The 123,722-nt window shown below is 57.4% G+C and overlaps 6 protein-coding genes across 8 annotated transcripts; all 6 read left to right on the top strand.

The window, feature by feature from the left end:
• Nucleotides 1-13,275: 13,275 nt before the first annotated feature.
• On the top strand, nt 13,276-25,537 carry ARHGEF37 (Rho guanine nucleotide exchange factor 37). Of its 3 annotated transcripts, none has more exons than XM_054287869.1 (13): nt 13,276-13,295; nt 16,866-17,069; nt 17,394-17,517; nt 17,836-17,983; nt 18,697-18,896; nt 19,379-19,509; nt 19,999-20,103; nt 20,726-20,836; nt 21,499-21,828; nt 22,466-22,594; nt 22,901-23,096; nt 24,232-24,407; nt 24,731-25,536. In XM_054287869.1, the coding sequence occupies exons 2-13, from the start codon at nt 16,878-16,880 to the stop codon at nt 24,938-24,940; spliced, it is 2,052 nt and encodes a 683-aa protein (XP_054143844.1). In that variant the 5' UTR covers nt 13,276-13,295; nt 16,866-16,877; the 3' UTR covers nt 24,941-25,536. The 3 variants fall into 3 exon arrangements, with proteins under 3 accessions (XP_054143844.1, XP_054143843.1, XP_054143845.1); XM_054287868.1 differs by lacking the exon at nt 13,276-13,295 and adding an exon at nt 14,833-14,902; XM_054287870.1 differs by lacking the exons at nt 13,276-13,295; nt 20,726-20,836 and adding an exon at nt 14,833-14,902 and having other exon boundaries at nt 24,731-25,537.
• A 15,759-nt stretch (nt 25,538-41,296) lies between these two features.
• On the top strand, nt 41,297-87,561 carry PPARGC1B (PPARG coactivator 1 beta). Its single transcript, XM_054287812.1, has 12 exons — nt 41,297-41,440; nt 73,858-74,031; nt 76,690-76,899; nt 78,625-78,735; nt 79,419-80,478; nt 80,952-80,988; nt 81,310-81,374; nt 81,773-82,520; nt 82,980-83,055; nt 83,696-83,817; nt 84,091-84,245; nt 85,797-87,561. The coding sequence occupies exons 1-12, from the start codon at nt 41,357-41,359 to the stop codon at nt 85,898-85,900; spliced, it is 2,946 nt and encodes a 981-aa protein (XP_054143787.1). The 5' UTR covers nt 41,297-41,356; the 3' UTR covers nt 85,901-87,561.
• A 5,801-nt stretch (nt 87,562-93,362) lies between these two features.
• LOC128944799 (E3 ubiquitin/ISG15 ligase TRIM25-like) lies at nt 93,363-101,427 on the top strand. The gene is made up of 7 exons (XM_054288244.1): nt 93,363-93,416; nt 93,842-94,507; nt 95,126-95,221; nt 95,594-95,827; nt 95,922-95,944; nt 97,120-97,307; nt 101,357-101,427. The coding sequence occupies exons 1-7, from the start codon at nt 93,363-93,365 to the stop codon at nt 101,425-101,427; spliced, it is 1,332 nt and encodes a 443-aa protein (XP_054144219.1).
• LOC128944770 (tripartite motif-containing protein 29-like) lies at nt 100,787-106,521 on the top strand. Its single transcript, XM_054288207.1, has 6 exons — nt 100,787-102,723; nt 103,342-103,437; nt 103,812-104,045; nt 104,140-104,162; nt 104,758-104,921; nt 106,168-106,521. Exons 1-6 carry the CDS (start codon nt 102,109-102,111, stop codon nt 106,179-106,181), a joined length of 1,146 nt encoding a protein of 381 aa, XP_054144182.1. The 5' UTR covers nt 100,787-102,108; the 3' UTR covers nt 106,182-106,521.
• A 420-nt stretch (nt 106,522-106,941) lies between these two features.
• LOC128944798 (E3 ubiquitin/ISG15 ligase TRIM25-like) lies at nt 106,942-114,290 on the top strand. Its single transcript, XM_054288243.1, has 6 exons — nt 106,942-107,562; nt 107,864-107,902; nt 108,853-108,948; nt 109,513-109,746; nt 109,866-109,873; nt 114,071-114,290. The coding sequence occupies exons 1-6, from the start codon at nt 106,942-106,944 to the stop codon at nt 114,288-114,290; spliced, it is 1,218 nt and encodes a 405-aa protein (XP_054144218.1).
• Nucleotides 114,291-119,080: 4,790 nt separating this feature from the next.
• Nucleotides 119,081-123,455, top strand: SLC26A2 (solute carrier family 26 member 2). The gene is made up of 2 exons (XM_054288112.1): nt 119,081-119,707; nt 121,959-123,455. Exons 1-2 carry the CDS (start codon nt 119,081-119,083, stop codon nt 123,453-123,455), a joined length of 2,124 nt encoding a protein of 707 aa, XP_054144087.1.
• Nucleotides 123,456-123,722: the final 267 nt, after the last annotated feature.

Below are 123,722 nucleotides of genomic sequence, written 5' to 3'. Positions count from 1 at the left end.
CGGATGCGCGCATGCGTACAGCGCCGTTCCGCCAGTCCGGGCGGAAGAGGGCGGGGAAAGCGGACGTGCCCTCACTCGCTCTTAAAGGGGCAGGCGCCGCAGCGGGCGGGAGGTGGTTGGGAGTTTGTTTGCGGTGTCCGTGCTCCCACACAGCCCCTGAGGCACCGCGGGTCCGCGACAGGGACAGGGGCTGGAGCTGGCTCAGCCAGCACTGAGATGCCACCCCACGTATGGTGCTGTTGCCAGGCTCTTCTCAAAGGCCAGGCCCTAGCCTGTGTGTATGATAACAGCCTGGTTTGTGGATAAATAAATACACAACAACTTCGTTCCGTGGAGGTGTTTAAGGAAAGGCTGGATGGGGCACTCAGTGTTTTGGTCTGGGTCACAAGGTGGGGATTGGTCACAGGTGGGACTCAGTGATCTGGGAGATCTTCTCAAACCCCAACCATCCTGGCATGTTGAGAGTCTTGCCATGACTGTGGCAAAGCTCTGGAACAGCTGCCGGGGCTGCTGTGGAGCCTCTCACTCTGGAGACATCCCAAACCCACCTGGATGCATTCCTGTGCCCCCTGTTCCAGGACCAACAAATCTGTGATTCTCTGAAATCCACAACCTCCTTTTCCCAGTATCTATGGGGGGATCCTGGGGCCGAGCCGTTCCTGTGCAAACACACCATGCTCCACCACCCTTCCCTGTTCCATAACTCCCCTCAGCCCCTCACACCATGTTCCATCACCCTTCCCTTCCCCTCAGCCCCTCACACCATGCTCCATCACCCTTCCCTTCCCCTCAGCCCCTCACACCATGTTCTATCACCCTTCCCTTCCCCTCAGCCCCTCACACCGTGCTCCATCACCCTTCCCTGTCCCTCATCCCCTCACACCGTGCTCCATCACCCTTCCCTGTCCCTCATCCCCTCACACCGTGCTCCATCACTCTTCCCTGTCCCTCATCCCCTCACACGGTGCTCCATCACCCTTCCCTGTCCCTCAGCCCCTCACACCATGCTCCATCACCCTTCCCTGTCCCTCATCCCCTCACACCATGCTCCATCACCCTTCCCTGCTCCTCACCTCCCCCTCAGCCCCCACCCTGGCCTGTGCCGTGCCCAGCAGTGCAGCTCCTGGGTGATCACTGCAGGTGAGGACCCAGGAGCAGCCCGTGACACCCTGACAAGGACACAGCCAGCAGAACTACCCGTGACCACCACATCCCCTGTCCCTGCAGTCTCCACCTTCACGTGGCCCCCAGAGCCGGCTCTCTGCTGGCCAGGGTCACCGTGACCCAGCAGCTCATGCTCCAGGGGCTGATCCTGGCTGTCTGTCACAAGTGACATCTCCTGCCTTGCCCCCTCGCTCTCTCTGTGAGTTTTCCCTCTGCAGGAACACCAAACTGTGAATTCCCGGTGACTCATCGTCACTCGCTGTCACAGCGGCGTCTTCTGCCGAGCAGGGCTGCATTTGGGAAATGATTCAGTCTGCAGGAGAGAGAAAGCTCCTCCAGTAATGTAGCTCATGGAAGTAGAAGGAAAGCCTACTCAGGGTGTCTGCTTTGGGGGCAGGCAGGCAGAAATTGCTTCCAAGCATGCCTGGTGCACCCAAAGTCATGGAAATAATAAAATTATGGATTTTAAAACCTGTCTATGCATGGATTTTTTTTTTTTAATAGCTGACTGCTTTGGAGAAAAATGAGATTGAGAGGTCCAGGTTAGGACATGTCAGTAGAATATGAAGGTGGAGGAGTTCTCTCGAAGAACAGCATCCACACGGTGGAAGAAGCTCTTCTTGAACTCACCATGTTGCTTTCTAGCTTGGTAAAAACACTTTCTGCCTGCACAAGTGCAAAAGAGCCCTGGATTGTGTCCATCTGGCTGTGAGGCAGGAAGGGAAATCTGTGATTTTCCTGAGTTTCTTCCTGTGGTGGACTCAGTGAGCTCCAGATGACTCCACAGTGAGAGACCGGCAGGATTGGAGAGGGAGGATTGGCACTCAGCAATGCCCTGCATGGCAAATATCATCTCCAAGTTCCCCTTGTGTTTCAGGGGGCTTAAATCCAAGGTTTTACTACAGCTCTCTCTGCGTCTCTGATGAAAAAAAATTGAAATGCAAATGACTCAAAATCAGCCAGATGCACCAGAAGGAAAAAACGATGCTCCGAGAACGAGCTGGCCTCCAACACATTCCCACCTCGGCTCTGTCAGGGAGCATTTGTGCAGGCAAGAATATCCACACTCTTGTCACTCACAGGGATTGTGGATCTCGTGTGGGGGATCTGGGATGCATCACACGCTCCTTCAGGGGGCTGGAGCTCCAAGGGCAAATGAGGTATCTGAGAACATCTCAGCCATTGCTGCAAGCACAGCCCCGTGTCCTCAGGTGCCCCCTGTGATTTGCAGACAGCTCAGGGCTGATGTGCCTCTGTCGCCCTTCGGGGTTGTGCTTAATGGCTGCTCTGAGTGGGATCTGGGCAGCTGGGAGGCGTTTGGCTTGAGTCACGTACGCTTGGAGGAGCTGGAAAAACAGGTCTGGAACTCCTGGGCCAGGAGAGAGCCCCACGCCTGGGTATGCAGGGGAGCGGGATCTGCTGGGCTAGGCAATGCTGCCACCTCCTGCCTGCCGGGGACAGCTCGGTGTCCTGGGGACAGCTCGGTGTCCTGTGATAGCTCCTTGTCCTGGGGACAGCTCTGTGTCCTGTGATAGCTCCTTGTCCAGGGGACAACTCGGTGTCCTGGGGACAGCTCGGTGTCCTGTGATAGCTCCTTGTCCAGGGGACAGCTCTGTGTCCTGGGGACAGCTCTGTGTCCTGCGATAGCTCCTTGTCCTGGGGACAGCTCTGTGTCCTGGGGACAGCTCTGTGTCCTGTGATAGCTCCTTGTCCAGGGCACAGCTCTGTGTCCTGTGATAGCTCCTTGTCCAGGGGATATCTCCATGTCCAGGGGATATCTCCATGTCCAGACACTGGATTTAAAATTCCAATTAAATAGCACTAAAAATATCAGTTGGAAAGAGAATTTCAGGCTGAGCTGACCCCAGGTCTCACCGCTGCTCATACACAGGGTGGTCACTCTTCTTCAGCCTCTTTCCCTCCTACTCACCTTCTCACTGCCCAGCTCTCCATGGTCAGCTCAGCTCTCCAAACCTACAGAAAATTTTCCAAATGGTTTCTCCTGGTGCTTTCTCTGGGTTAATGTTCTGCCAGGCTGGTGACCCTGATGGAGCTCCAGGGAACAGTGCAAGGGTTGTCTCAACTTGGCAGTGACATGGCAGAACAACAAGCAGGAGATGTCAGCTGGAAAAGTGAAGGAACATCTCCCACTGCCTGGAAAGGAGCTCTGCAGGCACCAGGAAAGAGCAGGAGGATCCATGAATTCCCATTATTATTATTTTTCACATCTTTCAGGGCCACTGAGACAATGAAAACATCTTTGTATCTGCATCACTTGGGAGAGTGAAAGGAATAAATCCTCTCTCTTCCCTTTCCAAAAGGCAGGCCAGAAGTCCTGCTGCATGACCAAGCCTCCAGAGTGAGCAGCCCTCATCTCCAGCCTGAGCGCTGATCTGCTCTCTGAAGTGTTTATTGTCTCACAGAGATGGAGAACCCAAGACAATTTAACCCCATTTTCCCTGTAAGTGAGCAAAACCCAGGTGGGGACAAAGCCAAGTGACACCAATGGGTGTCTCTGAGTCCTGGGCTGCCCAAATCACCTCAGAATCCCTTTGCTCTTTGCCAGGAGGAGCACATGAGCCTCTGGCACCACTGAGGGCTGTGTGTCAGTCAGATCTGGTCCCAGGTGTGCAGTCCCAGCAGCTCCTGGCCTGGGACACCCTCTGTGCTCTGGCATCTGCCCTCACCTCACACCAGCAGCGTGTTCCCCTCCGTGCTGCTATTGTTAGCAGAGCTTGTGGTGTTTGGGAAAGGGGCTGGAGAGGAGCAGCTTGTGCCAGCAGGAACCAAACCAGGCTCACCTGGGCCCCTGTGCGAGGCAGCTCACCTTGGACACTCCTGCCAAGGACAGGTGGCACTGCCAAACCCTCCTGTCCCTCAGGTGGCTCTGCCAAACCCTCCTGTCCCTCAGGTGACACTGCCATACTCTCCTGTCCCTCAGGTGGCTCTGCCAAACCCTCCTGTCCCTCAGGTGACACTGCCATACCCTCCTGTCCCTCAGATGGCTCTCCCATACCCTCCTGTCCCTCGGGTGACACTGCCATATTCTCCTGTCTCTCAGGTGGCTCTGCCATACCCTCCTGTCCCTCAGGTGACACTGCCATACCCTCCTGTCCCTCAGATGGCTCTCCCATACCCTCCTGTCCCTCAGGTGACGCTGCCATACCCTCCTGTCCCTCGGGTGACACTGCCATACCCTCCTGTCCCTCAGGTGACGCTGCCATACCCTCCTGTCCCTCAGGTGACGCTGCCATACCCTCCTGTCTCTCAGGTGGCTCTGCCATACCCTCCTGTCCCTCAGGTGACACTGCCATACCCTCCTGTCCCTCAGATGGCTCTCCCATACCCTCCTGTCCCTCAGGTGACGCTGCCAAACCCTCCTGTCCCTCGGGTGACGCTGCCATACCCTCCTGTCTCTCAGGTGGCGCTGCCATACCCTCCTGTCCCTCAGGTGACACTGCCATACTCTCCTGTCCCTCGGGTGACACTGCCATACCCTCCTGTCCCTCAGGTGACACTGCCATACCCTCCTGTCCCTCGGGTGGCTCCTGCAGAGCAGGGTGACGTGGGGCTCCCCAGGACATTGCGGCGTGGCAGGAGGGATCCTGTCCCTCCACATTCCACGGGCACTGTCCTGCCTGACCCCCACCCATGCCAAAGGGGTGCTGCTGGCCACCCCTGCAGAGCCACTTGTCCCCGCCCTCCCGTGGCTGCCTCCCCTGCGCTGGCGCAGGGCTGTGGGGAGCCAGCCCAGGGAGCTGCTCCAGGTTGAAAATAACTCCGTTTTTCCGGAACAGTCTGACACTGGCAGCCTTTGCCAGGCTGGATCTCAGCGCAAAGCTTCAATGCCAGTGCTGGCACGAGGCAAGAGGCACCATTATTTTTGGCAAGGGCGCCTGCTTTAAGTGTTTGCATGCAACCCTCAGAAAGTTGTCAGCCCCTGTACAGTTACTGCCAGCACAGGAGATGCCTTTTTGCCTCAGCAGGGATGTGAGCAGCCGTGAAGTGATGGGATTTCATTCCCGGGAGAAGGCAGCAGGGACAAGGCTGGGACAAGACTCCCCCACTAATGCCAAACCTTTATATTTGACCTCATCTTGTCTCCAGGCAGATCCCAGCACCCACAGCCATCGTGCTTTGCTCAGCCTCCTGCAGGGAAAGGACACAGCAGGCCCTGGAGATGGGAATGGCTTTGGGACAGAGCCTGGAGCAGGAGGGACAGTGGCACAAATCTCATTCTTGCAGCGCTTGGGTTGAACCAAAGGTGTTTGTGTCCAGGAGCCAACAGTGCCACTTCCAAGTCTGTAGGAAGTTAGAGGGGAATTCTGCAGCCTGAGACATTCTTGGCTGTTTGGAGAGAGGATTGTTGGGGTTTTTTAAGTACTGGAGGAAAAGGGGGATTTTCAAGTAATTTGGATGATTCACAGGAATGTTTTTAGTGCACAGCTGAAGCTCCACCAATGAACTTGTTCCCTGGAAGACTTTCCTGCAGTGTGTGTGCAGCTGAGGCCCAAACTTTCCAGTGATGTCAGGGCTGAAATTGCTTTGAGTGCTTGAGAGGATGCACTGGGAGGTGAGGAAAGAGAGTCTGAAGGAGTCATGGGCCCAAAAAGATGTAAATGGCAGCACAGCTGATTCACTGCATGTCAAGTGCTGTGGAGAAGTCTTCGGCAGCAGCTTCTCTGGTGCTCTTGAATTAATTACCCTGCTGGTGTGCAGAGTTCTGGTACTTGGCAGCCAAGGCACATTTCCTCCGTGGCTGCTTAAATCAGTCAGGTTCAAATCACTGAGGTGAGTCTGCTCTAACACAAAATAATTCAGCTGCTGCATGACAGCTGATACACCTGGGAGTAAATCATCCTCCAAAGTGCAATTTCTTGAACCATTTTAGGGAACATGGGTGTTATACATGTCGTGTGCTGCGGTTTAGGATGCTGGGGAGGATAAGAGGAACAAAAGCAGCTGGTGCAGTGCCTGAGCTGGTCCCATGCAGGCTCTGGCTGTGCTTGCTGGGCATTGCTGCTCTCCAGTGGCAGGAGCCAGCTGAGCACAGTGTCCCCATCACCTCTTTTTGGGGTGCTCTGGATCTCTTTACACATTGGGGGAGAAATTAGAGGAGCTGGAGCTGAGGCTGAGTTCCCCTGTCAGGCCATTACAGTCCCTTCCCTCTTTTTTTAAAGCAAATTCCTTCCTGCCTGAACATCTTCCCTACTCAATGGGCGAGCTTTTCAGGTCATTCAAAAGCTGATGCTTGCTGCGATTAAAAAAAGCCCAACAATGAGCTGAGAAATGCTGTTTGATTATGCCTGAATTTTTTTCTCTCCCCTCCTCCAAAGATCATCACGAGCTCCCGGTTCATTTGCGTTTGGGAAGAGCACAGGGTGGAAAGTGCCAGATAAGGGGAAAGGCTCATCACATGTTATTGTCAGCACTGGAAATGTCACTAATGGATCCATCAGCCCCTTGATGCACAAGGCCCTGCCCCAAAACCCCCTGGAGCAGCAGGCAGGGCAGGTGGGTCCTTCAGGGAGCAGAAGCAGCAGATGAAGAGGGAACGGAGCAGATGAAGAGGGAACGGGCTGTCCTGCCTGGATGCTCTTGGGAACCAGCTCTGTCAAGGGCTCCTTCACTGCTGAGCCCTCAGCGAATTCCAGCACTAACGAGCAGCAGCTCAGCACAGAGCAGGGCCATGGTTTGCAGTCTTGCCCATGTTGGACACTCCAGTCCGTATTTAGCACCCCGAAGTGGCTCTGTGGGACATCCAGCTTCAGCCCCAGAGCTGGGTGGCTCTGTGGGGACAGCTGTGACAGGCAGCAGCTGTGGGCTGAGCTGCTGCTCAGGGGGACAGCCCTGGGAAGCAGCTGGGTGCCTTGAAGAGCAGGGCGCTCCACAAACACCCAAAATGCAAATATGGAAGCAGCAGGGCCAAGGATGAGCCTCCCTCCTGCTCTGCACCGACTGCAGCTCAGCACACACAACACAGGCTCCTGCATCATCCCTGCTGATGGGAGCACATCCTGGCAGGCACTGCTCCCTGCTGCAGAGCTGGAGGGACCAGATTTGGCTGCAGAGTGGCTTCATGATGGGAGCACAGCTCTGCTGTCACTGCCTGTGCCTGCTCTCCTTGGCACTGAAAATACAGACAGGATTATTTGTCACCGCATGAGCTCTCATAGCCACGCTCCTTCCTGAGCAGCTCCTGTGGGTCTGTGAGGTGGTGGCTGATGCCTGGCGCAGAAATGTCACCCAGCCAGGACACTCACCCCCATCACAATGCTGCTGGCCCAGTCCAAACCCCACCAGTGCCTGGGGAGCAGATCAAAATCTTGTATGACTCAGGCCCAGGACTCATCAGGATCCTGAGTGAGGCAGACCCCATGCTGTCCCAAAGTGTCCTGTGACCCTTTCTCCAGAGGGACACAGAGTGCCCTGTGTCCCCAGAATGTGTGGTGACTGAACAACGTCCCCCCACAGCAAGCCCATGTTCCTGGGCTGGTGCAGCCACACTCACAGGACTGGGATCCCACCTGCTTTCTCTTGAGGAGATTTTTCACTTTGAAACTTCTCAAGAAAATTCAGACATGTGGGACTTGCCTCCCCTCTGCAGAGAGACAAAAGAGCCTCAGTCCAGAAGGGAAGGGAAGGAGTGCTCAGTGCCCACACAAGGTGAAGAACAAGCCTTGGGGTGCAGCAGGCATTCCCTGGGGAAGAAGTGGTGTGCCATGTTCCCAGCAGCTCCTGATCTCTGCTTCCATCTCAGGACAGCACGTCAGAGCCATGGGACACCTCACCCCTGCTCTGGCTGTGGCCCACAGCAGATGTTTGCAGGGTTCTTGCCCCTAGAACATCCCCTGAGCTCCCCCCAGACCTCCAGCCTTGAGGAAGAGGTGGTCGTCCTTTGTCTTTAATAACCCAAAGGATTTTTCTTCCATGAATTCATCCAGTTCCTGTTTAAATGCTTTGCATCTGTCACATCCTGTGGTGGGGAGCTCCATGCTCTAACTATACATTGCACCAAGAGCCACTTCCTTTTCCTCACCCCAAACTTCCCTGCAGGTAGTTTCGTTTGGAGCCTGCCCTCCTGCAGGGGCAGGGCTGTGAGTAATCCCCCTCCCTGCCCTCACACGCCTCCCAGGGCAGGGCAGAGCTGCATCACAGCCCTCCTCCTGCCCACGGTGCCTTTCCTCATGCAGAGACTGCTGCAGAGCTTGGGGCATCCCTGCTTGCCTTCTCTGAGCCTCTTGCTCACCCCGCTGGAGAAAGGCAGCGGGGAGAGCATCCCCAGCGTGGGCTCATCCCCAGCTCACACCCTGCCAGTGATTCCTTTCCATCCTCTGCTTCTTCCCTGCTCATTTCCAACAGTCAGTTCTCTGCTTTCTCTGCTCCAGGCGTTTTGGAAGCATCATTTAGCAGGACCCCTAAGATTGCCTTGCTGGGAGGAGATGCACCAGTCAGAGTCTATCACTGGGCTAGGACTGGTTTTTATGTGTTTTCCCTGTCCTTTCCTGAGTTCCCTTGGCTGTCCCCTGCTCAGGGACATGGGCCAGCAGCTCCAAAGCGCTCAGTGCTGGTGCCAAACACGCTCACTCTGCTGGCCCTGCCCTTTTCCAGAGAATTTGTGGACACACTCAATGGCTCCCCACCGCTAACATCCCTTAGCTGTGAAAACAAACCCTTTATTGCAGCCCTTCCTTTCCTGCCTGTAACAACTGCTCTGCCTGCAGGCTTTTCCTCTGTCCCTCCCTGCCCCTGAGGGCTCTGCTGGATCTCACAGACCAGGTTTCCTTCCCCATCCTTGCAGGATGGCCCCGATCCCCCTCGCCCAGAGGGTGTCAGGGCTGCTGCTCTCAGCAGCACGGCCTGGGGAGGAGCTGGGGCTGGGCCGGTGACTCAGGGCGGCTGCAGGAGCTGGGATCTCATTAATAATGGAGACTCATTAATAATGGACACGTCCCTCTGACTCTGCAGCCACCCTGTGGCTGGAGGGAGGAGGTGAAGCAATGGCTGCTGGCACACAGGGAGCTCTGCTCTCAGCAGAAGCAGTGGACAGGCAGAGGAACCTCGGGCAGGCACTGCCACTTTGGCAGGAAGCTCCACACGGCCTGAGCTGGGCTAACCCCACAGGTATGGGGCATTCTGAGCTGCACCTGGCACCAGGCTGAGCTGGCAGGCCTCAGTGCCACCACACTGGGGTTCCTGGCTGTCATTTCATGTTCCATGGCACGAGCTGCTGCTGGGGTTTGTTCCCAACCAGCTCCTCCCCAGTAAAACATCCTCCCTGTCTGATGTGACGTGGTGGGGAGGAGGATGTGTGGGCAGCACCGTGAGCTGCCCTGCAGCCCCTCTGCTGCTGCTGCTGAGGCTCCAGGGACCTCTGGAGCTTCCCTGCCACCTCCACCGCTTTCCATCCCTTCTGGCTTTGTGCAGCCGCATCTCCCTGTGTTCTCAGCCTTGGCACCCACACCAGTCCCAGCTCTCTGAAGCCTCTGGTGATTATTTCTCCCAAATTGAAGGGGGACCCAGGCATTAGGCTGTTCCCATGAAAAACTTCTGGGTTGTGAACTTCCCCAGGCTGCAGCACAAAGCTCAGGGCCGCCCTCCTTCCCAGTGGAGCGTGGAGCTGGTGACCTACCAGGCCTTTGCTTTAGGTGTCCCCACCATGCTGTGAGCCCCAGCTGAGCCCCCTGGGCTGGGTTTGTGCCCTCAGCAGTGAAACAGCACCCAGTGGCTCTCCCAAGGGGCACCTGGTACACCTGCCTGTGGCAGAGACACGAGCCCTGTCATGGCACAGCCATTCCTGGGTGCACCAGTGGGCAAAGGGGTGGGGAAGCTGTTCAGGGACTGGCTCAGCACTTGAGGGGTATCTCACCTCCCTGGCACCCTCCTTTCTCCCTGAAGCAAGAGAAGTCAGCTCCTGCAGCTCCTCCTGTGCAGGCAGCAGCTGCTGCTGTGACTCCAGAACAGCCACTCCTGCAGGAATTTGCCTGGAGGAGCTGGTGGGGCTCCAGAGGTGTCTGATCCAAAGCAGAAGGTGACTCCCAGGGGGATGTGCCTCCCCTTGGCTTCTCACTGCCTCACCTTGCTCAGGAGAGCGGCAGCACCCGGGGCTGGCTGTGGGCAGGGGGTGCCCGAGGTGCCCGGCTGTGGGGGGTGCCCATGGGGAGGAGGAGGAGGAGGAGCTCACGTGGAGTTCCAGCTCCATGGGTGGGTGGTTGTGATGACGTGGCTGGAGCAGAAATCCTACAAAGTCAGGCAGGGAGGAGATCAGTATTGGATCCGTGCAAATGAGTAATCAGCAGAAACCACCAGAATTTTCTGAGCTTTTCTTACTTTTCTCATGTCTGGTTACTCCTCGCTGCAGGCAGGAGGCTGGGGTGCTCTGTGGGATGCTTTGGGCAAGGAGTGCTGTCACTCCAGGGTGTGGGTGGCCCTGTGTGGGGCTGGGCTGGCCTGGGCACATCTGTCCTTCCTGCCAGAGCTGCAGGATGCTGCAGAACCCTCCATCTCTGCATGCACTCCAGGCCAGGGACTGTGCACACCTCTGCATTCTCCGCTGGTCCTGAGAGAGCAGGACCCTCTGTCAGGGCAGAAATATGAACATCTCAGTGCCCTCACACCAGCCTCTGGCTTTCTCCTTGAGCTGCTGTCAGCACCAGCTGGCTCAGCTGGCTACAGGGACTTGTGACAAATGGGCGAAAGGCCCAGAGCCACCAGCCCTGGGAGAGAAATGGAGATCTTGGTGTGGCAAAGCAAGGCAGGGCAGCAGAGGGGAGAGGGAAGGACCACAGAGACTGGTGGATGAGAAGCTCCAACCACAAAAACATGGATCCAGGAGGATCCGTGCTGTGGCCTCAGAGGGGCTGAAGCCTCCCCCATAGAGGAGACCTCTGCAAGGCCATAAATAACCCTCGTGGGAATAAAGAGCTGACTCTTCACTTATTCTGCCTAGATCAAATCCTATCTGCTTATTTTTGCTCTGCCTCGTGGTGCAGGCATGGGCTGGAGCCTGCAGCTCCACGCAGACCCTGGAGCTGACTCCATTTCCCCCTGCCTGGGAGCACCTGATGGGATTATCCCGAGCAGGAGGCACAGCCCTCCCTCCCTCCCTCCTAAGCACATTAGCTGGGGAGGGAAGGAGGAAGAGGAAGCAATGACATCCCTGTGGCTTTTCAGGAGTGCTCATGCTGGTGGCAAGCTCAGCAGAATGAAAACCTTTAATTTCACAGGCTTTTCCCTCTTTTCCAGTGGCTGGAGCTGCACACACAGCACACACAGCAGGGCTGCAGGCAAAGTCCACTTGCAGCCCTGCCTCCCTGTGTGGGAGGAAGTTCTGTGATTAGGACGCACCTGGGAGCACATTCTTGAGCTGCTGTTTTTCTCCCTGTGTTTTCCTTTCCAGCCTGTGGTCACCAGGCCCTATCTAGACAGGAAAGAAATCCCAAGAACAGCAAGAATGGAAGAGATTGAATTGAGGAAATGTAACTTTCCTGTACAAACGTGCTGCTGGGGGAGGAACCCCCACCTGCTGTTATTGGGCAGAGCCTGAGCTGTGGTGCTTTGCATGGCTGGAAGCTGTGTTTATTTTCTGAGCAAGCCCTGTGTAACTCTGAGCCTGTCAGGAGCGTTCCCAGGGAGCCCCCTGATGGCTTCAGCTTTCATCCCCATATCCTGAGCGTTGATGTTTGGAGGAGCTGGGAAAAGGCAAAGCAGCAAAAGGCTTTGCAGGAGCCAGCAAGCTCAGGGTGAGATGTAGGGTGGAAATAGCCCCATTCCAGGGTGGGTGATGCCTTCTGCCTGGATGTTCCGCCTCCCATTCACCTCCCTCTTCCCGAGGCTTTCACCACGTCCTGTTTGGAGCCAGAGCGCAGAACCATCATCAGGTGCTGCTCCAGGCCCTGCTGAGGCTGTGCTCATCACACAGGAGAGTCCCAGGGATCGAGTCCCACCAGCCTCACGGGGTTGGGTTTTTCCTTAAATACTGCCAGAGAAGGGCTGGCACCCACTCCTGCAGGGGCAGTAGGTCTGGAGAGGGCTGGGCAATGCTCTCCTGCAGTGCCACTGGCTCTGGAGAGGGCTCCAGTGGCTCTGGAGAGGGCTGGGCAGTGCTGTGGAGGTGGCTCGCCCTGCTCTGTCAGAAGCAGTTTTGCAATGGGCTTGCACAAAGCTGGCTCTGCTGCAGGAGAAGCCGGTGCTGCCTCCCTGCAGGGTCCCACAGGACACCCCACTCCCTGCCCAGCTTGCCAGGTTTGTGTTGGCAGGGTGGCATCCCACCCAGCTGGGTGCCAGGGGACAGCCCGCCCTGCTGGGACACTTCAGCTTGGCCTCCCCTGCCCACAGCCCTGGCGCACACACACTTGTGCTCGACCAGCCGGCGCCTGCTTGTTTTCCCGGTGTAAGGAGAGCCGGGCCGGGGCAGGCAGCCCGCTGCCACTCCTCCCGGGGAGGCCTGGAGCGGCGACAGCGCTGTCCCTGTCACACAGCGCTGTCCCTGTCACACGGCGCTTTCATTGTCACACAGCGCTGTCCCTGTCACACGGCGCTGTCCCTGTCACACAGCGCTGTCCCTGTCACACGGCGCTCCCCGGGCTCCCAGGTGAGGCGGGCAGAGCCGCAGCCCCAGCGAGGGCTGCACGGGAGGTGTTGGTGCCAGCAGCGGGGCAGGAAGGAAACGGCTTGTGCCGAGGGAAGGAGCTGTCAGGAAGCAGGACAAGCCCATCCTGCAAGGAACTCGCCGGAGCCAGCTTATCCTGCCTCTGAAAAAGCAGACTGGAATGGGAAATGTGCCTGAGGGAGCACCCGTGGTGTGAGCTGGCCGGGGAGGGGGTGGGGATGGGGTGTCGCTCCTGCCCGGTGGGATGGAGATGCTGGGGGAGGAGGGAGCTCTGCCCTGCTGGATTCCCTGGTGGTTCCTGCCCTGAATCATCCACAATGTGCTGATGGGAGCAAAGCAGCTGTGGTGTGTCCCCATGGCTCTGTTGGACATGGCAGTGAGATGGAGCTGAGAACTGGCATCAGAGCAATGCCAGCCCAAGGGGCCTCTTGCTGCTTCAGAGAGCCCCCGGGCAAGGACTGAAGCCCTGCTGCCGTCTGTGAGGGAGGAAGGACATCTGTGTGCCCAAGGCCACAGCCAGGTAATGCCCTCGCTGCCCAGCCGTGTGTGGGTCCCTCCTGTCACCGTGTCACTGCCTGCGCCCCTGTGGCACAGACCAGCCTGGGAATGATCCTGCTGGGGTGCTTTACCACCCAGCCAGCCAGTTCCATGAGTTTTGTCTCTCTGTGGGCAGGATGGGAGGCAGGCAGGACCAGCAGTGGGACAGGATGGCCCTTGTGGCAGGACCAGCAGTGGGACAGGATGGCCCTTGTGGCAGGACAAGCAGTGGGACAGGATGGCCTTTGTGGCACCAGCACTGGCTGGGAGCAGATGGAGCAGGTGCATGTGGGTTCCTGTGCTGCCCTGCCCAGCCCACATCAGAAAGGGTCCCACAAAGGGACCCAGAGGGAAGGGCTGGAAGTGCCAGAGAGCTTGTCCTGGCCCATGGGGAGTTTTGGATCTGGTCACAGATGCTGCCTTGTCCTGCATGAGTCACTGAAAACTCAGAGTCCTTTTCACAGTGACACCTTCTGACCTTCTGCACACCGTGGGTTAGCCTGGAAAAACCCCGGTGCTGCCATCCCCTCCCTGTGGTCGGGACAAGTGAACAGCCTCTCTCTTCTCAATAACTTGTTTATAAGGATGCAAACACCTCACCGAGAATAAAAACCAACTTCGTGTCAAGCAGGCACTGGTTCCCCATGTCCGAGCTTCCTGGGTTCTATTTTCATTTCTGTTTTCTCTGTCCCCGTTCCCGAGGCTCAGCAGAGGTAGGGACAGCAGAGCAGTGCCGGGACATGCCTGACCTTGGGATAACACAGCAGGAACCCTGCGCGTTTGGGCTGGGCTGTGGGAACAGCAGGGCATCACTGGGGCTGTACCTCGGAGCCACAATGCCAGGGAGACCTGGGGGACCTGGCCCTGTTATTGGTGGCAGGGGCGAGGGGTGTGTCCCCTGTATCCCGGTGTGTCTCCCGTATCCCGGTGTTTCCCCTGTCTCCCGTGTGCCCCCTGCCCTGCCGGCACAGCGCACCGGGGGCTGCATGGACGGACGGGGGGCACAGCGCAGGCGGTCCCGGGGTCCGATCCGGACCGGGGCTCGGCTGTTCTCGCGGGTATGAGCCCATCCCGGTGCCCGTGCCGCTGCTGCGGGGGCGGTGCTCGGGCCAGCCGGTGCCAGCCGGGGCCGATCCGGACCGGGGCTGGGCTGTTCTCACGGACAGGAGCCCGTGCCGGTGCCGGTGCTGCGGGGGCGGTGCTCGGGCCAGCCGGTGCCAGCCGGGGCCGATCCGGACCGGGGCTGGGCTGTTCTCACGGACAGGAGCCCGTGCCGGTGCCGCTGCTGCGGGGGCGGTGCTCGGGCCAGCCGGTGCCAGCCGGGCCGGCCGCCAGCCCCCCCCGCCCGGCGGGCTTGCGCAGGGCCCGCCCCGCTCTGCCCGACCGACACCGAGCGGCGGCGGCTGCGGCGGCCCCGAGCGGCGGGGCCGGGCCCCGGGGCGGGATCAGCCCCCGCTCGGGGTTATCCCCCGCTCGGGACCAGCCCCGCTCGGGATCCCCCGTGCCCGCAGCAGCGGCTGCGCCGTCCCCGCCCGCAGAGCGGCAGCGCGGCCGGGCACGGCAACCTGCGCAACCCCGCCCGCTCCGCAGGTGAGAGCCGGGACCGGGATTTCGGGGGGCAGAGGCGAGGCTGGGCTGGCTGGGGAGCGGGGGTGACGCTCCTGGGGCGCGGTGGGAGCTGCAGGTGAGAGCCGGCGACCCCGGTGCGCGGGAGGGCCGGGCCGGTCTCCGCGTCACGGCCAGGGATGCCCGGAGCCCCACCGGGGACAGGGATGCCTGGAGCCCCAACAGGGACAGGGATGCCTGGAGCCCCTCCGTCATGGACAGGGATGCTGGCAGCCTCTGTAAGGACAGGGGTGATGGCAGCCCCCCATAGGGATAGGGATGCCCGCAGCCCCCGTAGGGACAGGGGTGCTGGCAGCAGCCGAGGCAGCAGTGACAGCTCAAATGCGGGAAGCTGCCTGGGAGGGGGGCTGGGAAAAGGAAACCTGCTCCTGCGCTGTCTGCCTGCTCCAACGCTGCCCAGAAATGCTGTGGCTTCCTTTTGCACTGTCCCCTTGTCCCTCTGCGGTGTCAGGCCAGGGGGGTGAGGGGAGGCAAGGAGGTTTCAGCAGCCTGGGGATGCTGCTGCAGGGACCAGGGACACCCCAATACTGGCATGCCCTGAACTGCAGGGCGCCCCTCCAGGGCTCGGGGGTGTCTCAGATGGGTCCTTTCCACCTGCCTCCACTGAACTGGGGCTTTGCTGCCACCCAGGCAGAGGACACTGGTCCTTGATGGGAATCCCTCTGCCCGGACACCTCGGGAGCACCCAGAGGGGTGCAGGAAAGTCTCCTCCTCCCCATGTCCCATGGCAGCCACAGGCAGGACAGGCAGCCAAGTCCCAGAGGACAGGGTGACAGCTGGCAGGGTGACACACTCCTGTCGGGCAAGCGCAGGTCCAATGCCACTTTGCCTGCTGTGCCAAGCCCAGCAGTGGGCGTGTGCCAGGAGGGGACAGTGGCCCTGCCCGCAGCTTGCACTGCATCAGCTTTTGTCAGCTGGACCCGGTGGGGACAGGGAGAGGGGCTGCAGCCTCCAAAGGGGGCACCTGGCACGGCACAGTCTGGCTGTGGAGGCTGGCACTGGCTGGGCAGGCAGGGCAGGGCAAAGTCTGTGCTGCTGCTTGTGCCATCTGGCTTTTATCTGCCACCTCTGCCTTGCCCTTGCTGCTCTCCTCCTCCGCAGGAGCCTGGCAGGAATCCTGCCCGGCCAGGGCTGTCACAGCCAGCTGTGCCTGTGCCACACCTCTCTGTCTCTCAAGGCCTTCCTGCCAGCAGCCAAGCACTGTTTGTGATGCTCTGGGAGCTGCTCATGCTCCCTGGTATCAGTTAGAGCAGAGTGTGTTTCCTGAGAAGAAAATGTCAGCAATCAGCTCAGACTTTCCACGGCAGAGAGGAGAGAAGAGTGTGCTGTGCCACGCAGGGCCCTGGCATTGCGTACCAGGGGCTGCCAGTGCAGCTGGCAGAGGCAGCAGCAGCTCTGCCCACTTCTCCCCCATCCCAGTGGCTTTTAAAGCAGCTCTTGCTGTCACAGAAACATCTCTTGTTCCAGCACTGCAGAACCACTCTTTGTACTTTGAACAGGACCCTTGAATGCCAGGCAAGGTGCCAGGCGCCGCCAGCCAAGGCAGGGAGGGAACAATTGGCCCTGGCAGCACGGAGCTGCGACGGAGGTGGCAAACCCTGCTCTGCCATGGGGACGGGTCCCTGCCCAGTCCCAGTGCTGGGTGGCAGCTGCCAGGCCCCTGCTGGCACCCGGGGGCCCCCTTGCCCCACACGAGGTCACCAGAGCGTGGGCATGTGTGTGTGGCACGTCCCTGCCTGCCACACGTGGGTGTCTGCAGCCAGCCTGCTCCTGCCTCGCAGCACTGGATGGTTTTGTGGGTTTGGAGTGTGCAGAGGGGCCGAGTGTCCCTGGGGACGTGCTGAGAGGTCCAGGGGAGGGAGCGCGGGCACCGAGCTGGGTTGGGCTCACAGCACCGGTGCCAGGGCTGCCTTTGCCACCCCTGCAGGTCCCCGCAGAGATGGCGAGTGCAGAGCCCGGCCCCGAGGATGCAGCTGAGGCCGAGGAGGCCGTGTACGAGGAGATGCCCGGTGACAGGATGGAGCTGAGCCAGCGCCTGGCCGTGGAGGAGCTCCTCAGCACCGAGGCCAGCTACGTGCACAACATGCAGCTGTGCGTGCGTGACATCCGGGCTCACCTCCAGGACAAGCAGGTGACACGGGACACCCCTGCCAGGGGACTGCAGGGGGACTCTGTGCACAGCTGAGAGATGCCCAAATCACTGCAGGTGCTCCTCCCACCTCCCTGTGCTCCCCTCACCAGCCAGGCTCTGGGGTTGGATGGACACTGGGTCTGACCCAGTACAGCCACCCTGGGAGCCCAGACAGGCCTCAGCATCCCCAAAGCCTCCTGAAACACAGCATCACTCCCTGGGGTGTCCCATGGGGCAGGTGGAAGGTCACCAGCAGTGCCTCTGAAGCACCTGGTCCATCTCTGATGTATCTGGCTTAGCCTGGGGCATCTTTGTTCCCTTCAGCTGCCCGAGCTGGACCTGGAAGGACTCTTCTCCAACACCGACGACATTCTCCATGTGTCCCAGCGCTTTCTGAAGGGGCTGGAGGACACGCCTGGCCAGGGGCAGGAGCAGCTGCTCGGCATCAGTAAGTGGTGCAGTGCCATGGCTGCCCCGTGCCCTCCTGTGAGGGTGTGCCAGCCCAGCCCCTGCCCTGGCACCTCCTGCTCCTGCCTTGGTTCTGGGAAGCTCTGGTGCCACCGTGTCCAGCCAAGGCTGAGCTGCCCAGCCTGCAGAGTGATGGGCACAGCACCAGGCCCAGCCTAGCAGGGTGCTCGGGGGCAGGGCCCTGCCCTGGCACGCTTGGCATTGCTGCACTGGCTTTGTCCTTCCCCCAGACTGGGGATAAAGCCCTGCCTTGTCATGGGAAGGGACCCTCCTGTCCAGCCCCCCTCTCCCTCCCCAGGCACGCTGTTCCAGGAGTTCAAGGAAGAGATGGAGGCTGTCTACAAGATCTACTGTGCCAGCTACGACCATGCCCTGCAGCTGGTGGAGAGCTACCGCAGGGACCCCCGGCTGCAGGAGGAGATCCTGGACACCCTCAATGCCACCGTGTAGGTCCCTCTGCCGAGCCGCCACCTCCCTGTGCCTGTTTCACGTCCTGCCTTTGCCCTTCTCCTCTCTGGACAAGCTGCCTGCGTGGATCTGTGTCACCAGGCTGGCTGTCATATCACGGCCACCACCTTTGTGGCAGCTCCTGGCAGCCTGTCCTGGACCCTTGGGTCAGAATCTTTTATGATGGATCCCAAAATAAGGGATGGGTGCCATCCACAGCTGCTGCCTTCCCCAGGGAGGGCACATCCTCCCCACATGGACCAGAGAGACACAGGCTCTGTGTCAGGGGGGGGACCTGAACTATCAGAGGGGTCACAAACACTGTCAGAGGCAGGAGGAGCAGCAGTGGCAGGGGAGCAGCTCCTGGGATGCTGCTTAGGGCACAGACAATGTGATTCCCAACAGAGAGATGGTGCCTTCCTGTGGGTGGGAAGGAGACACTGCCAACACCTTCCCTCCCTGCTGCCCACTGATGCCGTGCCCGGGGCTGGATGAGCACAGAGCTGCCCAGGGAGGCAGGATACCCACCCAGGGCTGGCACTGCCCTCAGGGCTGGCAGGCACAGTCCCCTGCAGCTGGAGGGAGCAGCCAGAAATGCCCCACAACATCTGGGCTGCTCTGTCCCTCAAACACTCCCAGAGAAGCCGTGGAGAGCAGCAGGGCAAGAGGGCAGCCCTGCCCACCAGCCCTGAGCAATTCCCCTCCCCGCCAGGCCTCACACGGGCGCCTCAGACCTCAGCTTCTTCCTGGTGATGCCCGTGCAGAGGGTCACCAAGTACCCTCTGCTGCTGGGGAAGATCCTGGAGAACACCCCGAGCAGTGCCAGTGCCCACTCAGCCCTGGAGGCAGCGGCTCGTGCCATGGCCCAGGTCAATGCCAACATCAACGAGTACAAGCGGCGCCGCGAAGTGGGTGAGTGGCCTTGGTGCAGGAGGGGGCACAGCACCCAGCACGACTCCAGTGGTCTCCTGGGCACTAATTCCCACCTAAATCAGTTCAAAGCTCTCCTGCCCTCCACTTAATCCTGCTGCAGACTGTGCAGGCAGCTCCTGGAGCTGCTCTGGTCCTGTCAGTGCCACTCTGGGCAAGACCCAAAGGCTGCAGGAGCAGGGTGGCATGGGGGGGCTGAGGACTAAACCAGTCTGTCCACATTCCTGGGGCTGGGGAACGGGGAATAACAGTTCTGCCCTTGGGATAGGAGAAATCAGGCTCCCCAGAGATGGGAGCTCACCTTTCTCTTTGGTTTTCCTAGTCCTTCCCTTCTTTGATGTGGCTCGTGCTTATCCTGCCGATCAGCCCCTGTGCTGCTCACCTTCCTTGCCTGCTCAGCCATGAAGTCTCCTCTTCTGATCTTTTTTTTCCCCCCTTATTCTGTGTCCTCCCACCCGGGGCAGCAACCAAATACACCAAGGCCGAGCACCTGACGCTGCGGGCGCGCCTGGCGCGGCTCAACACGCACTCCATCGCCAAGAAAACCACGCGCCTCAGCCGGCTGCTCATGCACGAGGCTGGCATCGTGGCCAAGGTGGGCAGCCCTCACTGCACCCCCCGGGCACCTGCTGCCCCTCCCTGGGCCGTTTCTGGGGCATTTTGCTGCTCCTCAAGTGCCTCAATGGCAGAATGGGGAGGACAAGGCCGGTATGGGGTGGGGTGGGGTGGCTGCTGCTGCCTCCTGGTTCTCCATCAGCCCAAGGAGCAGTGGGATAGCAGGGAAGCAGGGATGCAGGGACACACCTCACTCCCCACCCCAAAGCATTGCAGGGCAGCACTTTGGCCCCCAAAGGACCTGCAGGACCCTTGGGCCCCCCAGAAAAGGAAAGACACCCCAGTGTTCCCCAGCATCACAACCACACCAAGAGCTTTGTTGCTGCCTGCACCGATGTTTTGACCCTTCTCAGATTCATGGAGCCCCTCAGATCTGCCCTGCCCTGTGAGCTCCAGGCTGCTGTTTCAGCCCTCAGTGATGGGCATCAGCCCTGCCCATGCTGGTGACAAGCTGCCTCTCTCCTGACAGACTGAGGACAAGGAATATGACGACCTGGAAGAGAAGTTCCAGTGTGTGGCATCCAGTGTGGCCACGCTGAAGGAGAACATGGCATCCTACCTGGGCCACCTAGAGGTAACGCCCTGACCACTGGCCCCATCCCTCAGGAGCTGTTCCTTGGGATTGGGGAATATTTCCAAGCTCTGTGGAAATCAGGAGCTGTTGGGGATGTTCAGGGATTTGCAGCTGAGCTGTTGTGTCAGGGAGTTGCACAATACCCAAGGATTGCTCAGGTCCAGGGGAGTTTAAACCAAAGCTGAGGCTTTGACAACACTGTCTGAGCTGGTGTCAGTTGAGAATAATCCGTCCTTAAACTTATCATTATTTCAAGGTCTTAAATGATTGAAAAGGCCGGGTGTTGTTCAGCCTGGGAATTCTCACTTTAATAATGTGTATAAGGCAGAAATGTCCCCAGATCAGTCCTGACAACAAATTGCCCTTCTGAAATCACCTGGGTCAGCAGCTGCTATGATTTTCTCATGGAAATCCCTCGGGGCATCTGAGGAAAATGAAACTCTGAGTGCTGGCAAAACGTGCAATCCCCAGACACGGCATTATCAGGAAAGCCTCGGGGAGCGGCCCAGGGTTCAGCAGCAATTCCTGGGCTGGAAAGACCTTGCAGGAAAGATTGGCAAGAGCTGCCCACGCAGGATTATCGGGAAGGAGCTCAAGGAGTGTGCTGCTGCCTCCCTTGCAGGCGTTCCTGCTGCCCAGCCCGCACCTGTGTGAGCTGCAGATGGAGCAGGGACCTGCCCAGCAGCACCGCCGGCTCTCCCAGCTCCTGCAGAGCGCCGTGTTCCCCGAGTTTGTGAGTGCTCCTGCCCTGCACACCTCCTGCAGCCCTCCCACCCCTGCCAGGGCTGAGGGCGCCCTCAGAGTCCCCCAGAGCCCAGCTGGGCAGGCAGGGCCAGCAGGGAGTAACAGGATCCATCTGCAGTCCGGGCACAGGGAGGGAGGGAGGGAACAGCTCCGGGGACAGGGACACAGCCAGAGCACAGCCAGGGCTGGGACGGGCTGCAGCGTGAGCCCGATGTGCCTCCAGGGAGATGGGGAGGAGACCACAACGCCCCAAGGCATGGGCAGAGGGGCCTTAAATGGGCTCTGGGCAGGGGTGTGGGCAGAGGCTCAGCTGGGACTGCTCTGAGCCATTGCAGGGTCCTGGCCAGCTGTTTCCATGGAGCACAAGTTTGGAATTGTGTCAGGCTCCCTGCCAAGGGTTTGTGTTGGTTGGCATCCTGTGAGCCCTCAGGGAAAGATGTCCCAGGTGCTCCCCACTCCCCACAGACCCCCAGGCCCCTGCCCCTGTGCTGGCAATGTCCCAGGTGCTCCCCACTCCCCACAGACCCCCAGGCCCCTGCCCCTGTGCTGGCAATGTCCCAGGTGCTCCCCACTCCCCACAGACCCTGCCCCTGTGCTGGCAGCGGCTCCTGCCTGGGGGCTCACCTGGAATTTGGGGTTGTGCCCTGGCAGAAGCAGCGTGTGGGCAGGCTGGTGTGGCAGCCCCTCTGCAGCCTCTCAGACATGCTGGAGGGGCCCCAGCAGCTGGTCAAGAAGCGCCTGGACAAGCTGCTGGACTACGAGGAGATCCAGGAGAGGAAGAGCGAGATGGGCAGCGTGAGCTACGATGAGGAGGCAGCCATGAACACCTACCTGGCCATCAATGACCTGCTGGTGGCCGAGCTGCCCCAGTTCAACCAGGCGGCTGTGCAGCTCCTGGGGCAGATCCTGCGCTCCTTCAGCGCCCTGCAGCTGGACTTGGCTGCCCAGGTCCTGCACCACGCAGAAAAGGAGCTGGAGCAGGTAAGTGCGACCCCTCAGGCACAGGGGCTGAGCTGGAACTGCCTTCTCCAGCTTTGGGGGATCTCTCAGACATCAGGGCACCGAAGGTTTGCTGTGGCCCGCCTGCCCTTGCAGACACACAGCTCCCTGTGGAGCATTTGTAAGGATCTCCCTTCCTTCCTGCCCAGGAAAAGCCAAATTTTCTCTTCTGCACTGTCAGACACTGTCCTGCTTTCTGTTTGTTGACACTGCTGGTAATTTATGGATGTGCTGCTGTCTGAGATCAGTGTGAGCTCAGGGCTCCTGAGAGCCCTGTGCCAGCAAGGCAGGGAGGGGAAAGGCAGCTGCTGGGCTGGGAACAGCCTCCCCCAGCCCCATGCCCTGGGAGATGTCTCCCAGAACTCCTCATTGCTCAAAACTCTCTGATGTTTGTAAATACGGGGAGGGAGGGAGGGCTGTCAGAAGCCCTGGGGTAGAGCACAGCCCTGGCCTGAGCCAGGAGCAGGAGCAGAACAAGGTGCAGCTCAGAGCCAGAGAGGAGCACATTGATCCCCTGTGCAAGGTGAATTTAGTGGCCAGGTCTGCTCTCTTGCTTCCTCAGCCCTTTTCCTCCTCCTGCCTCCCTCTGCCTCTCCCTGACCCCAGCCTGTCTCCACAGCTGCCCCATGGGCACATGGCCCTGCCCAGCTTCTGGAAGGTGGTGGAGGACAGCCTGCAGCAGTCGGGTGCCCAGCTCCGTGCCTTCTGCCAGGCCTTTGAGACCGTGGCACCCAGCCCTGGCACACAGGTAGGGGCAGGGCAGGGCGGGGCTCAGGCCTGCTCAGACATTGGGCTGTGGCTCCCCAGGGCAGGAAATGCCCTTGGTGGGGAGGCTGGCCCAGGATGGGCCCAGGGGTGCCACAGGATTCCCCCAAGCCCCTGAGAGCTGGGGACAAGCAGGGATGCAGGAGCTCAGCTCTGCTGGCTCTGGGCTCCCATCTCCAAACCTGCGGGTGCGAAGGAGGTTCTGCTGTTAGCCTGGGGTGTGATCCTGCAGAAGGAGAGCAGGAGTGGGGGTCTCATGGAGTGCTCCTGTGTCTCCTCTCCCCACCAGGCTCTGACCCCAGCTGAGGAGAGGAAGGTCCTTTCCCTTGTGAGCAAGCACGGCCCAGACAAGCTCTACCAAGTGACCAGCAACACCAGTGGCAGCAGAGAGCTGGACCTGACCTTGCTCAGGGGACAGATCGTGGCCCTGCTGCAAAGCTCCGACACCAAGGGCAACACCAGCAGGTGGCTGGTGGATGCTGGAGGTATGTGGGCACTGTGGGCACTGTGGGCAGCCTCTCCTCACCCTGGCACCAGGGCCAGGTGCACCTCAATCATTTCCTATCCTGGATGAAGGAGCAGGCCGTGCTCTCCTGTGCTCCTTTCCAGGCTGTGCTCAGCCCAGGGCCTCCTGAGCTCTGCCATCAGCTGTAAGGCTCAGGTGATTCCCCAGGGGGAGTGTCATGGCTGGGGAAGGTGATCCACGCACACAGAAACACATGGAATTCCCTTTTAGTGGGGATTTCTCCTGGATGTGATGGACAGGGCTGCTGTGCCATGCCAGGCCACAGCCCAGTTGTGACTCCTGTCTCCTGTGTGTGCCAGGCAGCAGGGCCCCGTGACCTGGCTGTGTGTGTGTCCTGCAGTGTCAGTGCTGTCTCCACACCTGGCTGTGTGTGTGTGTGTGTCCTGCAGTGTCAGTGCTGTGTCTCCACACCTGGCTGTGTGTGTGTCCTGCAGTGTCAGTGCTGTCTCCACACCTGGCTGTGTGTGTGTGTGTGTCCTGCAGTGTCAGTGCTGTCTCCACACCTGGCTGTGTGTGTGTGTGTCCTGCAGTGTCAGTGCTGTGTCTCCACACCTGGCTGTGTGTGTGTCCTGCAGTGTCAGTGCTGTCTCCACACCTGGCTGTGTGTGTGTGTGTCCTGCAGTGTCAGTGCTGTCTCCACACCTGGCTGTGTGTGTGTCCTGCAGTGTCAGTGCTGTCTCCACACCTGGCTGTGTGTGTGTGTGTGTCCTGCAGTGTCAGTGCTGTCTCCACACCTGGCTGTGTGTGTGTGTGTGTCCTGCAGTGTCAGTGCTGTGTCTCCACACCTGGCTGTGTGTGTGTGTGTCCTGCAGTGTCAATGCTGTGTCTCCACACCTGGCTGTGTGTGTGTGTCCTGCAGTGTCAGTGCTGTCTCCACACCTGGCTGTGTGTGTGTGTGTGTCCTGCAGTGTCAGTGCTGTCTCCACACCTGGCTGTGTGTGTGTGTGTGTCCTGCAGTGTCAGTGCTGTCTCCACACCTGGCTGTGTGTGTGTGTGTCCTGCAGTGTCAGTGCTGTGTCTCCACACCTGGCTGTGTGTGTGTCCTGCAGTGTCAGTGCTGTGTCTCCACACCTGGCTGTGTGTGTGTCCTGCAGGTCCCCGAGGGTTTGTCCCTGCTGCAAAGCTCCGGCCCTACAGCCCAGTGCAGGTGCAGCAGCCGCCTGTGATGCAGCTGCTGGGCCTGGACGGTGACTCAGAGAGAAGGAGACATTCCTGTGCATCCCCTGAAGCTCCCAGGCCTCAGGTGGCCACCTTCACCCCAACATTCCAGGTGAGAGTGGGGAACATCCCATTTCCAGCAACCCCACGAGCTCCCTGCTCGTCCTGGTGTGGCTGGGAAGGTGGAGCTGCTTTTCCAGGTGTCCCCCTTGCTGGCACCAGGGCGCACAGGGCAAGAGAGCCATCCTTGGTGGGTCAGCCCCTCCATCCATGGCGCTGCTGTGCTGCCGTCTGGGAGCTGCCACATCCTTGCCACATTGACTCCCAGCTCCAGCCAGGGCTCCCTCCCTCCCTCTTTCGTTCCCTGCCTCCCCCAGGTGGTGGCCAGGGCTCCCTCCATCCCTCCCTCCCTCTTTTCTTTCCCTGCCTCCCCAGGTGGTTGCCGGCTTCTCCTTCGCAGCACGGAGCCCGCAGGAGCTGAGCCTGCAGGCGGGGCAGCCCGTGCTGCTGCTGGAGCCCCACGACAAGAAGGGCAGCGCGGAGTGGAGCCTGGTGGAGGCGAACGGCCAGAGGGGCTACGTGCCCTCCAGCTACCTGGTGACCGTGCCCGTGCAGGAGCCGGCGGGCTGGAGCCTGCCCGTGTGAGCGTGCCAGCCCCAGCTGGGCAAGGATGGAGGGAGCCAGCCTGGCACTGAGGAAACCTCGCAGGAGATGCTGGAGGGAGGCAGCCCCCGGCTGGGAAGGTGGTGGGAGGCACCCGAGGGACAGGGGCACGAGGTTGGCACTTGGGAGGCGCCTTTTGACAGCAGGTGTGAGGGTGCCAGGTGCTCTGTGCGTGTTGGCACAAAGCAAAGCAGCGCCGGGGAGTGAGGGCAGGTGGCTGCAGTTATCCGGGGATTTGCTGCAATCCCAGTGAGTGACAAATGTGTCCTGCGGAGATGAGGTGGTGTCGTCCCTGCTTAGGGCAGGATTGAGCAGCAGAGGAGCAGCACTGCAGAGGGGTCCTCAGCCAGGCAGGGGCACTGGGGCACCTGGGCACTGAGCACCTGGGCACTGGGGCACCTGAGTGCCTGAGAATTTGGCTGCTTGGGTACCTGAGAAACTGGGCACCTGAGAATTTGGCTATCTGGTCACCTGAGTATCTAAGAAACTGGGCACCTGGGCACCTGAGAATTTGGCTACCTGGGCACCTGAGTGCCTGAGAAACTGGGCACCTGGGAATTTTGCTCCCTGACCGCCTGAGGATTTTGCTCGCTGGGCACCTGAGGATTTGGCTATCTGGGCACCTCAGTACCGGAGGATTCTCTCCCTGGGCACCCCGAGCCCCGTGGCAGGGCGGGGCTGTGGCCGCCAGAGGGCGCCCCGCACCCGCTCCCGGTGCCCTGTGGGCCCGCACGGGGGGCGCTGGGGCGGGGGCACCGCCCGGGCCCGCCCCGCTCGGGGGGACCGAGATCGGGACCCCCGGGACCCCCGAGCAGCACACATCCCCGGCGGGCTGGCACAGGTCCCATGGAAGCGGTTCTTGGGAGAATCGATCCGTGTCGGTCCTGACCCAAGGCTCGGTTTGAGAACGGAGAGACCCCTCCCACCATTCCCGAGGTGTCCGTGCCTCAGTTTCCCCCTGGTTGCACTGTTAGGGGATGCTGATGGGGCCGAGGTGGGCAGCCCTGCCGTGGTGCCAGAGGAGGCTTCAGGAGCGCCCCGGGACTGGCACCGCACGCTGCCCATCCCTCACCCAGGCCAGTGGAGCACCCGGCTGGCGTCGCCTGGGCCGCCCACATCAAAGGTGCCCGTGCCGTGCCCTGCCCTGCCCTGCCGTGCCCGGGGCAGCAGCACGCCCGGCCACCCACGGGCTCCCCGCGGGCTCCCAGTGCGGCCGTGCCCGCGGGCTGGGCAGGGGGCAGGCTGGCACGGCCTCACCCAACCCTGGGCAGGTGCCAGGCGGGTGGGGACAGCCCCAGGCAGTGCACTGTGCGGGGCTGGGGTCCGGTGTGAGGCAGAGCGGGGCTCAGCCTCCTTTCACCCGGACCTGGGGGGTGGCTGGGGGCAGCCAGCTCTGCCCAGGTGCCAATGAAAGGCCTGAGGAAATGCTCAGCTACACCAAACCTGGGAGGGGACAGCAGTGCCAGCGCTGGGGACGTGTCCTGGGGATGCTCCCGGCCTGGGGAAAGGCTGGTGGGCTCCTCAGCAAGGGAAAATGAGCAGGCTGGGGATGAGGGTCAGTGAGCAGGGGCTGTGTCTGTGCTTGCCCACCCAGCCCAGGCCCTGCAGGCACAGGCTCACCCCTCCAGCTCCCTGCAGGTGCCTCCTCTGGGTTTTTCCATCCCTAACCAAACCCCACCAGGTCGGGTTTCCCTCCCCAGCCAAGCACCAGCAATCAGCCCTGTGCCAGCCATGGCAGCAGTGGGCAGGTCCTGCTCCACAGCCCTGGGTGCCTGAGACCCTTTGGGGGCCGAAAGGTGACGGTGGCACACGGAGTGCTGAGCCTGCTGCTGCCTGGGCCCTGATCTGGGCTGGGCAGGGCTGGGCTGCACATCCAGCAGGAAGAGGGCACTGAGTTCACGTGGGTGCCAAGGGGTGAGCTGGGCTCTGCAGTCCCCCCAGCCCTGCTGCCAGCCTCGATGGCTGGGGCACCTTTCCCAGGGCTCTGTCCCCAGGATAGGGCTTGGAGATGGGTCCCTGCAGGACGTGGGTGCCTGCATCCCTCCCTTCTCCCTGAATTCACCCAAACTCACGGCACTGCTGCTGCCCTGAGCCTGGAAATGCCCTCCTGGAGTCACGGGAGGGCACGGGGCTCTTGCAGCCCAGCCATGAGGGGGATAAAGGGCACAAGTGTGCCTTTAAATAGCCTCTCAAGGACAGGCTCTCCCGGGAGGAATGCTCTGGCTGGCCCGCTGGAACATGCCTGTGCCCGGGGCACGGGGGGACAGCTGGGACTGCTCGCCAGCAGCCAGGTCAAGGTTAGGCACGGCCCTGGCCCGGTGCCACCGTGCCATGCTTGGCACCGGGGAACGGAGCCGTGCAAACAGGGGAATGCGTGCCAGGCCGGGGCTTTGCCAGGCCGGGGCTTTGCCGTGCCCGGGCTGATCGGAGGTGCCAGCGGAGCCGCTGCCGCCCCTGACCCGCCCTCAGCCCGCCCGGAATTTGGCAGCGGCGCTGCCTGGCTGCCCGAGCCGCCTCCGGGGCAGCTCCGGGTGTCCCAGCGCGGCTGCCGCGCTCCTGTCCGCGCTGATTCATATCCTGGACGTGCAGGCGTTTGGATATTGTCCACCCGCGGGTGTGACAGCGTCCCCGGGGCGCGGGTGCCAGCCCGGCCACGTGCCGGGAGCAGCTCCGTGTGCCCGCTGCTCCCCGGGGACGCGGCAGGGACACACAGCACACCCCAGGTGCATCCCGGCGTGCCAGGAGCACGGCTGAGTGCCCAGGTGTCCGTGTGCCCATCGGCTCTGCTGGGGCACCCCGGGGCAGGGAGGTGTGAGGAAAAGCTGCCACAAACCCCAATCCCAGAGCCGTCCCCTCAGCACGGGGTGCAGAAAGGAGAGGGCGGAGGGAGCCAGGAGGAGCAGGGTGGCTGCCCTGGGCTGAAGGGCACAGCCAGCCCCAGTGGCTTTGGGCACAGAGCTCGGGTTGCCCACGCTGCCAGGCTGAGCCAGCCTGTGCTGCAATGTTCTGCCACCTGCCCACCCTGTGGTGCCCACGAGGGGCAGCTCAAACCCCTGACCACCCTCACGGGCCCCTCGTGTGCCAGCTGGGACCAGCGTGGCCCGAGGAGGGGCTGAGCCCCATGGAGAGGGAGCCCGGGGCTGCAGAGCAGGAGAGGAGCCGTGAACAGCAGCGCTCGCTCCAGGCTGGTGCAGCTGGCACCTGAATTGTCTAATAAAGTGTGAAATTGCTTTCATGCTCTGCTACCTTTGCTGAGCTGGACCGTCATTACAGCCCCCCCTCGCCGCCTGCACCGGCTGTGCCTGTCCTGCTGTGCTGGTGCTGCCAGCTGAGCCCGGGCTGGGCTGGCACTGCTGGGGCTGGCACTGCCCCGCATCCCTGTGCCAGGGCTGTGGGTGCTCCCAGCGTCCCCTCGCTGCCTCTCTGCCCCTCTGCTGGGTGGGGGCATCACCGGGATGGGGACAGGGGATGGGGGCACCGGGATGGGGATCACCCCTGCCGTGGGGCTGGGGATGGATCTCTGCCATGGGGCTGGGGATAGATCTCTGCCATGGGGCTGGGGGCTGCTGTGGAGCTGGGGGTTGCCGTCCCACCTCCTTGTCCCACAGGATGCCCCGGGCACAGGGATCAGCTCAGGTCGGAGCCCTGCCCTGCGGCTGAGCCGCTGCCAAAGCCCTGCCCGTGCCCATCAGATTGGGCTCCATCCGGCCGCGCCCCGAGCCTGCCGAGGCTGCAGAGAGCTCCCACCGGGGCAGGGACAGAGGGACAGAGGGACAGAGGGACAGAGGGACAGCCCGGCCCCCGTCGCCGGTGGGTGACGAATTGCTCCTGAGCCACCCGGCTGTGCACAGAAACTGTTCTCCACCTCTAATAACAATAATCCATCATGCTGCTCTGGGCAGGGGATGTGCAAGGTTTTCCAGGGCTGGCAGGGGGATTTTGGGGGGCTCCCCTGAGGGGGCACAGAAGCCTCTGCTCCGGGGGTGGCATCCCTCCTGCACTGCCCACCAGGAGGGCAATCCGTGACCGGGTACACACCCTGCCAGGGGAAGTGCCAGCTCTTCAAAATTGTGATTTTGGAGGGAAAAGCAGCTGGGAGCCCAGGTGTGGCATGGGGCTCTGGTGCCCCCTGCTCCAGAGGGTCCCACGGCTCCCCATGCCAAAGGAGCTGCTGAGTGAGGCCCAGGAAAAGGCATTTCTGCAGAGATCAAGATACTTTGCCCCAGGGAAGTGGTGCCACGTTTTTCCAGCTACTGATAAAGTTAAACCCTTGATCTGGTTAAAGATTTAGCCCGCAAGGCAAGCCAGGGTAGGACAGCAATGCTGTTGTGCCACTGCCTCGGTGACACTTCCATTTTTTCCTAATATGTGACCCAACCCTACTCTCTGTCCGTTGGAAACCATTCCCCTTGTCCTGCCACTGCTGGAGAAATCCAGTCCCAGGGAGAGCACCCGACCCCGGCAGCATTGCCGAGCCCCCCTCCATTGGCATTCCTCCTCTCCAGCCTGCACAGCCTGTTCCCAGCGCCCCGAGGGATAATTGAATTGCTTCCCCAGAACTGCCAATGCTTCAGGGACTGGAGCATCTGCACACACCACGGGCAGCCTGCTCTGAGCCTACTCCGTGCCTGCTCCGAGCCTGCTCGGCCCTTCCCATGGGATGCTGCAGCTGCAGAGAAGGAAAAGGGAGCGAGCAGGACAAGGCCAGGTTGGTGTGGAGGTGCAGAGACTCATGGAATGAAGGGGATGGAGTCCAGGCAGGAGCCCAAAAAGCTCTGAGAACCCCTTGGTGAGGTCTGCAAGCACCCAGAGGGGCTGGGAAACATCCAGAGGGGCTGGAAAGGACCTAGAGGGGATAGAAAGCATCCAGAGGGGATGGAAAGGACCCAGAGAATCTGGGGACCACTCAGAGGGGATGGAAAGCATCCAGAGGGGTAGAAGGCATCTTGCACCCCTCCCTGCTCCCTTCCCCGCTCTATTGGGCACTCCGTGCAGCCCATCGAGCCATCGGGGCTGCTCCTTCATCCCTGCCCGAAGGAGAACTGTGGGTCCGAAATCTGCCTCTTTCAGGCTGCTCCCGACAGGAGCTCCGAGCTGCAGACACGAAGCCTTTTGTGATCCCGACCGCATCCCGGCTGGGATTTACCTAAAACAGCCCCAGGGAGGAACGGCTGGGCGGGGATGCGGGGGGAGAGGGAGGGAGGGAGGCTGCCTGGTGTTTGTTTTTACTAATGAAGCCCCATAATCAAATCATTTCAATTTTAATTGTGAAGCCAGCAGGCAGATTTCTGTCTCCAGATGGGACGTGATAGGAATGGTTGAAGGCTGGGCACGTTCTGCCACTCACCTTAATGCCTGGAACAAGGCAGATGGGAGCAGCTCTGGGGAGAGCCTGGTCCCCCAGGGATGGGGATCTGAGCTGGGATCAGACCCCAAACCTCTCCTGCTTGGTTGATCCAGGGAAATGAGCCCCTGGCAAGATGTGCTGCACCATTCCCAGGTCTGAGCAGGGGAGGCAGGAGCTGATTTCCCTGCTTTCATCTCCCAGCTCTGCCAGGATACATGAAATCTATTTGTGGCTTCCACTTACCATCTCATTTTTTGGGTGTTTGGACTTTGGGAAAAGAGGAAAATAAAGAAACTGGGTCATTTTCTATTTATTTGGAAGAGCTGAGATGTTAACCCTGCAGCTGCACAGAGCTCTGCTCACGTCTCTGTGGGACTGGCAAACTTGGAACAAGTGATGGGGGAGAGGAGAAACCTCCCTCCTCCTCAGCAAAGAAAACGCGTCTTGTTCAGGCTGGGGGGAGCTGGGTGCAGTGGGGTTGGGATTGCCCTCCCAATCTAAAGCAGTTACCTCAGGCAAAACACATCAGTTGTTTCTTGTGATGGAGGAATGGAGCTGGATTGCTCTGGGTGATTAAATCTTCCGAGAAGGGACATTCCCTGCTGCCTGCCAGGCCTCAGCAGCCACCCAGGGGCATGGGGTGGGCACAGAGGGGTGTCAGGGAGGGTTTGTTCCCCCCAAAGAGGATGAGGCCCGAGGCACAGGGTGACCCAGGCAGGTCACACCAAGTATGGAATACCTTGTGCTGCTCTTGTGCCTTCCCCACAGCCATAACGGGGCAGAGCCCAGCTCTTATCAGGGCTGGCTTTCACCTCCTCGAGCTGCTGCCCTCCCCATGGCCACAGTGCAGCTCCCAGAGCCGACAGCATTTCTGGAATCCCCTGGAAGGGATCCAGGTGGGGAATGCCAGGCACAGAGCAGCCACCAGCATCCCTCTGGCCGGGCCTCTTCACTCTTATCAGCTCTCCCTTTCCGTGCCTGAGCCATCAGGGACCAGAGCATCACATCAGAAATAAAGTCATTACCCTGCTAAGCAAATACAGATGAAAACCTCACTTTATTTTTTTAAATCGGAGCCCTGGCTCCTGAGGGCTGGAAGTGGCACCTTCTGCCTGCCAGCCTGCCCTTGGCTGGGTGTGCCCTGGTGCCAGGGACACCGTGGGTGAGGAGAGCAGGGGGACAGGGGCTCTCTCCTGCAGCCCATGGATTTCCTGGGATGGGGGAGCCCCGTGCTTGGTGCACCCTCACTCTGGTGGCTCCAGCTACATGGACTGGGCACGTCCCGTGGGAGTGACACCCCCTGTGCTGTCCCCGTGACCCCATCCCTGCTGCCAGCACAGCCCCCTTTGCCCCAGGGCTCACCCCTGTCTGCAGCTCACCATCCCATCCCAGCACCGATCAATCCAGGGTTCTGCTCTCTTTCTCCCTCCTCTAATATCTTTTTCCCACCGTGTCCAAAAGGGAATTAAATTGAGGCCACTAAACTCATTTGTGCTCGGCGCTGGGGCTGCAGGCAGCTTTCGGCCCCGGCTCCCCGAGTGTGCTGGCTCCTGCTGCCTGCCCGGCTGCCCCTGCCTGCCCCACGGCCAGGCACGGCTGGGGTTAACCCCAACCTGACCCAAACCTGCGCCCGAGCAATTTCTGCCTCATGCGAGCCGAGCTTGGGGCTGCTGTGGCCGTGCCTGGCCCGCAGCCCCATCCATGCCCGAGGGCTCTCCTGCTGTCCCCGGTGTTCTCCCGCTGTGGGAAGGGGATGGAGACAGCCTGGGCTGCCACCCCCACAGCCCGGCTCGGCCTCGGGGGCTCAGGCAGCATCAGGGATGCCTCAGGAGATGGGGATGAGCTGGAGCCCGAGAGGTGCCTGCGAGACACCAGGGCAGGGTCTGGGGGTGTCTGCAGGCAGCAGCGCCCAGCTGGCACTGAGTGACCCCCGAACCGGGCAGTGCCACCCCGGCAGGGCTGCTGTCATCAGGCAGGAGCAGGAGGAGGAGGGATGCCGCTCATGGGTGGACTTGTTCCCCTGCCACCCAGGAAAATGTCCCTGCAAGTGCCTGAGGACAGCAAAGGAGGGCAGACCTGAGTGTGCTGGTTGGGAACAGCTGCTGGGAATTTCAATGACCGCCCGTGAATGCTGGTTTTGTTTTGTCCCAGCCACGGCTGGGCTCTGCCTCGGCCAGACAGCATTGAAACCCTGCTGCTCACGGGGCTCTGCAAGCGGAGCTCCTCGGGAAGAGCCAGGGAGAAACCTGAGCTCGAGAGGAGCCCTGGAGCAGCTCCCCGACCCTGCTCTGCAGAGAAACCTGCCAGGCTGGCCATGGCTGAGAGCCCCAGCAGCAGGGATGGCAGAGCTGGGGTGGGCTCTGCCCAGGGCCTCCAGTCCAGCTTTGTTCCCATCTGCCCGAAGGAAAAGGGATGGAAAGAGAAGAGATGGTCAGGAAGTGAGTGAGGTGTGCTTCCTGCATCCTTCTTGCATCCTTCCTGCTCAATTCCTGCTCAATTCCTGCTCAATTCCTGCTCAATTCCTGCACTCTTCCCTCTCGCCCTGCCGGGTGCACACTGCCCTGGGGCTGGGCAGAGTTTTCCAGGGACAGCCTGGGGATGCAGCTCTCAGCCTGCCCTGGAGCCTGGGACATGGAATGCTGCCCCGTGACTCTGCAGGGCTCCCTGGGGAGGTGGAGATGCTGCCAGGCACTGTGGTTTACAGCCCCGGTGCTCGCTGCCAGATCCATGCCCTGAAAATCTAGTTTCCTAGGGATAAACAGGATTTCTTATTCCTGTTTCTAATGTGATATCAGCACATTGCAACACAGATGTTTTAATAACACATAGTTCTTTTAATGAAAAGACTTAAGCTAATCTACTTCCCAACATTTGTATATGTCCTATTTGCTCGTTTATTCATGCAGTAAATGAAATTAAAGATGCTAAACATTTAGAAAATTACAAATACACTGGAGAAGTGCACCTGTGTATTAAACTGAGGAGCAGGAGCTGCTTTCCTGGCACAGAGGCTGCCCGAGGCACGTGCTGCTGGCTGTTTTCTCCTTTCCTGTGCAGCCACTCAGGCTGGGGGGAAGGCAGCCGGGCACTGCCAGACCCCATTCCCAGGGGTGCTGACAGTTGTGACAACCACTGCATTTTTATTTTTATCATCCCGCCAACGCCACTCTTTAGATCAGCTTTTATTAAAAATAAATAATCCTTTTAAAGCCGCTGCTGGGGCACCAAATTGTGACAAAGGCCAGGGAGGCGGTGCTGAGGATGATTAATGTGGTTTTTCCAGTGAAATACTGTAGCAGCTCTCCCGTGCTGAGTGAGGGCTGTGGGAAGGACAAAGGCTGGGTGCTGTTCTCATCCCTGGAGCAGGGGCACAGCTCTGGCTGTGGCCTCACCCCATCCCAGGCCTGGCTTTGGTGGGCACAGGTCAGGCAAAGGCCAAAGGGATGCTGAGGCACAGAGCCCTGCCTGACTGTTGGATGTATCCATCCCTTCTTTTTCCATTTTCCCCCACACCGGCCCCAGCAGGCCCAGCCATCCAAGCCCAGCTGGGGGGTGACCACAGCTCACGGTCAGGGCAGGGAAAATGGATTTAGAATGTTCCCTGCCACAGCCTGCACCCTGGGGCTCAGGGATGTCACACACCCATCGTGTCACCCCCCTGGGCAGACCCACACCAGGCACACCCCCATTGCATGTGGAGGCTCCTCTCATATCACACCCTCCAGGGGAAGGTGAGCAAACCTCCAGCACCTCGGGAAAACCCCAAAGGCTGTGCAAGGCTGGGCTTGCTCCCCCGGGGCAGACTCGTCCCACCCAGGCAGGGACACCAGTCCTTCCCAGTCTGAGCACTGGTGTGATGGCACAGCTGCCTCTGCCCATGGCCACGGGGACAGGGCTGCAGCTCCTGCCCTGCTGGGACAGCCCAGCTGGAAAAACCCTGCCACCATCGAGGCTTGTGGCTGGAGGGCTCCATCCTTGTCCAAGATGTGCCCAACACCTGAGGCTTTCCCCAGTTCCAGCACACAGCAACCAGCGGGAAAAGCAGGAGCAAAATCTTAGGTAAACATTTTGGGAATCCAAAAATCTCACTCTGTGAGCGCAGTTTGGCTCGACAGCTTGCTGGGGCACGGCGGGCACTCAGGCGGGGAGGCGGAGTCGCTGAGTTCCGTTATCTGCTCGGTCAGGGAAAGGCGCTGCCTCTCACCGCTGCGCTCCCGTTATCCCCCCCTGCCCTGCCTCTCCAGGCCGGAGCATTTCTCAGTCTGTGCTTTATCCCATCCCTGCCCTGCCTCTCCAGGCCGGAGCATTTCTCAGTCCGTGCTTTATCCCGTCCCTGCTGCTCCTTTTGCAGCGCTGACAATGCCCGGTGCCAGCGCTGCGAGCCCCGGGCGCTGCCAGCCGGAGCTGCGGCCGCAGCAGCGCGGAACGCGCGGGCATGAGTGGCACGGATCTCTCCTCCCCCGGCTGTGCAGTTCGGGCTCTCGGGATGCCATCCTCAGCCCCCCGGCTCGCCGCTCCCGGGAAACTCGTGCCCGTGCCTGTGGCGGGCGGAGGAGCGAGGCGGCTCCGTTCTTACCTCTCTGCGGAGCCGGGAGTGCGGGGAGAGCTGGAAATAGCCCCGGCTGACACAGATACCTGTGCGGAGCAGCAGGGGCCCGCACTCGCCGTGGTAATTGCGTACTGCACGGCGATGAGTCAGCCTGAGCCCCGCTCGGGCAGCACGAGGCCGCCCTGCCTCCCGCACCGAGCCCGAGCCGGGCCCCGTTGCCGGGGAAATTGATGCTCCCCCCGTCCTCCAAGCACAGGAGCACGGAGAGGATGGGAATGAGAGCATCTTGCAGCTTTTTAAGCTCTCGAGATGCTTTCAATTGCCAGGGAGGCTGTGCGAGCTGTGATTTGCTGCATTATTTCTGTCGCTATCCCTGCACGGGGAGCTCCTGTGTGCAGAGGAGCTGCTTGCAGCAAGTCAGCATCCAAACGCTGCCTGTTCTGGGGGGGCTGAGCCCCACAGCTGCCATCACCCACAGGGGACCAGGGCCACCCTGGGACCAGCCCTCAGTGCTTCCCAGGGTCTCTGGGATGGTCCCCTTTGGGATGGGCCCCCTTTACCTCATGGGGAACCGGAGCAGCCGGACACCAAAGCGGTGTCAGCTCACCCGAGATCCTCAGCAAGAAAGCCCCATCAGCAGAGCTCTCCATCCTCCTCCTCCTCCTCCTCCCCCTGGGGCTCAGGGGCTGCCTGGCTGCCGGTGATTGCACTGCCAGGACATTAATAAATAATTAGCCGGCAAACTTCCACCAGGGAGCTTCGTTTGCTCTCCTCCAGCGGTGCCGCCTGCCCAGAGAGAGAGCAGCAATTCCCAGGAAGAGGGGCTGGAGGGGGTGGCATTTCCCCAGCCGGGCTGGCGGCTCCCCAAGCTCCTCCACAGCTGACTCCACATTCCAAAGGGCTTCGGGGGGGAGGAGGAGGAATAGGTAAAATCAATGAGAACCTATTTGGCGGGATAAAAGAACGGGGTTTTATTTATAGCACTGGCTGGAGCTGAAGTGTCTCCTGCTCAGGGAGACGGTGCTGAGGCGCTGAGGAGCAGCACAGCAGTGTCTGCACAGGGCTGGGAGATGCACCAGTGCCTGCTGCCCACCCCTCACAGCCAGCCCCACTGAGACCCCAACTCCCCAAAGTGCTGAGGGTGGCTTTGCTGGCCAGCCTGGCAAGGGGGGAGCACCTGCATAGGGGATTCTGCTCTGACAGCACTGTCTGTGCTCAGGGGGTGCCAGGAGCTGAGCACCAGCCCCTTCCCACCACCCGTACCCAGGCGGGGCTGCAGGAGCTGGGGACGGTGACCAGTCACTGTGGGGGATGCTCAGGGGACAGCTGGTGACAGAGGAAGAGGGGGTGCTGCGAGATGGAGGCCCAGGGACAGACAGAGCCAGCCTGGCAGGCTGGGAGTCACGAGCCAGGAGATGCCCATGGACATCCCTGCCAGCAACAGCTGCTTGGGGAACAGCAAGTCCTTGCTCAGCAGTGCTGCAGATCCACGGCGTCTCCCTCCACTGCTCACTGCCTTGGCCAGCTCTGCTGGTGCAGGAGGATCAGGACCTGCTCTGGTGATCATGGCACGTCTCTGGGTTGAGGCAGTTAAAAGAGAGAGAGGAAGAGAGGCACCCAGACTCTGAGCAGCCTCCAGGGAGAGGCAGGAGGAGCTGCCCTGCTTGCAGCCATCAGCAGAGGAGGATGAGGCCAGCCTGGGTCTCAGCCAGCCACCCCAGTGCCCCTCACTCCTCCTGGGAGCAGCTGGCAGCGGGATGGTGGGGCTACAGGAGATGGAAAGCCCAGCTCCTGGGGCTGTCCTGCCAGGCGGGCTCGGGCAGTGAGGGGAGCCCAGGCAGCAGCACCAGGAGCAGAGGCAGCTCAGCAGGCAGGGATGAGGCAGGGGGGCAGCCAGAGGCCAGTGGGCTGACATGGATGGGCTGTGACAGACACTGGCAGCACAGTGCGAGAGCTGCCAGGGCTGTGGGAGAGCCGAGCTCAGACGGAGTGGAAGGGACACGAAGCGGATGGTGCCATCCTGCCGGTCCCACAGCTGGCTGGTGCCCTGTGCCAGGCTGCTCTGGGCAGCACAGGGGGCACCGGCCCTGGACCAGCGAGGCGCAGGCTGGGGCTGCAGGCTGGGATGTCAGGCAGGGCAGAAGGAGCAGTGCAAGGTCTCTGACAGAGCGTTCCTTCCCCCAGATGAAGCGAGGTACAGCACGAGCCGAGTGCCCTGGGCTGCTGCCAGCCTCTCATCCCCAGGCAGAAGGGGCCGGCTGGCCCTGCTGTGCCAGAGCAGCCTGGGGAGGAGGACAGGCTGCTTCAGCTGCTGTGGGTGTGCTCCTTCCGTGGACAAATGAGTCACTGAAAGTGCCATAAGGAGTCAATGGCCATCCTGGTCCCCTGCTCGGCCCACACAGCTGGTGGGCAGCGTGAGCCATCGTGCAGCAGCCATCCCTACCCTCCGCTGCCTCTTGCTCCAGGAAATTCCCATCTGTTCCAACAATGCAGCCACAAAACCCCCTTCTTGTTCTTTTGCCATCACATTTGTCTCCTGACAGGTTTTCTCTGCAATAACTGTGTGGATTTGCCTCCCCAGCACGCTCCAGGCTGCAGTTAGGGAGCAGGGCAGGCTCAGGGTGGGGCAGGCTGCAGCCCTTACAGCATCCCCTGCAAGGGTGCATCCCTCAGCCCTCAGTGCTGGCCACGGGCTCCTCTGACAGAGCTGCAGCAGCCCCTGCTCTGGGAAAAGAGCCCTGCCCCCTGGACAAGCTGGATCTCAGAGCCAGGAGCCCACCTTGCCCTCAAAATCCACTTTTGTTTCCTAGGTCCCCTCCAGCCCCAGGGGCCAGTCCCTCAGCCCTGCGGCAGAGAGGACATCAGACTTTCATTCCTTGCCGGCCACGAAGCATAACAGAGCCCTCCTGTCACCAGCTGAGGAGGAGGAGGGGGAGACAGGAGCTCCCAGGTGCACACGGCTAATGAGGCACAGAAAGCAGGGAGGGAAAGCAACACTCTGTCCCTGTGCTCGTGATCTCAGGTGAAGGATAAGGCTGAGCAGGGCTGTGGGGAAGGGAAAGCAGAGCTCGTGGAAAGGAGCCAGGCAGAGAAAGTCAGCGAAACCCTGGGCATGGCACTGCCAAGCACTGTGCATGCCTGAGCAGCCTGCGTGGATGGAGAGCGCTGCAGGGCAGGGCTCTGGGCAGCCTGGGGACACCTTCCCCTTCAGCTGCCCCCAGCTCACCCAGCAGCGGCTCACGGAGCTGCTGCCAGCCCACAGAGCCTTCCCCCGTCCCCAGCCAGAGCGGCCACCGCTCCAGTCCCCCGTGGCACGGGAGTGCCAAGCAGACAGCGTCACCAGCGGGGGCTGCGGGTGTTGTAACTCCTCGGAGCAGCCCCATGTGCCGCTGCCTCTCACTGCCCGCTCCTTACAACATTCTGCCATCCACAAACAGAGGCAGCTGCAACGTGAGAGCGAGGGCGGGCGGTCGCGGGGCCGGGGTGGCTCCTGCCCAGCCGGCGCTCATTGGCTCCGGCCGCTGTCCCCCGCCTGGCCTTTGGCAGGCTCGGGGTACCTTCAAACCCTGTCCCCTCCTGACCGCCGGCCCAATGACATTACTCGCTCGCTGTTGTTTTGAAAGGACATTTGCAAGATTTCCTGTTATATTTTACCTCGGTAATGTTATCCCCAGCCCCTCCGGGCTGAGCATCGAGTTGCTGCTGCAGAGGCAGCGCGGTGCCACGGGGCACTCCAGCACAGCCAGGGCTGCCGGGCCAGGGTGGGCACAGGGGGTTTAACTCTGCCCGAGAGGGGCTGACACCTCCTGGAGCCCATAGATACAGAGAGCAGCAGGAGCTGGAGCTCTGGCAGCTGCCCTGCTCTCGAAGCTCGGGGTCTGGTTGAGGAGGGAAGCTGTGAGCACACGGCAGAGCTGGCCAGGTCCTGTGCACAGGGCAGGGTGTGTGACACGGGCAATGTGATGTCCCATTCACACCACCACCATCCCTACCCACCGCAGGTGGTGCTGAGGCTGCCACATGACTGACTTCTAAGAAGGTGGAGACAACAGCACTTATAACATCCTGTCCTCCTTCTCCTCTCTCCTGGTGCTTCCGAAGCCCTTTTTATGTGTGTTATTCAACCAGTTCCTCCAGAAGCTGCAGGGCACAGGGAAGTGGTGTGATCTCCATTTCATAGGTGAAAAGAACCAAAAGGCATGGAAAAATGCTTGGACTGTGCAAAAGTCCAGAGCAGTCAGGAGCAGAAGGTGGGCAGGTTAACAACAACTTGCAGCCACGTCAGCAGCTGTACTTCATCCTGCAGGATCCCGCAGAAACCCAGAAGCAGCAGAAAGTCCACTTGGCCAAGATGCCCCATTGTGCTCTGCTGTCCTCTATCCTCGTCCCAGCACAAGGGGGTCTGAGCCCAATGTCACATCCAGTTTTGCTGCAGGGCTGGAAGAAGCCCTCACCTGTCTGTTCAGAGGGGAAATGGGGCAGTGCGGCCTGAGCTTTGCTTTCCTCATGCTCCTCCACGCCTGGGGGTGGCTGCTGCCAGAGGGGTGTCCTGCAGGATGGAGGCTGGGAAGGGCTCATCTCCTCCACCAGAAAGAAAGGGAAATGTTCTTGTAAAAGGACCAAAAGGGAAAAGGCATTTCTGAAAAACCCAGCTATGCACAACTTGATTTTTGAATGACAATTGACGAGTAATTCCCAGGAATGTTACTTCCTACTTGAGTGCAGATGGTGCAAAGGAAATCACTAGATACTCAAGTGCAAACCTCGCCTTTTGTGCAACAAATTCCTCCCAAAGGACCGGTGTGCTGAGGCCTTCCAGCCCTGATGGAGCAAACCTCCCTTCTGTTCTCTGCTCATTTTCATCACACCATAGCCTTCATCACTTGTACCTTCTACAAGGAAAGGAATGCACCCCAGATCACTGCTCAGTGGGCTCAGCTGGCAATTTGAGTCTCAGTCTTCGAGGAATTGCACATGCCCCAGAGCAAGGCAATTTCCTTCCTTGGCCCTGCTGAGTGTGCTCTTCCCACTGTGACTGGGAATCCTGGCAGGGCATTCTGTGCCCAGGCCTCCCACCCATGGGAAGAGAAGTTTCAGAGCTGGCAGGGCAGCCGGAAAAGCACCTTGGGTAAGTGTTTTGGCACTCAGCAATTAGTACTAGAGTGCACAGCAACGAGGAAGAGTTGCTTTGTCCCATCCCAGCAGCCAGGCCACTCTGGCCTGCAGCTCTCATCAGTGTGACACAACAGATGCTGCTCCTGACATCTCCCTTTGGCGCAAGGCTTGGGATCATCAGGGAAAACCCAGTGTTGCTCCATTGCCTGGTGTTCACAACGTGTGCTGAGCCAAAGGGAGGCCAGAGGGAATTTAAAAAGTGCCTGGAAACAGTTCTGCCTTTGAAACAACAGCAAGGAGAACACGAGCAGGCCTTTCCTGCCAGAGGAAGAAGCACTTTCTGTTCACCCCTCAGAGCCTGGCACAGAGCTCCCCACCCCAATAGCTCCACATCACTTTGCTCCATCAGCTCTTTATGGTGACCCTGCAGGCCTGTCTAGGCACTCTGAGGGGAATCAAGGATTTGGAGCCATTAGGCTGCAGGTGTTGCCACTTGGTTGGTTGTGTATCAGCTAATTCAGGCTGCAGTGCCAAGCCCTGCTCTTTCCCATGTAATTGCTACGGGTAAGTAAATAGAACATTCATGAGATTTTTGGTCCCATCATTAATTATTTCTGAAAGGGCTTTTAGGATACGCCTCAAAACCCCAGACAGAAAGATGACGTGCGTGACATCAAGATGCTCACAGCCGCAGCTGAAATGAAAACAAAGAAAATCAGAAAATCTTTTGCTCTTTTCTACTCTTTACTGCAATCCCCTGGTCCCACTTCATGCAGACCCACCGAGCCTGGAAGTGACTCCTGGCCCAGCCGCGGCTCTCGGGGATTTTGTATCTCCAAACATCACTCCCAATGGGGTGATCTGGGGACTGTGGAGAGGTGCCTGGCGCTGTTGGGTGCTCCCACATCTAAACGCTGACAATTTTAAGGTGTGCACAGTGGCACTGCTCAAAGTGGGTTCCTTCTGCGTGTGGTGTCCCTGGGGAAGGCGCTCCTGCAGGAACTACTTTAAAAGCCCCAGAGAGAGCCTGGATGTGCCCCCTGGTCTGACCCGCTGCACCCAACGCTTACACATCCAAACTCGGAGCGCCCCAGGGGCCGGTGGCACCCCCTGTTTGACGGGGTGGCACTTCCAAGGGACACACAAAAGTGGTGTCCCACGCGTGTCTGCAAAGCCCCCGGGGCGCTTCCTCGCAGCGATCCCCCCGTGTCCGGCTCCGCAGCCGCTGCGGGCGGGGGCTGCGAGCGGGGGCTGCGGGCGGGGGCTGCGGGCGGGGGCTGCGGGCGGCTCCGCCCCGGCGCTCCGCGCTCCCCGCCCCGCCGGCCGCCCGGCTCCCGCCGCCGCGCCTGCTGCATGCTCGGTGCTCAGCCCCAGCCGGAGGTGGAAGATGGCGGAGCCGGGGCCGGATTGCAGCTCTCTGCTCGACGAGGATCTCTCCTCCTTCGTCTTCAGTTACCTAGCGGACAGCCAGGTAGGCGGCGCGGGGGGGGCTCTGCTGCGCGGCTCCCCGGAGCGCTGCATCGGAGCGGGGAACGGACGGACCCCCCCGCTGCTTGCCGGGGCACCCCGGGGAAGAGAAGAGCCGGCGCTGCCGGAGCGGGGCTGCGGGGCCCGGCTCGTTGCGCCGGGTGCCCGGGGTGTGCGGCGGTCCCGTTCTCTCCGCGGCTGCGGAGCCGGCCGCCCGCGGGGCTGTGCGCGCCCCTCCCGGGGCTCCCGGGCGGCCGCAGCCCCGCAGCCCCGGCGGCGCTTTCAGCACCACTCGCACGTGGACTCCCGCGCCCCCCCATCGGCCGGCAGTCTGGGGGGACAGGGGACAAGTTGATGGCTCGATGGGTTTCGGTGCAGAAGCACCCCCCGGTTGTTAGGGCTCCCCCGAAGGTGGGGAGGGGGCGGCGCGGTGGTGGGGGGGGCTCCGCAGGGGGCTGCGCGGTGGGGGCTGATAGAGCCGGGCTGTGGGATGAGTCATGCCGAGCGTCAATTCCACGCATACGGGCTGGGATCTTGGGGGATGGAGGTTTGGGGAGGGGGGATGCGACAGCGACAGGGGTCTCGGTGCTGCGAGTCGCCGGCTCCAAAATGTGGATGGGCTGTGTTTTGGAGGAGCCGGGTATTAAAATCAGATTAAGGCTCCTTGGCAGCTCCGGCGGGATCACGAGAGCGAGCCGTGCTGGCTATAGGGCTCGCATGCTTTTCCATTTTGGGGGCTGCAAGAGAGGCGCTATACAATAAACGGGGCAGGAGCCGGAGCCGGGGCTGAGCCCGAGCACGGCCGCGCATTTCGCAGTCGTCTCGATGAGGCTGCTGCAAGTGGGAAGAGTTTTCTGTAGTTATTTATCATCCCCCCCGACCCTTCACTTTCATAACCACGGATTACAAAATAGCTCTGATTGTGAAGCGAGCGCATTCATCCCAACCCTTGCTCTCTCACCAGCTCAGCCCCGCGATTGCAAACAGCCAGGAGCGTGTGTGTTTGTGGGGGACAGGACCTGGGCTAATCCTGCCGCCGTTTGGGTTCAAAACAAACACGGGCTCGAGACCTGGTAAATCAGATTTGCCCGCGGTGCGTGTGCCAGCCAGAACCAGGCAGGGCTTGCCACCAGCCAGATTGATGTAGTCCCGGCACCTCTGCCCGCCTGCACCAGCGCCAGAGCGCTCCGGCTTGGCACGGGACCGGGCGGCGTCTGGGGGCAGAGCAGGGGGAGGCAGCCTGGCTTCTTAACCGAGAGCTGCTGACAGGTTGATTACAGCAGGAGGGTCAGGAAAGGTGAGAAGTGGGCCGAGATTTTTGTAAGCACTTTGTGGGATTTTTCCATTTTGTTATTGCTGAGGGAGCCCATCGGCTCGCAGGAGAGGAGGCTGGCTGTGTGGGACGCTGTCCCCCGAGCGGGCTGCGTGTGCGGGATGCCATCCCCTGGAAGAATGGCACAAAGGCTGCAGCTCCCACCAGCCCCACTGCTCCCTGAGCAGATGAAAGTTCCTGGCTCCACTTCCCTATAATAACCCTCCTGTTCTCAGTGTGTTAACCACGACATGAAAAGCCCTTATGGTTGCAGCATGTGCCTGGAGCCTTGTTTCTCTTTTTCTTTGCTTTTTGGTCAGCCTTTGATGTGCCAATTTAAGAATCTTATTGCAAAAAGCGACTGCTAAGAGAGGGGAAAAAAAAAATTCTACGAATTGTCATCCCTCTCTGGTGCAAGCCCACCATGTTGTGAATGTTCCCTGGAAAATTTGGAACTGTGTAATGGCCTGTGCTGAAAGGAGACAATGTTGATGAAACGCTGTTGGCTGTGTCCCCTGTTTTCTCTCTCGGCCCCCGGCGTGCTCTCTGCTGGAGGGAGCAGCACAGGTAGCGCTGCTCTGAAATCTGCAGGTGTGGGAGGAGAGGAGCAGCAGGGGCAGCGTTGCAGCTCGCTGCAGCTCCCGTGCAGCCCCTCTGTGCTCTCCCGTCCGGCGCCTGCTTGCGATAATTCCGTTTCCTCTTCTGTCCCCACGTGCGCTGAGGGGCTCAGGGCTGCCATGGGAAGAAAAGAGAAGACGGAAAAAGGAAGAAAAAACAGCCCCCCCCAGCTATGATTTGCATGCGTTTGCTAAGAACCGCCTGAAGTTGTAAGCATGTGTTGTGCTTGTACCTTAACCTCTGATGAAACTGGGGGAAGGCTCCAGCCCTGGCTCTGTCACATGCTGCTTCTAACTGGGAGCGGGAGGCGGGCCGGGCTGGCGCTGACGTCTCTCCCCATTACTACTGTACGAGCCTCTGCTTACAACTGGGTTACTGCCTCCTCCGGGGAGCCCCCAAGCTGCTGCCCCTGGGACCCCAGTGCCCCAGCACGGAGCAGGTTATCCTGAGAGGCTGCGCTGTCAGGAGGCCACGGGATGATGAATAGTGGCCGTTTCCTTCGTGGAAATTTTGAGGAACTGGGACTCTCGTGCTCGCTCGCCCCTGCTTCTCCCCGTCCTGCTTTTGCTGTAGGTTGTGAGAAAGGCGCAGTTGGTGCAGGTGCCAGGTGATCCTTTCCCCTCCAGGGGAGGAATCCTGAGCATGGCTCTCGGGGAGATGCACAGGGGTATCTGCATCAGTCCCTTATTCACAAGGGCTTGTGCTGAGGGTGCCAGCTAACCTCTATTTACATATCGAGGACAGCGATGATTCACGTGGTACCTGCATTGCTACAGAAAGAAAATCAGGGTTTTTCACTTGATATCTGCCTTTCTCCTGCCAACTCCTTTTTCCTTTTTTTTTCTTCTTTTTTCTTTTTTTTTTTCCAACAAAAAAAAAAAGTGATTTTGTTCTGCTGCGCCTCAAAATGTGTCATTTCTGGGCCTGCTTAATCCATTTTGTGCAACTCTGCTGCTCAGAGGTATGAGGCTGGTTGTAGCTGGTTCATCTGCTGGCACCAGGCGCTGGGAAGTGCCAGCCAGGCAGCTCTGCCGAGAGCACCACGGAGCAGCTCTCAGCATCCCTGCGAGAGGCTGGAGCACTGTGGCTGTAACGGCTTCAATTCGTTTAAAAACCCCAAACAAAGTGCAGCAGGAGGGGGGAAAAATAATAATAAAAAGAACCCAGGCTGCTTCTCAGAGGGATGTTTAAAGATCACATGAACTGAAATACAATATTCCCTCTTTAACTTCCCAGCCTCCTGCTAACAGCTTAATCCATCGATGAGTGCAGGAGGCACAGCGAGCCTGCGCTGGGTTGGCATTTCTAGTGCTGAAGTGGGGATGCATCTCTGATTTCTGATAGTCCTCACTGAACTGACCGATATCCTGTGTTCTGTGGCTTTTCTCTCGAAGATTTGGGGTGGGTTTGGACGATGAGCAGCCCGAGGGCCTGTGCAAAATGCATCCTCAGCTGCATTGCTGCAGCGTGGGTCGAAGGGCTGCTGCAGTGGCAGGGCTGGAGGAGGCTGAAGTTTTCTGGGAAGCAGGGTGGCTGTGTCTTGGTGGCTGTGTGCTGGAGATGGGGGTGCTGGTTGTCCCCTGGCTGTCCCCAACATCAGGCTGTGAAGGCTGGCGAGCACAGCAGAGTCTGAGCTGAGCCAGGAGAGAGAGAGCAGCCGGAGGGAGAGGAGGGCTGGGCTGGAACCTGCCCCTCAGAGCCTGCCCCCACACCTGCCTGCCTTCCCCCTGGGATTCTGACCTGTGTTCCCCACCTCAGGGGTGCCCTACACCGAGGGTTTTCCCCCACCTGCCTGCCTGCACATCCCTGCCCTGTCTCATGTTGTAATGGAAAGGCACCTCTCCAACAGGTGAATAATTAAGGGCTCAACAAGGGCCTCCAGCAAAGGGAGCTTTGTGAGGGAGAGGGATCTCTCTCACATTAACCTTTCCAATGTCAAAAGCCTTTTTGTAGGGAGGAACTCCACTTACACGAGCTCTTTGGCACGGTTGGTTGGCTAATTAAAAATGCTCTGGGAATGCCCCTTCCAACCCCAAACTCCTGGTTTTGGGAAATGGGTCTCATGTTTCTGGTGCAGGGCTGGGGATGGAGATGCCACAGGCTGGCTCCTGGCAGATGATTTGATGTGGTGCCAAGGGCAGGAGCCCACCAGGCTCTGTGATCCCCTTTGGTGGGGCTGGGGGCTGTGGCAGGATGTGAGAGCTGCAGTGCTGTAGTAGCGGGACAAGGAGAATGGATCCAAACTGACACTGAGTAGGGTTACAGGAGACACTAGGAAAAAAATCTTCCCTTTGAAGGTGGGGAGACCTTGGCACAGGTGCCCAGAGAAGCTGTGGCTGCCCCTGGATCCCTGGAAGCGTCCAAGGCCAGGCTGGAAGGCGTCCCTGCCCATGGCAGGGGGTGGAATAGATGAGCTTTAAAGTCTCTTCCAACCCAAACAATTCTATGATCCCATGAAGGACACGATTCCCCCTGGCCAGCACGTGCCAGCACCATGGAGGCTTGGGGACATCCCCGTGCTGGGGCAGAAACATTGTGCAGGGCCAGCCTGTGCTGCTACTGCCAAATGCCACCACCGGAGCCACCACTTCTGCATGCCCATGGCCCTGGGGAGATGCTGTCACCAGGGCAAGGGGCACTGTCCCTGTGTGGCTCTGCAGCAGTGTCAGGGCAGGGAAGTGCTGTCCCCGGAGACGTGGCTCCGCCGGGACCACGCGTGTGGCACCGCTTGGCCGCCACCACGGAGCCAGGGACGCGAGGTGCTGGCAGGGCCTCGGCTGCAGACACGTTTGCCGGAGGAATCGGCTTCAGGCTCCCGCAGCTGAGCCCTGCTCCATGGCAACCCGGCGCGGGCTTATATTTCTCGTGACTGCTTGGCAGCCTGGAGTGATTTAGCAGGGGGGAACTCTCTGTGCACCGGAGCCACCGCCAGCGCGGCCCTGCCACGGTGACCGCCACGCTCCTGGCCGCGTGGAGCTCCAGGCCATGTGGAGCTCCAGACCATGTGGGCCTCCTGGCCGTGTGGGGCTCCAGGCCATGTGGGGCTCCCGGCCATGTGGATCTCCAGGCCGTGTGGGGCTCCAGGCCATGTGGAGCTCCAGGCCATGTGGGCCTCCTGGCCGTGTGGGGCTCCAGGCCATGTGGGGCTCCAGGCCGTGTGGGGCTCCAGGCCGTGTGGGGCTCCTGGCCGTGTGGGGCTTCAGGGCCGTGTGGGGCTCCTAGCTCTGTGGGACTCCAGGCTGTGTGGGGCTCCAGGCCATGTTGGACTCCAGGGCCATGTGGGGCTCCCGGCCATGTGGGGTTCTTGGCCGTGTGGGGCTCCGGCACCCTGCCCACAGCCCAGGAGTGGGCAGGATCCCACCTCCTGCTGCCTGCAGAGCCACCTTCTCACCTGGACAAGGGGGTTTTAAGATGCCTGTGCTTGTAGCGAGGAGCCAGGGACTAAAGGTTGAGGTTAATGGGGCGGGTGGTCAGGTGAGGTAGTGACCTACTTCCAGGGGCACGGGCACCGGAGGCACTGGGTGATGGTCCAGCCAATGTGTTTCCCTTCCCTTATCGCTCAGCCAATCTGCTTTTCAGCACTTTTCCTGAACTCTGGCTTACAAATTATTATTTATTTATTTATGGCGGTTGGGTTGGTTTTTTTTCTTCCTTTTTCTTTCAATAACGGGAGCTTCCAAGAAACGCCAAAGGACTTTGCACAGATCTGGCTGCGCCCGGGGCCTTGTCAGCCCTGTCCTCGTCCAACCCCGTCCCACTGCACCACTTCCCCACGTGGAGGCAACAGCCAAGGCCCAGCTGCTGCATTAAACCAGTTCACTTCTGAATTAACACAGGGAAAAGTAAAAGCTGGAAATCTCCTTTGGCCCTGGGGGATCTGGAAACCCGCCGGGGGAGGGGTTCTCCATGTGGCAAGGTGGTATCTGGTGGTATCTGCTGGTGGGGGATGTGGAGCGGCTGTGGCAGCCCTGGGGACACGGCCCCATGCAGTAGCCAGAGTCACCTTTGATCTCTGCCGCAATGTGAGGCTTAGGGAAAATACTTCCCTTATCTCACATCCCAGTGTCCCGAGGAGGCAAAGCCGCAGGCGCTGGGAGCTGGGTGGGCAACCACAGCACCAGGAGTTCTCCTGGAGGAAGCATGATGATGCTGAAGGGTGCCAGGAGCTTTTTACATGTCTCCTGTGCCCGGAGCTTTTACCATCTGTGTCCCCTCTGTCCCCATGGCCCCCTGCCCACCCAGATGGGGACAAAGGCTGAAGAGCCCATGGAGGGCTGATGTGACACTTCTCCCCTCCCCTGGGATGAGCAGTACATGCTTTATATGGATGTTTTTGTGCTGAGGTGGCGCCTCCAGCTCTTGCAGGGACTCCAGTTGCAGGGCAGCAGCATATCTTCACAGAGATGCATTTTCTGAATTCTTCCTGTGCGCCCTGCGGCCGGGGCAGCCCCGCAGCCCCTCTGCTGAGCCAGCCACGGCCAGGCCCCTCGGTTCCTGTTTCATTGTGCTGCCAGTTGGGCTCACAGAGCAGCAGCTCAGCACCGCTGTCACTTCTGCTCTCCCCTTTGTCTGGGGAGGCTGCAGGACACGCTTTGTCCCTGGCATGCGGGGGGACGGTGTGGGAAGTGTCATCCTTTTACCCCCCGCTGCCAAAAGCTGCCTTCCCCACCTATTCCCCAAGGAACCGTCATTTCCTAACTTTCATGGACGTCAAGAGCAAGGAAATCCTGTGGCGAGGGCCGAGCGTCCTGGCCCGGGGCTGCGGGCCGAGCTGGGGCAGCCTGGGATGGAAGGAAGCCCAGCTGCCTCTCTTCATGTTTGTTCTCCTCCCTCCTGCGCCCCGCAAGGGGGGATGTGGCTTTCACAAGTGACAGCTGGGGACCTGGCTGTCCTGCCACGAGGTGACCCATGGCTGGAGCAGCCCCAGCTGTCCCTGGGGGTGCAGCATTTTTGCTGAGCGTTTTTCTTCCATTTTTTAACCAAATTCCTAGGTAGGAGGGAGTCGTATTATTATTTTTTTGTGAAGAAAGTGCATGTGTAGCTGCAGGGTGTTCAGGGGACTGCCGTGACCCCTTGCATGCATGCAGTTCTGGCACACCGGGCTGCAGCCAGGCTGGCTTGGAGCTGAGACCAGCACTGGTCACGCCGAGGCCATGGCTGTGCACGTGCCAGGGTGGCAGCGAGGAGCTGGAGGTGACAAACGTGGCACTCACAGCCCTCCTGGAAGGATGAAGCAGGGCCAGGCTCTGGCTCTCTATCCCCTGCAGAGGCCAGTCCCTCTGCCAGCATGGTGTGGTGACACTGGTGGGCACAGAGCTGGTGGTCCTTTGCTCCACGTGTGCTGCCCAGGCAGAGCCCACAGTCCTGGGCCAGATCCCAGTGCCCGTGTGTGGCAGGGCTGGCCAGGGGCTCACCTTGGCTGGTGCCAGGTGAGCTGCCAGCACCCGCTCCTGCCGCGCACAGGCTGCTCACCGGGCACCAGCACGGCGGGGCTGAACTTTGTCCAGCTTCAGCCCTGATTTCTTGGCACCTTCCCTGCCTCAGTGCAAATGTTTGCAACTTCCACAGCCCTTGGCTTCCAGCTAATTAAACTTTGCATTCCTGTTGGCTCCCTGCAAACCCAGGCTGCTTCCCTTTGCCCCGGGCTGGGGGACCTGGGGCTCTGCCTGTGCCAGGTGTGTGTGGCTCAGGGCCACCTTCCTGCACCTTCACTGCAGGGGGATTTTCAAACCTCTGCTCCAACGGCATCAGCCCCAGAGCTCTGCACAGCTGGAGATTTAAACCACAAGCATCGTTTCTCCTTTCGAGCAGGCTTGCACACAGTCACGACCAAACCGTGCTGATAATGAAAAGAAAAAAAAAAATGCAATTTTTTTTCTTAAAAAGGAAGTTTCTGTTTCTGTGTGGGCCCCACAGGGAGGCTGGCGCATGCGGGTTTCCAGTGCTAGAACCCATTTCCCAGGTAACAGAACTCCAGCCTGTGAGAACTGTGTGGTTTTCTCAGGCTGAAAGGTTGGATGGTATTTGAGCTGCTTTTTTTTTTCCCTTGTTGCTGTGTCCTTTTAAGAAGGAATAAGTATGTCTATTTATATGTATTTTGAAAATGAAAGCACGTGGCCCGTGTCCCCAGAAACCCTCACGGTACATCTTGCCACCCAGCTCTGGGGGGACACTGCTTTGCTGGTGACCATTCCCAGCCCATCCCATCAGCAGAACTGGAGCTGGGGATGAGCTGTGGTAGGTGCAGGACATTCTCCTGGGAATTCTCCAAGGCTTTGGGATGTGGAAGTGGATGCAGCAGGAAGGAAGTTGGTGGCTGAGAGGACAGCGATGTCATGGGGGGAGTGTTGGGACAGCAGGGATGGGAAGGGCTGCAGCTGCTCGCTTCTTTATTCCTGTTGACTCCTCCTGCCCGTGCTTTGAGTGGTGCTGCCTGGCCTGTCTGCAGTGTTGGCTTCTCCCTTCCTCTGCCAGGGCATCTGGGATGCGGAGTGGTTTCCCTGGGGAGAACTGAGGGTCTGCTCGGCCTGGCTGCCTCCTCTCAGTGTCCACCTCAGTGTCCAGCAGTGCCCGCTGCCCATCTGCCCAGAGGAGCTGCAAACCCGTCTGCACATCCAGCTGAGTCAAAAATACATGAAAGGCAGATTATCAGGGGGAGACTGTCCTCATCTCTGCCGCTCACTTATGGCAGTGCAAGGACCTGGAAATACAGCTTTCAAGTTTCTCTCTGTATTTATGTAACCCAAACGAACTCTTTTTTGGAAAGAGCCACTCTGTCTCATTTAGATACCTAAATATAGCAGCCTCTCTGGAGGGAGGATTAGCCTGCAAGTGCCCTGGAGGGTAGGGGACCTTTGTGCACGGGTGTTATGGGGAGTTTGAACCTCATTCAGTGGGGCCTGGGGGGATTATTCCCCTTGCCATCATCAGGGTGGACTTGCAGTGTTCTGGGTCAGCGGGGAGCTCACGGCAGTGACCGGGTTGGGAAGCACAAACCTGTGGAGATGTGGACTGCAGGGTTTTTCCTAAATGTCTCGATGCCTTTTGAGGCCAGGGCCCTTCTATGCCCAAACATGCTGTTTGTTATTGTGCCCTGTGGAGGGAGGATCTGTGCTCCAAAGCACTGAAGGAGAGCTGAGCTACGGGGTGGAACCTCCACATCCAGCCCTGCCAAAGGGCTCTGTGGGGCTGCAGCACCTCGGGGTGACCAGTGGGGGCTGTTGGGGATGAATCACCCCCACAACGTGGCTGGGTGGAAAGGCAGGGAAGTGCAAGGGTCCTTCTGTGCCCATAGGTGCACCTCAGATAAGGTGCACCTTTAGGGAAAGGTGTGGGACCGAGCCTTTGAAATGCCAAGCTGAGGGACACCCCACAGGTGCCATTTCCCTTTGCCAGGGATGTTCATGGGCATTCAGGGACACCCACCCTCCTGGGCACCACGGCGTGCACACCAATCCGGGCACTGTGCACATCCCATGGACCCACTTCTGCTTCTTCGCACACACCAGAGCTTTTTGCCTTTGGATGAGCACAAGAGATGGGTCTGACCATGTGGCATGGGGGGCCTCTCATGCACCCCCTGGCATCAGCCAGGCTTGCACCTTGCACCAAGCATTGATGGAAGCTGAGTTTCTCAGAGGTGCACAGGGTGACCTTTGCTTTTTTCTTGTAACATTTCCAACTGCCCTGCAAGTGAGGGTGTCTCTTCCAAGGAAGTGGGGAGTGGCTGGCTGTGTGTGTGTGCTGGTGTTCCAGGCACTTGGTGATACATGCTGCAGGAGTCTCTGCAGCAGGCTCATTTTAAGAGTGTGGAGAGGACACCCTTGTGTTCCCTCTGCTCCTGCCTGCTTTGCAGTGCTGACACAAAAGCATCTCCCTGGTCTGGGGCTGCTGCAGGGGCTCCTTGGGATTTGGAGACACACAGGAGCTGCCTTGTGTTTTCTGCAGGAGAGCAGAGTCCCTCAGCTGTTTGAGCACTGCCTCTGTGCTTTTGGTGTGCTTTTGGCTCTGCCTCCCTGCACACCTCGTCCCCCCGCTGCCCATCCTTGCTCCTCGCTGTGCCCAGCTCAGCTAAGCAGCCTGTGGTGTGCAGGCTCCTCTGCCATCCCCTGGGGCAGGAGCCACCTGGCTGAGCCGTGGGGCCCTGGGGATGTGTCAGTGAACACCTGCACGCTGGCTGCGCACGGTGCCCTTGGACAACCTTGTGAGCTCTGGTGCCGTGTCCCCTCAGCTCCCAGACGGGAACAGGCAGGTCCCGTTTGGGCGCTGCCCTGCTCAGGTCGGTGTTGGGCCCTAGCAGGGTGCAGGTGGAATGGACAAGGCAGAGGAAGCAGAAGGGGAGGAGGTGGCACGGTGGGCTCTGTGTGGAGGGCTCGCAGTGTCCCCAGGATCCCCGGGCTCCTGGCAGATGGCTGCAGCCCTCCCGCCCTGCTCCGAGGAATACAAATGTGCGGCAGATACGGTTACCCGGCCCGGCAGCGGTGTTGGCTTTCATCTGGATCGATATCCCTGCCGGCCTGCGGCTGCCGGAGCGCTCGGCTGGCAGCACAAGCCTGCCCAGGAGCAGACACCCACCCGGGCTCTGCTGCAGCCCCTGCCCGTCCGTGTGTCCGGCTGCCTCGGCGTGGCGCGGCCGCAGCCGCGCTGTCCGGCTCCGTCATGCGTAAAATGTAATAAATAGGGCCATAAGCCTTTTACAAAGTCTATTTCCACTCTTGGATCCGGGATTTAATGCATGGCTGCTTAGAGAGGCTGAGGATTTCAGGGGTCAGCAAGGCTAATTGCACTGCTGGAATAAAAGGGTGCGTGGTGAGGATCCTGCCCGCCGGCGGGAGCGAGTGCCGGGGGTCCCAGCCCCCCGCCCGCTGCCCCAGCCCTCTGTGCTCCCTGCCAGCAGTCTGGGAATACCACGGCCAGGTGTGGCAGCCTGGCAAGGGCGGGGGTCCCCAGGGAGGTCTCTTTTGGGGCCCGGGAGGCCAAGCCAGCTGGGGAGTCACATGCTGCAGGTGTTCGGTTCCCCGCTGCTCCGTGGTGTCTGTGTGTGTCTGCCCAGGCACGGCTGGCTGGAGCGCTTGATCTTAGATTACCTGTAAGCCAGGGAAAGCCTCTGCGGGGCCAAGGGCCAGTGAGGATCAGGGCTGTCCCGGTGCCAGCTCAGCCCCAGCCTGCAGCATCTCCTTCAGCTGCAGAGAGGAGCTGGGTACCACCCTGCCAGGCTGTGCCAGCGGGCCCTGATGCCACCAACTGGGATGTGAAGGGGTGTGTGTCCTGTGGCAAGGGGACAGCCCCACTGGGAATGGAAATGGGGGAGAGACCTGAATGGGGGTGCTCCAGTGCCAGGTGTGCTAAGTGGCCAGCACAGGGCTGGGGTCAGGACCTGGACAGAGCTTTCCTGGAGGTGTCAGGGAGGGGCTGATGGGATGTGCAGGCTCTGCATCACCAGGACAAGCGGCAGCCACACGCGCTCTGTAAGGAGGGGGACCCAGATGGCCCGAGGCGGCCGGGCGTGCGCCCTGTGCCAGCCTCTCGCTCTGGCAGGGCTGTGCCGCTGGCCACGGCAGACGGACGACGCCAGCTCCGCTCAGTGACTCCGCTGGCTGATCCCGTCATCTCCATCTCGCGCCAAGTGCTGAAGTCGCCATGGAAACCGGCATGGCAGCAGCCTCGCCAGCGTCCTCACTGCCAGCGCCCGGCCGGTGCCGCGCCGGTGCCGGGTGACCGGTGGCAGCCTGGGCCACCGCTGCCTGTCCCTGTTCCTTGAGGGTGTCAGTCCTGCTGTTGGGCTTGGGGACGCACATGGGGCCTTCCCCAGAGCCATTGCAGGGCCCGATGCATTAGAGCTCCTCCATCCTGCAGAGCCTCGCAGGAAGCACAAAGCAAAAGCCCGAGAGTATTGCTATTAATAGTACCTGCTCACAAAGTTATCTTTAGCTGCACCGCTCCCACCTTCATTCATAACAGCCATGGCACGGGCCTGACTCTTCTCCCTGCTGCTGGAGTGACTTTGAGGTAACCCCAGCATCCCCAGGTGCCCCACTTGCCTGGGCTTCCACCACTCAGCAGCCTTTCCTCTGCCTGTGGAGAGGGAAGAGCTGCATACCTTTCCCTGTAGTGGGAAATGAAGCTGGATTTCTTTTCCAGGGTTCATTTTTCTGTGCTGACCGTAACTCTGAACTCTGCTTGGCTTTGCCTCTCCTCCCACGTCGCTCCTGTGCAGCAGGGTTGTGTCTTGCCAAAGGCTTTCTCCCTGGAGCATCCCTGCTGGAAGTCCACGCTGGTGCTGGGATTTTGCTTGATCAGTGGAGGAGGCAGTGTGTGAAGTCGACTATTGGGGATGGAGTATTTTCCCCTTGTATTTCAGTGGGTGTTTTTATGGGTTTCAAGCTGTGGTCCACCCTTCCCAGCATCTTTCATCTCCAGAGCTCACACAGCTCCTGGGAGGGTGCAGGGCTTTGAAAGGGCTTTGAGGATTCAAGGGCTCATCCCACTGCTTTGAGGCAGCATCTCCCACCGTTGCCAGGGAAGGGCCTGTTGCTCCTATTCTTGAACTCTGCAGTCACCGAGTTCCTCAGGTTCCTGGGTTAATCTGTTCCTGCCTTTAATGAGCTGCCTCATTAAAGTGTTTTTCCCTAATAACCAACCCTGCGGGCTGGGTGATGTTCAGCTGCAGACAACTGGAGACCTGCAGGCTGCAAAGGGCTGTTCAGGCTGGGTGCTGGGTGTGGGGTGCAGGATGAGCACCATCCCTCTTCTCCCACACGGTGCCAAAAAGGCTGTGAAGGGAGCAGCTCAAAGCACCCCAAATCTGCCTCTGCTGGGCTCCAACACCAGATCTACTGCACCCACAAACTACAGGGCAGACTGTACTGAGGGTGGCATCTGCCCTTGGGGTGCAGCAAACTGGGGTACTGGGCCTAACCCATCCTGCTGCAGAGTCTTCCTACAAAATGTTCTTACCCAGGGGTGTGCAGCACAGGGGTTGGACATCACCCTAGGAGCCAAACCTGTGGGTGCATGCCTGCACCCCTTGGGCTGGGAGGCATCTGCCCAGCCCTAATGAGGGGTTTGAGCTGCTTGCCTTGGTGCCTGGGAGCTGATCTGGCTGGTTTGGATAAATGGAAGTGGAAATCTCCCTCCTGGGGGCCTGCTCTGTGTGGAGGAGTGCACACACAGCTTGCAGCCGTGGCCTCCTGGGAACATCCATCCTGCAGGCATCTGTCCCACCTGGTCCCCTTGTCCTGCAGGCATCTGTCCCACCTGGTCCCCCAGCTCCGTGGTGGCTGCCCTGGGCCAGCAGGAGCAAGGCTGGGAGCCCTTGGAGCAGTGGCTCCACAGGAGCAGCTTCAGCAGAGCCTCTGGTGAGGCAGCAGCTGCCACAGCCCCTGTCCCCAGGCCGTGGTTTTTAGGGTGTCAATGATGCAAGGCAGGAAGATGCCTGGTTCTGGGGCTGCTCCATTTATATTTAGCTGACCCAGTTGCTGAGCAGGGGCTGCTGGTCCCTCCTGGTGCTGCACTTGGGGTGCTGTGAGGGAATGCAGCAGCAGCAGCATCCGCCTGGGAGCACAGGGCTGAGCTGCATCCCTGCATCCCTGCATCCCTGCATCCCTGCACCCTGAGCCTGCTCTGGAAGGGCTGGACTGTGCTGGCTCCCACCCTGCAGCCTGCCAGCCCGTCAGCAGCCCTCCCAGCCTCCCCCATGCAGCAGCACCCCAGATCCCCCAGGGAAGGAGGAGCTGGGGTGCCCCAGCAGAGGTGGGGAGGCAGCAATTGCTGCTGCAGGCAGCAGCCTGAGGTTGTGCACAGACTGAGGCAGGAGCAGGCACTGCTCCAGCCCCGTTCCTGGAGCCCTCCCATGGGGTTCTCCTGCCTCTCCAGCCTCAGCTCACCCCGCCAGCATCCTGCTGCTGTCTGTGGTGGGTGCTGCTGCTGTGTGAGGGGCTTCAGGGAACTCCTGGAAAGCGCTGGGCTGCCAAAACACATCCTCTCAGTGCCAAGCACCTGCGAGGCAGCTGCTTCCCCAGGGCAGGAAGGAGATAAAAAGAAAATCTCTTTCAAAGGCAGGGTGGCCTCCTCCCCGGGATCAGGGCGTGTGGCCAGGATGCTTTCCTGAAAAGAGCCGCAATCCCTGCGTAGAGAGGGGCTGGAGGGGACACGGTGTTCCCATCCTGATGTCCCTGTGGCCGTGTGCTCCCAGGGCTGTTGTGGTTGGCACACCTGGAGAAAGGCGAGTCCCCAAGGCAGGTCAGAGCAAAGCACTTGCTGCGGAAAGGGAAATTAATTATGGGCACTTTGCTGCACTCCAAGTGACTGCAAAGGCTGATGTTTCTCCTCTTGGCCCATAAACTAATTGTAACGGCAAAACCTCAACAAAAGCCAGGCTCTTAAATGCTTTCTTAATTAATAATTCTCAATAATCACTTGACGTCAATGACCAATTAAAACTTTGGAGAAGGGAAGTTGTTGTTAAGTGCCCGGTACCTTTGCTCCTCGGTGGCTGCAGCTCTGATGAATCCTGCAGAAAAGCACCGGGAGGGCCAAGCCCGATGTTTTTAAAGGAAAACATTAAGCAGGAAAAACGTGAATATTCACGTGAGTGTCCACAGGGACAGGAGCAGGGAAGCTGAGCAGTCACTTGGCTCTGCTGCTCCCTGCTGAGCAGCCAGCAAGGGATGGCAATGCAGGCATCCAGAGGGTGGCACCAGGGGTGCCCCTTTCCTGCCCCTCTGGTGTGCTGAGCCCCCAGGGGCAGCACAAGCGGAAGGGCATCGTTTCAGGGAGCCCATATTGCAGGGGCCTTTAAGGTCCTGCTGAATGGCCTGTCCCATGGTGGGTCCTTGATTTGTCATGTGCCTCCTTCTCCTTCTCTTTCTGCTCCTCCTTCCCACAGCATCTCCCAGCTCGGCCCTGCCAGGCCTGAAAGCATCAGCAGCTGGATTTTATTGGGTGGGAGTTGAGTGGTCCCCAATCCATCTACTGCTAAGTGGAGCCTCTGGAAAGCTGCCATTCATCTCCCTGCAGTGCTGGTGGCTGCAGCGCAGTGCTGGGAGGGTTAATGTCCTCCTCCTCCTCCTTCTCCTCCTCCTTCTCTCAGCTTCACAGCCATCTTAAAACTGCTGGAGCCAGGGCTGTGCACTCCCTGCTCCCACTCCTTTTACAGTATGGGCTGGCTGGCCAGGGAGCCCGGCCTGCTCCTGCATCCATCCAACTCTTTTCCTTCTTTGGATGTGCCCTGCTCGGGCTGCCCGGGCACTGCCTCCCCCCACGGGACCCGAGCCCCTGGCCAGGGGCGATGCCCAGGGCCAGGGGCTGCCTTGGCTGGGCTCAGCAGTGCCAGGGTGAGATTTTTGCCCACGTCTCTCCAGGACAGTGCTGGGTGTCTGCCAAGGTGGATGCCAGCGGCTCCCGGGCACTGAGTGGGCACTTTATACCTGCAAATCCCTTGGCAGGCACTGGGAAATCCTCCCGTGGGAAAGGTGGGAGAGGGTCAGAGCTGGCAGCCAAAGGAGGGTGAGGAGCATGGCAGAGGGGAGCTCTGTGGCACAGTGTCCCATCCACGATGGGCACGGGCCGCTCCCAGCAGGGCAGCAGCACTCCTGCAGTGGGGAGCAGCAGTGCAGCCCTGCAGTGCAGGGAGCAGAGAGGGCAGAGCCTCAGGCGGGCAGGCTGTGCTCCCCGCCGAGCTCCTGCCCTGCCTCTCACCCCTCACAGCTGGCCTGGGGGTCCCTGGGGTCCCGGGGGTGTTGCTGGTGGCCGTGGGAGAGTTGCTGAGCCTGTGCTGATGGCCCCAGCGCTGTGTGTGTCAGGACAGCAGCAGCACGTGCTGCTGCCTCTGTACCCCAGCGTGGCCTCTTACCCGAATACCAGCCACTGCCCAAGGGTTTGTGCCCCTCCTGACCCGGGGGAAAGGCCTCTGGGGCCGAGGGGGAGGCAGAAACAGAGCGTCCCTGCGTCCCCTCTGTGCTGCTTCAGCACATGCCAGCACAGGGAGCAGGAGGAGGTCACCCAGGGATCACATCTGGGCATTTTTTGGGTTGCTGACAGTCCGTGCATAGGATGGTGCCTGAAAAGGGAATGAGGAGAGAAGGGGGAGCGGCCCCAAAAGGCACAGGGAGGTCTTTGGTGCTGTGGTCCCCATGGGTCAGTGGCAGGAGCAGTGGGGACACTCTGGGGAGGACCAAGGACTGTCATTCCAAGTGGCTTTTTCATGAGCTCCGTGCCTGTCCTGCCTGTCCCTGTATGGGGACAGCAGCCCTGGGGTGTGAGATCCCTCGTGTCCCCAATGTCCCTGCAGCCACCAGGCTCAGGGCAGGGACTGTCACCTCTGTCCCTGCTGGGGGATGCTCCTGGGGCTGTGTCCCTCCTCTCCCAGTGCCCAGGTGCCAGGCAGGTTCCCAGTCACCTCCCGAGCAGCTGGCACAGCGGGCACCAGGCTGCCTCTGCTGCTGCCACCACCCCACCCCATTGTCCCCAAGGAGGATGAGGCAGCCCCAGCACGCCCCACAGCTTGGGAGACCCTTCAGAGATCCCAGCAGCAGTGTGGGGGCAGGACTGGTGCTGCTGTGGGTCCAGCAGGGATGATGAATGGCTTAACCCTCTCCTGGCACTGCCAGCCTCCTGCTTGGATGGATGGATGGAGCAGGATGGATGCAGGAGGGGTGGCAGCAGGATAGATGGAGCAGGATGGATGCAGCAGGATGGATGGCAACAGGATGGATTCAGCAGGATGGATTCAGCAGGATGGGATTCAGCAGGATGGATGCAGCAGGATGGGATTCAGCAGGATGGGATGGATGCAGCAGGATGGGATGCCTGGAGTTCTGTCCTGCTTGGCCCCATCTCAATGGCACTGGTGCCAGCAGTGGGGGCATGGCTGCTGTGGGTCCCAGGCTGGTGCCAGCAGTGAGGGCATGGCTGCTGTGGGTCCCAGGCTGGTGCCAGCAGTGGGGGCATGGCTGCTGTGGGTCCCAGGCTGGTGCCAGCAGTGGGGGCATGGCTGCTGTGGGTCCCAGGCTGGTGCCAGCAGTGAGGGCATGGCTGCTGTGGGTCCCAGGCTGGTGCCAGCAGTGAGGGCATGGCTACTGTGGGTCCCAGCAGGGCCACAGCCCAGCCTGGCTCCCTGGCCATCCCTCCTTTCACCCCTTTGTCCCAGATGTGCTGCTGGAGGCACGCAGAACTCCTGCCAAAGGATGGGTGGCTTTCCTGTGGCTTCCCTGCCACCAGAGCCCGGGGATGGCTCCTCACCCAAGGCAGCCACGGTGCCAGTGCTCAGCCTGGCTGCACTTGCTGTCTCCCTGGCACTGCAGGCAGGGCATTGTCTGCCAAGCACCGGGGTCACGCCAGGATTTGTCTGTGCTGCACATGCCAGAGGAGAGGAGGCTGAGGCACCCATGGCTCCCTGCCCCTCCTGCCTCTCTGCTCCAGCTGTGGCTGGCTTGCCTGAGGAAGATCCCTGATTTTGGCAGTGGGGCAGCCACAGGAAAGCTTCCCATCCTTTGGCAGAAACCCGGGTACCCTCACCGGGAGCAGGGGACCCCCTTCCCAGCCAGGCAGGACCTGCTCATGCCAGCACATGTAAACCTTTGTGGGGGATTTAAGCTCAGCCTCATCTCTCAGGAGACACCCAGGGAAAAGGTTTGTGCATTATTTTATGCTTTGCAGCCAGTGTGAGCCTGTGGCTGTGTCCAGGCAGCCCCAGCCATGGGTGAGGGGAGCATCAGTGCAGCCCCTGGCTCCTCTCACACCAAAGGCAGCAGCTGCAGGATAATAAATGAGCAGTCTAAATTTAGCCCCTGTGTCTGGAGCAGCGTCACGGCGTTGCCAGAGGGTTTTACCATTCACCACAGGCAGGTTTCCCTGCTCCTCCTGCGCCGTGCCACCTCTGCAGAACAGCTCATCAAAGGCATCCAGCTGGAAAAGCACCCTGAGCAGAAAAACTGATACCTGCACAAAATCTCAGCGCCCACCGAGGATGACAGAGCAGAGCATTCCAGGGAGCCCTGGAAGGAGCTGGCCTGGGGCCCGTTTCCTTTGGCAAAGGCTTTATTTTGTTGCACAGAATTTTGTAGTAAAGAAAACAGGGATGGAGCCATCCCTTGTGCCACCCCAGCCTGGTGTCACCCGTGTCCCAGGCAGGACAGCTGTCACCCCATGGAGCTGCTGACCCCTGGATCCCCCAGCAGCAGCTGGGCTGGGCAGGGGGCAGTTCTGATGGAGCTGGGGGTGCCTGGGAATCCGTGTTGAAATCCCGGGAGAGCTGGAGTGCTGTGCACAGAGCCCTGCGCAGGGCCAGGCCGTGCTTTCCTGGCAGCCCAGAGTGCCAGGCTGCGCTGGCTTGGGAATGGGGATTTGCATGAGGATTCCTGGCGCTCGTATGTGGGATTTTCCCCGAGTTTCGCAATGTCAGAGGGTGGGAACAGATGCTGTCCACTGCTGGCTCCTCCTGGCCTGGAGAGGGTTTCTCCAGGCAAAGGCAAACACTGAGCCCTTGCCATGAGGTGTGAGTGTGGCAGGGACAGCTGGTGACAGGAATGTGACCAGCTCTGCCCAGGCCTTCCTCTGTGGACTTTTCCCCGCACCCTTCCTTCCACAGGAAGTCTTTTGCTTGGGTTCCTGCACTTCCCAGGGATGGGAAATGGCAAGGTGAGCTCAGTGCTGGGTAAAACTCACCAGCAGTGGGACAAACAGCCCCTTCCCCTGCCTGCACAGCCCCCCGTCCCTGCTCCCAGCTGGGCACCGTGGGAGTGGGGCTGCCCCTGGATCCCTGGCACTGCCCAGGGCCAGGCTGGAGGGGGCTTGGAGCACCCTGGGATGTGGAGGGTGGAACAAAAGCTTTAACGTCCTCTCCCAGTGCAAAGCATTCCCTGGTTCTGTGCAGGTTCACAACCTTCCCTGTGCCCGCCCGTGGTGCCAGCTGTGCCCTGGCAGTGCAGGACACCTGAGGGCACCCCAAGGACACCCCACTGGCAGGGCTGGCTCGCAGCTGAGCTGGGGGAGAGCAGCACTTGGTGCTGGGGGTCAGTGAGCCCCTGCCTGCCCCCCAAATCCCAGGGCACCCCAGAGCCCCTTGCCCACAGCAGCGTGGGGACAGAGGCACCCACAGAGCTTGGGCAGCTGCCCAGGGCCCTGGCAGCCCTTTGGGAGGAGGAGGAGGAGGAGGAAGGCACCTGACTGCCAGGCAGGAGTCCAACTAGTTGAAACAGCTCCCGTTGTGGTTTGCATAACCCAGCGTGGCTCGGCCAGCTCTGGGTACACACGGTGCCACCTGCTCACCAGGCTGGCACTGGGGCTGCTGGGCAGGCTGAGGGGCTGCCTGGCTGGTGCCCTCCATGCCCACCGTGCCCTCTGTGCCCTGCTGCCAGGCTGGCAGGGGCAGGGCTGGCAGTTCTGCTCCGGTGCAGCCCCAGCTGTGGGGCTGTGGCCCAGCAATGTCCCCTCGGTGCCACACAGAGCACAGCCCTGTCCCGCCGCCCTGCCTCCCTGCAGAACCCTCCAAGGTGACCCTGCAGGCTCTGCCAAGGGCTCCTGGGCTCTGCCAAGGGCTCCTGGCCACGTCCCCACGTGGCAGCCCCTGCCAGGGGGGCAGCAGAGGCACAGGGATGGATAAGAGCGAGGCAGGGCCGGGAGCTGGAGCTGCTCTCATCTCACATGACTGGGGAGCTGCTGCCAGGCTCTGGGGCCGTGCAGAGTGCATGAAGGTGGCACACCAAGCCAGCCCTGGGCAGCCTTAACCCCTGCCAGCCCTGCACGGGGTTCAGACCAGCTGGCATGTGGCACTGCCAGGCTGGAGGTGCCTTCCCCTGGCTCTGAGGGTCCCAGCCCAGGGGTGGCTGCTGGCTCAGAGCGGTTCCTGCCACAGCCAGAGCTCAGGGCTGGCTTTCAGGCCAGCCTGCCCTGGGGTCTCTGGCTTTCTGCTGATCCCGGGATTAGCTGGGGTCAGAAACAGGGGGGGACAAGGCTTGGGGGCAGGCAAGCTCAGGCCAGGGTGGCACAGCACGTGGAGCAATTAAAGGATCTGATTTAGTGTAAGAACCTGAGCTTGTGGGCTTCACCCCAACTGGTTTGGGAAGAGCAGAGGGGCCCCCAACTGGTTTGGGAGGAGCAGAGGGGCCCCCAACTGGTTTGGGAAGAGAAAAGGGGCTCCCAACTGGTTTGGGAAGAGAAAAGGGGCTCCCAACTGGTTTGGGAAGAGCAGAGGGGCCCCAGCTGCTGCCGCAGGGAGCGGCCAGACCCCTCCTCTCGTGCCATGTTGGAGCCTGCCTGGGGTTTTGGGGAGGGGAAAGGTGTGGTCCCTCGCAGGAGAGAATTTGGAATAGAACAAAGCTCTGTGGATGTGGGTTTGCATGTGCTCCTGAAGGAGCTTCTCGCCCTCATAGAGGTTTTCTATCTGGAGATCTTGGAGCCGTTTCTTTGCAGGGTGAGTCAGTTGTTTGCAGAGTAGGAAGCCCGAGGAAAGCAGGTTGGCAGCAGCAGCTCCAGGCTCCCAGAACTGCTTCCTGCAGAGCCAAAAAGCAGGGGCAGGGCCCAGCCCTGGGGCAGCGGCCTGGCAGTGTAGGTGCAGACCCGGACACAGCAAAGCCTTGAGCAGCCCCAGGAAATGCCCAGAGCAAACAGGCTGTGCTCTGTGTGCCCAGCCTGCCCCGAGCTGCTGCTCAGGGCTCTCAGCTCCACATCCACCTGGGAGGTGTCCCTGCATCCCCAGACCTGCTGGGACCTGCTCTCCTCCCACCTTTCCCACAGAACTGGGGCGGTGTCCACACTGGGAATCACTTCATGCCAGGGACTGCTGGTGCCCACCTGGAAAATACCAGCTGACAGCACTGCCCCTCCCCAGCAGCTTTCTGGGCACAGAGGGGTCAGAGCAGAGGCACGAGGTGGCCATGAGGTGACCACACTGGGTGGTGGCAGTCCCCTCTGGCCAGGACACCTGCAGAAAATGGGCAATCATTTATTTGGGTGTAGCAGGATGGGGGAGCAGAGGGAGCCCCTGACTCAGGAGCAGAAGAGGGGGGGACTCAGCTCTTGCTGTGCCCAGGTGATGGGGACGGGGAGGTGCAGGGTGCCAGCTTTGTGCAGGGCACAAGCAGGAGCTGGCACGGGCAGTGCAGCACTGAGGGGTGGCCAGCAGTGCCCACCCACCCACCTGGCACGGCTGGGGCTTCCAGCTGCACCGGGCACACCTGGGCAGGGGGTGAGGACAGGTCTGGGTGGTTTGTAGGGTAAGGACAGATCTGGGTGAATTTTCCCCTTTCACAGGGGTTTGCATCCAGCTGAAAACTCCATTTTCAGGTGTGAGCTGGGCACAGGGGGGGCTCCCACAGCCCCCCTGGCAGCAGTGCCAGCTCAGCCCCTGTCCAGCAGCAGCAGGGCTCTGGAGGGTCCCACCGAGGGTTTGTGCTGGCCCCTGAGCCCCAGCAGGGCAGGGCTGTCCCTGGGCTGCCTGGGAGGTCAGGCTAATGCAGGAAGATCCTCCTTGTGCCTTCTTAACCCCGGCTTGAACCCTCCCCGTCTCCTGCCTCGGCCTGATTAGCACTAAGAGGCTGCTGGTGGCACCAGCAGTGCCAGCCCACGGTGCCTTCCATGGCAGGGGCACCTGAGCCCCCCCAGGAGCAGCAGGAGCTGGGCTTGCCCTGCCAGGAGGGGACACCTTGTGCAGGCAGTCCCTGCTGCTCAGCAGGGCATCAGCCAGCTCTGAAAGGGCTGCTGTGCCCTGGGGAGGTGACGGGTGTGCTGCAGGTGATGGGGACAGCGCTGGCAGCGGGTGACAGCAGGCAGGGGGTGGCAGCAGGCTGGGGGTGACAGCGGGCAAGGGGTGGCAGCAGGCTGGGGGTGACAGCGGGCAGGGGGTGACAGCGGGCAGGGGGTGACAGCAGGCAGGGGGTGACAGCTCACAGGGGGTGACAGCAGGCAGGGGGTGACAGCAGGCTGGGGGTGACAGCGGGCAGGGGGTGACAGCTCACAGGGGGTGACAGCTCACAGGGGGTGACAGCAGGCAGGGGGTGACAGCTCACAGGGGGTGACAGCAGGCAGGGGGTGACAGCAGGCAGGGGGTGACAGCGGGCAGGGGGTGACAGCGGGCAGGGGGTGACAGCAGGCAGGGGGTGACAGCTCACAGGGGGTGACAGCAGGCAGGGGGTGACAGGTTCTCTGCAGCTCCTTGTCAGGTGTGAAAGGGGCAGGACTGGGCCCAGTGTGACACGGTGTGACCTCAGCTCTGTCACACGGGGTGACACCAGGATGTGCTGGCAATGCCAGCCCTTGCCCAGCTGGGCAGGGAGGCTGAGGCAGCACAGCGATTCCCAGGCTGTGGCTGCTGGAATGCCAAGGGCAGCTCCGGCAGCCTGGGAGATGCCAAGGCTGTGGCTGGCCTGGGTGGCACCAGGCAGTGATGTGCCCGTGGGCAGGGGCTCTGCCTGCCCCTGGGTGCCGCCACAGCTCGGTGTGGCAGTGGAGGGACAGCTGGTGCCTCCCTCTGGGGTTTGCTCTTGGAGCTGCCGGTGCCAGGGCGAGCGGTGCCCTGGAGCTGGGCTGGGGTTGGGTGTGCCAGGCCGTGCCATGGCAGCATGGATGTTTGCAGTGTCCCCTGGGCACAAAGGGCCTGGTGGAGCCCTGTCAGCCTCTGAGCTGGGCACCCAGCCCGCCCAGGGCAGGGGCAGGGCTGCTCCTGCTCGCTGGGGTCCCTGTGCCCACATCAGTCACGGGGCTGCTGGCTGCAGGGACACCAGAAGAGGAAGCTCTGAAAATAATCACCCCCTCATGTTTTCCTTGCAAAGGGGGGACTTGCCATCGAGGGGAATTCTTGTGACCAGCAGAGCTGGCTAACAGTCAGCTCCTCAGTGAGTCAGGCCTGTCCCCATCACGGCACAGCCAGGCCCCTGTGCTGCCAGCCTGGCTCCGGGGGCTGCACAGCCTCTCCTGCCCCTCAGTGCTGCGAGTGGCAGCCATCCCAGCAATTTCAGTGTCTCAGGCTCTGCTGGCCTCAGCCACGGCCCCCACTGCTCCCAGTCCCACTGGGATCCCCTCAGGGCTGCGGGGCTTGTGCCACCTCCTGCCCTGTCCTTGTCCCACACAGGCTGGAGGGCACCTCACAGAGGGAGGAGAGGGTGCTGGGGGAGCCCTGCCTGCTCCTTCTCCTTCTCCTTCTCCTTCTCCTTCTCCTTCTCCTTCTCCTTCTCCTTCTCCTTCTCCTTCTCCTTCTCCTTCTCCTTCTTCTCCTCCTTCTCCTTCTCCTTCTTCTCCTCCTTCTCCTTCTCCTTCTCCTTCTTCTCCTCCTTCTCCTTCTCCTTCTCCTTCTCCTTCTCCTTCTCCTTCTCCTTCTCCTTCTCCTTCTCCTGTTCCTGTCCCTGCTCCTTCTCCTTCTCCTTCTCCTTCTCCTTCTCCTTCTCCTTCTCCTTCTCCTTCTCCTTCTCCTGCCCCTGCTCCTTCCCTGCCTGTCCCACAGCCAGGGGCTCCCCCTGGCAGGGCTGGCAGCCGATGGCACACTGCAGTCCCCTCTGTGCTCTGTGCCCAGCCCGTGCCAGCTGCTGTCCGTTGCTGCTGCCTTTGCTTTGGGGAGACAAAAAGGAATTTCCTAGAAAACCCCAGCAGAGTTCAGCCCTGCCTGGGTAATGCCATCGAGGGGTGGCAGGGAGCTGGTGCCAGGGACAGGCTGGCAGCAGCCACTGGCACAGGTGTGTTTGGTGTGGATGGGCTTTGCCAGGCTGGCTGCACCCAGGGCTGCAGGGTGAAGCTGTCCCAGTTCTGAGCACGCTGAGGGTGCCCGGGCGTGCTGGCACTGCCTGGGCAGCCCTGGCAGCCCACAGGGACACACACAGGGCTCTTTCCATTAGGTGGTGTTGAGAGAGGAGGTGTTCCTTGGGAACAGCCTGTTCTGCTCTGTCTGCTGCTTGCACGGGCACCACCTGCCCTTGCCTTGTGCTGGCAGCTCTGGGGCTGCTTTGGGGTCTGTGGGGGCTGTATTGTGGTCTCTGGGGCTGCTTTGGGGCCTCTGGGGCTGCATTGGGGTCTGTGGGGCTGCTTTGGGGTCTCTGGGGTTGCATTGGGGTCTCTGGGGCTGCTTTGGGGTCTCTGGGGCTGCTTTGGGCACTGTGGGGCTGCTTTGGGGTCTCTGGGGCTGCTTTGGGCTCTGTGGGGCTGCTTTGGGGTCTGTGGGGCTACTTTGGGCACTGTGGGGCTGCTTTGGGCACTGTGGGGCTGCTTTGGGGTCTGTGGAGCTGCTTTGGGGTCTGTGGGGCTGCTTTGGGCACTGTGGGGCTGCTTTGGGGTCTGTGGGGCTGCTTTGGGCTCTGTGGAGCTGCTTTGGGCACTGTGGAGCTGCTTTGGGGTCTGTGGGGCTGCTTTGGGCTCTGTGGGGCTGCTTTGGGCTCTGTGGGGCTGCTTTGGGCACTGTGGAGCTGCTTTGGGCACTGTGGGGCTGCTTTGGGGTCTGTGGGGCTGCTTTGGGCTCTGTGGGGCTGCTTTGGGCACTGTGGAGCTGCTTTGGGCACTGTGGGGCTGCTTTGGGGTCTGTGGAGCTGCTTTGGGGTCTGTGGGGCTGCTTTGGGCTCTGTGGGGCTGCTTTGGGCACTGTGGAGCTGCTTTGGGCACTGTGGGGCTGCTTTGGGCACTGTGGGGCTGCTTTGGGGTCTCTGGGGCTGCTTTGGGGTCTCTGGGGCTGCTTTGGGGTCTCTGGGGCTGCTTTGGGGTCTCTGGTGGCTGCAGGAGCTCCCAGGTGGGTGCTGCAGCCCTGGGCTGCTCCTGGAGCTCAGGCAGAGCCCAAGTGGACTCTGTAATGTGGAGCCTGAAGAAATGAGCTGAGTGTGTGTGCACATGCAGCTCTGTAACCTGTGGTACACTTTGCTGTGCCCTTCTTCCTAAAGCAGACACACCTTTGTTTGAAGTATTCCAGCAGAATGTTGTTTATCCAGGGCATTATTACCAGTATCTCAGGCTCCTTTCTTCTGTCCTGTGACTCAAGGACAGTTTAGTGCAATTTCTTCCATCTTTCCTGCATATCAAAGTTATCCTGGCAAGTTCATGTTTATTGTTTGTGGTTAATGTTTAATATTTCCCATTACTGGCATCTCTTGGTTGATCTTAATTACACCTTCCAATGTAAGACAAAAGTCAAGGAGTGAGACTGTGCTCAGCCTGGGGCTCAGAGCCTGGCACTGGGCACCCCCTTTTCCCACCCAGCACCCCTTTTCCCACCCAGCACCCTCTTTTCCCACCCAGCACCCCTTTTTCCCACTCAGCACCCCTTTTCCCACCCAGCACCCCTTTTCCCACCCAGCACCCCCTTTTCCCACCCAGCACCCCTTTTCCCACCCAGCACCCTCTTTTTCCCACTCAGCACATCTCAGGCTGTGTTGGGAGTGCAGCTGCTCCGCGTGTGCCACTGAATCACAGAATTATTTCAGTTGGAAAAGACTTCTGAGGCCACCAGGTCCAACCTTTGGGTTGAAGCTCTGAGTGCAGGCTGTGTTGGCACAGTGTGCCCAGCGTGGGCAGCTGCCACGCGCTGCACCCACAGGCACCAGCAGAACTTGGTTTGGAGTGCCTCAGGAGGAAGAAGGAGCTGCTGTTTGCTCTGCCCAGGTTTTAAATGAGGTTTTGCCTCTTGCTGGCTGGGCTGAATCGTTAAAACGGATTAGCAGAAAGTTAAAAAAGTAATTAAAAATTAACAGGGGGCAGAGGGCAGCGTGCCTGGCAGGACAGAGAGGTGTCCCTGCTCTGTGCAGCCCGGGAGGTTCCTGTGGGCCTCGCCCCAAGCCTGGGCAGGGGGTGAGGGCCCTGTGCTCCCTGTGGGTGCGGGCAGGGTCCCCTCACCTCCAGGGACCTTCATGGGGGCTCTCGGGCTATAAATATGGGGGTGGCAGGGGGTGGCAGGGCCAAGGCACAACCCGACACCGCCTCTCCCTCATTCACAGTGACATTTTGTCAAATGCCACTGGGCAGGGGGGTTGCTTATCTGCTGGCACACACTCTGGTGACCTTCACAGCTCTGGCCAGGTGCCTCCTTGCTGTATTTACACTTATTTATAGCTGTCTCCTCCGTTCCCACCTCTGCCCTCCTCCCTGCTGCTGGAGCCAGGCTGTCCCCACACATCCCTCATCCCTCTGGACAGGCCACACCAGCCAGTGCCACACCAGCCAGTGCCACACCAGCCATCCCAGTGCCACACCAGCCATCCCAGTGCCACACCAGCCAGTGCCACAGCAGCCAGCCCAGTGTCACAGCAGCCATCCCAGTGCCACAGCAGCCCAGTGCCACATCAGTCAGCTCAATGTCACACCAGCCAGTGCCACACCAGCCAGTGCCACAGCAGCCAGTGCCACAGCAGCCATCCCAGTGCCACAGCAGCCAGCCCAGTGTCACACCAGCCAGTGCCACACCAGCCAGTGCCACATCAGCCAGTGTCACAGCAGCCAGCTCAGTGCCACAGCAGCCAGCCCAGTGCCACAGCAGCTCAGTGCCACATCAGCCAGTGTCACAGCAGCCAGCTCAGTGCCACAGCAGCCCAGTGCCACAGCAGCCAGCCAGTGCCACCCCCCTGGTGCCAGCCCGTCCCAGGGGCACCCTGCTGTCTCCCTGCCGGGCTGTAATCCCCGTTTGAAGCAGTCTGTGATTATGGATTTCCCTGACAAGCCCAGACAACTCTGCAAAACCCCTGCCCAAGGATTTTCTTTGCTTTTCCGAGTCCTGGTGAGGGTGAGGAGGGAGAAGCTGCCCTGTGGCCGAGGCAGGGCCGGTGGGAGCAGCTCTGGGTGTTCTCCCTGCTGCTGCTGCTGCTGTGCTGCCAGCCCGACTCTGCTGGCTGCTCTGGGGCAGTGCCTGCAGCACGAGGGGATGGAGATTTATCCCTTAATGCCCTGGGCAGGCCCCTGGCTCTGCAGGGAGGAGCTGAGTCAGTGTTTGCTCCCAGTGAGGAGGGGGCTCTGCTGTCCCTGCTGCTGTCCCTGCTGCTGTCCCTGCTGCTGTCCCTGCTGCTTCCCTCGGCCCCTCCGAGGTGCTGCCCCTTCCCTGCCCTTGTCCCATGGCACGTGGGTGACAGGGCACCCCAGGGCACCCCGGGCACCCCGGGCAGGATGAGGCTGCTGAAGGTGCTGCCCGTGCTCAGCAGCTCTTCAGAGGCTGCCCCTGAGCAGGCTGAGTGAGCACCAGCCCCGTGTGCCACCCCCTGTGCCCACAGCCACGCCGCAGTTCTTGGCCGTGACTTCAAGGGCTTGGACCCAGGGCTTGTGCAGATAAGGGCGATTTCTGGCAGGGCTGGAGTGAGACAGGAGAGCGCCTGCAGGTCTGTGTGTCACGGTCACTGCGCTGTCCCAGCTCCTGAGCAGCTCACAGAGCACACAATGAGCTCAGCCCTTGCCTGCCCTGCTCAGTTGCTGTTCCCTGGCTGCTCCTGCTCTCCTGGGCTGGTGGATGCAGCTGACCCCAGGCAGCCTCTCCAGTCCTGCTGACTGCTGGGTTCTGTTTGGGGAGCCCAGGTTGACACTGAAAAAGAGGAAAACATTTCCTGTCTCCTTAATCCAGTGTTTGAATTAGAGCTGGGCTCGGGGAGGAGTCTCGTGTGTCCTCAGAGATAAAACCTCACGTGCCAGAGTTCACACTGCTCCAAACAGGACTGAAAGGGACATGTCCCACCTGCTGTCCCCAGGGTGGCAGAGCCAGCACTGAGCTGGGACATCCTGGGACGTGGCTCCAGCCCAGGACATGTCCCCAGAGCTTCTGGGGCCACCAGAGACAGTGGCCTGCATTGAGGGGAGGCAGGGAGATGGATCTAACCCTGTGCCAGCTCCTCATGCTGCCACTGCCCTGGCAAGGACAGACTGGGGACATGGCAGAGGGACAGCAGTGGGAGCACATTGCAGCCCCAGAGCAGCCAGGAGCCAGAGGATGCTGACCCAAAGCAGTCAGGAGCCAGAGGATGCTGACCCAGGAGTCAGAGGATGCTGTCCCAGGAGCCAGAGGAGCTCTCCCCCCTGGAGCAGGGGCTGCTCAGGCATGGCACAGCTCTGGTGGCTGCTCTGGCATGGCACAGCTCTCTGGTGGCTGCTCAGGCATGGCACAGCTCTGGTGGCTGCTCTGGCATGGCACAGCTCTCTGGTGGCTGCTCAGGCATGGCACAGCTCTGGTGGCTGCTCAGGCATGGCACAGCTCTCTGGTGGCAGCCTTGCTGCTCACAGCCAGGTGTCTGGGCTGGAGGATGCCTCCCAGGCTCTGAGCATGTCTCCATGGGTGTTTGCTGGCTGCACACCAAGAACCCATGGCTGATCTTCCTACAAAGTCCCGAGTAAAATTAGAACAAAAGTTCACTCCTCTCCCAAGGCAGCAGGAAGTGCAGAGGGTGGGAAAAGGGACAGTGAGAGCAGATGAGGTCCCGTGCCCACGGGCAGTGTCCCCATCGCTGCTGCCACCCCCGAGTTGGGCAGGGGCTGCCCCTTCCCCAGAGGGGCTCAGCCGCGGGCTGGGAGTGCTGGGTTCCCTCTGCAGCCAGGTCCTTGGTGCCTGGGCTGGGAAAGGGACACTGCCCAGCAGAGGGGCCTGGCTGGGGGCTGGGGTGCCCATCCAGGTGACCCCAGCAAGCAAAGGCTGTCCCCATGTCTGCCAAGGAGGAGAGGAGGAGGCTCTACACACACAGAGCTGAGGTTTGGGCATTCCTGACCCGTGGGAGGCAGGAGGATTGGAGCATCCCCAGCGTGGCAGTGACAGTGGCAGTGATAGTGGCAGGGCAGTGACAGTGACAGTGGCAGGGCAGTGACAGTGAAAGTGACAGTGACAGTGGCAGTGGCAGGGCAGTGACAGTGGCAGGGCAGTGACAGTGACAGTGGCAGTGGCAGTGGCAGTGGCAGGGCAGTGACAGTGAAAGTGACAGTGACAGTGACAGTGGCAGTGGCAGTGGCAGTGGCAGGGCAGTGACAGTGACAGTGGCAGTGGCAGGGCAGTGACAGTGGCAGTGGCAGTGACAGTGACAGTGGCAGGGCAGTGACAGTGGCAGTGACAGTGGCAGTGACAGTGACAGTGGCAGTGGCAGGGCAGTGGCAGTGGCAGTGACAGTGACAGTGGCAGGGCAGTGACAGTGGCAGTGACAGTGGCAGGGCAGTGACAGTGACAGTGGCAGTGGCAGGGCAGTGGCAGGGCAGTGACAGTGGCAGTGGCAGGGCAGTGACAGTGACAGTGGGAGTGGCAGGGCAGTGGCAGTGGCAGTGGCAGTGGCAGTGACAGTGACAGTGGCAGTGACAGTGACAGTGGCAGTGGCAGGGCAGTGGCAGTGGCAGGGCAGTGACAGTGACAGTGGGAGTGGCAGGGCAGTGGCAGTGGCAGTGGCAGTGACAGTGACAGTGGCAGTGGCAGTGACAGTGACAGTGGCAGTGGCAGTAGCAGTGGCAGTGGCAGTGGCAGGGCAGTGACAGTGACAGTGGCAGGGCAGTGACAGTGGCAGTGGCAGGGCAGCGACAGTGGCAGTGGCAGTGACAGTAGTAGTGACAGTGGCAGGGCAGTGACAGGGCAGTGACAGTGACAGTGGCAGTGACAGCGGCAGTGACAGTGACAGTGGCAGTGACAGTGGCAGCGGCAGGGCAGTGACAGTGACAGCGACAGTGGCAGTGACAGTGGCAGCGGCAGTGACAGCGACAGTGACAGTGACAGTGGCAGCAGCAGTGACAGTGGCAGTGGCAGTGGCAGTGGCAGGGCAGTGACAGTGACAGTGGCAGTGACAGTGGCAGTGGCAGGACAGTGGCAGGGCAGTGACAGTGGCAGTGGAAATGACAGTGGCAGCGGCAGTGACAGTGGCAGGGCAGTGACAGTGACAGTGACAGTGGCAGTGACAGTGGCAGTGGCAGTGACAGTGGCAGTGACAGTGGCAGGGCAGTGGCAGGGCAGTGGCAGTGGCAGTGGCAGGGCAGTGGCAGCGACAGTGACAGTGGCAGCGACAGTGACAGTGACAGTGGCAGTGACAGTGGCAGTGGCAGTGACAGTGACAGTGGCAGTGACAGTGGCAGCGGCAGGGCAGTGACAGGGCAGTGACAGTGACAGTGGCAGTGACAGCGGCAGTGACAGTGACAGTGGCAGTGACAGTGGCAGCGGCAGGGCAGTGACAGTGACAGCGACAGTGGCAGTGACAGTGGCAGCGGCAGTGACAGTGGCAGGACAGTCCTGCCCCCAGTGCCCAGGGAGGGCAGCTCAGCAGCCTGGCATTGCAGGGGTTTATTTTTCCCCAGCCCCGTTGCCAATGGGGACGTGTCACATCTGTGGAGTTGATCAAAAGACATCCCGAGCACTGGTGTCAGCTGCTCCTTGTGATCTCTGCACCGGGATCTTTTCCCTTGTGGCGTATCAAAAGGAGCAGGAGAATTTGGCTGCTCTGCTATTTTTAATTGCGCGCACACACGCGCACGCAGACACACGTATAGCTGTGGATGTATGGCTTGGCTAAAAATAAAACCCTGTGCCCGTGTTCCCATGGGAAGCTTTGGGGAGAAGGGGGAGACAAAGTTGTCACAAGACTTTTTCTGGAGCAGGCACCAGGGCAGGGACAGGAAGGCAGGGACGAGCCACAGCAGGTAAGGGACACATCAGAAAGGCCAAAGGACACCTGATCCCAGAGCAGAGGGACAGCGCAGGGGGAAGGCAGCATCTGTGTCCCCCGGGGCTGCCACTGGGGACTCCTGACCTGCTGCATACTCTGACACCTGGGAACAGAGGGTTTTGCAGGGCAGGTTAGAAAAGCCTCATCCCTGGGGAGGCAGTGAGGAGTTTGTGCTCCCAGAGCCCTCAGGGGTGCCCGATACTCTTTGTGGCACCACATCTGTGTTATCTACCTGATGCACATCCCTGCAGCAAAGAGGTGAAGGGAGGGTGCTGGGAGAGCATCCCCCAGAGCTTTGTGTGGGGCAGCCCCAGCTGCTCCCTGCATCCACTGCAGCCCCTGCATCCACTGCAGCTCCTGCATCCACTGCAGCCCCTCCCTGCATCCACTGCAGCCCCTGCATCCACTGCAGCCCCTCCCTGCATCCACTGCAGCCCCTGCATCCACTGCAGCTCCAGCATCCACTGCAGCCCCTGCATCCACTGCAGCTCCTGCATCCACTGCAGCCCCTGCATCCACTGCAGCTCCAGCATCCACTGCAGCTCCAGCATCCACTGCAGCCCCTGCATCCACTGCAGCTCCTGCATCCACTGCAGCCCCTCCCTGCATCCACTGCAGCCCCTGCATCCACTGCAGCTCCTGCATCCACTGCAGCTCCTGCATCCACTGCAGCCCCTGGGCATGGCTGGGGCATGAGGCCTGGCACTGCTCACCTTCAGGCCATAAAACCACTCTCCTGCCCTTGCTGTGCCCACCGAGGTGCCCTCCCTGTTTCCCACCTCCCCGGGGATGGGGCAGGCTGGGAAGCAGGTGGGAGATGCAGGAAGGGAGGGAGTGTGTGCAGGGGAGTGTCCTTTGGAGTGTCCTGCATGTGGTGGGGAGCGTGGCAGACAGGCTCCTCAGCCTGGGGGAACACAGCCAGTAATCCCAGATTATCCCAATTTGAAAAACAAAAAACGAGAAGAGAGAGAGAGAAAAGCTGTCTTTTCCCTTCCTGCAGCTGGGTTTGAAATCCCCTTTCCTTCCCACTGAGGGATGGAGCAGAGCCTTCCAGGGTGCTCCAGGAGGAGGGGCCCCCACGCTCCCCCGCAGCCTCTCTCACATGCTCAGATGTTTGCCTGCTCCAAAATCCATTTGCTCTGTAAATAAACTTGCGTCCCTCGCTGCCAGAAGCCTCCCCTTGGGCAGGCAGTGCTGGGAGGAGCCTCTCCAGACCTTTCCCTGTGTTTTACCCTGACACCGAGGCAGAACCAGGCACGGTGCAGGTGCCAGGGCAGGCACTGGGTGCTGGTGCCAGCCCCAGCCCGCTCTGGGGTTTCGTGGCTGGAGCCCAAGTGGGGCAGGTGCCAGCTCCTTTCTGTGGTTAAATGGAGATTTTTAGCTCACATCACCCCGAGTGCTCTCAGACATCCATTCATTTCCAGGCTGTCCTCACCCTGCAGGGAGCAGGGAGCAGCTCTGGTGGCCTGGGTGGTGCTTTGGGATCCTGAGTGCTCCAGGGCCATGTGGTGGGACAGGGTGAGCAGCAGGTGTGGGGCTGGCCCTGTGTGCTGCTGTCCCAGGCCACCACTGGATGTCACTTTTAGGGCACCAAGGGCAGGAACTGCCCCTGCCATGGCTGTGCAGTGGCTGTGCTGTGCCCGGACCATCTGCTCACTGGGAAGGGATGAGGCTCTCCCCGAGCAGCTCCAGCTGTGCCACAGCTGGGACACCAGCAGGGGTGTGGGGGAGCTGTGGGGCTGCTCCAGTGACCAGTGCCAGGCTGAGTGGGTGAAAAGGTGCCCAGCACACCCTGCCAGTGCCTGGAGTTACATGGGAAGAGGGGCTGGGAGCACTGGGGTGGATCACTGGGTGGCAGGGAGGATGCTGCTGTCCTCAGTGCCTGCTCCCCTGGTCTCAGTTGTTTCTCTGCTCTCCTGTGTGCAGTATGAGGTGTCTGGAGAGGAGCACCTCTACTCTGACTTCCCCGAGATCGATCTGTCCCAGCTGGACGCTGGCGACCTGGACTCTGCTGGCTGCTTCAGCGAGCTGCACTGGGACAGGGAGCACTCGGAGACCGACTCCAGCCAGTACAGCACCGACGACTCCGAGCTCTTCCAGGTACCCCATCCATCCCCCCTGGGTGCAGGCAGGGGCACAGGGAGCCCGGGAGCAGGGAGCACAGAGCTCTCCAGGTACCCCAGGATGGAGACAGGAGGAGAGGGAGGCTGGGAGAAGGGAGCACAGAGCTCTCCAGGTACCCCAGGATGGAGACAGGAGGAGAAGAAGGCTGGGAGAAGGGAGCACAGAGCTCTCCAGGTACCCCAGGATGGAGACAGGAGGAGAGGGAGGCTGGGAGAAGGGAGCACAGAGCTCTCCAGGTACCCCAGGATGGAGGCACAGGGAAAGGGAGGCTGGGAGAAGGGAACACACAGGACTATTAATATCTCCTCCCCAGCTGATTAGTGCTCCATTAATTTGTGCACCAGCTCGAAATGGGGCAAGCGGAGTAAGGCTAATGAGGAGGAGGAGGAGGAGGCTGCTGAGGCAGCCCTCCTGTGCTGGATTATTCACTGGAATCGCAGCCGGGGTGCAGCGTGTCCTGCTCCATTCCTGGAATGCCAGGGCGGCAGTGCGGGGGTCTCAGCACTGGAAAGTTCCTTCCCAGGAGCTGGGAGCAGCCCCTTCACCCTGTTCCTTTGGGATCCAGCCCCTTCACCCTGTTCCTTTAGGATCCAGCCCCTTCACCCTGTTCTCCCAGCTCTGGCAGCCCCTCTGTCCCTGGGGTCCCTGTGTTGCTCTCCTTGCTCTGGGTTGGGATGGATCAGTGGCTGTGCCAGCACGGTGCAGAGCTGGGACAGGGGATGCTCTGGGGCAGGGGATGTTCCTGGGGCAGGAGATGCTCCTGGGGCAGGGATGTTCCTGGGGCAGGAGATGCTCCTGGGGCAGGGGATGCTCCTGGGCACAGAGGATGCTCCTGGGGCAGGGGATGCTCTTGGGGCAGGGGATGCTCCTGGGGCAGGGATGTTCCTGGGGCAGGGGATGCTCTTGGGGCAGGGGATGCTCCTGGGCACAGGGGATGCTCCTGGGGCAGGGATGTTCCTGGGGCAGGGGATGCTCTTGGGGCAGGGGATGCTCCTGGGCACAGAGGATGCTCCTGGGCACAGGGGATGCTCCTGGGGCAGGGATGTTCCTGGGGCAGGGGATGCTCTGGGGCAGGGGATGCTCCTGTCACAGGCAGGACTGCTCCATGTCCCTCTGCTCCTGTCCCATCTCCTGGAGCTGTGAGGACAGGGCAGGGCTGTCTGACAGCACAGCTGGGCTGGAAGCAGGGAGATGCAGAGGGGACTGGGCACAGAGCAGGCTGGGCAGCCCCTCACCCTGCCCAAGCTCGTGCCATGCCCTGCACGTGCCTGTCCTTGGGGCTGGGGTCTCTGTGCCCTCCTGACCTTTACCCCCTTGCACAAGGAGGTTGTGACCCCCTGGTACCAGCTAATCACCAACCCTGGGTCACATTTTGGGAGGAGGAAGATTTCTATTTAAACAAGGAGATGAAAAAAAAGGCTCAATATTTTCTAACCTGCCCATGAAATAACAACCCTCTGGCTTTTGTGCTGGGCTGATGCTGTGCTTGAAAATGGTCCAGTCCAGCTGAGGGACCTTCATCACGAGATGCATATTTTCCGTGAACTTCCTGGGGAAAAGATAAACAGAAAAGAAATGCGAAAGCCAGGCCGATGAGGAGCAGTGGAGTATGATGAAATGTATCCCACTGAACTTGTATGCACAGCAATCTCGTGCCAATAACAGGAGGAAAAGAAACTGAGCCAAAAATGGAGCATCCTGCTGCCTTTCCCTGGAGCCTGCTCTAGTAACTGCGAGCAAGGTTAGGGCATGGAACAAAAGATGTTTAATTTTCAAACAAGAGGAGAGAAGCACAGGAGGCTGTGTGCAGGCAGCAGTCCTGCCTCTGAGCCTCACTTTACCCCCGTGCTAATTTTATCCCTGATGGTAGCCTGCCTCTCCCTGAACATGGTTTACATTCAGATTGTGATGGAGGAGGACCAAAAAGAAGGAGCTGCTGGCTCACTCCAGCCATTCCTCAGCTTTGCATCCTCTCCTGGGCTTCAGCGCTGTATTGCCAGACTGGAAGGAGCTCGTGGGGCTGGGTGGGACTGGGAGGGCACTGGGAAGGCTAGAGGTGCATCAGCAAAGCCAAAGCTGGAGCAGTGGGCAGGGAGGAGGCAGGAGCAGCCCTTGGTCCTGCCTGGCCCAGGGTGTGATGGGCCTTGCACTGCAGCTCCCCTGACGCAGTTTTTGGGTGAACAGCATGGTCTGGGGGTGCCGATGGAGATTTGGGAGTGATGTCACAAGCTGTGGCATCAGGCCAGTGGTGCAGCCTGGGCAGAGCTCCCCCTGTGCCCTCCAGGGAGGCTGTGCCCTCTTGTCCACTGGGCAGCCCTGGCTGAGCTCACAGCTCCTGCACTTGCAGAGTCAGGAGGATTTGGGCCAGGAGCCTTTTCCTGACAGATCCTTCATCTGCTGCTGTTTGCCTCATGGTGGGGTGGAGGGGCTGTGGGCAGAGAAGATGCTCTGGTTCGTTCTTTTCCTGCTGGGCTGCAGGGGGACAGACTGACACTGCTATTCCAGGTCTCACACTGGGGTCACTGGGCAGTGTGGGTGCTGGTGTGGCTCTGCTGGTCCCTGTCCCCCATCCAGCATCCCGGGGACCCTGTGCCCAGCCTAACCCCTGCTCTTCTTCTCTGCTGCTCCTTTCAGATAATAGACAGCGAGAACGAAGCGCTGCTGGCAGCCCTGACCGAGACTCTGGATGGTATTCAGGGAGATGACATGGGCCTGGCTGCCTTCAGAACTATGGAAGAGGGGGACACGCTCAGCCCTGCCACCACCTCACCTGCCCCTTCCCCCAAACCCACCGCCCCGGTCACGGGGGGCCCCCCGGCCCCCGAGGGTGATGAGCTGTCTCTAGTAAGAACCCACTTCCTACTGTTTAAGGTGGATTTGGATGAGCCCCAGATAAGCCGGCTGCATGGGTATGATAGGAAGCCAAGGTCTGAATTTTTTCATTCTAGGCTTAAAACTCTCTTTAACCGTCAATACCAAAGCATATACTTGTATTGTATACGTATACATGTTCTGCATCATTGCTGTCACCTCCATCACCATCCTCACGGGAACCAGCTGTGTGTATACAAACCTATCTCTGGGCGGGGTGGGGGCGGGTGCCAGAGGGCTGGGGGCTGCTTTGGCACACCCACACCTGCTTTTAACCCCCCTGCAGGTGTGGGGCTGCCCGGGGCTCTCCCCGGCTCATCCCAGCCCCGTGCCCATGGGCAGTGGTGGCTTTTCCCCCTGGCTCTGCCCTGGGCTGAGCTCCCTGCTGTCACAAGCTGAGTGTCAGCCCCTGCCCTCGGCTGTCAGTGGGAGGGTTTGACCCTCCCTGTGCCTTCCACCGGAGCCCCTCAGGGGCTGTGTGGCCTCCAGTCCCTCAGATTTGGTGGCTGGAGCATCCCCCTTGGTTCCCTGCGATACTGGGGCTCCAGCCCCGCTCCCCTCCCTGCGCCGGGAGCGTTTCCTGCCGTGCCCGGGGGGTTCCTGGCACAGGACCCCCCGCCCGCCGCTCACAGCACCCCCCGAGCCCCCAGCCCGGCCCCGGGGTGTCCCCACGGTCCCAGCCAAGGGGAGCAGTGACATCCAGTGGTGACAGCGTGCATCTCCACCGCGCCCGCCCCGCAGGGGTATATATCACACATGAGCTGTATGTGTATATATAGGATGTATACGTTGCAGGGGCGGGGGGGAACGGGAGCTGGGCGCTTCCACCCGCAGGAGCCTCTCTCCTAAAGCCTCGGGTGCCCCGGCTGGCATTTCCTGGCCGACCCTGACCCGGGCACCCCTTTTCTATCAGCCCCAAGCCCCAGACCTGTCTCTCCTGCAGCCCCCGGTGCCTACGCAGTCGTCTTGCTGTTGAGCTGTCGTCGCCTCCGGTTATAGCGCCACACGGGCACAATCTCAGTTGTTGTTGCTGGGTTTGTTTGGGGTCTGGGTTTTTTTTTCCCTCCCCCTGACCAAAATTGGGGTTGAGTAGAGGGAAAACATGCTGGCCCTGCCATCAGAAGGGATGGCACTGCGGGTGAGCTGGGGAAAGCCCCGCTGCAGCGCCCATGGTGTGACACGGTGCTGGGGGAGATCCTGACAGATCCCACAGGGATTCGCATCTCCAGAGAGCCTTGAGAGCTCCTTAATGAGTCGAGGCCCTATCTGGATGTTTTGGCTAAATGAGCCTCACGCAGGGACTCAGCGAGCTGTCCAAACCCATCACTCACACCAGTGTAAAGCCTCTGTCACCTCAGGGCAGAGCTGATGGAGTGAGAAGTTGGGATGCCACGCAGCTCCTGTGTGTCTGACCCGAGTGGGGCTGTCCCTGGGAAGCAAATTCCCTCCTGCACACTGCCCCAGCCTGCCTGGGATCCCTGGGCTGAATGCTGTGGGGACACCCTGACACAGCCAGGCACCTGCCCCGCAGCCACGTGGGGTGGCAACTGCTGACCCTAACCCTCCCTGCCTGATGTTTTTTTGCCCCATTTTTGGGTGGGATGCTCGGGGATGGATGTGCTCACACATGAGCCAAGGGGTGTTTTCTCCTGCCCTCGCTGCGATGCCGACTCCTTTTCTTGCCCCTTCTCTCTGCAGCTGAAGAAGCTGCTCCTGTCTCCGTCCCCTCCGAGCTGCGAGGCCCAGCGGGACGGGAGCGCCCGGCGCCCGGGGACCCCAAAGTCCCGGCCCCCACGGCCCTGCACGAAGGTACTGCCTGAGCCCCTGCAGCACACACCTCCTGATGGCCCAAAGGATGGTGCTGGGGACTGTGAGCAGCCTCTGGGCTGGGCAGGGTGTTGGGAACAGGCAGGGACTGTCACCCACAGTGCTCCCATCCCTGTCTGATGCAGTCTGGGCTCTGCATAACTTTAGCAGAGCTGTGCTAAGGAGCACCTTGATCTCACTTGCACCCAGGGGGGTTTGGCCTCTCCCAACTTCCCTGATCACCCCTTTTTGAAAGCCCCATTTGTTCTATCCCTGGTCACCCCCTTGCCCCCCTCCCTGCTGACTCTCAGCCCAAGCCAAGGCCTTTGGCCAGGAGTCTCTGCCTGTCGTACTGCAGAGCCCACCCCAACGCTTGAGCTGATCTGAAACCCGGCAGAAGGTGCCATGAGAGATTTTCCTGCTTTGCTAATTGTAATTGTGCAATGCATTAGGCCTGGCCTATTAGATTGTGTGGGAAGAACAGCAGATCCCTCCTGGGGAGCAGGACCATCCCTGCCTGCACGACGAGGGGCAGCACTCGGGGTAGGGGGCTGACCCCAGGAAGGTTGGGGTGCTGGTGAGACACAGCTGGGGGATGTGTGGGTGTGGGGGGCTCTGTCAGCCTCCTCTCAGTGGCTGTGGGGCTCAGGGCTGATTTTCTCCTTTCTTCTCTCTCCTCTCGGAAGGTGGAGGGTCCCCGGGACAGGAGGGCGAGCGTCCCGCAGGCGCAGAGCCGCAGCTGCACGGAGCTGCACCGGCACCTCACCTCCAGCACCTCCTGCTCCCAGACCAAAGCCCCCCAGGCGCCCGAGGAGTGCCCCGGCAGCGGCCACCACCCGTCCCCAGGTGACTGCGCCCAGCACGAGGACGACAGCGACTCCAGCGAGGACTCGCTGAGCTCCGGGGACTCTGCGGCCGCGCTGTCCTCGGCGGAGGAGGGCCCGGGCCCCCGGTTCTCCTGCGAGGGGGAGCTGCGCTCGGTGCTGGAGCTGATCCGCTACATGCACACCTACTGCCTGCCGCCCCGCAAGCTGCCCGCCCGCGACCCCGCCGAGGGCCGGCCCCAGCCCTGCGGCAGCCCCTACAAGAGAGCCAAACCGGACTGTGCCCCCGGGCAGGGCCGGCCGGGCTGCGCCTGGCAGGCGGCTGGCAGCTGCAAGAAGCCCGGGGCGTCCTTCTCCATCCTGAAGGAGCTGCTGGCGCGGGACCTGCTGTGCGATGTGAGCAAGCCGTACCGCCTGGGCAAGCCCGTGTACGCCGCCCTGGCGCGGCCGCCCGGCTCCTGCTCCCCCGTGCCGCCCGACGGGGAGGATGCCGGCGGGACTTGCACGCCCAGAGCCAGAGCAGCAGTGGCAGAGAGGGGCGAGCCCCGGCAGAGCCCCGAGGCGGAGGCGCCGCGGGAGCTGGGGGCCCTCGAGGACGATGCCGGGAGGCAGGAGGGGAAGGCGCCCCGCAAGCAGGACAGCGCTGTGTACGCCGTGCGCCGCTCCAAGAGACTCAACCCCGAGCTCGGGCACTGGCTCTCCTTCCTCGAGGAGCCCCACGCCGAGCCCTCCGTGCCCCTGGGCTGCAGGGAGGCCGCGCCGTGCCCGCTGCTGGAGGGGTTCTCTGCCGAGGAGCCGGCGGCCGAAGTGGAGGTGGGGGGCACGGCCCCGTCGGCAGAGCCCCAGCCCCTCTGCCTGGGCTCCCTGGGGGATGGAGAGGTGGCCGCGGAGAGCCGCCGCTGTGCCCTCCTGGAGCAGACAGGTGAGGGGCCTGGCCGCTGTCTCTCTGCTCGGTGTGCCCGTGCTGCCCGTGCCATCCCTGCCGTGGGCCAGTGATGCTGCCCGGGTGCTGGGCACTCAGCTGGCAGGAGAGCTGTGAGCAGCCCCCCGTGCTGCCTGGCTGTGGGGTCCCATGCATGGCGAGCTGGGGGTCTGTTCTCTTTTGGGGTGCTTTTTCAATCCATGGGCATCTTCTGCCTCAGTTTCTCCACGGTTAAAATGAGGTGGAGGAGTTGGTGTGACCATAACCCAGCAAGGACCAGGTTGCCCCATCCCTCCAGGCTTTTCCCTGGGTTTGGGCTCTGGGGTTCAGCAGCAGTGGTGCCCCAAAACCCCAGCAAGTTGCAAGTGCAGGAGTGGCTCAGCCCTGCCAGTCCCTCTCAGGTGGGCAAAGCCCTCAGTGGGCACTGCAGGGGTACAGCCCCACTGGTAACCTGCTTCTCTCCTGCCTTTCAGAAACACCCAGGTGTCTCACGCTGTCCTTGGCACAAACGTAAGTGCAGGTGGGGCTGGATGAACCGTTCTGGGGCTGGGAACTGCCTGGGGTTGTGTGGCTGGGCAGGGCCCCTGCAGGCAGCGCAGGGAGCTGTGTTTGCAGAGCACAGGGTGCGAGGAGCTGGGAGAGTCCCATGCCCAGGGCAGGGCATTTTGTGTGTGCCCTGGAGCTGCTCACCCCACTGCCCTTGTGGGGTTGCTCTGTCAGGCACCAGCCAAAGTGGGAGGGTTCGCTTGTGGGAAGGCTTTTCTCAGCTTGCTTTTGGGTTTTGGGACTGTGTTCACCTAAACACTTTCCTGGTTTTCTGCTCTTCTCCAGTGACCCAACCTTTGGGAAGAGAAACTTTGAGCCAATGCTGACTGTGGAGCTGTGTGGGACAGCAGGTAGGACATGCTTTGAATTCTTTAGTTTTGTAAAAATGTACTCTAGGAGAGAGCTCATTCACCCTAAATTCAGACTGGAGCCATCATTCCAGCCTACCCAGCCAAGGGGGCACCTTCATCCCCTTCACAGTGCAGACACAGGAGCCTGCTGTGCCCTGCCGCATCCGAGCACCAGGAGCAGCTCAGGGGAATGCCTTTGGGGTGGGAGGAGATGTTCAGGGGGGCCCTGCATGAGCCAGGAGGGAAGGGAGAGTCCTCTGCTCCCCGCTGGGATCAGGGCATCCTTCCTGTTCCCCCAGGGGCCACTGGATGAGGCTGTGGGGGCAGCCAGGACTGGGGTGGGGCAGGGCAGGCCAGGGAGGGCAGAGCTGACTCCTGCCCTTTGTTTGGGGCTCCAGGTCTCACACCGCCCACCACTCCGCCATACAAACCCGCCGAGGAGGACCTGTACAAGCCAGACATCCCCCAGGAGGCCGGGAAGGAGGAGGGGACGGCCCCCAGCCCCGGGGACGCGGCAGCCTCGCGGAAAGCGCCCAGGAAGCACCCGGAGAGGACGGAGCTGTTCGCCCACCTGAGCCGGGCGCGGGCGCTGCCCGAGCAGCAGGGCGTGCTCAAGCGGCCCTTCTCCCGCTCCTTCGGGGACCACGACTACTGCCAGGTGCTGAAACCCGAGCCTGCCCTGCAGAGGAAGGTGCTCAAGTCGTGGGAGCCCCCGAGCCAGCTGGAGACGGAGCACAAGAGGAGGGTCCCAGCCGCCCACTACCAGGGGCTGGAGCTCGGCAAGGACACGGGCGCCGAGATGCTCTGGAAGGACGGCGTCAAGCAGCTGAGAGACCAGGAGATCAGAGCCAGCTTAACAAAGCACTTTGGCTTTCTGGACAGTGCCCTCGACGACGAGGACATGGTCTTCTGCAAGACCCCCGAGTACGACACCGTCTTTGAGGACAGCTGCAGCGAGAGCGGCTCCCCCGTGGAGGAGGATGAGGAGGAAGAGGAGGAGGAGGAGGAGGAGCACGGCGACACCGAGCTGTGCCTGAGGAGAAGCGCCCTTTCCAGGGGCAGTTTGCATTACTGCTCCCGGAGCAGGTCCAGCTCGGGCTCCTCGTGCTGCCGGTCGCGGTCACCTGCCAGCAGACGCACCTTCAGGTACGGGCACACGGGGACATTGGCACTGGTTGTGTCCCCTGAGTTTTCAGTGTGGTGCAGGGCGCCCCCAGTGCTCTCTGCTCCGCTGGCACAAGTAGTAAAGATGCTAATTAATGAAAGAAAAACGATGAAAATAATTGGTACTGCATCAGCCACTGCTGCAAGTGTCAGCCATGGCCTGAGGAAGCAGTGGAGGACTGAAGCAGCCAGGGGGTTCCATGGGTGGCAGGGCATGGGCAGGACCCAGGCCTGGGAAGGGGCAGGTGCTGGCTGCCCTGGCATTTATGAGAAAAAACTTTGCACTGTCCTTTTCAATGGGTCCAGATCCCAGTCTCTCCTTGACTCCCAGTGTCCCCAAGTGCCCACCCAGTCCTGTGGGTGTCTCAGCTTCTCACTGATGTTTGAAGCTTTCCCAGCAGCTCCCCCAGCCCCGGGCTGAGCTCCTGTCCCTCCCTGCAGGTGTGAGAACGGCGAGCAGTGTCAGGGCAGCAGCGGGCAGCGGGGCCAGCTGAAGAAGAGACGGGAAAAGGCCATCGTAAGTGAGGGGGGACCCCACGGGGACACAGCAAGGCCAGCCCTCGGCTCATCTCCTGCTCCCAAAAGCAGCAGCGGAGCCCATTAGCCCTGGCTTCAGCATCCCTTGGTGCGAGGCCAGTGTTAGACAAGGACAGGGGCTGGTGGGGGGAGGAAAACCCAACGTGCAGCAGGAGCCGCCAGCGATTGGCAACACACGGAGTCCTTGGCACAGGGATGCCCAGAGCCTCCTACGCTGGTGCCTCAGTGCACTTGGCACTGGCAGTTTGTGGGGTGAACTGGGGAATCCCTGATGGCACAGATATGGCCCCACTGCATTCTCGTGCGCCTCTTCTTCACCTCACTTCTTCCCGCAATGCAATTGGATTTTGCCCCTGGCAATTCTTGGGACTATATCCCACATTTGCCGGGAGAAGTTGCAAGAATGAAGGAGAATATAAAAGAAAAAAGGGGGCAGTGGCTGCTCCAGCCTGGTTATGGCTGTCCTGGGGGTGACACTGTGACCTGGCTCCACATCCTGGAGATGTCAGGCTGTGTCCATGGCAGTGTGTCCCAGTGCTGGCTGCAGGGGCTCCTCCACAGCCCATCAGCAGCACAGAGGTGCAGGGTCCAAGCCTGAAAGCTTTTGGTTGCTTTGGCAGGGAGAAGGCCGGGTGGTGTACATCAGAAACCTCTCCAGCAGCATGAGCTCCAGCGAGCTGAAGAAACGCTTCGAGGTGTTTGGTGAAATCGTGGAGTGTCAGGTCCTGACCAGGACTAACAGGTGGGTGGGCAGTGAGCTGTGGCTCAGGGCTCCAGCAGCTACAGACAGCTCCTCTCCTCAAACCCCACAGCACTGCCAGGCGGTGCCACATCAATCCCCTGGGTCAGCCGAGCCCTCGGTCTCGGTGCTTTTGTCAAGGAGATTCAGTGTGCCCAGAGCTCCAAGGGCATCTGTGGGATGCAGGAGTGGAAGAATGATGGGCCAGGGGTGCAGTGCTGCATCACAAGGGCTGTGGGGCTCATCACATCCTGAATTCTCTCTCTGGTTGCTCAGGGGGGAGAAGTACGGCTTCATCACGTACCGCTACTCCGAGCACGCCGCCTTATCGCTGAAGAACGGCCCCTCGCTGAGGAAGAGGAACGAGCCCTCCTTCCAGCTCAGCTCTGGTGGCCTGGGGCGCTTCTTCTGGACCAGATACGCTGACCTGGGTGAGGAAGCAGCAGCTGCTTTGTCTCTTTTATCAGCACAGAGCTGTTAGAGCACAGTGCTGAGCCCTGGTCACGCAGGGATCCCCAAAGCCTGCAGAGCCTGCAGGAGAAGCCCACTGCCTTTCCTATGGCTCATGGGACAGGTGGATTGGGGAACTGGGGAGAAGGAAAGAAACTGGTGTGAGGCCTCAGGGTGTGCTGGCTGCAGAATGTAGCATCACAGCCCGGGGTGCTGAGTCTCAGCTGAGCGCAGCCCATCCTGTGTTTGCTGAGTTTCTGCACAGTGCTGGAGGCTTTCCAGCAGAAAACTCCCTTCCCAGGCATTAGAGAAGGCAGTCAGCAACATTTCATTAGCCCAAGAGGTGATGTGGGTGGTTTGCTGCTCTGCAGGACAGATTCACCAGGCTGCACATGCACTCTGGAGCCAAAGTGACAGCACTGAAATGTGCTGTGCTCGCATTAATCCTTTCAGTGCTTCAGCAAGGTCTCAGTGACTGTGTCACCAGGGCTGCAGCCTGAGCTGAGGGCCAGGAGCCAAACCCTGTGCTAGTCGTGCAAGAGAAATGTGTCCCGGGCTTTGCCCAGCCCTCCTTGCTTCAGGTGTTTCACCAACACTGCATGTTTATTTCTGTACCCTCTGCAGAGGCTGAAGGGTTCTGGATATCACTTGATGAGTGAAAGACTGAAGTCCAGAAAATAAAGCCCCAAGTCTTGACTTACCTCCAGATGCCCCATCTGATTCAAGTACTCCCTGATTTTTTTATCACCTTGCAGTATCTGCTCTGCTTAGAGCAGCCATCCCTTGACTTTGATCGTGGGCACAAATGTCCAGTGTTCACCTAAATAAACCCCAGAGCCTCCCATTTTGGACACAGAGAAATTAGGAACCAGATAGCACCCTGTGAGGAAGATGGTGACCGTGCAGTGCTGTGGGGAGGGGGGCCAGAGCTGTCCCCCTGCCTAAGAGAAGCCCCCTGAGTGCTCCTCACCTGACTTCTGCAGAGCCATCAGTCACCCCCTTCCTGCACAGCCCAGCTCATCCCTAAAATCCTGCTCATCCTGCTACAGGGTGAGAAGGGGAGCCCCCAGGCAGAGGTGAAATGCAACCACACCATTCAAAAATACACACCCAGAATGTTAAGCTGCTGTGAAATTCGGCAGCCTTAGTTCTGCTGTGTGCTGAATTTTCCCTGGGCTTTCCTGGGGCACTCTGTGTTCAGCTTCTGGCACAGGGCTGGCAGTGGAGCAGGCAGGCTCTGCCACCAGCGCAGCTCCCATGGGATGACCCTGTGTCAGCCCCTCCAGATTCAGCTGCACCCAGAAGATTTTTTCACCCTGGCAGTGAATGCCAGTGGTGCGTGCCCTGCCCAGCTGGGCCTGGCTGCACCCCCTCTCTTCTCACTGTCACCATCACCGCTGTGCCCAGCCTGGCTGTGCAGTGGCAGGGCAGTGAGCAGCGCCTTGCTGTGCCTCAGTTTCCCTCCCCACGAGGCAGACAGGACGCTGATCCCCCTCCCTGACCCGGCTGTCCTCTGTCCCTGCCATCCCCAGATTGCGGCACGGACGAGTCGTCCCCAGCTCCGGTGAAAAGCAAGTACGAGACCATGGATTTCGACAGCTTGCTGCAGGAGGCCCAGCTCAGCCTGCATCGGTAACAGCCTTAACCTTGGAGGAATACCTCAATACCTCAGTCAAGGCACTTCCAATATGTTTACGTTTTCAAAGAAATTATTCAGTCTATGGCAAGCGAGAGAGCGAGAGAGAGAGCGAGAGCACGCCCGCGAGAGAGAGACTGCTGTCCCCTGATCGATGTTTACATTGAACAAAGCTGCTTCTGTCTGTGAGTCCCCATGGTGTTGATGTCTCACTGCCACACGTTAGTCCCCCCTCTGCTTCTGACTGGTTGTTTTAGGGTGAGCCTAGGAGCCCCCCGGCCCCTCTTCCCCCTCCCAGCCCTCCCCATGCTCCCGCCGTGGAGTTGCAGCTGTGTTCACCATAACATTTTTTTGTCCGTAGTGTGTGATGATGAAATTGTTCATTGTGAATAGAATCAGGATTATAAACTAATTTTTAATAGAAGAAGAGAAGAAAAAAAAAAAAGTATATACTTAAAAAAATGTATTTATGGCTCAGATGTACTGTAATTCAGATTTATTGTACCGCTTCCTTGATTTTTAACTATGCACTGTAATGAGGCACTTGCCACTCAGCAAATGGGGGGTCAGAGCAGTCACAGAGCTGACATTCCCCTGCCTCCCCTGCTGGCAAACCGGGGTGCTCGGTGCTTGCCCGGGGTCACCCACTTTGCTGTCAAAGCCATTCTTCGTGCTGGCGTGGCCCGAGCCCCCAGCATCACCCCCATGCTGAGCTGGGTGCTGGTGGGTGATGGATGCAGCTTTGCAGGCTGCAGAGGCCGGGAGAGGGATGCCGTGCCTGCAGCCAGCACTGCTCCGGCCTCCGCTGCCTTTGGAGCCAGGAGAGAGGGGCTGGGGGCTGCAGCCAGCTGGGCACATGGGTCCTGCTGGCACAGCCTGGGGCATGGATGTCTCCGGGCCATGTGGAGGAGCTGGCTCCTCTCCAGCTCCTTGGATGGCTGTGAGACTGGCCAGGCCCTGTGGCTTGATCCGCACTCGCTTCCACACCCTGCAAAGCAAGCGGGGCGAGAAGACCTGTGTGTGCTTCCCACTGGGCAGCCAGCCCCAAACCCAGCCCAAAGCCCAGCCCAAAGTAAGGCCAGCCCCAAGTGCAGAGAGGTGGGGCGGGCACAGCACCCACACTGAGCACCCACACTGACACCCCCACCCCCTGCCCCGTAGCTGATAAGCCATACACGTCCCAGCACCCACCCGCACCCCGGATCCGTCCAGCGCCCCGGGGCACGGCTCTGCCTCTGGCCAAGGGCACTCGGCGCTGGATTGAAGTGTAGAATGAACTTGTGGACTTGCCCTCCACGTGTGGGTGTGGTGGGAAGGGGACGCAGCCCCCACCAGCCGGAGCAAAGCCCACCACCAGCCGGCCAGAGGCGCTGTTTTCCCAAGGCAGCGGGAACCTTGCCGCTCCTCAAGCCATCACCACCTTCTCCTTTTATTTTTGAGCCCCAGAGACCACTAGGGATTCAGCCATCCTCTGTAGATAGAATATTATAGCCTTAACTCTGCCAATAGATAGATTAGAGTCTCCTGGGGTCTCCCCTCCCCACGACCTGGGGGTTTCCCCCCTGGTTCCCTGGGCATGTTCCGTCCTGCAGGGAGAGCGACCAAAGCCTGGGAAGTGGCACAGGATGCGAGGCCGGGAGCCGGAGCCGTGCCAGGGTGGGCCCTGGAGCGCAGCTGGGCTCTGGCAGAGCAGGAATGCCGGCAGCGCCGACACCAGCACAGTTCCCTGGCTGTTCCCTCGGGAGAGCCGTGGTTCTGACAACACCAGCCCGGCAGCGCCAGGGCCCGGGGCCACCGCGGGGTCCCCACGCTGCCACCGGTGACCATCGCTGCCAGGGAACAGCCCTCGTGCCATTCCAGCCTCAGCAGTGAAATCTGGCGCCTCTCCCACCCCCAAATCCCCCGTTCTCATCCCACCTTAGCGACCACGAGCAGCTCTGGCCGAGACTGAGCATCTGCTATTGGCAATTGCCTCATTGTAGCTTTGCCTTTTTCTGTCCTAGTATTTCCTCACGATGATGATGTTTACATGTGATTGCTATAGAGCTTATGTAGAATGTATATAGCGACACATTTAGGGTGGGTAGTACTGTCCTGTGCTGTGCTGATGTTTTTCAGAAAACGATCAACCCAAAAGAAAAAAAACCAACAAAAAAAAAAAAAAGAAAAAAAGAAAGAAAGAAAAAAAGAAAAGCAAATAAGTGGAATTCTTCCATCTCCCACTCAGCTGGGGGCACCCGTGGCTGGGCCCCGCTGGGGATGCATCAAGGGTGGTGGAGGGGAAGGGTTAGTGCAGAGCTGGGGGGGCTCCAGCCCACGCCAGGGGATCGCTCAGTCACTTCCCAAGCACTGGTTTTGGCAGCCCCAGCCCCAGCATTTCCCAGTGTTTTCCTGTGGCTGGGTGCCCTGGGTCAGCCCCAGCCCAGCTGCTGGGTCCTGAGGCTGGTGCTGGGGAAGGGAAGGGCTGTCCTGCACAGAGCTCATCAGTACTGCAGCCCTAGGGTAGGAAGAGATGCAATAAGTGGTCTTTGTGGTGCCTGAAGCCTATAAGTGGGGTTGGGTTTTCTTTTTTTTTTTTTTTTTTTTTTTTTTTTTGGGTTTTTACTTTTTTTCATTCACTTGGGATGGTTTGTTTTCCTTCCTCCCCAAAAAAATCTTTCCTTTCCAGACTTATGCACTATGCTTAGAGCCCCTTGGGCTGTGTGCTGCCTGCCCTGGGGCTTCCCCCACCTCTTAGGACGGGGTGAAAAATAAATTTCCACTTGATTTTTTTTTTTTAATTTTGTGGGGTTTTTTGTTGTTTTTTTTTTTTTTTTTTACTCTAAAGGTGTCTTTAGCTCACAGTGCTCGAGTCTGCAGAAGGTGGGTCGGGCACAGGGGCAGGTGAGAGCTCCCTCCTGAGCTGCCTAAGGTTCGGATGCTGACAGGGAAATGGGGCAGGAGCAAAGCAATGCCCAGGCACTGCTGCCAGGGAAGCCAGAGGTGCCCAGAGCTTTGCAGGAGCTGCCAGGGACTGGGGATCCCCCCTTTCCCAAGGATTGCCTTCCCATCCCACCCAGCCTGTGGGACCCTCACACCCCAGCCCCCTGCGAGGGCTGGGGATGGGCAGGAGAAACTGGGAGCGAAAGGGTTTATTCTGGTAGGCAATAAATCAGGAGGAGATTTATTTTTTTAAAGCTGTGTGAGTATAGAACGCCCCCCGGCCGTTTCCTGCAGGTGCTGTGGGCAAATGCTGAATGTGTGAAGAGTTTCTGATAAAATGCCCCTTTGCTTGTTTTGCACAGGTTTGCCCCAGAAAAACTCGTTGTTCAGGGGGGGCAGCAGGTTTCTGGCTGGAATCCAGCGTGTCCCTGAGGCTCCGCAGGGAGGAGCAAACGTTTCTGAGTGTGTGGGCTGAATGCAGAGGACAATCCCAGGTTTTAGGTTGGATGCTGCCCCAAAGCAAAGGTTTCTCTCATTTCCTCAGCACATCTTTCAGGAAGCAGCAGCTCAGTCACCTTGTTGCAGTCCTGGGTCTGGTCTCAGCTCTGCGCCGTGCAAATCAGTTTTGCAATTGCAGATCAACACGGTTTTCTCCCTTTTTTGGGGATTCTTTTTTCTTTCTGGAGGTCTGCTGAGTCCTGAGGTACTGGTGTTGGAGCTGAACTCAACACCTGTTCTGTTCTAAGTCCATCCCTGACAATCTCAAGCAATACAGAGCCAAATGCAGCCTTGGGGTTTCATTTTGGGGTTTCATTCCTCTTCCCTCGCCCTCCCTGGGGCCAGGGGCAGCAGCAGGAGCTGGGGAGGGAATGTGTGAGTGCATGTGAGAAAGAGAGAACCGTTCAATTGATGCATTTCTTCAGAAAGGTGTAAGAATTTCACCTAAAAAGGGGCACATCTGCTTTGTTATTTATATAAAAAAGCTAAATTCTGTGTTTTTCTTCTTTTTTTTTTTTTTTAATGTAAAAGGACACTGGTCATAATTATTAGGGGCCAATTCTGCCTCTGTTGCTCATGCTCAGTAAGTACTACTTAACTCTGCAATTTTCTGCTTGCAGAGTAAGTAAAAGCAGAATTGATCCCTCTATGATTAAGAATCAAGTTTTTAGTATTTTTTTTTAATTGGTAGCGGTTTTTTTATATTTCACTTAATTTTTCCCCCAGTTCCGTTCTGTTGTGTCCTTATTTATGTAATATACTTTAACCTTAAGAGATGGCATGGATTCTTATGCCTTTCCTTTATTATTATTGTTATTATTTTTAAAAAAAGAAAAGAGATTTATTTCTAGTGTGATTTAACTGTCTACCTTCTAAAATGAGAGAACGTTTTCTTGTATTTTTACATTGTCAGATTCTATAGTTTCATAGATAATTTAACCAAATCGCTCAATGTATTCTCTATATCTATCCAGTGGGTATAAAAGTTCTATTTTAAATTGTGTAAATACTTCAGAACTGGCTTCTTTTTCCAGACTCCCCTGCCGTGGAGTTTCTTGTTTACATCAAAAAGACTGTAGAATCTCTACGCTCATGTACTGTAAATAGTGAAGTGATCTGCCTATAAATAAACGATAACATATATACTATAAAGTGGAAACAACAAAAAAAGGAACCAGTTTGTGCTGCTATACTTTGGTTTTTAGTGCAAATCTGCTCGGGGTGAGGTGTTTTCCTGTGCCAGGGCCAAGGGGGTGGCAGAGCCTGCCAGCTGCCAGGGATGCAGCTCCTGCCTGGGAACATCGCTGTCTGTTGCTATTTTAAGTGTGCCTGCTCCCAGTTTAAGTCATGCAGGAAAAACCTGGGCCCTGCACTTTGGGTAGTGCCACTGCCACAGGACCCTTCCTGAAGGAACTCCTCAGATGGAGGGGGTGAAAAATGCAGCTGAACATGCTCCTCAGAATTTCTGCAGTGGAGTAAGAGGGCAGGAGGAAATGTGGACAAGACTGCAGGTGGTGATGCAGCAGCCGTGCAGCTGAGGCTGGCAGCTGGAGAGCCCCTGGAGCCAGGAGAGCAGGCCCTGGGAGCCAGAGTGCTCCCCCAGGGGCAGGGCCGTGTCCCGGTGCCCTGGTCCCGGTGGCAGTCCAGGCTCTGGGAGGGATGTTTGGAAGGCAGGGACAGGCCCAGCACGGGCACGGCTCCCCCGGGCACACGGGAGCCCTGTGCCAGCCGTGCCCTGTGAGGGCTCACCAGGCTGGAGGGGTGGCACTGGTTTTATCCAGAGCATGGGTCAGTGAAGCTGCTGGGCTGGGGGATCCCAGCAGCCCCAAAGGAGCAGCTCTGCGAGGTGCTGAGCTGTGCCAGCTGCTGGTGTTTGCTGACTGGCACCGATTCAGGCAGCAGCTCTGCACCTGCCTGTCTCCAGCACATCTGTGGGAGCCCAGTGTGGCTCCCCCAGGCTGGGCACAGAGCTGAAGCTGCCTCCCAGCCCAAAGCCAGCCCCCATCCCTGCCACTGCTGCAGCCAGAGTGCAGATCCATGGGAAGCCCATTCCCTGCTGCTTTCCACGGCCAGCAGCCTTCAAGGCCACCAAAGAGGAATGTTCTTCTGAGCTACATCAGCTCTGTGATGCCAATAGTGCCCAGAGAGGTGAAAACATGAATTTGGAGGGGGGAAATGTGGGAATGCAGCAGGGACAGCCAGTGATGGGGTGCCCAGTGTGGGCACATGTGGAGCAGAGACACAGCACTGGGTCCCCAGGAGGGACAGGGGCACACAAGGGAGGGGCCTGCAGGGAGGGACAGACCCGGGGCTGATGTTTGTCCTCCCAACCTGACCTGTGCCTCCAACACTGCATTCCCAGGCAGCCTCCTGGAAAACAAAGCACTCATCTGTTTATTGAATACAATTGTTTGTTGAGGACAATTCCTGCAAGCAGACCTAGAATCTGCATGAAGGGATGGTGAATGTTGACACCAGTTCATCAGTTCCCTTGGTCCCAGCAATAAACTTCCAACCATTTGGGATAAATCCCAGCTGGGCTGTTTTTATTTTGGCAGAAGTTTGTGATAAAACGACTCCTTTTCCCACAGACACTGGCTCTGTTTTGGAGTGGCTCAGTGGCTGCTGCAGGGGAGGGGGGCAGTGTTGTTTCTCTCCCTGCACAGTGTGCCTCGTGGGAGGGGAAAATCAGTCACTCAGGAGCTTGTGTGAGCAGGGACAGCTTTGGGGGTGCCCTGGGCTGGCTGGCACCTGGCAGTGGGGACAGCCCAGCCCAGCTGCTGCTCCTGACCAGTGTGCAGTGCCCACTGTGCGGACTCCACTTCACTGCCTGCTGAGCTGTGCTGGGCTGCTTTGTGGAGTCTCAGCTCCACCTGTGCCCTCAGCAGTGGCACCTGACACCAAATCCTGCCCTGGGCTCTGCTGGCACGGGAGCTGCCTGACAGGGACCTCAGCTTTGGGCCACACAAGCTCTGCCCTGGGCTCTGCAGGCTGCACTTCAGGTAAAGCCACACAATTGCTCACTCAGGGTTTATCAGTCCCAGCCTCTCGTCCAGCTCCATCCAGGAGTCTTTGCAGAAGGGAACAGCTTTGGTTCCTTTGGTCCTCTCTGCCTGCTGCTCCAGCTGTCCCAGCCTCCCTGCCCACAGGGATTCTTCCCAGCTTTCCTTCCTGCCTCACTTCCTGACCCATCACAGCAGGGCTGGACCTTCTGCCACGCTGCCCTTGAAGTGCCCAAGCTCTCAGCCTCGAGCTGCTGCGAGGAGTTTGACTTGCTGTCGCTGGGGAATTCAACTCTCTAACGCTGGAATTTCAGTATTAGAAAGTGGCGTTTCTTTATTTCAGCCCCAGGCATGCGGGGCATAACTCCCTATTACACACAGCACACCTGGCTGACCGACCAGCTTTAATCTATGTAGCTTTTACATGTCCAATACATTTCCCCAAACTATATGCTAAACACTCCCTGTATTCTCTGCATGTTTAAATCACTTCTCAGAGTTTATTTTAATTGGAGTGGGGTTCTTTTGAGAATCCTGGCTAGTCGTTTGGGGAACATCCCTTTTCTCCAACTATTCTGTTTTGGTCACAGACCTCCAAAAATTTGGAGGTCTGCTTCTCTTTCAATGCATCCCATTGCTGTTGTTATAAATACATATAATATTCTTGGCTTTTCACAAATATTAAGATAAATGCTCTATCTATAATGGTAAAATAACTTTGCTTTTTTTTCTGCTATTAACAAAAAACCTTAAGACATAATAGTAGTGGTAGCTGATATAGTTATAAGTGAACTGTTTGGTCAGGATAACATCCAGTGAACATGTCATGAGGACACTGATATTGATATGCCAGCTATCAGCATCTGCCATCTGAAGGAAGAATGAAACAAGGCTCAGATGAGAAGTGGTAAGAAGGAGCCAAAACTACAGCCAAGAAACACGCATGCTCTAAAAAGGCAAACCCAAGGAGGGGCCATGCAAAATAGTTCCTAGAATATGTGAACTAGTTTATGGGAAAAGATGGATATGCATAAGGGTCTATGAGAATGCAACAAGCTGATGTCATTGTGAAGGTATTTAAGGTATCCCCGAAGGTAAAGGTGTGCTCTTCACTGACTGCCAAGACACACCCGGCCGTAATCTTTGCTTTACTGTCTCAGTCTCCTATTGTCCTTTATTACACTTTTTAAATTTTCAAAGGAGCGTGAAAGGGTTTGTCACACTGTAGTCTGACCAAAATATGAGTACTTAGCAGCATAGCTCAGGCTCGCAGTCTTTACGGCTGAGATAACCGCTTGCACACAGCACAAAGCCCTGGCAAGGAAACCGAAGGAATGAATTCAACACGACTTGTTACTTGCTTTTGTCAACACAAGGACAGCCGCAGCCCCTGCCCACGTGGCCCCGAGAGGCAGGAAGCTGGAGAGAAGGGAGGGAAGACCCTCCCTGGTGAAGGGGAGGAGGCAGCAGCCATTAGCCTGCAGGGTCAAGTTCGTTCCTCGTCACTGCCCGCGTTCAGTTTCGTTTCCCAGCTGAGCCCTCCCTGTCCGCCCTGCCCGGAGCCGGAGGCTTGGCCCAGGCAAAGGCCATGGCCGGGCTGAAGGAAGAGCTGACCTGTCCCATCTGCCTGGACATCTACAAGGAGCCCACGAGCGCGGACTGCAGCCACAGCTTCTGCAAGGACTGCATCAAGCAGGCGCTGCGGGGCCAGCAGGGCCTTGCCCGGTGCCCGCTCTGCCACTCGCTCGTCGGGGAGCTGCGGGCCAACTTCCACCTCCGCAACATCGTGCAGAGGTTCCTGGACGCTCCCGCGCACCAAGAGGAGGAAAAGCAGGAAGCGCAAGGCCAGGAGAAGGGGGAAAGCTCGGGCCAGGCCGGCGAGGTGGTGCTGTGTGATTCCTGCCTCCAGGAGCCGCAGCCCGCGGTGAAGACGTGCCTGAGCTGCGAAGCCTCGCTGTGCCAGGCGCACCTGAGCAGGCACAACAGCCGGCACGGGCAGAAGAGCCACGTGCTGGTGGAGCCCTGCGATGGGCAGCTTTTGGCTGAGAGGAGATGCCCCCAGCACGGCAAACTGCTGGAGTGCTTCTGTGAGTGTGACTCGGAGTGCATCTGCGTCCTGTGCTCCGTCATCTCGCACAAGAACCACAAGATCATCAGCTTGGAGGAGGCTTTCAGCGAAGCGCAGGTAAGAGGCTGCTGGCGCGGGGGCCCGGGCCGGGATTGCACCAGGAGAACCCCAGAGAGCTCCCATGGCACAGGGGCAGCTCCTGAGTTTGAGAGCTGCAGAGCCAGCATGGGGCTAAACTGCAGTCCTGGGCTTTTATTCTGAGTTTTGTTCCACATTCTCGCTGGCTTTGGCCCCTCAGATATAAAACGAGGTGTTATAAACGCCTTTTTCCCCTCCTGAGGGAGGAGTTTGGCCAGACTGGTGGGCCTTGGTGCTCCTGCAAGGTTTTAGTCCTTGGTGCACCTCCAAGGCAAAGATGAGCCTGAGCTGCACATATGCAAAGATAATTAATGACAGAGTAAGAGAAAGAAAGGTGCCAACAGGGGAAATAGCTTTATATGAGGCTAGTGCACGTGAACAGTTTTCAGCTTCAAACTGTCCTTTTTGTGCTTGTAATTGTGGCATTTGTTCAGGGATAAACCTTCCAGTGAACCTTTATCCACTGATTAGTCCTGAGAGCATGCAGTGAGCAGACCTTTTGCAAGTCCAGCTTAACCCCTGTCGATAAAACTGCTGATCTTGTGCATTATGCCAGTCCTCTCCTCTCCTGATATCTCCTTCCCGTGATATTTGTAGGAATCTTTTCCTGGAATACTGGAATCAATAAGAAACCATGAAGCTGTCTTGGATAAAGCCATTGCAAACCTGCTGAAACAAAAGTTGGGATTAAAGGTTTGTTTCAAGGTCCCATATCACCTTGGGGTGGTTGCTTGCTGGTAAATAATGAGATAAAGTTTTCTTTTGTCCTTCCCAGATCATGGATTCTGAAGCTTTTTTCGTTCCTGGGTGGCTTCTCATGTATTTTTGAGATTTCTTCTTTGGGAAAGGGTGATGCAGAACTTTCTTATCAGTGTGGGAGGTCCATTCTTAGTTAAGCTTGAAAGTCTGTGCCTCCAGATAAGTGGCTGGTGTGTGGCTTTTTTATTTTTCCAACCTTCAACGTTTAGTTACTTTTTTCAATCCCAGAAAAAAGACAGATTTTTTTTTCTAAGTAAAAGCTAATGTGGAAAATGTGCCTTACAAATTTAAATTGTTTTCTTAAAGATTGATGAGAGCCAGCGGAGGGAACGGCTGGAGAGCCTGTTCAAGGAGATGCATAAAGAGCTAGAGAAGAAAAAAAGGGAGGTCCTGAAAGTTCTCAGTGACTATGAGGAGGAACAACTTTCTAAGATTCAGACAGAGGTGAATGATCACAAGAGGATGAAGGATTTGGCCAGCCAGGATGTTCGGGAGCTGCAGGCTCTGAGGAATCAGAAGGACACACTTCTTTTCACCAAGGTACCTCTCAGCATCCCCCTTCCCAGAGACACACAGCTCCAGGGCTGGCCTGTGCCTGCACTGTGCTGATTCTGCTTTCCAAATGTCTTTACAGGCTTTTTCAGCGATCAGAGGCAGGTAAGCTGTTCCTGAGGTTTAATATCTTTATTTATGATGTGGACAAGGGACAGAGCTCTCGGTGAGTTCCAGACAGCCTAAGGCAGGCTGGGGTGGGTCTGTGCTGCAGGGCAGAGAGCTCTGCAGAGGGATCAGGACAGGCTGGATCCATGGGCCAAGGGCAGCAGTGGGAGGTCAGTGAGGCAAAGAGCCAGTCCTGCACTGTGGTCACAACAATCTCGTGCAGTTCCAGGCTGAGGGAACAGTGACTGGAAAGGTACCTGGCAGGAAAGAAACTGGGAATGCTGTTCAGTGTTGGCTGAACATGAGCCCAGGTGTGCCCAGGTGGGCAAGAGGCCAATGGCACCTGGGCTGTCTCAGCAATAGTGTGGCTGCAGGAGCAGGGCAGGGACTGTCCCCTGTGCTGGCACTGCTGAGGTGACACCGTGAGTGCTGTGTCCAGTTCTGGGCCCCTCATGGTGAGAGAGACATTGAGGGGCTGGAGCGTGCCCAGGGGAGGGAACGGAGCTGTGAAGGGGCTGGAGCCCCAGGAGAGGCTGAGGGAGCTGGGAAGGGGCTCAGCCTGGAGCAAAGGAGGCTCAGGGGGCCCTTGTGGCTCTGCACAGCTCCTGACAGGAGGGCACAGCCGGGGGGGTCGGGCTGTGCTCCGGGGAACAGGGACAGGAGCAGAGGGAACGGCCTCAGGCTGGGCCAGGGCAGGAATTTCCCCATGGAAAGAGGGCTCAGGGCAGGCTCAGGGTGGGCACAGCAGGAATTTCCCCAGGGAAAGGGGGCTCAGGGCAGGCTCAGGGTGGGCACAGCAGGAATTTCCCCATGGAAAGGGGGCTCAGGGCAGGCTCAGGGTGGGCACAGCAGGAATTTCCCCATGGAAAGGGGGCTCAGGGCAGGCTCAGGGTGGGCACAGCAGGAATTTCCCCATGGAAAGGGGGCACAGGGCAGGCTCAGGGTGGGCACAGCAGGAATTTCCCCATGGAAAGGGGGCTCAGGCACTGGAACTGCCCAGGGAGGGTTGGAGTGCCCATCCTGTAGGTGTCCAAGGAAGGGCTGGAGGTGGCACTCAGAGCTCTGGGCTGGGGACAAGGTCGGGATGGGGCACAGCTTAGAGTTGATGGCCTTGCAGGTCTTTTCCCATGTCTGTGATTCTGTGGTTCTGTGATTCCTTCTGCGTGTTTTAGGAAATGCCAGCCACTTCCTAGCGTGGATGGTGTGATGGTGCCAAAGCCACCCATTACTGTGGATAAATCATCAACCGATAATATTCTGAGACTTTTCCAGCAATTCATCTCAAACATGGAGGTCTCCTTTAAGCCACCACCACCTACGCCGCCACCACCACCTACGGGATTTGGAGCAAAGCCTACTGGTAAGAGCTCATTTGCTATGTCAAAAGCAAATGGGGAAGTCAATCAAACATCTTTAAGAAAGGACTATAATGAGGCACCAAGTACACTGGGTACCTCTAGAAATGCTAATTCCTTACACCTGTGCTTATTTGCACATGTGTGTGCAGCAAAGGGAGCTGGTCCTGCCATTCAGGGCTTTGGGGCATGCCTTGAATGCACCTTGCTAAACCAGGCTATGGTTGGAGAGGTTGGGAGGTCCCAGGAGTTTTCTGGGAGGATTAAGAGAAGCAATACCTCTGTTGCCTCCCTTTGATTCAAGGGGAAAGTTGAGAACTCATCCCAGCAGGGGCAGGGTCAGACATAAATAACCTCCTCTTCCTGTGTAAATATTTCTACTCCTTTGCAATGCTTTGCAAGCTTAGCCCACAGTCCCAGAGCTGTGCACAGTGGACACCTGTCTGACTGAATTGGTGAAATTAGGGATCCCTAGGTACTGCTCTCTGGGTGTTGCTTCAGCCCTTGCTGGCAGCGGGCCTCGGGTCAGGACAGAGGCAGACTCCAAATGTCCACAATGATCTGGTAATCAATGCATTTTTTCTCTTTAGGTCCCTTCTCATTTGGTGGTGGTACAACATACTCTGGATTCGCATTTGGATCTGCCTCTCATTTTCCTTAAACTAGCCTAACGAAACACAAATTCAGTGGCCATCATAATAACAATCATAGAAAGGAGGAAGAGAGAGAGAAAACCCAACCAAAACTATGAATGCACAGCATGATTGCTCCCCCATCACCTGCTCTCTGATGTCCAGCCACTGTTCCCAAGCAGCAGTTGGCTCCTTGTGGACATCTGCCCCCAGTTCATACATGAGGGCGGCGAGGGAAGACAAGTAATCAATCAATATGATTGGTAAAGCAAGCTTCAGTTTATTTTGAGTACACCGGTACTTTTATATTGTTTTCCGGTAATTATGCATACTTGTCATTAGTTATTGGTTTAATTGCTCATACACGTTGTGAGTTTATTGGTTTAAAGCAAAAGATTACTTTTACATATTCCTCCTACTTTGTGGTTATGCATTCTTTATGGTTTCTATTCTCGTCGCTGTCCTTGCCCTTTCGACCTTGTCAGCAGGCAGGACGCAGCATCTTCCTATCATGGCGTGTGGCCTGGTTATGCTAGGTACAGCTCACTTATGCTAAGCTGCTAAGTTAACATGTATGCTAACTTAACATGGGGTTTGCTTGTACAACATTTCCACAGATCCATGGCCCTTTTCCTCCAGCCATTCTTCCACAATTCCCCCTTTTCCTTTTTGTACAAGTAAAGCCCTGTCGGTTAATTGTGTTACATTTTTCATAATACAAGAATAGGCAATTCTAATAACTCCTATGATTGCAAGCAGTATTCCTAACCAGCAAAGTCCTTCTTTTATAAGGGATTTGAGCCAGGGAGATAAACAGAAGAGAGGCAGTCACTATCTATAGGATATCCTATGAGACAGATACGAAAAGGATTTTGTGCTGTTGCAAGGCTCAAACAAAACTCAGGTGTGCTAGTATGATTTGCAAAAGTAAGCCAAATATGTTTGCTAATGGGGTTTTGAATTTCTTTGGGAGTTATCCTGTAGGCGATGTCAGCGCCAATATTCATTCTCGGCATGCCACTTGGTGTTAAGTACAGAATGAGGGTAAGGCACAAATACATTTTTGTCACACTCAAAAGTGATTACACACGATTTTTTACAATAAGCCAAAAGAGTAATATGTGTGCAGATTTCATTAGCGTTGATTGCCCGGTAAGCTTGTTCTCTGTTCTCAAACAATAGATATATATTTTGAACAGGAATGGGCCCACCTATAAATGCTTCCAATTGTCTTCTCCAATTAGAGTTTCTCTGATGTTCACGATAACATTCTGCACATAAATCATAAAACAAACGTCTAGCATAAATCCATTTTAGTTTTTTACATTTACTACATTCAAGCTAGACCTAAGGGATACAAAAGGTATGCTTATTACACCTTAAACATTTAAATGTTTGAAATATTTGCAAAAAGTAGACTGATTGTATATCTTGTAAAGTTAATGCCCTAGACTCTAAGGACAATATATCTATACACCATTGGAGGATTCGATCTTCCAGGAGGTTCCAGCGAAAATCCTCCCTTTCACGCGCCTCCGGACATAACTCGTTATCTGTTGCAGTGTGTTGCAGTTTCCTGTTTTAGCTACCCCAGTCCTTTCCCCGGTGTGGCAATATCTTCTCCCTTCTCCTCCCCTTGCCTCCTACTAAGTGCTGCCCGTCAAGCTTAACATTCCAGCAAGGGCAGAAGTTCAAAAGATGCTTCTCAGACCTGGGGTCATGGCCTGTCTAAGTTGTCCCCTGAGACTTGCCCCCTCTCATCTGGTTGGTGGCTCACCTGTCCTTTCCCTCCCTGCTCCCCCTGGGCTTAAAAGGGCATTGAGACCATGTGGTCGGGATTCTGTGGAGCTGTTACCAAGATTCAGAGATCTGTGACCCTGGAATAAAGCTTTGGATTAAAACCCTCCAGCAGAATCCTCTCCTTTTCCCCTTCACTTCACCTAAGGACTTTCACTAGAGGTCAACCTGAGTTCCTACCAGCCTGGACTTGCAAGAGCCTAGCTGCAACATCCTGCCAACCAAAGGTATCTCTGCGAGGTGCTGAGCTGTGCCAGCTGCTGGTGTTTGCTGACTGGCACCGATTCAGGCAGCAGCTCTGCACCTGCCTGTCTCCAGCACATCTGTGGGAGCCCAGTGTGGCTCCCCCAGGCTGGGCACAGAGCTGAAGCTGCCTCCCAGCCCAAAGCCAGCCCCCATCCCTGCCACTGCTGCAGCCAGAGTGCAGATCCATGGGAAGCCCATTCCCTGCTGCTTTCCACGGCCAGCAGCCTTCAAGGCCACCAAAGAGGAATGTTCTTCTGAGCTACATCAGCTCTGTGATGCCAATAGTGCCCAGAGAGGTGAAAACATGAATTTGGAGGGGGGAAATGTGGGAATGCAGCAGGGACAGCCAGTGATGGGGTGCCCAGTGTGGGCACATGTGGAGCAGAGACACAGCACTGGGTCCCCAGGAGGGACAGGGACACACAAGGGAAGGGCCTGCAGGGAGGGACAGACCCGGGGCTGATGTTTGTCCTCCCAACCTGACCTGTGCCTCCAACACTGCATTCCCAGGCAGCCTCCTGGAAAACAAAGCACTCATCTGTTTATTGAATACAATTGTTTGTTGAGGACAATTCCTGCAAGCAGACCTAGAATCTGCATGAAGGGATGGTGAATGTTGACACCAGTTCATCAGTTCCCTTGGTCCCAGCAATAAACTCCCAACCATTTGGGATAAATCCCAGCTGGGCTGTTTTTATTTTGGCAGAAGTTTGTGATAAAACGACTCCTTTTCCCACAGACACTGGCTCTGTTTTGGAGTGGCTCAGTGGCTGCTGCAGGGGAGGGGGGCAGTGTTGTTTCTCTCCCTGCACAGTGTGCCTCGTGGGAGGGGAAAATCAGTCACTCAGGAGCTTGTGTGAGCAGGGACAGCTTTGGGGGTGCCCTGGGCTGGCTGGCACCTGGCAGTGGGGGCAGCCCAGCCCAGCTGCTGCTCCTGACCAGTGTGCAGTGCCCACTGTGCGGACTCCACTTCACTGCCTGCTGAGCTGTGCTGGGCTGCTTTGTGGAGTCTCAGCTCCACCTGTGCCCTCAGCAGTGGCACCTGACACCAAATCCTGCCCTGGGCTCTGCTGGCACGGGAGCTGCCTGACAGGGACCTCAGCTTTGGGCCACACAAGCTCTGCCCTGGGCTCTGCAGGCTGCACTTCAGGTAAAGCCACACAATTGCTCACTCAGGGTTTATCAGTCCCAGCCTCTCGTCCAGCTCCATCCAGGAGTCTTTGCAGAAGGGAACAGCTTTGGTTCCTTTGGTCCTCTCTGCCTGCTGCTCCAGCTGTCCCAGCCTCCCTGCCCACAGGGATTCTTCCCAGCTTTCCTTCCTGCCTCATTTCCTGACCCATCACAGCAGGGCTGGACCTTCTGCCACGCTGCCCTTGAAGTGCCCAAGCTCTCAGCCTCGAGCTGCTGCGAGGAGTTTGACTTGCTGTCGCTGGGGAATTCAACTCTCTAACGCTGGAATTTCAGTATTAGAAAGTGGCGTTTCTTTATTTCAGCCCCAGGCATGCGGGGCATAACTCCCTATTACACACAGCACACCTGGCTGACCGACCAGCTTTAATCTATGTAGCTTTTACATGTCCAATACATTTCCCCAAACTATATGCTAAACATCCCCTGTATTCTCTGCATGTTTAAATCACTTCTCAGAGTTTATTTTTATTGGAGTGGGGTTCTTTTGAGGTTCCTGGCTAGTCGTTTGGGGAACATCCCATTTCTCCAACTACTCTGTTTTGGTCACAGACCTCCAAAAATATTTCTTCTCTTTGAATGCTGCCCATTGCTGTGGTCAGACCAGGTTATTTGTTCCTACCAGCATAGCTTAGACTCACAGTCTTTACAGATGAGATAACCGCTTGCACACAGCACAAAGCCCTGGCCAGGAAACAGAAAGGAATTTCCAAGAGGTAATTCAACACGAATTGTTACAACTTTATTATCAACACCGGGACAGACGCAGCCCCTGCACACGTGGCCCCGAGAGGCAGGAAGCTGGAGAGAAGGGAGGGAAGACCCTCCCTGGTGAAGGGGAGGAGGCAGCAGCCATTAGCCCATGGGGTAGTTTGCTCCTTATCAGTAGTGCCCGCGCTTTGCTTTGTTTCCGTCCCTGTCGGCCGTGCCCGGAGCCGGAGGCATGGCCCAGGCAAAGGCCATGGCCGGGCTGAAGGAAGAGCTGACCTGTCCCATCTGCCTGGACATCTACAAGGAGCCCACGAGCGCGGACTGCAGCCACAGCTTCTGCAAGGACTGCATCAAGCAGGCGCTGCGGGGCCAGCAGGGCCTTGCCCGGTGCCCGCTCTGCCACTCGCTCGTCGGGGAGCTGCGGGCCAACTTCCACCTCCGCAACATCGTGCAGAGGTTCCTGGACGCTCCCGCGCACCAAGAGGAGGAAAAGCAGGAAGCGCAAGGCCAGGAGAAGGGGGAAAGCTCGGGCCAGGCCGGCGAGGTGGTGCTGTGTGATTCCTGCCTCCAGGAGCCGCAGCCCGCGGTGAAGACGTGCCTGAGCTGCGAAGCCTCGCTGTGCCAGGCGCACCTGAGCAGGCACAACAGCCGGCACGGGCAGAAGAGCCACGTGCTGGTGGAGCCCTGCGATGGGCAGCTTTTGGCTGAGAGGAGATGCCCCCAGCACGGCAAACTGCTGGAGTGCTTCTGTGAGTGTGACTCGGAGTGCATCTGCGTCCTGTGCTCCGTCATCTCGCACAAGAACCACAAGATCATCAGCTTGGAGGAGGCTTTCAGCGAAGCGCAGGTAAGAGGCTGCTGGCGCGGGGGCCCGGGCCGGGATTGCACCAGGAGAACCCCAGAGAGCTCCCATGGCACAGGGGCAGCTCCTGAGTTTGAGAGCTGCAGAGCCAGCATGGGGCTAAACTGCAGTCCTGGGCTTTTATTCTGAGTTTTGTTCCACATTCTCGCTGGCTTTGGCCCCTCAGATATAAAACGAGGTGTTATAAACGCCTTTTTCCCCTCCTGAGGGAGGAGTTTGGCCAGACTGGTGGGCCTTGGTGCTCCTGCAAGGTTTTAGTCCTTGGTGCACCTCCAAGGCAAAGATGAGCCTGAGCTGCACATATGCAAAGATAATTAATGACAGAGTAAGAGAAAGAAAGGTGCCAACAGGGGAAATAGCTTTATATGAGGCTAGTGCACGTGAACAGTTTTCAGCTTCAAACTGTCCTTTTTGTGCTTGTAATTGTGGCATTTGTTCAGGGATAAACCTTCCAGTGAACCTTTATCCACTGATTAGTCCTGAGAGCATGCAGTGAGCAGACCTTTTGCAAGTCCAGCTTAACCCCTGTTGATAAAACTGCTGATCTCGTGCATTATGCCAGTCCTCTCCTCTCCTGATATCTCCTTCCCGTGATATTTGTAGGTATCTTTTCCTGGAATTCTGAAAACACTGAAGAACCATGAAGCTGCCGTGGATAAAGTCATAACAAAATTGCTGAAACAAATGGAGGGACTAAAGGTTTGTTTCAAGGTCCCATATCACCTTGGGGTGGTTGCTTGCTGGTAAATAATGAGATAAAGTTTTCTTTTGTCCTTCCCAGATCATGGATTCTGAAGCTTTTTTCGTTCCTGGGTGGCTTCTCATGTATTTTTGAGATTTCTTCTTTGGGAAAGGGTGATGCAGAACTTTCTTATCAGTGTGGGAGGTCCATTCTTAGTTAAGCTTGAAAGTCTGTGCCTCCAGATTAGTGGCTGGTGTGTGGCTTTTTTATTTTTCCAACCTTCAACGTTTAGTTACTTTTTTCAATCCCAGAAAAAAGACAGATTTTTTTTTTTCTAAGTAAAAGCTAATGTGGAAAATGTCCCTTACAAATTTAAATTGTTTTCTTAAAGATTGATGAGAGCCAGCGGAGGGAACGGCTGGAGAGCCTGTTCAAGGAGATGCATAAAGAGCTAGAGAAGAAAAAAGGGGAGGTTCTGAAAGTTCTCAGTGACTATGAGGAGGAACAACTTTCTAAGATTCAGACAGAGGTGAATGATCACAAGAGGATGAAGGATTTGGCCAGCCAGGATGTTCGGGAGCTGCAGGCTCTGAGGAATCAGAAGGACACACTTCTTTTCACCAAGGTACCTCTCAGCATCCCCCTTCCCAGAGACACACAGCTCCAGGGCTGGCCTGTGCCTGCACTGTGCTGATTCTGCTTTCCAAATGTCTTTACAGGCTTTTTCAGCGATCAGAGACAGGTAAGCTGTTCCTGAGGTTTAATATCTTTATTGCCAATGTGGACAAGGGACAGAGCTCTCGGTGACAGGAGGGGACAGCCGGGGGGGTCGGTCTCTGCTCCAGGGAACAGGGACAGGAGCAGAGGGAACGGCCTCAGGCTGGGCCAGGGCAGCTCAGGGTGGGCACAGCAGGAATTTCCCCAGGGAAAGGGGGCGCAGGGCAGGCTCAGGGTGGGCACAGCAGGAATTTCCCCATGGAAAGGGGGCTCAGGGCAGGCTCAGGGTGGGCACAGCAGGAATTTCCCCATGGAAAGGGGGCTCAGGGCAGGCTCAGGGTGGGCACAGCAGGAATTTCCCCATGGAAAGGGGGCGCAGGGCAGGCTCAGGGTGGGCACAGCAGGAATTTCCCCAGGGAAAGGGGGCGCAGGCACTGGAACTGCCCAGGGAGGGTTGGAGTGCCCATCCCTGGAGTGTCCAAGGAAGGGCTGGAGGTGGCACTCAGAGCTCTGGGCTGGGGACAAGGTGGGGATGGGGCACAGCTTAGAGTTGATGGCCTTGCAGGTCTTTTCCCATGTCTCTGATTCTGTGGTTCTGTGATTCCTTCTGCGTGTTTTAGGAAATGCCAGCCACTTCCTAAAAGGGAAGTTGTGCCAAAGCCACCCATTACTTTAGATAAATCAACCAAAGATGGTATTCTGAGACTTTTCCAGCAATTCATCTCAAACATGGAGATCTCCTTTAAGCACTCAGCACATTGGGGATACGAAGGAACATCTACTGGTAAGAGCTCATTTTACTATATCAAAAGCAAATGGGGAAGTCAATCAAACATCTTTAAGAAAGGACTATAATGAGGCACCAAGTACACTGGGTACCTCTAGAAATGCTAATTCCTTACACCTGTGCTTATTTGCACATGTGTGTGCAGCAAAGGGAGCTGGTCCTGCCATTCAGGGCTTTGGGGCATGCCTTGAATGCACCTTGCTAAACCAGGCTATGGTTGGAGAGGTTGGGAGGTCCCAGGAGTTTTCTGGGAGGATTAAGAGAAGCAATACCTCTGTTGTCTCCCTTTGATTCAAGGGGAAAGTTGAGAACTCATCCCAGCAGGGGCAGGGTCAGACATAAATAACCTCCTCTTCCTGTGTAAATATTTCTACTCCTTTGCAATGCTTTGCAAGCTTAGCCCACAGTCCCAGAGCTGTGCACAGTGGACACCTGTCTGACTGAATTGGTGAAATTAGGGATCCCTAGGTACTGCTCTCTGGGTGTTGCTTCAGCCCTTGCTGGCAGCGGGCCTCGGGTCAGGACAGAGGCAGACTCCAAATGTCCACAATGATCTGGTCATCAATGCGTTTTTTCTCTTTAGGTCCCTTCTCATTTAGTGGTCGTACAACATACTATGGATCCATGTATGGATCTGCCTCTCATTTTCCTTAAACTAGCCTAACAAAACACAAATTCAGTGGCCATCATAATGATAACAATCATAGAAAGGAGGAAGAGAGAGAGAAAACCCGACCAAAACTATCAATGCACAGCATGATTGCTCCCCCATCACCTGCTCTCTGATGTCCAGCCACTGTTCCCAAGCAGCAGTTGGCTCCTTGTGGACATCTGCCCCCAGTTCCTACACTGGGCTTGGTGTTCTGTGGTGTGGAATATGCCCTTGGCCAGTTTGGGTCACCAGCCCCAGCTATGCTCCTTCCCAGCTTTTTGTGCACCTCCTCGCTGGCAGAGCATGAGGCACAGAAAGCTCCTTGGCTCAGGTCTAGCACTGCTCAGCCACAGCCAAACCATCTTTCTGTTACCAACATTATTCCCTACTGTACCAGCTGCTGAGAAGAGAATGAATTCTCAGGAATGGAGTTCTCATAATTAGAATGAATCCCAACCCAAACCAGGACAGGACTCCAATATACACAGTGCCATCCCAGAGCTGCTGGGAGGAGGATACCAGCAATGAGAGCTGCTGGAAGCTTGGAATTGTTTGTGTCTGGTTTGAATGCTGCTTCTGTGTGTTCCTTAGGTCGAAGATATTAATGGTAGAGGAAACACTGTCTTTTCATGATGTGTCTGTCAAGGCTGGACATCCTGCTAAGAACTTCAGGCTTATAGAGACTGGAACCATCCCTTTCAAGTATCCCATCCATGATGCCATCAGAGTGATGAAGCTCCTGTTAGTAATGTGGTTACAAGGTGCTTTGTTTTTTCAGGCCTAGAAATTTTGAGCCTTGCACGGAGGCTATGCCAAGCTGGATTGTGGGCTGCTATGAGGGGGTGTATCACAGCACCCCACCTCTTCCTGCAAGCGCTCCTGTCTTATTTATTCTGTTAATCATAATGGAAATACCGTTAAGTTGGGCATTTTTGCTTGGCTGTTTTAAATACTGTGTTAGGTTCTTGTTAATAAAGTCGTGTTATTGGTGTGTTAAACGTGATGGCAATTTGTTTTATCTAAAAGTTGACAGCACAACATTAACTGCTACAGCACTAGCAGTTCTGATCTTTGATCTAAGGCGGCAGCTTTTGCCTCTGCCGCCTCTTTCCATCCTGCACATCCAGTGCAGAAGCAAAGCTGCCCTGGGAGGTGAGGAGAGACCGTGCAGCGTTCCCTGCTGGAGACTGAGGGGAAACTTCCCGAAGTGGCTGCCACAGCGCAGGGAAGGGTAGAGCCGGCAGAGGGAACATTTCTCTGCCTGGCCTGGGGCGGAGGAAGAGGCTGGAGGGGGCGGGCTGGCAAGACCCTGGGCCGGCTGCCTGCAGCAGGTTTTAGTCTCGGTTCTGTGCTCCTGCTGCAGCCATGGCCCAAGCTCGGCAGGGATGTGGAGGGGCTGGCATCCTGGAGGCCGAGCTCACCTGCCCCATCTGCCTGGAGCTGTACCGGGAGCCGATGGCGCTGAGCTGCGGCCACAACTTCTGCCGGCTGTTCATTGAGGAGGCGCTGTATTCCCAGGCCCTCTGGACTTGCCCCACATGCATGGCCGACCTGGGTGTCACCTTGGAGCTACACAACAACTTCAGGCTGCGCAACTTCGTGGAGGCATTTACGGCCATCACTTCCAAAGCTCGACGAGAAAGCCTCCAGCAGGACAAAGGCGCTGAGAAGGGGAAGACGGACGTGGTTGCCTGTGAGCAGTGCCTGGATGAGCCCCAGCCGGCCGTGAAAACCTGCCTGATTTGCGAGGCGTCCCTGTGCCAGGCCCACCTGAGCAAACACAACGCCAGGGCTTTCCATCTGGAACACATCCTGGTGGAGGTGGGAGCAGGCAAGGAGGAGGAGAGGAGGTGCCGGGATCACGTCAAGCTGCTGGAATGCTACTGCCTCAGGAAGGAGAAGTGCATCTGCGTGCTCTGCTCCATGGCCGGGGCCCACAAGGGCCACGAGGTCATCACCATGAAGGAGGGACACGACAGAGAGCTGGTAGGGAGCTCTTCCCTGCCCATGGCCCCTGCCCTGGCCGCGAGGACGGGGGAAAGCCGCAGGAAGGGTGATGGGCTTCCACAGGGAGTGGGGATGGGTGTGAGGGCAGCCCCCATGAGGGAAATTTCTCTCCGCCCCAAGCAAGGGACTGGTGCATTGCGCTGGAATTTGCTTTTCGTTCCCTCCTGTGTGTAGCCAGAACAGTGCGAACAGCTATGCAGAGGGAGCAGAGCGGGGAAGGGTGCTCGGGGCTGGCCGGGACAGGCGTGGGTCGGTCCCTCAGGGTGTGCGGGTCCCTCAGGGCGGCTCCCCGCAGGAGAGGCTCCGCTACCCCACGGCAGTGAGGTGCAGCCCCGGCACTGCCCGCCGCCCTCACTGCGGCGTTCCTGGCTGGGATTGAGAAGTATTCCTGCAGAGATTAGAAAATCCCTTCCTCCACAGAGCATCGTGAATGCCATGCTATTGAAGTTTGCGTGGGAAAGGGATTTTTCCCTCTCGAGGTCCTTCCCTTGGGCTCTGTCCGTGCTGTAGCACGGTGGGATCAGGTTCTGCTCCCCAATAACCAGTGACGGGATGAGGGGATGCAGTCTCAAACTGTGCCGGGGAGGTTCCAGTTGGACATCAGGAGGAGTTTCTTCACTGAGAGGGTTGTTAAACATTGGAAGGGGCTGCCCTGTGAGGTGGTGGAATCCCATTCCTGGCGGTGTCCAAGGAAAGACTGGACGTGGCACTCAGTGTTCTGGGCTGCGTGACAAAGTGGGGATTGGTCACAGGTTGAACTCGATGAGCTTGGAGGTCTTTTCCAATTTCAGTGATTCTATGATTCCTCCCTCTGCCACAAATTTTATGAAGCCAGTGTCCAGTAGATACAAGAGATGGGGGTCTCCATATTCCTGCCTCTGAGTCCAGCTGCTGTCCTTGAAATGCTCCAGAATCAGCTGAGACTTAGGAGAGTAAATGCATTCCCTGTGCTCTCTCACTGCCTTGCACTTGAAATATCTGGGCTCAGTTTAGAGCCCAAGCAGAAACGCTGCAGGAACCCAGTGCATGGGCAGGAAATGGCTCCCTCTGGACCTTAAAACAGCCTCCTCAGGAATTAGCAGAAGCATCCTTTGTAGCTATGTGAATTGCAAACTAACTTCCTCCCCCAAGTTACATATCCAAGTTTCGGGGCTGCCAAGCAGAAGTGGGATGTGTGAGGCAATGGTCATTTCATCAGCTCCACAAACTGCCTGTCTGGTTTGAAGCTGTTCCTGCTGGGAAGTTCAGTGCTGTCTTTCCTTCTGCCAGGTTAAACTCTCCAGCATCATGACAGACCTGCAGGAATCTAAAAGTGATTTAGTTACTGCCCTAGAAGAGCTTCAGAAAAGGGAGAATCAGATCAAGGTTGGTATCAGAGTTATTAGTAATTCAGAGCATCTTTCCTTCACAATTTCCCAGCAATAAGTGATGGAAACTATACTGTTAAAAGCAGATGAATAGACAGGGAAAAGAGTGGTTTGAGAAAATGCCAGAAGCCAAGCTTCATTGCAGCCCTCCAGCTCCTCCACAGGAGGAACCAGCTGGCAGATTCCACTCTGTATTGTGGTTGCACAGACCAGGTTGCAGGACTGGCAGCTCACTGATTGTACATAAGATTATGTATTTTTAAAGTTTTCTACCTGTTTAATAAAAAAAAAGCAGTTTATATCTACAAGTGGGATTTTCAGTGTGTACCGGTAAGCTCTCACATTGGTATTCAATTCAAAAACTTCATCTGACTTTGTTACTATATCAGGATTAATTTTGAAAAGCCTCTGTTGAATCAGGTATTCCAAGCAAATGGTTATTGTCTGCTTCCTTCTAAAGCCAGCACAAAGGACAGATGGAACCCTAATTGATAAGCAGAGGCACTAAACTGAAGGGTGGAGGTTCTGAGCCAGTGCCCCTTTTTCTTATCTCTTCATTTAGAACAATACCAAAACACTGACTTCTGACCTAAAAAAGCTGTTCAGAAGTATAAAGGCAGAGCTTGATAAGAAACAGACGATGATCCTGAGTGACATTCAGTCTTACGAGGAAGCAGACCTGGCAGTTGTCACCAAGGCAAGGAAGGAAATGGAACAGAAGAGAGACCAGGCTGAGCAGAATCTTCAGGCTTTGCAGATGTTAAAAGAGCAACCAGATATTTTCCTCTTCCTCAGAGTAAGCAGTGGTATTGTGCTTTTCTTCATGCATCTGCCTATTTCTCAGCCAGGTGACCTTTCTGAAAATCACATTAATGATACCTCTTTTTCTTTTTTCTTTTTTTATTTTTTTTACAGTCCTCTTGGTAGGATCTGAAAGTAGTCACAGACAGGTATGTTACACTTCATAACATTTGTTTTCTTATTTTAAAAAATATGTTGTTGATAACTGGGATCAAACCCCACCACCACCACCCTGTGCTGCAAAGCTGCTCCATATTCCAGCTGAGCCAGAGGGCACCACATGCACACAAGTAACAGGGATGGAGAGATCTCTGCCTGCTGTTACACTTGTCCCTTTAAATTTCAGTTTCCTGGCTGGATTCTCATAGAAACCACTGGCTTTATTACCAGAAAACTTTTTATCAGGGATGAAGCCCCTAGGGTTCAGTTTACATTAACACTGTCCTGGATTCATGTTGGTGACTCCCTCAGCTGAGTTCCCAGGGAACAGCCTTTGGCAGCAGAGATAACCAGCTCATTTCCCAGCAAGTTTTTGAGTTGTGGACAAGCTTGGTAGCTAGAAAGATTTATTATTATCTTTATCTACCACTTCCTATGCAATGCCTGGGTGTCAGCTGTAATTCAGTGGTGCAACAGCACACCAACAGTTCCAGATCCACAAGAGGCTTTGCAGCAGCACTGCAGACCCCAGCTGTATGAAAGGCTGGCTCAAACATCTACCTGGAATTTGAGATGTCACCTCGGTAACTTGCACAGAATAAAGCTGAGTTCAAACTCAGCTTGTAAGGAGAGCTTGGAATCACCGTGTACCTCAGGGCTGCAGCTCAGTACATCCCAGCCCGTGGGATCAAGGTAATTTTCCAGAAACCTGGACACCATTTAATTCATTTGGCATTCTTGTTCTGGCACTGCTACAACAGTAAGAGCCTGCCTGCAGCAAGTCAAGGCCCTGTTCACACATGGGGATTATCAGAACACCTCCTCCTCTCTCTTTATCAGCCTTTGAAAGTTCCAGTGCAGGTTGGTTAGAATAAGGCGTTGCCAAGTAAACAACAGTATGTAACAATTGGAATTCAACCTTCCCAAATAAACCCAGCAGTCCATCTCAGATTTAGGGTAACATCTCTTCCTGATTTAAATGCACTCTCCAAGCTGTGCTGTGTGCTCAGCCCTGGCTCTGTTGCACCCAGCAATTGTCAGCACAACAGAAAGTGTGTGGCCAAATTTTGGGAGCTCAAGGTGCAAATATTCCTTCCTGCTCGGAGGCAGCCAGGCACAAAGGGCAGCTGCTCTCAGCACTCAGAGGAGGCAAAAGAATTGAGCCTGTCCTTCAGCACCTTCCTGACCATCCTGGGCTTCTCTCTGGCTGCCAGCTGAAGGAGCTGGGAGCAGCCAGTGCAGGTCAGTGCTGCTGCAGACAGAGTTCCTGCAGTGCTGCAGAGTTCCTGCAGCATCCCTCCCTCAAACCTGGGATTTGTAATCCTGCTGCAGGCTCACCAAGCTTTTGGATGAAAATGAGAATCTAGGAAGGTGGAATTTCTGAGTTAGATGCTAAGTTGAAGGTGCAGTTTAATTCCCCCATGCATTTGCTTGTTTGCAAAGGGACTCAGTGGAATATGTGACTTTTTAAAATGTTCTATGCTTTAGCCTTGAGGAAGCAAAGAGCTGAAAGACTGGGTGAAAGCAGGGTAAGAAAACACACAGAATCCAGCAATTAACTAAGCTTTCTAACACATCAACATTGAAAATTTTATCACCTAATTACTTTTTGACTCTAGGTGACAACATTGGACCATGACACACACTGAAAGTGCAGCAATTCTGCACAGATGTTTGTGCAGAACACTTTTTCTTGATTGCAGTATAATTGTGACATGCACAATGACATGCAATGAGATAAGGACAGAACTTATTTCTTTTTGATAACTTTATGGCTTAAGTATTTTCATTACCTAAGAACTCTGATTCATTGCATCTTTCCTTTTGTATTACGCCCTCTCACCTCCAACTACTCAATTTTTACTTGGCATTTGTCTCATCCTTCATGGAAGCCTTTAAAAGCAGCTCATTTTAGCTCTTCTTTTTTGATTTTTGCCAAGCACTGAATGATGTGACTGAATTAAATTAAATGCATTTCAAGCATTAGGATGGGCCTCTTCCTGTTACTTAGTCTGATGGGTTTTCTAAGTAAGCCAGACCTGCCACACATAGACGTGTGTGTGACATTAATTAGGGCCTTCCAAGCCCAGCAGGTCAGGGTGGGGAGGAAGGTTTGTCCCAGCTCTGACAGAACTCACAGATGGGAACCAGGCAGTTCCATCTTCTCCATCTCCAAACTTAATGCAAGAATGTGCAAATTCAGGCCCGAATCTCAGCGCACTGCAAACTGTAGAGGGAGGGAAGGGCAAGGAGAGTTAATAACTCATTTTTAAGCACTGTCAGCATAACCCAGCCATCCTCCCATGGAGCTGTAGCAGCAGGAGCAGGGCACTGGGCAGGGAGGTGCCAGGAGGACAGGAAGGAAGGAAGGAAGGAAGGAAGGAAGGAAGGAAGGAAGGAAGGAAGGAAGGAAGGAAGGAAGGAAGGAAAGAGGCTCCTTACTCGAGGCTGGGAGCCAGGTGGCACAAAGCAGCTGAGAGCCGGGGAAATCACAGGCTGCCCTTATCTGCTGGGTGATAACACTGAGCTGGGAGCCTGGGAAGAGCCAGGGAGAGCCACTGCCTGTGGGGTTTATGGACAGAGGGCTGATAACACCATCACAGGCAGAGCAATGTGCCAGGTGGCACCAGGGCACGGCGGGGCTGGACAGGAGCTGCGGGCAAAAGGCAAGGAGGGAGGGCTCCCAGGGCAGCCCAGGAGTACCTGCTCTGTGGAACAAAGCAATTTCCAGGATTACTTTGCAGTCTGACCAACTGGTCTGTGGAGATTGGATATTCCAAAGATGATGTGGTGATCTGGAGAAGCAGTGGGTTTGCCAGGCAGGCTGAGTGGGATGGGCAGATGGCACACGCTGGCATTCGTGTGTCAGCAAACCCCAGCTCCTTGGCAGGAGATTCTGGAGCGTGAGGGGCCCAGAGACACATTTCTCCAAGGCCAAAGGTTCCCTCAGCACAGAAATATATTAACCATAAAGCTTAATATACCTCGAGAAAGGAAAGCACTTGGAAGTGAAATTATTTAATTACCTTAAATAATTGCTTGTATTTTTTCCACCCATTTGTAAGAAAATCAGTCTAAAAGTAAGAAGGAAAGAGTCTACTTTTTTTAGGTCCAGAAAAATAATAATGCTTGGGATTTTTTTCTTTTACTATCATGTTCTAAGAAGATATTATTTCCCTGTTTCTTCCATGAAGACATGATGTATTGGATGACCCAAGTTTTCCACAGTCTGTGCTTCTAGAACAAGAATGAAAATGCTGGAACACCCATAGCTTGGGTTTGTGATTTCCTATTAGGATTCTGCAGAGTCCCTGCACAATAGGCTTTGAATGCTTTTGTCATAGATGTCACTCCTGCCAAGGATTCGCTCTGGTTGTCTTGAAGTCACCATACTTCAAACTCAATTAAAACTCCTGTGGAAGTCCCTAAAGGGATTGGGAAGTCAGTCGCTGATGTTTCTGACAATGGGCAGTTAGGGGAGAGGGAGGGAGCTCTTCTATTTCCATTGCAATTGCCTGTTCTGGTAACCATGACATCTAATAAACCCTCATGGAGAAAGGAAATGTTTTCTGTGGAAATATTCAGTATTTCTACAGGAAGATTTACAGCATTTGTTTAACACTGAAAGACAAGAGCACGAATTCTGCAGGCTTGAAGTTGGCCTCCTTTGCTCCAACTGTGTATTGATGGGGTTTTTTGACAGTTTGCATTCAAGGTTCCACCTGGAATGCAAATATTGGGCAATGTTTGACTTCAGATGAAACGTCTGCTTTTCTGTGTGAAGGGAAGGGAAGGCAGACAGGGCTGGGCATGGCCCCTCCGACCTTGAACCCCCAGCCCAGAGACAAGAGCAGAGCACTTAACAGAAACCTGGGATTTTTAATACCCACATTGCCAAGGATCCTTCGTCCTTCCCGGGTTTCAATGAATCCCATTCATTTCAATGAATCCAGGTTTCATTAAACCCCAGTGGTACCCCAGGGCAAAAAGGGCCAGAGAGTGCCACGTTCCCCACCTGCAAAAAGTTTAATCTCACTTCACCTCACATTATCACCCCACATTATCAACGCTATACTTTCAATTTAAAAGGGCTGCGTGCAAAGCAAAGGACCAGGAGCAGCTTTCCCCGTGACTACACACACCCGGAATCCCCTCGGAAGTGCCCCGGGCCGGGGGGTGGAAGGGGCGCGGCTCTGCCCGGCCCTCCCTGCCCGGAGCGGGGCGGTGCTGCCGGGGCCCGCCGCGGGCGGGCGGTCCCTCCGCCTGTCCGTCTGTCCGGCCGTAACTGTCTGTCCGGCCGTCCGTCTGTCTGTAACTCTGTCCGTCCGTCCGCCGGTCGGTCCCAGCCGCCGCAGGTCCCCGGGGAGCCGCGGGCGGTGAGTACTGAGGGAAGGGGCCGGGGCACAGCGGAGTCCGGCTCGGACCCTCCTCACTTTCTGCTCGCAGCCCCAGAAGGAGCGGGAGGAGAGGAAAATGCCCATGGAAGCCATGAGGAAGCTGGGCAGGAGGGAGCGGGACCCGAGGCTGAAAGTGAATGTGGCGTTGAGAGCTGGGCTGTTGCTCTCACTTCTCTTCCGCTCTGCCCGGACCATCAGTGCTGGCGAAGCGCTCAGCAAAACCCGCAGTTTCAGGGGCACACAGCGTGCGGGCTTCTTCTTGCAGGCTTTTATTAATTTTACCAATTTTTGTTAATTAAAACACAACAATTGCATTATGCAGCGCAGTCCGGGTGTGTTCCCATTGGGATCGGACAGCCCCACCCTGTGGATGCAGCCCGGGCTGTGACGGGCAGTGTGGGATGCCCTGGGCTGAGCTGGCAGCTGCTGCCTGAGTAAATCCCTTTGGGCAGCTCTTCCTCAGCCCATCCTCAGTGCCCGGCCCAGCTGCTCAGTGTGCCACCTTCCCCTGCTAACAGAAAGGGTGGGAGAAGAGCCCTAACACAGGAGTAACTTTCTGAAAGCCTTGGCAAACTCTCCCTAGAAATCCGGGTGGGATGGAAGCTGCTGGAGGGATCTGCTTCAGCCAGGGCAGGACAGGGCAGCCAGCACGCTCAGCTGCCCTTGGGAGGTGACACAGCTTCCCTGGAATAGCTGGCTGCCAGCAGGGATTCCATGGGATCTTCCCCAAAAATGCAGGAGGCTGCTGCTGCTAGGGAAAAGTGAGGAGATCCCGTATTTGGAGTGGAAGCAGATCCCATTTTCCACAAAAGTGAGGTTTTATTGTCCGGCTTTGCAGGTTTTCCCACATGGATGGCTGCTGGTTACTGTGCCAAAAGCGAGGCAGCTCTGTTTCCACATGTGTTCCTTAAACGTGGTTTTCATTATTCATGTTATTTTCAGCCCTTTGTGGAAGTAAATGTTTGTGGCTTGAATGTTTTGCTGGCGGATATGAAGGATTCTGTCAAATTCCAAGGTGCAGGCAGTGTTGTTTGAGTGCTTATCTGGGTGTTATCATGGTAATATTGAATTTCCTTGTTGCTGCACAACAGTCAAGACATTATTTGAAAAAGGTTGTTGTCCAACAAGAGAAAGGTCAAAGATTTAGTTGTCAAAAGGATGTGATATACTTTCCTCTTGTATTCTTGAAAACTGACATGGGTGTTGTAGCAACTGACATAATGTTTTGATTCAGTTTCTACTCTGAAATGTTCACATCTGAAGTTTCACCTCGTAGTAGTTATTTCAGCAGGTGAATGAGCTTCACAATCCGGTTTTCTTACTCTCAAGGTGACTCTGATGTGCCACAGATGAATGAAGTCCAAGCCAGCCCTGGGCTACAGGTAGTGCTCCCCCAAAAGCAGAAGCCGGGCAGATGCTGCCGCATCATGGGATCAGAAAGAAGGGCCCAGATGAGCTCCAGAAATAGTCTGGAGGTCTGATGACTTCTACAGACTGCAGGACCTCCCTGTATCTTCATTTTATGGCAGTCAGTTGATGACAGATACTGGAAATTTCCTCAGTTCTGTCTTGTAGTTTGTTTTATCTTGCGCGAAGTTTGTCACAACGAGACACTCCCTGAAAGGCCAAAAGGAGTGATAAAAGTGAATTCTGGGTTGTGTGTAAATAGCAGCTTTCAGAATAAAAACTACAGCAGCTCCTTTTTCAAGTTATATGTACAGAATGTCCTTCAGTGTCCAAACCATAAACCAAAGGTGTTTTCTCAGCATTGGTTTTATTTAATGTGTAAGAATAAAATCCAGTTTTATTAGACAAGCCAGGGCTAACGGTTACACAATTAATACAGGGCAGCACTTTGAGGCAGAAAAGGGTGAAATGAGTGTTGGAAATTGTGATATTTCCTACTGTCCTGACATGGCAAGGGGCAGGGACTGTGTGCTGAAAGGTCCTTTTCATGCCACGGAGAGAAAGCTGTCATGCAAGTCAGCACAAAGAGCCAGTATGTGCTCAGAGCTCTGGAGCCAAAAAGGGTTTTACTTAGAACATTTCCCTACTGTCTGGACAGGACTGAAACCCAGGCACCCCCTCCATGCAGATGTTTTACAGCAGCACAAACTGAGCTGTCTGGGGTTTGTCTTGGCACATTTCAGAAAATTCCCAGGTTTGACTGAGCTGCCTGCAAGTCCTGGAGGAGAGACAGAAGGAATCAAAAGAATTTTCGCTACTGAAATCTTTACTAAAATCTCACAAAACAAACTCATTGCTGCACATAAAAAGTACCCTGGCTTGATTTTTTTTCACTGTCAGCTTTTACAGTGTTGATTTGCTGAGCTTTGGGTGAGTGAGAAGCCTTTTGATTTGTAACTCTGAGCTGGTAAAACAAATAAAACTTCTTGAGCAAATACAGCTCCAAAATGGACTTTTGCAAAGTAGAGCTGACACAGGCTTTTGTAATACTCCCTTGATTCTCACTGGTATTCAGGGGGGTTGTGAGGGCTGTAAATCATCCCTGAGCGCAATTTGCAGTCCTGTACAGGTGGGTGAGATTGGAAACCTGCAGGGTAGGGCTGGGGGTCTCCTTCAGGTGTGATCATCTTGAGCATGTCCCTTCTTGCGGTGCAGGTTCTTCATTTGAAGATCCTGACTCTTCACGTGGCACTCGGTGCTCTGGGCTGGGGACAAGGTGGGCATTGAGCACAGCTGGGGCTGGGAGGGCTTTTCCAACCTCAGTGATCCTGGGATATTACAGCAGGGATGGATACAGCTCCTGTGACACAGAAAATCCATCCCTGCTGGTTTGGGGTCTGTGTTTGAAGCCCTCCTTTTAGTACCAGTTCAGGGACACCCAACAAAGAGTGGCAGTGTTTGGTTATTTGGGAGGGTGCAGGAGCTCACCCACCAAAGAGATGCTCCCAGTCTGGATCTGTGCTGAATGGGAACTCCTGGGAGTCCCAGCATGGAGCAGGAGATGAAGCAGAAACTCCTCTCTGGTGTTTTCTGTGTGTTGGCTTTAGATGTGTCTGCAGCTCCAGGGACAGGGACACCACGGTTGGATTAGTTGGGTGCAATTACTTTCTAATTCATTCTGGAAGTCTCTGAAGAAGCCATTGTAAATACATAATTCTGTATTTGGTTCTGCTCTTGTGGGTTCCTTCTGCTCAGGCTATCCTAAGGCACACAAAGTCACTCCTCTCACTTCTGCCTCCCATACCTTTGGGAAACCCACACTGCAGGGATAGTAGCAGGGAATGTTTTAATTAGGAAATATTTCTGTACCAGTAGGGCTGTCCAGCCCTGGCACAGCTGCCCAGGGAAGTGCTGGAGTGCCCACCCCTGCAGGGATTTAAGGCTTGTAGATGTGGCATTGGGGACATGGGTTAGTGGAGGCCTTGGCTCTGCTGGGAGTGGTTGGACTGGGTGACCTCAGAGGGATTTTCCAACCTGAATGACTCCACAGTTCTGTGGTGCTGCAGTTGCTTGAGAAGTGGTGAATAACTGAACACATTCTGGGGCAGACTCAAATGGCATCCTTAGCACTGCCAGTTCCAGTAGCAATTTATTAATTGGTACAATTAATTCAGGACAATTGGACAATTAATTGGGCGATTAATTCAGCAGTGAGCGTTCCATGGACAGGAGTCTGGCTGATGTTTGCACTGCACGGAGGGGACGTGAGCAGCACATCAAATCCGTGTTGTCATTGGCATATGGGACTGCAGTGCCACAAAGGGAGGCCTGGCAGTGACACTTCTCAGGGTTCTCTGGCTGGGTCTCACCCCAGACCAGTGAGTTTCTGGCTGACATGTCCTCACTGTACTGGTGGTACCCGGTATTGGGGCTTAAGGAGTTTTCTGGAGAATTCTGGATGTTTTCTGCAGGGGAGAGCTGTCTAAGTGCTGGAAGTCATTTGGTATGCTCAAGTTTCATTAGGGTTTGTCTCATCAAGAGTTTGCTCTTTCCCAGTCAGGCAATATGTTCCCAGGATTAAATTATTGATATAATTACTCTGTTTTACTGTCTGTGGGCAGCTTGGTCTAGAGCACCAGTTCCAGAAGACACTTCCACTAGAAGTGTCCCACCTACCTGTCATTGTGCCCAATAATATGTTTTTCGCTTCTGTACATTATTTTGATCAAGTGCAATTTCCTTGTAAAACCAGTTTTGCAAAAGTGTGAAGTGCTTTTTTTTGCAGAAGTGGCTGTAAAAAAGCCACTTCTTAGGTAACAAACCTTTACAGTACTTGGCAGGCGAAATCCCTGCATCAAAAAAAGAAAACAAAAAAAACCAACCAACCCACAAGAGATGTAGACCGAGCTGTGCTTTGCTGGAAATGTCCCACTTGCAGTTAATTTTTAGCAGCTGAGCTGGAGTGGCTGTGGCACTACAGTAAACCCTCTGTCTGGCTTTGCGAGGTGGAACAGGCTGCAGGCAGAGATTTTCTCAAGGAAGCCTCCCAGAAAGGCAGAGCTGCTGCATTCCTGTCCATTTCCCAACCCTGCCAGCAGCAGGTGTATTCCACAGGATATCAGCTTCCCTCCTGGGAAAGGTCATTCCTTGCTTCACAGGGATGCAGTGGGGAGGCTTCCTTAAGAAAATCTCATTTTCTCAATTCCCAAGCAAGCTGAGAGGTTCCCAGTTTGCTTGGAAATTGCTTTCTCTCCACTGAACTGATTGTTTCAGCCCCTGCTTTTCATAAATGCTGTGTTCAGTCTCACATTGTATATTCATTTTTGGTTTAATGGTCCTTCTTTGTGTTTTCAGTGAGTCCTGGTGATGACAGCGATGACAGAGACCAACCATATCCATGAAGTGATGGAAGGGCCAGAAGGAGATGATGCCAAGTGCAGTTTCCATCACACCATGTTCCTGGAACCCCAAGAGAAGAAGAGGAACATGAAGGCTCTGCTGGTTAAGCGAGCAAAAGAAACTTGCAGCTGCACCCCAGCCAAAATTAAAGATTGCGTTTTGGGGTTTTTCCCCATCTTACAGTGGCTCCCTAAATACAACTTCAGGGAGTACCTCCTGGGGGATGTAATGTCTGGTGTGATCGTGGGGGTCCTGCTGGTCCCACAGTCCATTGCCTACTCCCTCTTGGCCGGGCTGGAGCCCATTTACGGCCTTTACACCTCCTTTTTCTCCTGCATCATTTACTGCATCTTCGGCACCTCGCGCCACATCTCCGTCAGCATCTTCGGCGTGGTGTGCCTGATGCTGGGCCAGGTGGTGGACAGGGAGGTGGAGAGGGCTGGCTACCAGCTGGAGCCAGCTGTGCCCAGCGCCCTGCCAGGCCCGGGGGGGCACGGGAACGGCACTGGGAACGGGACAGAGCCGCTCTGTGACAGCGGCTGCTACGCCATGGCCGTGGCTGCCACCGTCACCTTCATCTCGGGGGTGTACCAGGTAAGGGCGCATGGAGCTGGCCCACGCCTCCTGTGGCTTCTTTTTCTTGTTTTTATTTTATTAATGCAGTGATTTCACCTGCCAAATACTGTAAAGGTTTGTTACCTAAGAAGTGGCTTTTTTACAGCCGGTGACACGCTGCAAAAAAAAGCACTGCACACTTTTGCAAAACTGGTTTTACAAGGAAACTGCACCTGATCAAAATAATGTACAGAAGTGGAAAACATATTAATGATAGGTAGGTGGGACACTTCTGCTGGAGCTACTGTTGGCCTTGTGTTAGAGATAGATATGAGACTAGACATCTGGTTTTTTTTGGCAGAATATTACATTTTTTATTATGGACAGTTCATTTTTATATGATATTAGAAGGTACTGTGTTTGAATGCAATTGGTTAGTAGTCTAGTGAAACTCAGTTCATTGGTTGGTAAGGGTTATTGTACATGCCTATCAAACTTCTCTAGTTTTAGATAATTTACATATTTTCTTCTAGTATTTTAATATTCTTCTATATTAATATTCTAATGAGATAGAATTCTTGTTTTTGTAAGTGCATCTTATTTTTTCAAGAATAGATTGTTATGCAAATTGGTTTTCATTCTTAGAGTTTGTTTCTCATTGAAACTCAACAGACTGTTAATTGAGTTAAATAGTAATAAGGCCTGATTTTATAAGGCCTTTCTTTTGTAAAGCTTTACCTGCACCTCCAGCTCTCAGGATCTGCTCACCACCTTCCTCCCTGTTACCTGAAGCTCTGTTTATCTTTTTGGCGTTAGACCCCATTTCATCCAGCCGAAATGTGGTGCATCAGCTCCTAATTCCAGTCTTTAATCATTTGCCTATAACAAAGAAAAATTTGGACAGGAAAAGTATCTCCGTTTTCCTTTTATTTGTAAATATGCTTTTAAAAATTTGCTGTTTACCCATTTGAAGCCAAAACAATGCTATTGCATAGGAAGGATTCTACTGAGAAGATACAATATATTTTATATTTACATATCTATATTTATTTTCTAGAATTCACTGCTTGCCTAAATTAAATCAGGTATCCTTGTTTTTAGAGTCTTATACATTAACCAGAATGGGATTTTTTTAGCAGTACTGCAGAGCTGTGGTATTTGAGTTTGTGAGTTCACATTCATTTGTTCTCATCTGTCCAGGGTGACAGCCAATCAAAATATATAGGAGAGGAACAAAACATGTTTGTGACACTTTAAAACACAGGTTATAGACACAACCTGGAACTTTTTGTGCTGCAAGTTCCTGTTGAATTATTTCAGAAATATTCTGGGCCTCCCAGGCTACACTGGATTTTTGGGTTTCATCTTTCATCCCTGTGGGATGGGTGCAGTTTCTGAATTGCACTTAATAGTCTTTGCAAGTGAAAATACAGTTAAGTTTCTTTATCTGAAGAAATCAGATCAGTTTATATTCTTTAGTTCCTCTGAATATTAGGCATATTCTCTATAGGCCAACAGCCTCCAATTTATTTTTTTCAACCAAAATCATGTATTCTTTATATCAGAAACTTTACAATCAAATCATAAAAAGAAAATCTTCTCACATCAGTTAATACTAACTAGGTAAGCTAATTATTATTGTTTTACACTTAGAACAACCTTGAATTAATTATCAAGGCTGTAAGGGAGCTTTTAAGAGCTGTGAGCTGATTTCAGCCTGTGCAGGTTCCAGACCTGCCTTATCTTCAGTAATTCTTTGAGATTCTTATGGAGTTCCCAGTTATCTCTGTTTTTATGATCTGCAGCAGAGGAGTTTGCAGCTCATAGACTATCTGAGTCAGAGGCACCAAACTTTCTGCAGTGCAAAGGACAGTTGTCACCCCACAAGCTGTGGTTTTATTGCAGGCTCTGAACTCCAGTGCAAGGCAGACAAAGGCCAGCAGGAAAGTTTTAAATTCTTGCAAAGTTCACAGAGTTTATAGGAACTGAAAGAGAAATGGCAAAAGCAGGCAGTATTTCAAATGTGGGGTTTGGATTTTTCCCCTAGGTTTTCTTTTTTCCCCACCAGGGTAATTAGCAGAGCAGACAATAAACATTTGTTCAGGGAATGAAGATCTCCCAAAAAGATTTGAATACAGGGAGATTGGTTTGAATACAGGGAGATTTTTCTCCCTGCTTGGACCATGCCTGGTCCTCCAGGGCCATGCACAATGTTGGGTTTTTTTATCCCAGCTCTCAAAATCTGTGGGATTTGTGTCCTGACATGTTGTGTGTGGTTGGTTCCTTCCAGGTGGCCATGGGCTTCTTCCAGGTGGGCTTTGTCTCCGTGTACCTCTCGGATTCTCTGCTCAGTGGGTTTGTCACAGGGGCCTCCATCACCGTCCTGACCTCACAAGTCAAGTACCTGCTGGGCCTGGACATCCCTCGCAGCGGGGGCGTGGGTTCCCTCATCACCACCTGGATAAACATCTTCAGGAACATCCACGCCACCAACATCTGTGACCTCCTCACCAGCTTCTTGTGCTTCCTGGTGCTCGTCCCAGCCAAGGAGCTTAACGAGCGCTTCAAATCCAAGCTCAAGGCTCCGGTTCCGGTGGAGCTCTTCGTGGTCGTGGCGGCCACTCTGGCATCTCACTTTGGGAAGCTGAAGGAGAATTATGGCTCCAGCATTTCAGGGCACATCCCCACAGGGTTTCTGCCCCCGCGCCCTCCAGTGTGGACCCTGATTCCCAGCGTGGCGCTGGATGCCATCCCCATTGCCATCATTGGCTTTGCCATCACCGTGTCCCTGTCGGAGATGTTTGCCAAGAAGCACGGCTACTCCGTGAGGGCCAACCAGGAGATGTACGCCATTGGCTTCTGCAACATCATCCCCTCCTTCTTCCACTGCTTCACAACCAGCGCTGCTCTCGCCAAGACCCTGGTCAAGGAGTCCACGGGCTGCAGGACGCAGATGTCCGGCATGGTGACCAGCCTGGTGATCCTCCTGGTCCTCCTCGTCATCGCCCCTTTGTTCTACTCCCTGCAGAAATGCGTCCTCGCCGTCATCACCATCGTCAACCTCCGCGGGGCCCTGCGCAAGTTCAGGGACCTGCCCAAGATGTGGCACCTGAGCAGGGTGGACACGGTGATCTGGGCGGTCACCATGGCGGCCACGGCGCTGGTCAGCACCGAGATCGGGCTCCTGGTGGGGGTTTGCTTCTCCATGCTCTGCGTCATCTTCCGCACCCAGCGCCCCGAGGCGCCGCTGCTGGGCTGGGTGGCCGAGTCGGAGACCTACGAGTCCCTGTCTGCCTACAAGAACCTACAGACCAAGCCTGGCGTGGTGGTGTTCCGCTTCGAGGCCCCCATCTACTACATCAACAAGGAGTGCTTCAAATCCACCCTCTACAAGCAAACCGGGGTCAACCCCGCCTGGGTGAAGGCAGCCAGGAAGAAAGCAGAGAAAAGAAAGCTCAAGGAGAAGGAGGAGGGGTCTGGGGACAAGCAGAGCAGCATCCCCATGGATTTGGGGTCGGAGCCGGTGGGGTTTCACACCATCGTGATCGACTGCTGTGCCGTGCAATTCCTGGACACGGCCGGCATCCGCACGCTCAAGGAGGTCTGCAAGGACTACGGGGACATCGACGTCCACGTGCTGCTGGCCCAGTGCAGCCCTTCTGTCAGGAGCTCCCTGCTCCGAGGAGAGTTCTTCCAGGAGGGGGAGGACCAGCTGCTCTTCCACAGCGTGCACCAGGCCGTGGACTTTGCCCTGGGCACGCAGGGGCACGGCGCTCCGAAGAAATAGATTGGAAAGAGAGGGATTGGAGCAAAGGCTGGGCAAACGTGTCTGTGTGTGTGTGCAATCAATGTGTGTGTGCTCAGGGAGCAGGGCAGGGTGGTGCCAGCACTCTGGTGCCCTGCAATCTCTCTGGATTTACCTGCCTGGGGTAGTGATTCCATGGCAGGTGCTGAATGAAGGCAGTTCCTAACTTGACTGTGGCCAATCTGCAGATCTAAAGTTTCCATGGGGTTGTTCATCTCATGTCTCCTCTCTGGAGCTTTCTGTGTGTCA

The sequence above is a fragment of the Melozone crissalis genome, unplaced genomic scaffold (assembly GCF_028551555.1).
Source record: "Melozone crissalis strain CALT ecotype California unplaced genomic scaffold, PUWL_Pcris_2 ptg000061l_1, whole genome shotgun sequence".
Classification (NCBI taxonomy): Eukaryota; Metazoa; Chordata; class Aves; order Passeriformes; family Passerellidae; genus Melozone; species Melozone crissalis.
Note: the sequence above shows the minus strand (reverse complement) of the source record. Positions and strands in the feature narration are given on the sequence as shown.

What these genes read in the sequence shown, in the direction of transcription:
- PPARGC1B (XM_054287812.1), top strand. Translation starts at nt 41,357, where the DNA reads ATGGCGGAGCCGGGGCCGGATTGCAGCTCTCTGCTCGACGAGGATCTC. An exon ending in ACGACTCCGAGCTCTTCCAG is followed by an intron (nt 74,032 to 76,689) that starts GTACCCCATCCA and finishes TGCTCCTTTCAG; the next exon opens with ATAATAGACAGCGAGAACGA. An exon ending in GTCCTGACCAGGACTAACAG is followed by an intron (nt 83,818 to 84,090) that starts GTGGGTGGGCAG and finishes CTGGTTGCTCAG; the next exon opens with GGGGGAGAAGTACGGCTTCA.
- SLC26A2 (XM_054288112.1), top strand. Translation starts at nt 119,081, where the DNA reads ATGACAGCGATGACAGAGACCAACCATATCCATGAAGTGATGGAAGGG. An exon ending in TCATCTCGGGGGTGTACCAG is followed by an intron (nt 119,708 to 121,958) that starts GTAAGGGCGCAT and finishes GGTTCCTTCCAG; the next exon opens with GTGGCCATGGGCTTCTTCCA.
- LOC128944770 (XM_054288207.1), top strand. Translation starts at nt 102,109, where the DNA reads ATGGCCCAGGCAAAGGCCATGGCCGGGCTGAAGGAAGAGCTGACCTGT. An exon ending in AACAAATGGAGGGACTAAAG is followed by an intron (nt 103,438 to 103,811) that starts GTTTGTTTCAAG and finishes GTTTTCTTAAAG; the next exon opens with ATTGATGAGAGCCAGCGGAG. An exon ending in TTTTCAGCGATCAGAGACAG is followed by an intron (nt 104,163 to 104,757) that starts GTAAGCTGTTCC and finishes TGCGTGTTTTAG; the next exon opens with GAAATGCCAGCCACTTCCTA.
- LOC128944799 (XM_054288244.1), top strand. Translation starts at nt 93,363, where the DNA reads ATGAGAATGCAACAAGCTGATGTCATTGTGAAGGTATTTAAGGTATCC. An exon ending in AACAAAAGTTGGGATTAAAG is followed by an intron (nt 95,222 to 95,593) that starts GTTTGTTTCAAG and finishes GTTTTCTTAAAG; the next exon opens with ATTGATGAGAGCCAGCGGAG. An exon ending in ACACACTTCTTTTCACCAAG is followed by an intron (nt 95,828 to 95,921) that starts GTACCTCTCAGC and finishes ATGTCTTTACAG; the next exon opens with GCTTTTTCAGCGATCAGAGG.
- ARHGEF37 (XM_054287869.1), top strand. Translation starts at nt 16,878, where the DNA reads ATGGCGAGTGCAGAGCCCGGCCCCGAGGATGCAGCTGAGGCCGAGGAG. An exon ending in GCGCCGTGTTCCCCGAGTTT is followed by an intron (nt 20,837 to 21,498) that starts GTGAGTGCTCCT and finishes GTGCCCTGGCAG; the next exon opens with AAGCAGCGTGTGGGCAGGCT. An exon ending in GTGGCTGGTGGATGCTGGAG is followed by an intron (nt 23,097 to 24,231) that starts GTATGTGGGCAC and finishes TGTGTCCTGCAG; the next exon opens with GTCCCCGAGGGTTTGTCCCT.
- LOC128944798 (XM_054288243.1), top strand. Translation starts at nt 106,942, where the DNA reads ATGGCCCAAGCTCGGCAGGGATGTGGAGGGGCTGGCATCCTGGAGGCC. An exon ending in GGCTCCGCTACCCCACGGCA is followed by an intron (nt 107,903 to 108,852) that starts GTGAGGTGCAGC and finishes TCCTTCTGCCAG; the next exon opens with GTTAAACTCTCCAGCATCAT. An exon ending in AAAGGGAGAATCAGATCAAG is followed by an intron (nt 108,949 to 109,512) that starts GTTGGTATCAGA and finishes CTCTTCATTTAG; the next exon opens with AACAATACCAAAACACTGAC.